Here is a 117496-nt window from a genome sequence, read left to right on the forward strand (position 1 = left end):
AAATGCTCTAATTGTGGAAAAAACAGGACATTTCAGAAAAGAATGTAGGCAACCAAGAAGGACAGAAGGTGGCACCCAAGGGAAAGGCCTGATCATTCTTCCTCCTGAATCAAACAAAGGCAGATTCAACCTCTTTATGTCCTAGATATTGAAAAGGAAATCATTGGCTGCTTATCTATTGATTATTATTTTATCTGTCTTTGTTGTTTATTGTTAGTTTATTAAGCATGACTTTAATTTAATTTAATAGAAAAGAAATAGTAGATGGCCAGGCCATTATTAAATTTCCCCAGAGCAAACAGAATATAGGAATGGGAAGAGAGAGAATATAAGTGGTACACGTGGCCAATAACACAGATAGCAGCATAGAATTGAATCTATTAATTAAATATGCCTTGTACTTTATTTAAAATATATCCTTAAAAATGTGAAAGTATTACTAATCTGAGAAATGTTAAATATTTAATTTGCCACCTAAAGTTTGAGGCTTCCTAGAGTTTAAAATTCAAATTAAGTTGGGAGAAATTATATTATTGTAATAACAAAATACATAAATTATAGAAATTCACTTTTGAGAAAAATAATTGTTATATTTTCTCTAGAGAAATTAATAGTTCAAAATATATTGTAATCCTTATGTGTACTACATGTGGCAAAATTTCAACCTAGAATATAATAATTTATTAGCCTAATTAAAAAAGAGGATTAATTCTATCATCTGAACCAAATGTTTAATATCAAATTTTTAATACTAAAGCTGGTTTAAATTTAATTGATATCTCTTAGAATAATTCCAAATGTATGTTAATAAACGAAAGTCTAAAAAATGCTGGCTGTTTACTTTTAATTATCATTGGAAAATTAAGGATTAAATATTATATAGTTTTAATAATAGAAGGCAGGACATACCTTTTAAAGGAAAAAGAGGAAAAAAATCTATAACAAGTAGCAGAAGATATATACAAGTCAATGACAGAAAGAAAGAATTTTAGAGTGAAAATGCATTTTTAAAGGCCATAAAAAGAAGTTTTGAAAGAGAGAAATGAATCCTAAAGTTAACTATTTGCAAAAGTTGTAAAAGGGTCATAAAATCTCAGGGAAGTTTAAACAAAGGCTAGTAAAGTTCAAAGTGAAATTTGCATACATGTGCAAATGAGCACTAGCCAAAAAGAATGTTGCTTAAAAGTAAATTTTAACTGGAGAGCATTATGCTAAGTGAAATAAGCCAGTCAATGAAGGAAAAATACCACATGATCTCACTCATTCATGGATAATAGAGACCATTATAAACTTTTGAACAATAATAGATACAGAGGCAGAGCTGCCTCAAACAGATTGTCAAACTGCAGCGGGGAGGCCGGGGAGGGTTGTGGGGCAGGAGGTAGGGGGGTAAGAGATCAACCAAAGGACTTGTATGCATGCATATAAGCATAACCAACGGACATAAGACACTGGGGGATAGGGGAGGCTAGGGGACTGTCTAGGGCGGGGGGAAAAAATGGACACATTTGTAATACCCTTTGTAATACTTTAAGCAATAAAAAAAAAATTAAAAAAAAAGAAAAAAAAGTAAATTTTAAGCTTAATAAAAAGGAGAAATCTTAAAATTTCTTCCGCTAATATTTACAAAGTTAGCTAAAAGTTATTGTTCAAACATTAAATCTCATCATTAATAAGACACCATAAGTAAAAAGAGAGTTTCTTTTAATGTATACATGGCAGTATTCGCCAGAATCAAAAAAGCAACAAAGTGTGTTCCTCTCTTTAGAAGAAAGAAAAAAGTTTTTAAAAGAAACTCCCTAAATGTAGCTTAAAGATCACTCTGGGAGGAAAAAAGGGAAATGCCCTTCAAATATTTAGAAACTGTAATTAAAAGTCAATATATTAGGCCTTAAAAAGTATAGAAATACAAAAAGAGTTGCCTTAAAACCCTAAATGACTTTTCAGAAGTTATTAAAGGACATTAATTGGTTAGGACCTTATCTATAAATCTCTATGGAAGGAATGACAAATTTGTTACTCAATTAAAATGACTCAGTGACACAAGGTGTCATTTCCAGCAATTTTGTAAAAAGTGGAAAATTTAGCACACTGCAGGATTTCCAAAAGGCTCTTAATATTATTTAACACAAAAAGGGGGGGGGGATTATAAAGAAATCACCTATAGCAGACTACACCAAGCCTTAATTACTTGAATTTTTTCATTTGTAATGCCGATGGCAAATCACCCATAGAAATACACTGGTGTCAGAATAAGCCAAAGGAAAATGGTCTGGTTAAATGGAAAGATCTTGAGTCTGGTTTATGGATGGGCCCCGATCCCCTGTTAACATTTGGTCGAGGATATGCTTGCTTGTTCATTTCCAGAAAATTTCTCCAAGCCCGTGTGGGTTCCCGCAAGAAATATTAAATTTCCCGCCCCCACTAAGCCATTATGTAAAAAGTCATGAATGGCACCTCACTGAGGAAGAAATTAATTGGCAAAATTGTTATAGTGACTACCCCACCAGTAGCAAACTTAATAATAGTTTTTCCTTTGTGCATTGGAGTACCTATGGGTCTGCGTACAGTAACAATTGCAACTTAAATGGAAGGGGACCACATTCTATCTGTATGTTGAAGCTAGTCACTCCATCTCATGGCATAGAGGAGGATTTGTTGGATCTCAATTACAACATGAAAATTGGCCCCTACAAAATACACAATGAAAATTAGCTGCTGTGCTTGCAACTATTAAATGTTATAGTTTTAACTATAGCTCAGATAATTCCATTTGTACCTTATGGGGAACTCCCAATAAGACAGTATTTGCCACTGCCTGTGTATTTGATCCTTTTGTACTCCTCTCAGGTCCCATCCAGATGTGCCTTAATGCTACAAGCCATCTGTATGAGGTGTCATACACAGGCTGCACACTTTCCCATTGTATTAATTCTACATTCCAAAAAGATTCCCTCATGATTTTAAAACAACTTGCTTTCGCTTGGGTTCCTACTAACCTAACTGAGCCTTGGGAATCACATCAAACCTACCAACTGTTACATGATCTGATAAAAATCTTAAAATGACAAAAAATATTTCTTGGAATGTTAATTGCAGGACTCTTTGCTCTAGTATTGTTACTTACTTCTGTAGGAATTGCTGCTTCATCCATGGTGCAAACTGTTCAAACTTCTCAGTTGGTACAACAAGGTAAGGAAAATGTAACCAAGACCTTGTCTATACAAAAAAGAATTGGCAGCCAGTTTGAGATAGAATTATCAGCACTAAAGTCTACAGTCTTGTGGATGGGTGATAAAATCCACAGCCTAGAGCACAGAATATCCTTGCAGTGTCATTATAATTTTTCCCAGATTTGTGTTCCCCCGTTCCATATAATAGTACCTTACACCCTTGGGAATCAATAAAAAATCACCTTCTTGGTGCTTGGGGTATGGGTAACACAACCCTTGATATTTTAGAATTGCAGCAGTGTATTGTACAATTATCCCAGGCAAACTTATGAACTAATTCCTTAGATGCCTGGCAACAATTTAAAGAGGACATGAAAGAATTTAATCCCTTTCACTGGATCTCCTTACATTTGCCTCTCAGCATAACCACTATTGCTTGTCTCATCTTGTTCTTATATGTTTATTTCTAGTCTGCAGATGCAGAATGAAGAGTCTTGAAAGGACTCAAACCCTTCAGGTAGCATTCACTTTTCAAGATTTATTAAGGAAATGAAAAGGGGGAGATGCTGGAAGCTACCCATTGTCTACAATATCAGGAAAGTATAAACAAGGAATCCAGAAGGCTGATGGACCTTGAGCGTTGCCAAGGGCCAAAGCTATGCACCAATTGTTTAGTCGAGACATGGTGGCTCAAGCAATTTCCTGACCTAATAGTCTCAAAATGAATCTTTACTAATATTTACTGACTGTTAATATAGTCTGTCTGCTACCAGAATTGCCTGCTTGACTAAGGGCAAGATGTGTATCTAAAATTGAATAAAAAGCTACCAGGGCCTGGCCATTGGTGAAGCCCTCCCACTAGAGCTGGGCTCTCTGCCTGGCCCACTATAATTTCCAAATTCATATTTCTTGTCTATTCTTGTCATTTGTGTGCAGCTCTTCTTCAGGTCCTGAACCCTAGCAGTGCAGGTCACAGCTGTCACATCATTCACACCTCAATTTCCCATGTATAACACCCAGTTCTTACCTTACGCTCCTTACCTTACTTCTTGAGTTCGTTGCATGCACACTATTGGAGCATATTAACTCTATGTTTAACTTTTGGGGGAACTGCCAAACTTTTTTCCATACCATCTGCTTCGTTTTATCTTCCTACCAGCAATGTCTGACAGTTCCAATTTCTCTACAACCTCACCAACACTTGTTATTTCTCTTTACTATTTTTATTATGGTTATAAAAATTCTAGTGGGTGTGAAGTGGTTGTAATTCATTTTTTCTTTCATTTTATTAGCCAAATTTCAATGAGTGTTTTTGTCTGTCATACCAGTTTTGCTTACATCCTGCTCATTACTTAATCCACTGCAAACTGGCTCTCTCTCTTCCTACTTTACTGAAAGTATACTCTGTGATGGGACATTCATGACCTCCTAATGATGGAATCCAGTGGTTGTGTTTAGTCCTGTCTCACTGAAAAATGCTCTCTTCCCACATCCCAGCGTTGCTTGTCCATATCCAGTGCCACCAGTTTCCTAAATTTGAAGCCCAAAAGCTTGAGGCATCTCCATGTGCTCTATTCAGCCTTCTGAGGAAATCTCATACTGAGTCTGGACAAGCGCAGTCCTCCTTGACTCTGCCCATTGCTTTTGTCTCCTATACCTTCCTATTTAGATCTTAACATTTAATAATTGGACTATTACAAGAATCTCTCGTCCTTCCCACACTCTGCCATAATGTCGCTATTTTAACCATCCCCCTACTCAAAGTTGCTCAGCCACTCCCAATGCCAATAGGATAAAATTCAGACTCTGTGTTCTGATTTCAGAGCCCTCCACAGACCCTCACCCAACTAATTCTCCCACCTCATCTCTCCTCAACAGTGGTAAGACTGGCCTACTTGCTGTGCCTCAACAGTCCCACCTCCCTTGTCTGTGCCACTTCTCCTTCCTGATAGGTCCTCATCCTTTTCTCTGTCTAAACTCTCTACCAGCCCTGGTTCAAATCACACTTCCTCCATCCAGGATGCCCCTGACCTTGGTTTGTGCCTGCTTCTCCCACCTTTGCAGTTCCCTTGCACCAGTGTCCACTCTTCTAATTCACCACTTATACCACTTTTCTGTGTACTACTTTTCCACTGGCTTGGTTTGGTGAAATTGATCCCACTCATTACATTTGCAAGATCTGGGAATAATTATTACCATTACTCTGTAAGAATTTAGAAATTAGAAAAGCATATTGATTTCTGCATAACCAGAAATGTATTTGTTTCTGTTATGAAACAAATACATAACAAAAGATAGGCTAAGTCACCTTTTTGATTAGCTCACTACTGGCCCCATCCTTCTCAGTCTTCAGACTGAAGGTATCAGTAAATAAATAAAAAAAACTGCCTTCCAGGTGAGAGCGAGGGAGGGAGGTGTTGTGTGAACATGACTAGGAAAGGAGGATCTGGAAAAGACCCTTCTGTAGCACTTACCACCATCTGATCACTATATATTTACCTATTGATTTGATTGTTGTTTATCTTCCCCAACCAGAATCTCACAGCATGAGGATTTGGGCTTTGATTATTGCTGTATTCGCAGAGCCAGATCAGTGACCAGAATATGGCAGCTGTTCGTTAAATATCTGAGCGGGTTATTGTTAAAAGGATGCCTTGTTGGCAATACTCCATCAAATACATTGGGGCAGAGGCTGTTGTTGCCAAGGGTATGATGTCCATTAACCTTAATATGTATATCCCTATTGCAGATATACACATATCTTTGTCTTCAAATATTTTATTTTTTATCTTTGTTACTCCTTTGACCATTGTTTTTCAAGTTGCAGGCTGTGACCCATTAGTGCAGTGGTTCTCAACCTTGGCTGTACATCAGAATCACCTGGGAATCTTTTTAAAATCCTGATTTCTGGGCCTCGTCCTCCAGAAATTCTGTTTCTTTGTTATGGGGTGGGGCCACAACATTAGTAACAAAGAAACAGAATTTCTGGAATATGAGGCCCAGAAATCAGGATTTTAAAAATATTCCCAGGTGATTCTAATGTGCAGCCAAGGTTGAGAACCACTGCATTAGTGAGTCATAAAATCAACCTAGTGAGTGAGACCAACATTTTTTTTAATTGGACATAATAGGTAATTTCAATGAATTCAATAGTAAATGTAAGTATTTTGTGAAACTTTGCAGGAAAAGTATTTTTTTTCAAAGTAAATATATTTCATAAAACTTTTCAGGTATATCTGTATGTGTACTGAGCCTAATATAAAATGTATTTCTTAGTGTAGGTCAGAAACATTTGAAAGTTGTTCTGGGACAAAGCAGTTGACTCAGAGGTAATAGTCTTTGACATGCAGAGCTGGAAACAGTTAAGACATTGGGTCCAACTGTTGTGGCTCAGTGGCTGAGCCTTGACATATGAACCAGGAGGTCACGATTCGATTCCTGGCCCGAGTTGCAGGCTCGATCCCCAGTGTGGGGCATGCAGGAGGCAGCCAATCAATTGATGTTTTTGTCTCTCTCTCCCTCTCCCTTCCTCTCTGAAGTCAATAAAAAATACAGTTTTAAAAAAAATACATTGGTATGAATGGACTCAAAATGTAAATAGGTAATGGGAGATAATTTCCTGACTTCAAATAAAGAGATATGATGCAGCAAGAGATCCTGGCTCTCTGGGAAAGGGGAGCCATGAGAGAAGAGAGTGAAAGGGCAGGCTGGCTAGGGGACTGTCAAGGGCGGGGGGAAAAAAGGACACATATGTAATACCCTTTGTAATACTTTAAGCAATAAAAAAAAAAAGGAAAAAAAAAGAAATAAAGTACAGAGCACACAAAAAAAAAAAAAGAAAAAAAGGAAAAGAAAGGGCAGGCTGTCACACACCTGGATACCTCAGTCCTATTCCATCCCCTGTTTCTCAGATAAGCTGCCTGAGTGAGATCAATTATTTTTTAAAATATATTTTTATTGATTTCAGAGAGGAAGGGAGAGGGAGAGAGAGATAGAAACATCAATGATGAGAAAGAATCATTGATTGGCTGCCTTCTGCATGCCCACTTCTGGGTATCAAGCCTGCAAGCCAGGCATGTGCCCTTGACCAGAATCGAACCTGGGACCCTTCAGTCTGCAGGCCCACGCTCTATCCACTGAGCCAAACCAGCTAGGGCAGATCAATTATTAAAGCACTGACCCTAGAGCAGTGGTTCTTGTGTACCTCGGTCCCGTTTCATCCTCTGTTTCTCAAATGAGCTGCCTGAGTGAGTGGAAGTAAATTCTTAAAATACTTACTCTAGAGCAGTGGTTCCCAACCTTTTTTTGGCCATGCCCCACCTCAGTATCTCTAAAACGTGATGTCCCTCCACTCCCTGTGAATATAATTCTTATTATTCAAAAAGTGAACTCATATTCATGTGGAGGAAGCCTAAAAGGCCATTAACTTGGTCTAAACAAGCTTCCAAAGAATATGGCATCAATGAAAGAGAAAAACAAAAGAATGAAAGGACAATTGAAGTACTGAGGAAGAAATCACTAAGAAATTGTTAAAAAATAATAATAATATGAAGTGATATGAAAAAAATAGCAAATAAAGTTTCAAAACAAAGAGAACTGAAATGCATAAATATGTCACAATATATATTTATATACTTTTTATGAGGCCTCTAGAACCATAAGAAAGGCAAAAAATTCACTGTTAATAACTCATTCTAGAATTGCCCCCGAAAAATCAAATTGTCCCCCTGTGGGGTGTGTACCCCCATTGGGAACCACTGCCCTAGAGGCTAGAGCAGTGGTCAGCAAACTGCAGCTTGTGAGTCACATGCGGCTCTTTGGCCCCTTGAGTGTGGCTGTTCCACAAAATACCACGTGTGGGCGCACACATACAGTGCGATTGAAACTTTGTGGCCCATGTGCAGAAGTCAGTATTTTGTGGAAGAGCCACACTCAAGGGGCCAAAGAGCCTCATATGGCTCGCGAGCCACAGTTTGCCGACCACTGGGCTAGAGGGATTAAGGAATACAAGCTCATCCCTTGCCTAAAGTCACAGTAGGGCTGACCTATACAAGTAGGCACAGTGGCTAGGGCCCCTGAGCTTTCAGGGGTCCACAAAAGTGGTTTAGTTTCTTTAAAAAAAAGTTTAATCCATCCTTGATTACATTCATGTTTATATCAATGAAGTTGCAAAGTACAAGTTTTAATACTTAATAGAGTAACAGGCCCACAAAGACCAAAGTGCCTGGGGCCCATGAGAGTCCTAAGTGGCTGTGGGAACCAGGGGTTTCAGAAGCATTTGAGGTGCTTGCTGAAAATGCAGATTTCTGGGTACCTTCTAGAGCCACAGAACCTGACTCTCTTGAGATGGGCCAGGATTTACAGTCTCAGCAGACACCTTAGGTGATTTAAATACCAAAAACAGTTGAAGAACCTCTGCCCTGGAGTTGACCACCATCACCTATCACAGGCTCAAGGTGGGTTTCTTTCAGCAGGGGCTACTTGTTGGGGTCAGTTTGCCCTTCAGACTTACTGAACTAAACCTGTGCTGTGCCCTTCTTGTAAATTTTAGCTGATTTTTTTTATTAAAAAGAGACTATTTTTGTTTTAATCCGCACCCAATGATATGCTTTTTATTGATTTTTAAAATTTTATTTATCTTACAGAGAGAGGAGGGAAGAGAGAGAAACATCAATGTGAAAGTAAAACATCAATAGGTTGCCTCCTGTATGCACCCAGACCAGGGATCAAACCCACAATCTCAATATGTGCCCTGACTGGGAATCAAACCAGAAACCTATGGTACTCAGGACGACACTCCAACCTATTGAGCCACCCTGCCAGGGCTCAAACAGTATTACTACTCTGAGGATCCTCTGATGCTGTCATATAATTGTCATAATTGTGATCTTTCTCAGCAGTGGCCTGTGTTCATCATCAAGCTCTCCTGTATTTGCCTTGAGGATAAAAATGATCACCACCACATGACATTTTCCAAGTCTTTTATTCAAAAAGCAGATAAAGTGACATATCTCTGTTGATTGGGGGTAACTTAACATTTACTGACTGGATCATTATACCTTGATTCAATGCACCCTGATATTCAGCCTGGCCCTAAGTTAACCAAACCACTGGAGGAACAGCAATGGAGAGCGGGCCTCTCCTTTTTGATTTCTTACATTCATGGTCAGGCCCTAGTTGAGATGCCAGTGCCCAATCCCCTTACAAAACAAACAACAGCAAGAGAAATGTCAAGATGTCTATGTTAATGAGGCAGCCACTGTGGCCCTCTCAGCCACCTACCTCTACTTGAAGGGCAGGTGCTGTTCCCTGAGCCAGGGAAGAGCGACCCCTGCTGTCGGAGTGCACCATCTGCACAGGCTTTGCATAAGCATCAGCTCTGACCTCAGCCTACAGAGCTTCAAATGAAAACTAGGATAGGAACCAGAGCCAGAAGGAAAAGGGGAGGAAATATAAAAGCGGTTCGCAGATTAACTGAGATGTTCCTGAATTCGTAACATTCATCTAGAGGCCATGTTCTGTCATGAGAAGAACAGAGGCTTGATGACACAGGACCTGATTCTGCTGGCTCTGAGGGTTGTTACCTAGGCGACCGACCTCAGGCAAGGAAGCTGCTTGCACTCTGAGCATCAGTTTCCTCAGCTTTAAAATGGGGATATAATTCTTACCCCACAGGATTGTTTGGGGAATACAATTAGCACTGTATATGAAAGCATCTATTATACTATCTGGTACAAGCTAAGTGCTCAATAAGCAGTGTTTGAGCCTGAGATTTACCTAGGGAAAAGTTAAGAAACTTTCCTTTACTGTCCAACAGATACTGAGTTAGCAAATTAGCATTATATTTCATTCCTGCCGGGGTCCCACCCCAGCAGGTCCAGGGGTCTCCAAAGGCGTAGACGGAGTCGGCGAAGAAGGAAGGACACAGAGACAGTGTTCAGTTGATCAGCAGCCTAGCCAGGATCTCCAGCCAAGTTCTGGTCTGGATCTCCAGAGAGGTTCTGCTTAGGATCTCCAGCCAAGTTCTGTGTCCATGTTCTCTTGCTAGGTTCTCCAGGTTCTCCAGCCAGGTTCTGTAGCCATGTTCCCTCGCTAGGTTCTCCAGCCAGGTTCTGTGTCTATGTTCTCTTGCTAGGTTCTCCAGGTTCTCCAGCCAGGTTCTGTAGCCATGTTCCCTCGCTAGGTTCTCCAGCCAGGTTCTGTCCAGGTTCTCAAGCCAGGTTCAGTCACCAGGTTCTAGTCAGGTTCTCTTGCCAATTTCTGAAGTCAGGTTCAGTCCAGGATCTTTTGCCATGTTCTCTCCAGCGAAGTTCTTCTGTCTCTAGGTTCTGTGTAGGCTCTGTCTTCTAAGTTCTGTGTGTAGGTTCTGTCTTCTAAGTTCTGACTTGTTACATCTGTATTTATACCAGTTGATTCCAATCCTATCAATCTCTATTCCAAAGGTTAGGGCATTTCTTATCTCCATTCCAGGGAGTAAAGATTATGTAGCTTAAGCATGATTGTTCGTAGTTAAAGTGATTAATTACCCACCTGGCACTTAGTTAAGAGGTTTTATTCCCTCCCTAACTTCAGGGGAAAATCCCTACCTGGGGAAACAACCTTTCTCAGAGACCTTGGTTAAAACACATAGTGCCAAGAAGGTGAGCAAACATATTAAGAACAGTATGCCATATATGCCAGGTCCCTTGAAACAGCAAGCATGGACCGGCTCCCGGCCCCTTCCTTTGCTGTGTGTATTTGATTTAAATCATCAAAAGCTAGGCTGCAAAGAAAATATGCCATTTAATTATCTTAGAGTTCATTTCATCTTAACATAACAGAGGGTTTCACACTAAAAATGTAGCAGGCATTGTCCTACTGTTTCCACTGGGACCAAATGTGCACCAATGAAAAGTTATAAGAAGGCAGATTCGGATTCAATATTAAAAGGACCAACTGGGGCCTGGGCTGCTGTGCTGCACAACTCCAGGGGACACGATTCATCTATGCGACAGGGCAGACCACAGCCCTGGGCGGTGCAGAGCCCAGCTGCACTGCAGTCCCAGAGCCCCAACTGGAGTCCCTATGTCATGGGCTGGCTCATGAAAAACGAAGTTCCCTATCACGGAATCTGTTCAATTTAAGGCAACATGACAATAAATCAAGGATGTAGAAGAAATGGTTCCCACTTGGATAGGAGTCTGACTTGACCTTTTCAGTCTTTTTGTTTATTTGTTTGTTTTTTGCTAATCCTCACCCAACCAGAGCCTGGGCCGGCAAGGAGCCTGCAACCGAGGTACATGCCCTATGCCCTGGACTTGAATCAAACCTTGACTAGAATGTGCACCTTTTTATTGGTGCACATTTTGTCCCTTTGGTCCGCAGGCTGACCCTCTATCCATTAGTCAAACCGGCTGGAGGGACCTTTTCATTCTTAATTGGTTCATGAAACATTTCTGGAAAATCCATTGGACTTCAGATGCAGGCCTCAGTCCAGGGATAAAATAAAATGAATAAGACACTATCTCTGTCCTAGGAAAGACAGCAGTCCACTCAGTAAGTTGTGCTCCCCACAGTAATATGGCATCCCGTTAGTGGCAGCTAAAATTGCATAGCTGTGCCCTTGGCTTTTAAGATTAAGGCTTTCCTTTTTTTCCTAGAAATATAAACCTGTTCTTTTCTTCTACAGACTTGCTGTCCATGGTTGTGGACACACAGTTGTAACTAAACTAATCTAATTTAAATTCTCAAATTTATTGATTTCAAGAAAAGGTCACTGCAGTTATGAAAGAGAAGCTGAAGAAAGTCTGATTTCAGTGACAAGGATCCTTTGATCTTAGAATAAGCGGTTAAGAGAAAAAAATCTAAAACTTGTTGTACATAGTTTAGATTAGCAATTTTGAACTGGTGTGCCGCAAAAGTTTTTAGAACATGCAATACCTGACTAGTCAGGGACACTGACCTCGTTTCTGTTAGATTGTCAAGTAAAAAAATGACAATAGCCACCCGGCGGTGTGGCTCAATGGTTGAGCATCAACCTATGAACCAGGAGGTCACGGTTCAATTCCTGGTCAGGGCACATGCCCAGGTTGCAGGTTCAATCCCTAGTGTGTGGCGTGCAGGAGGCAGCTCATCAATGATTCTCTCTCATCATTGATGTTTTTCTCCCTCTGCCTTCCTCTCTGAAGTCAATAAAAATATATCTTTTTAATGACAAGAGCCAGCACAACAGCTGTGAATGAATCAAAACCATACCGTTGATTTTTTTCTGTCAGATTGGCAAAAAATATATTTTTTGGTGTGTCACAGAATTTTAATAATTAGTTTATGTGTGCCATGAGTTGAAAAATGTTGAAAATTAGATAAATAATGTCTTCAGTGAAGGATACCAAAATGTTATTATTTAAAAGTAATGAGGTATTCTGGGTAAGCCTGGTAGTCATAAAATACCACAAATAAACTTGGATTGATCACATTATCTGTGACAGTATCATACAGGTCAAGAGGATTTTGAGGATTCTTTGGAGGAGGCACAAGTAACGAATGATTTCCACGTTCGTACAATCCAGTGAGCACACGCACATAATACATATGCTTTTTCCCATTTGCGTCTGGTCTGGAGTAAGTATCATTGGCAGAATAACTGGCACTGACAGCAAAGTAGGTTCCCTTTCCATATGCCACAGCTGTGAAAAGAAAAACAACATTTTTAAGAATTCCAATTTGTCTATAATTTGATGTATTGACTCAATAGGTCACATAATGTTAATATAATGTTCAATTATTTCTAAAGCCTCCTTAAAAATAATGTGTGTGTGTGTGTGTGTGTGTGTGTGTGTGTGTGTGTGTTAATTTCAAAAAATCATTCCTCCAACTCAAAGGGCCAGTCAGTCCCTTTGGGAGGAAACATAGTGAGTCTGACCTGAAACTTTGGCTGCACCCTGGCCATGAGCCATGAGGGAACACAATGCAATCCGCGGGACCCCTGAGCCAGCTTGGCTTCTCATGGCTGACACCTACTTTGGAGCAGCCACCTGACTTACTTCCTTACCATTCTTTCCTGCATAACTGCGGTTAAAGCCATGTTGATTGACATGTGGCAAGGAGTCAGCATCTGTCCCATGGAAGAGCAGCTTCTCATTTTGTGTATGGCCATTCTTGTCATCCATGGTTTTTTTCTTTGTCTGGTAGGACTGCCAGAGACTTGGATTCTGGATTCTCTCAATCTGCAAATCAGTAAGGAAAAATATTCTGTCAGTGCCAATGGCCCGTGGCAAGATACAGCAAATGAAACATGATCACTATTTTTATTTTTATTTTTTTAAAAATATATTTTATTGATTTTTTTTACAGAGAGGAAGGGAGAGAGATAGAGAGTTAGAAACATCGATGAGAGAGAATCATCGATCAGCCGTCTCCTGCACATCTTCCACTGGGGATATGCCCGCAACCCAGGCACACGCCCTTGACTGGAATCAAACCTGGGACCTCTCAGTCCGCAGGCCGACGCTCTATCCACTGAGCCAAACCGGCTTCGGCACTATTTTTATTTAAAAAATATTTTTATTGATTTCAGAGAGAAAGGGAAAGGAAGCGCGAGAGAGAAACATCAATGATGAGAGAGAATCATTGATCGGCTTGCCTCCAGCATGCCCCCTACTGGGAACTGAGCCTGCAACCCAGGCATGTGCCCTTACCAGAATCGAACCTGGGCAGGCTCACACTCCATCCACTGAGCCAAACCAGCAAGGGCACTATTTTTTTTTTCTAGTAATCCTCACCCAAGGATATGTTTAGAGAGAGGAAGGGGAAAGAGATAGAAATGGAGATAGAGACAGAGATAGAGAGAGGCAATGATGTGAGAAACATCGATCTATTGCCTACCATTTGTGCCCAAACAAGACTCAAAACCACAACCTCGGTATGTGCCCTGACCAGGAATCAAACCCAAAACCTTTTGGTGTTCCAGATGGCAACTGAGCCACCACTGGCCAGGGCATGATCACTATTTTTTATAAGTAAAAATTACTATAAACAGCAAATCCAATGTCAGGTGGCAGCTAACTGCATTCAGAAATCTTTTTACATCCAGTGCTTCACAAATCGGGCGTTGGGGAAAAAGTTACTTTAATTTTTAACATCTTTTATGCACCACATGCAGCAAGCAATATTTAGGATCTTGGACGACCAAGGCAGCTCAACTCCTGCTTCTTACTCTCACTGTAATTACTGCTCCTGTTGCAGTCTATCCTTCTTGTCCCTTTGCCTATCTCCTCTTCAGTCCTTTTAAGATACTGGTTTACCTAGCCAAATTCTAACCATGGGAGAAGCACTAGAGTGTCTAGGCAAGAAGGAAATTAATAATGGAACTCATCCAATTGGAAGAGTGAATGATGAATCCTGGAGGCAGGGAATCTGGCTGTAGACCAAAGTGGCCATGTTTTTTCTTTTCTGATTTATTTTTCAATTACATTTTACATTCAATACCATTCTCTATTAGTTTTATGTGTAAAACAAAGTAGTTAAAAAGTTATGTACTTTACAGAGTGGTCCCCCCGCTGCGTCAAGTACCCACCTAGTCCTATACCCATTTATCTCGATATCATGGACTATATTCCCTACACTGTAGTCTACACTTCCGTGGCCATTCTGCAACTAGCAATTTTTACGTCTTAATCTCTTCATCTTTGTCACATGTCCCCCAATACTCTCCCTTCTAACAGCTATCAGTCTGTCCTCTGTATCTATCTATGAGTCTATTTCTATTTTGTTTATTTATTTTATTCATTAGATCCTACATGTAAATGAAATCATATGGCAATTGTCTTTCTCTGACTTATTTCACTTAGCATAATCCCCTCTAGTTCCATTCATGCTGGCATAAAAGGTAAGATTTTCTTCTATTTTACAGCCCAAAGTAGTATTTCAACGTGTAAATGTACTGCCACTTTCTTATCCACTAATCTACTGATGAGCACTTGGGCTGCTTCAAAATTTTGGATATTGTAAATACTGCTGCAATGAATATAGGGGTGCATATATATTCTTTCAAACTAGTGTTTCTACTTTCTTTAGAGATAGTCCCAGAAGTGGAATCATTGAGTCATAAGGCAATTCATTTTTAATTTTTTGAGGAACCTCCACATTAGTCTCCATAGTGGCTACACCAATCTGCATTTCACAGTGGCAGGCTTTGACCATCTTCTTTGGGCAGTGGTTGCAGGGCTGTGGTGAAAACTCCTTGGGTCCTAGATTGCAGATCAGCTTCAAAACTTCCCTAACCGAGGAGAAACCAAGATGGCGGCATAGGTAAACACCGGAGATGGCTGCCTCGCACAACCACTTCAAAAATACAACTAAAAGACGGAACGGACATCACTCAGAACCACAGGAAGGCTGGCTGAGTGGAAATTCTACAACTAGAAGGAAAGAGAAAAGTATACCGAGACTCAGAGGAGGTGTGGTGTGGAAGTAAAATACTAAGGTGTGGAGGTGCATGTGGAGTGGGCTGGCGGCTGATGGCTCGGTTGTCTTTTTCAATCAGGAGGGAGTCTCAGGCTCTGAGCTCCAGTTTTGGGTGAGTCTCTGGGGACCCAGACTCAAACGGGAGAAGCGGGAGTGTCTGGCATCGGTCAGAACTCGAGGGCAGCTTTCTCTCCAAGGTACTTGCAGCAATTGCTGGGACACTGAGAAGCAGAGCCTCTGAAGGCAGGACTGAGAGCAGCCATAACTGCTTGCTCCTCCCACCCTGTTGATCCCCTGGGACCCGCTGCCCCCAAGCCTTGCACGGAGACATTTGCTGGATAGCCTCAGGCAGAAGCTAGATTAGCACCTGCCTAGAGATCAGGACAGAAGTTCTCCCACTGCAGACACAGCTGATTCTCACAGCCAATTGGCCTGGAGGTCAAATCCCCCCCCCCCAGAGTTACCTACAACAATCAAGGCTTAACTACAACAAGACTGTGCACAAAGACCACAAGGGGGTGCACCAAGAAAGCATAAAAAATGTGGAGACAAAGAAACAGGACACAAATGACAGAAATGGAGGAAAGCAAACTACTGGATATAGAGCTCAAAACCACAGTTATAAGGTTTTTCAAGAATTTTCTAGAAACCACTGGTAAATTTAGTGAGACCCTTGAGGATATGAAAAAGGACCAACTAGAAATTAAGCATACACTGACTGAAAAAAAGAATAATATACAGAGATCCAACAGCAGACTAAAGGATCACAAGAATCAAGTCAAAGATTTGAAATATGAAGAAGCAAAAAACACCCAACTGGAAAAGCAAAAAGAAAAAAGAATCCTAAAATACAAAGATAGTGTAAGGAGCCTCTAGGACAACTTCAAGCGTACCAACATCCGAATTATGGGAGTACCAGAAGAAGAGAGAGAGAGCAAGATATTGAAAACCTATTTGAAGAAATAATGACACAAAACTTTCCCTACCTGGTGAAAGAAATACACTTACAAGTCCAGGAAGTGCTGAGAACCCCAAACAAAAGGAATCCAAAGAGGACCACACCAAGACACATCATAATTAAAATGCCAAGAGCAAAACACAAAGAGAGAATCTTAAAAGCAGAAAGGGAAAAACAGCTAGTTACCTACAAAGGGGTACCCATACAATTGTCAGCTGATTTCTCAACAGAAACTATGCAGGGCAGAAGGGAGTGGCAAGAAATATTCAAAGTGATGAATACCAAGAACCTACTTACCCAAGATTACTTTTCCCAGCAAAGCTATCATTCAGAATTGAAGGTCAGATAAAGAGCTTCACAATTAAGAAAAAGCTAAAGGAGTTCATCACCACCAAACCAGTATTATATGAAATGCTGAAAGGTATTCTTTAAGAAGAGGAAGAAGAAGAAAAAGATAAAGATACATATTATGAACAACAAATACACATCTATCAACAAGTGAATCTAAAAATCAAGTTAATAAAAAATCTGACGAACAGAATAAACTGGTGAATATAATAGAATCAGGGGCATAGAAAGGGATTGGACTGACAATTCTAGCGGGGGAAAGGGGTGTGGGGGGTGCGGGAAGAGACTGGACAAAAATCGTGCACCTATGGATGAGGACAGTGGGGGGTGTTACAGCAGAGGGTGGGGTGGGAACCGGGTGAAGGGGAGCTATGGGGGGAAAAAAGAGGAACAACTGTAATAATCTGAACAATAAAGATTTATTAAAAAAAAAAAAAACTGTCAGAGCCAGGATTTGAACCCAGGTGGTTGTAGAGTCTCTGCTCTTAACCCTGCCACTGTGGCACCACGATATTCCCTGGAATGTGAATGCCATGCAGACAGGGAGTTGGCCTGTCTTGCCCATGCTGTATCTCCAGCCCTGGAAGAGTGCCTTACCTATAGGAGATACTCCATAAGCATTTGTAAAATGAAAGAATTCCCAGTTGGGAGCCTGTAAGCAGAGACTGCTGTTGGATATGTGCTCCTCAAGTACTGGTTGCACAAAGGAGTCTCACGGGAGAGTGACTCCTCTGAGGTCCCCTAAGGCAGTGATGGCGAGCCTATGACATGCGTGTCAAAGGTGACACACAATCTCATTCTTTTTTGGTTGATTTTTCTTTGTTAAATGGCATTTAAATATATAAAATAAATATCAAAAATATAAATCTTTTTTATACTATGGTTGAAATTTCAAGAAATTTCTATATGTGACACAGCACCAGAGTTAAGTTAGGGTTTTTCAAAATGCTGACATGCCAAGCTCAAAATATTTGCCATCACTGACTTAGACAGACCATGAATTGTGGTTAGAGAGACCCAGGCTCAAATCCCAGCTCCTGCATCCTTGAGTATAAAAACAGGGAGACCACCTGCTGGGAAAGCTCATCATGCAGACTGATTTCAGTGTGAATGGTGCAAGCAGAACCTTCCCCTTGTAATTCCTGCAAGACCTGACCCCAGGCCTCATCCCCAGGAAGGCTGCCTCCTCCACCCCCAGCCAGGAATGGATTTCCCAGAGAGAGGCTGGGGCACTGGTAGGGTGTGATCATGCCTCAAATAGGTCACTTGCCAGCTGGTCACTTTTTCCCACTGTTGCTGACCCAGAGACAGCTGGAAAACCTGCTTGCCTAAGGAGGAGGAGAGGTGGAATGGAGGGCAGCGAGGAAAAGGCCTTGACCCTGTCCTACCTCCCACCTCCCAGGGCTCCAGTCTTGTGTGGGGGTACACCAGAGTGGGAGGAGGGGCTGGGCTAATGGCAGAGTCTGAGGGCCTTAGAGGCTGCTGGGGGGCTTGCTTAACATGCAGTTCTGGCCCCACCCCTGAAAGGCCAGGTGCTGGAATCTCCATCGTAATGAACTCACCAAACTACTTTGACGCAGGCCTCAGACTGCCCTTTGAGGTGCCCTGGCTGAGGGGTCTCCCCACAGCACCAACCCTGGCTCAGGGTCTTCCTAAGTTCCTCTTCTCATTCTGTCCCAGTGTTACCTGGTGTCAGAAAATGGGAGTCCTAATGGTGCAGTAAGATGCTCATTTCAGGTTTTCTGCTCAAGTTCCCCATTCCTAACCCTTATTCCTCACCTGCTGCTCAGCTCTGACTCTTTCCCTGATTTGACTGAAGATCTGCACTGTCTCCTCTATGGCAGCCCTCAGCAGTCTCAATTGGTGGACAGAGCTGCAGGGGGCACCACCCAGCAGCTCTGTTTGGGGAGCACCCCCTCTGGAGAGATGAGGGGCAGGCAGCAAGCCTGGTGCCCGGGGGCAGGGGGGTTTGGGGGGGGAGAAAATAAAAACAATAAAATAAAATAAAAAAGTTCCCTAATCAATAGGCAGTGGTAGTTCCATAAAGTTGTCAGAATCTTCTTCCATTCTAAAGGACTCTCAGTTCTAATACTGTTACCTACCATCATCTGGTTTGTTTGTTTTTTCAGTTTTGGGATTCCTATTTTTAATTAAGATATAGCTTGACCTCTAGCTCAAAGTCTCTGCATTATCATGCATTTTGTTTATCTGATTTGTGATTTTAAAATTTATTTTTCTTTTAATCTATAATTTTCTAATCTTTAAACTGCCTACTTCTATTCCATTTCTATTTACCTTAAATGTTATTTCTTTTACTCATCTTCCAAAAGCCTTAAAAATTTCATCTTAAAGAGTTTTGAAATAATTCTTACTTCTTAGTCTTTTCATTCTTGTTCCTCACCTTTTTCTTGGTATATGTGCTGCTGAAGCTAGCACCCAACCTACTCAAATTTAATAACCACACAAAGAAAAGAATTACTTCAAGTAGTTTTCAAGACAGAAATCTGATTCTATATTCCTAATGGGGTAAATTATAAGGTTAAAAAAAAAACACTGCAAGTAAATCTTAAAACTTTACTTAGTAGGTTTATGTTAGCAGCAGGCTTCTGGCTGTAGTAAACTATTTGTATCAGACCAATCCTCTTGCCAACAACTATTAGAAGGACTTGAGGGTGAGGGCAAGGGGGAGAGTTTTTTGAAGGCAACAAGGATTTGATGGGCCAAGTTCCAAGATAGAAGGGCAGTGCAAAATGAAAGAAAAAAGTCAGAAGATAATAGAATAACACCTTCAAAGTGCCTAAAGAAAATAACTGTCACCCAGAACTCTACACCCAGCAAAAATATCCTTCAAAGAATGAAAGTGAAATGAAGACATTTTCAGACAAAAACTTAGACTACCAGAAACATCACAACCAGATCTACACCCGAAAGAAAAGTAAAACCAGAAGGAGAATGATCCCAAGGTGTGGGCATGAAAATGCAAGAAGAATGGAAGGGCAGTGGGCTAAAAGGGTAAATATACAATGACTGTATTAAAAATATAAAAAGTTTTATAGGGTTTCAAATATACATATAAATAAAATACAGGTAAAAGTAGTACAAGAGGCAGGAGGGGACAAATGGGTTTAAGCATTCAAAGTTCATTGCATTGTTTGGGAAATGAGAACTATACTAATTTGCACTAGAGTTTAATAATCTCTAAGTAACCAATGAAAGGATTGTAATAGGATGTATAATGGGCATTCTAATAGGGCATAAAAATGAAATGATAAAAATACTTAATATAAAATAACATAGGAAAAGAGAGAAAAGGAGCAGAGTAGAAATAATACATAGAAAAAAAGATTAGCTCTAACCAGTTTGGCTCAGTGGAAGATTAATATGGCATATTTAAACCCAAATATATCAATAAATTCATTAAACAGACAAAGTACTGCAACTAAAAGATAAAGATTGACCCAGCCAGGGGGGCTCAGTGGTTGAGCATCCAACCAGGAACCAGGAGGTTGAGGTTTGATCCTGGTAAGGGCACATGCCTGGGCTGCAGGCTCTATCCCCAATAGGGAATGTGCAGGAGGCAGCCAATCAAGGATTCCCTCTCATCATTGATGTTTCTATCCCTCCCTCCCTCTCCCTTTTTCTCTTTGAAATCATCAAAAACATTTTTTAAAAAAGGTAAAGATAGTCCAAATGGATGAATAAAAAACAAAAATCAAGTATATGCTATTATCATAATTACACAGTTATAGGAAGCTGAAAAGGAAAAGGGTTAGAGATGCCAACAATAACCAAAAGAAGGAGGGAGAAGATGGCTTGTCCTGCTGCCAAACAACTTATCTCCCCATATGTCCCTGGATCCTTTCACGTTGTTGCCCCAGCGCTGGAGCTCAGAGGGAATGAGCCTAAGTCCAGATAAAGGTCACAGGGAGTTCTCTTCTCAGCACTGCAACCCTGGGCTAGGGGTGTGGTATTGGACTCCAGTTTAAAAGCATACCACATGTGGGTGTCAGACCATCCCATTCTGTACCTCACCCCCTCCTACCAGTGTCAATGTGCTTTCTTTTTCTTCTTTTTTTAAAAAAATATATTTCTTTATTGATTTCAGGAGCAAGGGAGAAGGAGAGATAGAAACATCAATGATGAGAATCCTTGATCAGCTGCCTCCTGCACGCCCCCTACTGGGGATCGAGCCCACAACCCAGGCATGTGTCCTTGGCCAGAATGAAACCTGGGACCCTTCAGTCCACAGGCTGACGCTATATTCACTGAGCTAAGCCAGCTAGGGCAATGTGCTTTTTTCTTTAATTCTCTAGCTGTAGGACTTCCATTCAGCAGATTTCAGGTGGTTCTGAATGATGGTTGTTTTATTTTTTAGTTGTAATTTTGATGTGGTTGTGGGAAGATGCAAGTGCCAGCGTTTTCCTTTGCCACTATCTTGGTTTCTCTCTGGTATATATCTCTTAGGACATTTCAAATCTTTTTTGAATTATTAGGTGCTTAGCTACATGAGTAAACAGAATGGGGGAGAATACCACAAATGGGGCCAAAAGGCACTGGCACCCTTCAGTTGTCAATAGAAAGGTGACGACATAATGGAGGAAATCAGGATTCCAGGCCAGGGCAGTAAATAGCAATGTAGTCTGGCTGCACAGCACAGGGAGGCCAGGCTGAGAACTAGGCCTCTGAAGTCTGGAGCGATGCTAAGACTTTGGTGCTTTCCAGTCACTTAACATATAAATGCACTTGTCCCAGGTTCACTCTCTTGGGAGAAGCAGCTGGAGTTCATCAGAGCATCCCCTCACATTGGTGTTTGGGGCATGTCCCCAGTTCTAAAGAGCAGTTGTGGCCATGCAAATGGAAAGTAAAAGAAAATTTGCAGACAGGAATTGTAGACCTTATTGGCACACTCATTATTATGGATGAAGAGAAGGAACTCAACAATCTCTAACTTTGGGGGATCAATCGGGGGAAAAGGGGACATGTAAAACTTTAGACAATAAAAAAAATCTCTGGCTTTATTCAGGTAGTGGTGGAACCAAGGTCAGAAAAGAGAAGGAAGAGGAAAATAATTACTTAGAAATGATGAGTTAGGTTTTAGGAAATTGATTTAGCACATAGATAATCACGTGGATATATTTTTAGTCCATTGGGACTATGTTCTAGAGCTAGAGTCAAAGATCCAGGTTGGTGATATGTTGATTTGAGAGCTATTAACATTAAAATGATAGCTGCATCCATGAAGGGTAAAAACATTCCCTGGTGAAGTGCAGAGACAGAAGAAAAAAGTATAAACCCTGTGGGTAAAGCTAGGATGAGGGCTTTGGAGGAGAAACAGATACCAGTGATAATGAAAGGAGAAATAATAAAGAAGAAAACATCAAAGTATTATTGCCATATAATTCAAGAAAGAACACAAATTTAAAATAGCAATATTAATTTTTAAGAGTAGGAGATGCCAAAATACTAGTAAATGAAATGAACAAAGTACTAGTGGGTTTACTAAGGAAGCAAGCACTTTTGGCCTGTGAACAGTGGGGCAAAGGCACATTACCCAACCCTGAGGAGCCTTCGCTAGTCTCTTCTCATATCTTTGAATCTTTATTATTTTGCTTCACAAAGGAAATATATGATTTTAGTATTCTATTATTATATTGCAATCTACTGTCTTGTAATAACTGACTCAAAAATCTCAGTATTAATGTCTCAGGAATTATGGGGAGATGAGGAAAATCTAGAATCTAAAATCTAATTACCATGAAATATTCTAATTCTGGGTTAAAAATATGTTAGGAAGTAAATATACATATATTTATCCAGGAACATGATACTCCTTGTTTTCACCATTAAGAAACTCCATGTCATCAGAATGCTTACCTTCTCTATCTTGAATTGTGAGCAGGTCTGATTGAAGGCATCTGCCACTTTGCTGTATTCTGGTTGGCCAGGCTGTAGCTCAACCACACAGACACGCTGCTGCTTCATATCACTCCAGTGTCCAGGGATCTCAACTGCAAAGTAGACATTTCAGGACACGCTGCATGCAGGAAGGCTCATCTACACAGTCCCCCTCCCTGGTATGCTTCAAAAAAACCGAATAGCATGTGTGTTCTTCTTTTACAATCTCCTGATTCAATGTATTCAATACATTTCTTATATTTTTAGGAGAATGTTTTTCAAAGCATGGACCACAGACAACCACAGAACCAACTGTAATGCTTATACACACACACACACACACACACACACACACACACACACACACACCGATCAATTAAAAATCTCTGAGAGACAGAACCTGTGTCTCTACATCTTCACAAGTTTTGATCATGCCCAGACTACACTGCATATTCTGCTCAGTCTCTAATCTGTCATAATTCAATAATTTAACAATCAATTATTTCCCTATGATGTTTTAAATAGTCGCTATTGTCTTGTTAACAAATGCATGGATTTTTGCTAGAGCTCCCACCACAAGGCCATCCACATCTGTTCCTTCGTTATTCTTCACAACATCCTTAAGAGTTGAGTGGGTAGAGGGTTTTGCTATGTCGTAGTTTGTGGTGGCAGCTCCATCTCCTCTTCTGCTAAATGAGATTTTATTCTTGAGTTCTCATTGCCCCAGGGTGGCTCAGGGTGTGAGGAATTCATTCATACTGATCTCCCAAAAGATGAAGAGAAGGTACTGAAAGGGCAGTCATTTTTCTAGTTTTCAGTGGGGGACTTATGTGGCTGGAAGTCTGTCTCACCTCCATATGAGACAAGCATTCCCTTCTCAGAAGCAGATCCAGTCAGAGAATCTGAGGCTGCTTCCTGTGTGTGTGTCTAGGAACTTTATTTTCAGGGCAGAGGATACAGTGACTCCTGGGAGACCCTGCAGGCTCCGGGGCCTCTCTGGGTACCAATCACAGAGGCAGAAAGTGCCCACAAATGACTAGGCTGTCTTCTCCCTTTTGTTCTAAATAAAACCTTGGGCCACATTTCTTTAAAGCCCATGGCTGTCCCTCTCCGGACTGAAGCAGCCATTACGTCCCAGAAGAACTGGCTCTAGGAAGCTTGTGAACTACAAAAAGGCAAGGTTTGGCTATGTTACCACTAAGATGGTCATCCTCAGGATGTTGGGCTCACCCAGGCTGTATTTTCCCAACCTTAATGTAAACTCCGTAAGTTTTCTATTTTAATGCATAAGAGTTACTTGAAATCTATCTACTTGACTACAATGTTGATAGACTTACAAAATAGTGTTAAGCCCAAAGTAAGTGTAAAATAGTGGATAACAAGCGTGAAAGTTTGACTCACCTTGAGGCTTTGTGATGCGCTGAATTTGTAAACTGTGTCCGTTTGAATCTGTAGCAATGCATGTTTTCACGTCCACTGTGTAGTTCTGATTATTAATTTGGACATCAACTGTTTTTCCCTGTTTTTTTCTTGCCTCCTCCAATTTCATATTGGTCATTTTGTCAAAACTACGAAAAGTGTTATTGTCGTCATATTGCCATTCTACAAACTCAGTGATATAATCTGCTATGGATTCCTGCTCTTTGGCTGATCTAACTGTCTTGATCATCTCCTCAACTGCATTTCTAGCCTGTTCCACATCTCTGCTAATCCCTGAAACCTTAATCAAAGGTTTCTGATGGTCCAATTCCACCAAAATATTCAAGTCCTTCAGCAGCTTATTCAATTCCTGATATTCCTTTTCATCAAAGTCTCTGATACATTCCTCTTCACTGGTGTAAAGACTCTGCTCCTTTTCCATCAGATTCTGTAGGCAGGAGAGGGCGTTTTCTACAGATGTTTCATTTTCACCACACACCTGAAAAATTGCTGATTCCGTTTTCTTCTTCAAAACCAAAGGCTTTCGTTTGGTGGGAGGTTGCTTTGAGAAGCCCAAAAATGCTAAAAAAGAAACACAAGGGAATGCAACAATTGTTTTGGATTTTAAAAGATAAAAAATATTTAGCTATTAGCTATTTCTCCCTTTCTTTCTCCTTTCCTCTGTTCCTCCCTACCTACCTTCCTTCCTTCTTTTTTCTTTTATAGTCACGCTGTATATTATATTTCTAGGACTTATTAATCTTATAATTGGAAGTGTGTACCTTTTGACCACTGTCACCCATTTTGCCCACTTCACACCACCCCACCTCTGACAACCACCAATCTATTCTCTATCTGAATTCAGGTTTTTTGATACCACATATTAGACCTACTATACATTATTTGTCTCTCTCTGTCTGAAATTTCATTTAGCATAATGCCCTCAAGGTCCATCCATGTTGGTGAAAATGGTAAGATTTCCTTTTTTATGACTGAATAATATTCCATCATCTATGCAGGATTAGGCAAAAGTAGGTTTACAGTCGTTTATATGGAAAATCTATACATATAAAAGCCTAAATGACTGTTACACCCTGACGACCAGCTGATAGCTATGACATGCACTAACCATAAGGGGGGAAGATCCTCAATGCAGGAGCTTCCCCCTGGTGGTCAGTGTGCTCCCACAGCTAATCTCCCACAACCAGACAAACTCCCACGGCCCCAATAACCAGGCAGGCCGATGGACTCCACCTGTGCATGAATTTGTGCACCAGGCCTCTAGTAATGCAATAATTTACAAGTATTCATACAAGAATAAACTCAGTTTCACATACTCACAACTATAAACCTACTTTTGCTCCACCCTGTATATACCACATCTTCTTTATCCATTTATTTTGCCAATGGACAGTATGTTGTTTCCATGTCTTGGCTATCTCAATGATGCGTCAATGAACATGGGGGATATCTTTTAGAGATATCTTTTAGAGATAATGATTTCATTTCCTTCAGATAAATACCCAGAAGTGTAACTACTGGATCATGTGTTAGTTATATTTTTAATTTTTTTAGGCAACTCCTACTATTTCCCATAGTGGCTGTCCCAGGTTACATTCCCAGTGCACAAGGATTCCCTTTTCTCCCCATTTTTGTCAACACTTATTTTTTGTCTTTTCCATAATAGCATTCTAATATGTGTGAAGTGATATCTCATTATTATTTTTATTTGCATTTTCCTGATGATTAGTAATGCTAAGCACCTTTTCATGTACCTGTTGGCCAATTGTATGTCTTCTTTGGAAAAAATATGTCTATTCATATCCTCTGTGCATTTTAAAATTGGATTGTTTGGGTTTTTTCTATTGAGTTGTATGAGTTCTTTATGTATTTTTTATATTAACCCCTAATCAAGTATACAATTTGCAAATATTTTCTCCCATTCAGTAGAAAAATATTGATAATTTTATTTGCTCTACAGAAGCTTTTTTGTTTGATATATTCCCACTTGTTTATTTTTGCTTTTGATGTGTGCGTTTTTGGTGTCAAATCCAAAAAATTATTGTCAAGACTAATGTTAAGAAGCTTACCCCTTATGTTTTCTTTTAGACGTTTTATGGTTTCAGGTCTTATATTCAAGTCTTTAATCTATTTTTGAGGGGAATTTTGTGTGTGGTGTAAGATAGCGGCCAGTTTCATTCTTTTGCATGGCTGTCCAGCTTCCCCAACACCATTTATTTTAGCACTAGAGGCCTGGTGCACAAATCCGTGCACAGGTGGGATGCCTTGGCCTTGTCAGTGATTGGACTGATAGAGGCCTTTTCGCCCAATCCTGATCAGGGCCAATCGGGGCCAATTTGGCCCAGCCCCCTGTGGGGGAGAGGCCACGGGATGTTGGCTGACCAGAAGGGGTGGCTGCGGGAGGTTGGCCTTGGGAGCACACTGACCACGATGGGGCAGCTCCTGTGTTGAGCATCTGCCCCCGGTGGTCAGTGCGTGTCATAGTGAATGGTCGACCAGTCATTCAGTTGACCAGTCATAAAGGTCACTTAGGCTTTTATTTATATAGATATGTGCTACTGAAGTAGGTGCCCAACACTATTTATTAAAGAGACTACCCTTTCCCCATTGTATAAGGTAGGCTCTTTTGTTATCAATTAATTGACCATATATGTATGGGTTTCTTTTTGGAATCTCTATTCTCTTCCATTGATCCATGTTTCTGTTTTTACAGCAATACCCTACTGCAGAGGTCCTCAAACTTTTTAAACAGGGGGAGCAAGTTCACTGTCCCTCAGACATTCCACACATGTGCACTGCAGGCCCGGGATAAGTCGGCTGCTAAGCATGACAGGCAGCAGCGGCAAAAACACCCGGCGGGCCGGATAAATGTTTTCGGCGGACCGCATGTTGCCTGCGGCCGTAGTTTGAGGACCCCTGCCCTACTGTTTTGATTACTGTAGCTATGTAATATACTTTCAAATCAGGAATTGTGATGCCTCTACCTTTTTTATTCTTTCTCAAAATTGCTTTTGCTATTTGGGGTCTTTAGTGGTTCTACACAAACTTTACAATTGTTTGTTGTGCTTCTGAGAAAATTCCATTGGAATTTTGATAGGGATTGCACTGAATGTGTAGATTGCTTTAGGAAGAATGGATAGTTTAACAATGTTAATTCTTACAATACATGAGCACATAATATCTTTGCATTTATTTTGTCTTCTTCAATTTCTTTCATCAGTGTGTCTTAACAGTTTTACCTTCTTGGTTAAATGTATTCATAGATATTTGATAGCAAGTTAGCCTGGAGGTCAAATCACCCGCGGTATTGCCGACAACAATCAAGGCTTAACTACAAAAAGACTGCGCACAAAGACCACAAGGGGGTGCACCAAGAAAGCATAAATAATGCGGAGACAAAGAAACATGACAGAAATGGAGGATATAGAGCTAAAAAACGCACTTTTAAGGTCTTTCAATAATTTGCTAGAAACTGCCGATAAATGTAGTGAGATCCTCAAGAAATCTAATGAGACCCTCAATGATGTGATAAAGAACCAACTAGAAATTAAGCATACACTGACTGAAATAAAGAATATTATACAGACACCCAACAGCAGACCAGAGGAGCGCAAGAATCAAGTCAAAGATTTGAAATGCGAAGAAGCAAAAAACACCCAACTGGAAAAGCAAAATGAAAAAAGAATCCAAAAATACGAAGATAGTGTAAGGAGCCTCTGGGACAGCTTCAAGCGTACCAACATCAGAATTATAGGGGTGCCAGAAGATGAGACACAGCAAGATATTGAAAACCTATTTGAAGAAATAATGACAGAAAACTTCCCCCACCTGGTGAAAGAAAAGCACAGAGAACCCCAAACAAAAGGAATCCAAAGAGGATCACACCAAGACACATCATAATTAAAATGCCAAGAGCAAAAGACAAAGAGAGAATCTTAAAAGCAGAAAGAGAAAGAAATTCAGTTACCTACAAGGGAATACCCATACGACTGTCAGCTGATTTCTCAACAGAAACTTTGCAGGCCAGAAGGGAGTGGCAAGAAATATTCAAAGTGATGAATGCCAAGAACCTACAACCAAGATTACTTTATCCAGCAAAGCTATCATTCAGAATTGAAGGTCAGATAAAGAGCTTCACTGATAAGGAAAAGCTAAAGGAGTTCACCACCACCAAACCAGGATTATATGAAATGCTGAAAGGTATCCTTTAAGAAGAGGAAGAAGAAGAAAAAGGTAAAGATACAAATTATGAACAACAAATATGCATCTATCAACAAGTGAATCTAAGAAGCAAGTGAATAAATAATCTGATGTACAGAATGAAGTGGTGATCATAATAGAATCAGGGACATAGAAAGGGAATGTATTGACTATTCTTGGGGGGAAACGGGGTGTGGGAGATGCCGGAAGAGACTGGACAAAAATCGTGCACCTATGGATGAGGACAGTGGGTGGGGAGTGAGGGCGGAGGGTGGGGCGGGAACTGGGAGGAGGGGAGTTATGGGGGGGAAAAAGAGGAACAAATGTAATAATCTGAACAATAAAGATTTAATAATAAAAAAATAAAAAAAGAATGTTTTAAGAGTGAGGAAGAGAGGAATGCAAAAAGCAAGAAAGTAGAATCTGAATGCAGTGGCCAATCCTTTTTCCCTGGGTACTTGGTTGACAGAGACCCTCTTGATCAAATATATATGATGGTCATGTTCTGCAGAAATCTGCATTCTACAGTCAAGCCAAAACTATATCTTTTTATCCTACTATATTTTAAACTATAGCAAAAGATGAAAAAAATCTAATGAATTATGAATTGCCTCCACTGTTTATTTTATTTTCTTTAACAATGTTTCCCAGTGTTGGATTTGGATGGTTGAATAGAATTCAAGGGGAAACCCAAAGGATGTGGGTTTATTCCAGCATGTGGGTGAGGCCTTCGAGGAACATAAAAAGGTGCAGGAGCTGATGTAAAAAAATATATATATATTCATATATATTTGATACTTTTTGATAGAGTTGTAAATGGGATTGTTTTCTTAATTTTTCTTTCTGATAATTCATTAAAGATTAGCCAATTCAAGGCAGAGAGAAAAAGACAAATACCATAAGATCTCACTTACAGCCCTAGCTGGTTTGGCTCAGTGAATGGATCGTTGGCCTGAGGACCGAAGGGTTCTGGGTTCAATTCTGGTCAAGGGCACATGCCCGGGTTGTGGGCTCGATCCCCAGTAGGGGGCATGCAAGAGGCAGCCGATCCATGATTCTCTCTCATCATGGGTATTTCTCTATCTCTCTCTCTCCCCCTCCCTTCCTCTCTGAAATCAATAAAAATATATATATTTTTAAAAATCTCACTTACATGTAGAAATTAAAAAAACAACAACTCACACTCATAGAAAAAGAGATCAGATTTATGGTGACCAGAGGTAGATTGGGGGAAGGGGAAATTGAAAAAAGAGGTCAAATGTATAAACTTCCAGTTACAAGATAAATAATTACCAAGGATATAATGTACAGCATGATGACTATACTTAACACACCTGTATGACATATATGAAAGCTGTTAATTCTAAGAGTTCTCATCACAAGGAAAAAAAAATCATTTTGCTTTCTCTTTTTACGACATGTATGAGATGATGGATACTAACTAAACATATTGAAGTAACATATGTAAAGTCAAACCATTATGCAGTACACCTTAAACAGTGACACATCTACACTAATAAAAGACAAACATGCAAATTGACATGTCTTAAGCCACACTCACCAGCCAATCAGAGTGACTATATGCAAATTAACCCAACCAAGATGGCAGCCGGAAACCACGGAGCTGGAGTAAGCAGGAGGCTTCGTTGCCCCAATGATGGAGGAAGCCAAGCTTCCCGCTTGCCATGGCCTGGCTCTGAGCTCCACTCAAAGCAACAAAGTTTCAATTATAGAAGCTAAATAAATCCCAGATACCTGATTTCAGCCGACGGTGGCCACGGAGCTGGATCGAGTAGGAGGCTAGATTGCCCCTGGTGATAGAGGAAGCTGGCCAGCTCTGAGCTCCTTGCAAGGCTAAAAAGTTTCAATTATAGAAGGTAAATAAATCCCAGAATTAAAAAAAAAAGAAGAAAAAGAAGGAGAGGCTGGGAGCTTCTGTCGCTGGGAGTGCTTGGCCAGCCTGAAAACAGCCCTCAGCCCCTCACCCAGACTGGCCAGGCACCCCAGTGGGGACCCCCTATGCTATAGGGGGTGTGGCTAGCCTGAAAACAGCCATCAGCCCCTCACCCAGGCTGGCTAGGCACCCCAATGGGGACCCCCACACTGAAGTGGGTGTGACCAGCCTGCAAACAGCCATTAACCCCTCACCCAGGCTGGCCAGGCACACCAGTGGGGACCCCCACTCTGAAGGGGGTGTAACCAGCTTGCAAACAGCCATCAACCCCTCACCCAGGCTGGCCAGGCACCCCAGCTGGAGCCCCACCCTGATCTGGGACACCCTTCAGGGCAAACCAACCAGCCCCTACCCATGCACCAGGCCTCTATCCTATATAATAAAAGGGTAATATGCAAACTGACCCTAACAGTAGAACAACTGGGAATGACTGGTCACTATGACACACACTGACCACCAGGGGGCAGATGCTCCATGCAGGAGCCTCCCCCTGGTGGTCAGTGTGCTCCCACAGGTGGAGCTCTGCTCAGCCATAAGCCAGGCTTGATGGCTGCCAGTACAGTGGTGGTGGTTGGAGCCTCTCCCACTTCCTCAGCAGCACTAAGGATGTCAGACTGCAGCTTAAGCCTGCTCTCCGCTGGCAAGTGGACATTCCCCAGGGCTCCGGGCTGCCAGAGGGATGTCTGATTGCCAGCTTAAGCCAATCTGCCGGGGAGCTGGCCTAAGCCAGCAGGTGGTCATCCCCAAAGGGGTCCCAGACTGCAAGAGGGCACAGGTCAGGCTAAGGGACAACGCCCCCCTCTCCCCGCCCCCAATTTTTGTGCACCGGGACTCTAGTATCAATTATATGTCAATAAAACCAGGGGAAGCTAATAAACGACCACAAAAAATAATGTAGAATTTTAGCTATTTCTCATGTGACCTTAACATTAGGAACATGCATTTCATAAAAATCAACAACTCACATGCAATTTTAGACATTATAGACTGTGAGGGAGCCTGAGAGCCTTCTCTTTTCCTCATGTTGGCAAAAAACACATCCGTTATTTGAGGCTGAAAGATAACAACCTTAACTTTTTTTACAGACTGGACAAGTCCTTTCTGGATAAAGTCTTCAATGGCATCCATTATGGCTTCAGCAACCTTATCTGGGTCTTTTTGAGCACTTCCTGGAAAGGCAAATAAAAATGACTAGAAAAATAAAGATCCAATTGCAAAAGACTGAAGAATAAATTAGGGATTCCAATTCTCAGAGAATGCATCCACACACCCCAAATGTTTCACCTCCATGTACTTTTCTAACAGCAAACACCTTTGAAGCCCTAGATGCAGTGGGGAGTTCTTGTTCCAGGATGTCAAGAAACCAACAGCCCAACAATGTAAAAAGGAAATCTAACTTTTGATGTCTGATGTTCATATCTGCTCTCTTTAGTGGAGTCCAGCTCATTGTGTTTCTCTGTGTTACCAAGCACAGTTAATCTTTCTAGGCTCACTAGTGTTCTCAAAATATCCAACGTAAAAGATACTAATACATATTGAATGATCATGCTCTTTAAAGACAACAACAATTTTTTTTTTTTTGCTTAATCATCACTTGACTTTAAAATTTGTCATTTTTCTTTGGGGACTTGATTTACGCTAAGATAATTTTGTAAGACGCCTAGAGCTCTAAGCTCTTTGTTATTATATATACTTTTTACATGCAAGTTATCGCTGAACCTCCAGGAACTCTTTCTTCCCACACTTGGTGAGATTTTAGCTGACTAGCAGGATTTAAGTTTGCCACCTGAGGAGGCTGTCTCCTAATTAAGCATGCTCCATACCCTTTTTCCTCCAGCTTACTGCCTTGGTAAGATCCTGGCAAGTTTCTTGAAAATTCTCATGAAAAACTATGGAAGCAGTCCCATCTGAACAGCAGCTATCACATTGGGTGGGGGAAGGGCAGGTAACAGTGTAGAAGTCCGCTGACAAACCTGGTGTGATAGACTAAGGGCCCATTAGGTTTATCCCCATCGGTGGTGCCCACCATTACAGACGAAATAAGAGTAGACCTCTGTGACTTGGTTGAATAGACGATTCTGGGAATGTAGAAAAACCCCACATAAAACTAACCAAGAAGGTTTGTTCAGGTTTTTTGCTGTTGTTTTTAATTAGATGAGCAGGGAAAGAGGGAAATTCTCCTTTGCAATGCTGCGGTTATCTCATGATATTTGGATGAATGTAAATAGGAGTGTTTAGATATAGTCACTCACTTTCAACAAATATTTAATGTGTCCCATCAAAAGCTAGATGCTTATCTAGGCACTTAGGACACAAAACATATAATATGTAAAGATGAATGGTGTTCAGAAAGTGAAGTATGAAAAACCGGAGGAAAGCCTAGAACTGTGTAATAGGGGTGTGATATGTGCAACCTCACCTGGTGTGCTCAGGAAATAGATCTTTTTTTGAGAAAAATAAGTCTGGAAGGCCTACCATGCCAGTGGTGGGGGTATAGGAGGCACTGGAGCAGAGAACCCAGGTCTAGATAGGAGGTTATAATAAAAGGTTAGGCAAAGAGAAGAACTGAATAAAAAGGGGACTAGAATAAGGAGATATTTAGGAAGTAAAGTCAGGAGGACCTAGGGACCAACTGCCTGTATACCTGGCCTGTGTACCTGACCTAATATACCTTCTTTTGCCCCCTGCATACCTTCGTGTATATCATGGGCACACAGTACTGCGGTTGTTTGCTTACATGTCTGTCTCACAATGAGCTAGTTGGTTCTTGTGGACTGGATCCTTTTCTTAGTCATCCTTCTATCCTCCAGGCCACAGCACTGTGCCTGACACATGGCAGTCACTCAGAAAACATTTAATCAAACTAATTAATAAACTAATAAACATGGGCATGATAAAGAGGGTAGAGTCAAAGAATCTAGATAGAAAGTGATATAATCAGGGATATAACAGCAGGTAAGGTTTTTGGGGAGAAGACAGTGAATTGGGTTTGGAGTTTTCATTGAACTTGAGGTGCTTGCAGGAATCACTGACCACCCATTCTCTCCCTGAGGGCAGACATCTGTAGGTACTAGGTAGAGGGCTTCCTTTATGGCCAGAAGCTGTCTACATCCCTCCCAGTGAAACTCAACTCATAAACACCACTAAGGGAGAAAGCGTCCCCATCCTTTAGTCTAAGGACCAGCTCAGGTGGTGGCGGTGATGGAGATAGGCAAAGAAGATAAGCAAGGAGAACCTGCTAATGTGCATTTATTTGTGCAGAACAGCAATGCCATCAGGTTGATAGAAGAAACAAAAGGTTTGCAGTAATGCAGAAATACTCAAACATCCATACATATTTATACAAAACTAAATCAGCCTCATTCCCTTGTTTCTTTTTTGATTCTACTTAGATACTCCCTTGGGCAGGTCTATGCTAACCCTGGGCTGTTGCTTTTTTGTCACAAATAAAGTTAAGATAGAAATACAAGACCAGAACAAGGAGGAAACAACAAATGAAACAAAGACTAGAGAATCATTAATGGATTCCACAAGACATGACAGATGATAGATAGATAGGTAGATAGATAGATAGATAGATAGATAGATAGATAGATAGATAGATGATAGGTAGATAGATAGATGATAGATAACATGTTGGCTGATGTGCTAGGGTTGGATGACACTACAGGAGAATGAAAACATAAAGGGGCAATAGATTATACTTTTAGAAATAGGAAAGTAATAAAGTAGACATAGCATTCCATTTGGAAACTTTAAGAGGAATTACACAAATCAAAATGTGGGACACGGGATTAGAAGAAGGTCCAGAAAGTGACAAGGATGGGTAAGTTTATTGAGGTTTAACTTTTGGAAGGCCTACCAGGCGAGTGCAGACATTCATACTTAGATTCCTGAGCAATGGAAAGATCAATCCAGGCCGAGTGGTCCCTCTCTGGAACCAGTCAGCTCCATTCCACTTCAAGCCTGAGGGAATTTGCCTCCCCTGACCAGCTCTCTTAAGGGAGACCAAGCAAAAATTCCTAATCAATGTATAGAACTCAGATTCCTGGGAAAAGAGCTCAAAGAGCATAACCTTAGGAATGATAAACCCAAAGCACATCTTTATATATGTTAGTAATGATAAACCCAAACCACATTTTCTATATGGAGAATCAAACACACAATCATTATATAGTTAGAGGAAAACAGGAAACTTGAAAAGGCAAGTAGGCTGAGAAGAGAAAGGTGGTGAGTTGAGTTTCTGACCCATTAGAACCCACTGGGTTAAGGTGATTGAAAGGTTTCTGTGCAGAGATGCCCTAAGGCCAACCTGCACAGCCACTGCTCAAGAGCTGAGAGAAGAGGCTTGGCAATGCTCATCTGGGAGTCAGTTACAGGGAGGTGGGAGGCGATGCACTGATGTTCTCCATGGAGAGGGGATGGAGGGGAAGGTTAAGTACTAAATAATGGGGGATATGGAAGAGATGGAAAAAGAGAAAGGAACAGGTGAAAAGAGAAGGGGGATGGCCATTCTTTCTCTTTGCTCCTTTCCCTTCCTCTCTCTTTCCTTCCATATTAGAGAGCAGATGTCTTGCTCATTCCCTCAGTGACTGCCTTGGGGAGAGGAAGCTGCCCTTACTCAGACTCAGCATCAACTACATTCAAGTCAGCAGGACATCAAAGGGGAAAGGGACACCTAAGAATTTAGCCTTGAGAGGCTACCAACCTGTCCCAATGGCTGGGAGGCAAATGGTCGAGTGATTCAGGCTTTCACACTCTTGTAAAACACAGGTAACTGATCTCTTGACATCAGCTCCACCAGCGACGTGAATAATATTCTTGCACTTCAGAGATCCACCACCAGTAATTATATAACCATTGTTGTGCTGTTGAGCTAAGAAACACAAAACAAAAAGATAAAAAAATCAGATGCTGAACCTACTCTCTGATTGTTTACAAAGCAAAATGTCTGCTTTGTCAAATAAAGCACTTTGCACCAATAAGAGACTCCTGAAATACTACCTCTGATGAAGCTTTCTTGGTTACCTCCTATTTTTAACCATGATCTCACTTTTCACTCCTCTTCATTTCTAATTCTATGTGAGTGGAATTCTTTAGTAAAATGTATGATTTTAAGATTAATATGCTGTCTCCCTCTCCACAGCCTCCCACATTCATTCTTCCACTGATACTTTAGGGCCGAAAAGCAGCATCGTGCCTTACCTAGGCGAGAACATTCTATTTCCACATTTTGTCCAGCCTTTTCCAAAATTGCTTTGGAGACCCCTACATGAGAACATCAACATATTTACAAACACGAATAAAAAATCAATACAGTACACTTAGATCACAATGATTGCCTCATTATCTAAAGGCTTTCCCCATTATTAAAGGAATCTTACAACCTGGGCATTTCTGGTCAAAAGAAGAAAAATTCAGGAAATAACTGTTACCAATTATAGGAAACCATGTCAAGATAATTTTAAAATTATTAATTCCTATTACTAAGCCAAAGTTGTAGAAACCAGTTTGGCTATAGCAACTGCAGAATAGTTTCATTATAGAAACCCTCCTTCAAGGGATCTACTGTGACCATTACTGTAGAAAAAGTCCTACAAGTAAAGTACCTGCTTTGTGATCAAATGTCTTTGTTGTTGAATTCACAATCACATCTGCCTCTTCTTTAGCAATATCTCCAGTGGCCACCTGGAAGATGATGGGGCCAATTTTCATTTCGTGCACTCCTGAAGCAGGGCTGGTAACAGTCCCATACAAACCTGAAAAGAAAAAAGAAATGGAGTTGATAATCAAGTTAACAATAGCAAGAATTACTTAAGTCTCATGCTCCTCACATGTGGCCCTCCCATACAGTACTTCTCTCTGTCTCCATCCCAAACCCCGTATCTCTGACCTTTAATATGGTCCTGACCCTTAGCCCCAAGGACGGTCTGTTTCTGAAAAAGCATTATAAAATACTAGTGCCCCGGTGCACGGATTTGTGCACATTGAAAGGAAATTAATTAGAAGGTAGCTGGCGGGGTGGGACTGGCGAGCTGGGCTAGGCATACCCTGAAGCCAACCTCCTGATGTCCCTTACAGGCCGGCCACACCTGGGGCAGCACTGTGACTTGAAGGGCATCTGCGGAGTGAGCGGGATCCATCCGGTAGGTGGGGTCCTTCAGCCTGCCCTGCGGGGATTGGGCCAAAACCAGCTCTCCCACATCCCTCAAGGGGTCCCAGAATTTGAGAGGGCAGTTCTTGAGTGGCATTCCCCGGAATCAGGCTCCCTCATCTCTGGTTCTGAGATGTATCACCTGAGAACCACCAATGCCAAGTCAAGGCAGCTCGGCAGCTCGTGCATTGAGCGTCTGCCCCCTCGTGGTCATTGCACATCATAGCTACCAGTCAGATGGTCGCTTAGCCTTTTACATACTTAGATAAAACATATCAAACGTTAGCTTCTGGTGCTGGCCAAGGTGAAGTCAGCCCGTGAGAACCTATCTCTCCAACTGATTACAACTAAAACAAGAGGCAAATATAATATCTACTAAGTGAGGACTGAAAAGTAAGCAACAGCAGGTAGATTGGGAAGGGGAGTCAAAACCTGAAGAGGCAACCTGTAAAGAGGGTAGTTTTGAAATTTTACTCTTTTCTCTCCCAGCTTTGACACAAGGGTGGCCCTACTTTTGGGGCCACCTGCAAGACTGATGTTAAGAAGCTTACCCCTTATGTTTTCCTTTAGACGTTTTACGGTTTCAGGTCTTAATATTCAAGTCTTTTATCAATTTTGAGTGGATTTTTGTGTATGGTGTAAGATAGTGGCCAGTTTCATTCTTTTGCATGGCTGTCCAGTTTTCCCAGCACCATTTATTTCAGCACTAGAAGCCTGGTGCATGAATTTTTGCACAGGGAGAGCTCCCTTGGCCTGGCCAGCGATCAGGCCAATCGAGGCCTTCTCACCCAATCCTGATCAGGGCCTATCAGGACCAATCTAGGCCGGCCCCTGTGGGGGAGGGACCATAGGAGGTTGGCAGGCCAGAGGGAGGGACCACAGGTGGTTGGCCTAGGAAGTGCACAGACCATCAGGGGGCAGCTCCTGTGTTGAGCATCTGCTCCCTCGTGGTCAGTGTGTGTTATAGTGACTGGTCAACCAGTCATTCAGTCAACCAGTCGTAATGGTCACTTAGACTTTTATTTATATAGATATGTGCTACTGAAGTAGGTGCCCAACACTATTTATTAAAGAGGCTACCCTTCCCCAATTGTATATTCTTGGCTCTTTTGTTATCAATTAATTGACCATATATGCATGGGTTTCTTTCTGGGCTCTCTATTCTCTTCCATTGATCTATGTTTCTGTTTTTACACCAATACCCTACTGTCTTGATTACTGTAGCTCGATAATATACTTTCAAATCAGGAATTGTGATGCCTCTACCTTTTTTATTCTTTTTCAAAATTGCTTTTGCTATTTGGGGTCTTTTGTGCTTATATACAAACTTTACAATTGTTTGTTGTGTTTCTGAGAAAATTCCATTGGAATTTTGATAGGGATTGCACTGAATGTGTAGATTGCTTTAGGAAGAATGGATAGTTTCACAATGTTAATTCTTACAATACATGAGCACATAATATCTTTGCATTTATTTTGTCTTCTTCAATTTCTTTCATCAGTGTCTTATCAGTTTTACCTTCTTGGTTAAATTTATTCCTAGATGTTTTATTCTTTTTGATACAATTGTAAATGGGATTGTTTTCTTAATTTTTCTTTCTGATAATTCATTAAAAATTAGCCGATTCAAGGCTGACAGAAAAAGACAAATACCACAAGATCTCACAGCCTTAGCCGGTTTAGCTCAGTGAATGGATCATTGGCCTGAGGACTGAAGGGTCCTGGGTTGAATTCTGATCAAGGGCAAATATCCAGGTTGTGGGCTAGATCCCCAGTAGCGGGTGTGTAGGAGGCAGCCGATCCATGATTTTCTCTCATCATGGATGTTTCTCTCTCTCTCTCTCTCTCTCTCTCTCTCTCTCTCTCTCTCTCTCTCCCTTCCTCTCTGAAATCAATAAAAATATATATATTTTAAAATCTCACATGTGGAAGCTAAAAAACCAACTCACACTCATAGAAAAAAAGATGACATTTGTGGTTACCATAGGTGGATTGGGGGAAGGGGAAATTGAAAAAAGAGGTCAAATGTACAAACTTCCAGTTACAAGATAAATAATTACCAAGGATATAATGTACAGCATGATGACTATAGTTAACACTCCTGTATGATATATATGAAAGCTGTTAATTCTAAGAGTTCTCATCACAAGGAAATAAAATCATTTTGCTTTCTCTTTTAAGACATGTATGAGATGATGGATACTAACTAAACATATTGCAGTAACATATGTAAAGTCAAACCATTATGCAGTATACCTTAAACAGTGATATATATCAATTCTATTTCAATAAAACCAGGGGAAGCTAATAAATGACCACAAAAAATAATGTACAATTTTAGCTATTTCTCATATGACCTCAACATCACGAACATGCATTTCATAAAAATCAACAACTCACATGCAATTTTAGACATTATAGACTGTGAGGGAGCCTGGGAGCCTTCTCTTTTTTTCATGTTGGCACAAAAAACATCCATTATTTGAGGCTGAAAGATAACAACTTTAACTTTTTTCACAGACTGGACAAGTCCTTTCTGGATAAAGTCTTCAATGGCATCCATTATGGCTTCAGTAACCTTATCTGGGTCTTTTTGAGCACTTCCTGGAAAGGCAAATAAAAATGACTAGAAAAATAAAGATCCAATTGCAAAAGACTGAAGAATAAATTAGGGATTCCAATTCTCAGAGAATGCATCCACACACCCCAAATGTTTCACCTCCATGTACTTTTCTAACAGCAAACACCTTTGAAGCCCTAGATGCAGTGAGGAGTTCTTGTTCCAGGATGTCAAGAAACCAACAGCCCAACAATGTAAAAAGGAAATCTAACTTTTGATGTCTGATGCTCATATATGCTCTCTTTAGTGGAGTCCAGCTCATTGTGTTTCTCTGTGTTACCAAGCACAGTTAATCTTTCTAGGCTCACTAGTGTTCTCAAAATATCCAACGTAAAAGATACTAATACATATTGAATTATCATGCTCTTTAAAGACAACAATTTTTATTTTTTTTTGCTTAATCATCAATTGACTTTAAAATTTGTCATTTTTCTTTGGGGACTTGATTTATGCTAAGATAATTTTGTAAGATGCCTAGAACTCTAAGCTCTTTGTTATTATATATACTTTTTACATGCAAGTTATCGTTGAACCTCCAGGAAGTCTTTCTTCCCACACTTGGTGAGATTTTCACTGACTAGCAGGATTCAAGATTGCCACCTGAGCAGGTTGTCTCCTTATTAAGCATGCTCCATACCCTTTTTCCTCCAGCTTACTGCCTTGGTAAGATCCTTGAAAATGGCAAGTTTCTTGAAAATTCTCATGAAAAACCATGGAAGCAGTCCCATCTGAACAGCAGCTGTCACATTGGGTGAGGGAAGGGCAGGTAACAGTCAAGAAGTCCCCTGACAAACCTGGTGTCATAGACTAAGGGCCCACTAGGTTTATCCCCATCGATGGTGCCCACCATTACTTCAGAAATAAGAGTAGATCTCTGTGACTTGGCTCTGTAGATGATTGTGGGAGTGTAGACAAACCCCACATAAAACTAACCAAGAAGGTTTGTTCAGGGTTTTTGCTTTCATTTTTAAGTAGAGGCCTGGTGCACAAAAATTTGTGCACTCTGGGGGGCGGGGGGTGGTCCCTCAGCCCAGCCTGTGCCCTCTCCCAGTCTGGGACCCCTCGGGGGATGACCACATGCTGGCTTAAGCCTGCTCCCCAGGGGATTGGGCCTAAGCTGGCAATCAGACATCCCTCTGGCAGCCTGGCAGCCCTCGGGGGATGTCCACTTGACAGCAGGGAGAAGACCTAAGCTGCAGTTGGACATCCTTAGCATTTCAGAGGAGGCAAGAGAGGCTCCCACGACCACCGCTGTACTGGCAGCCATCAGCCTGGCTTGTGGCTGAGCAGAGCTCCCCCATGTGGGAGTGCACTGACCACCAGAGGGCAGCTCCTGCATTGAGCATCTGCCCCCTGGTGGTCAGTGTGTATCGTAGTGACCAGTCATTCCCAGTCTTTCTGCTGTTAGGGTCAGTTTGCATATTACCCTTTTACTATTTAGGATAGAGGCCTAAATGGTGCATGGGTGGGGGCCAGCTGGTTTGCCTGAAGGGTGACCCAGATCAGGGTGGGGGTCCCCACTGGGATGCGTGGCCAGCTTGGATGAGGGGCTGAGGGATGTTTTCAGGTGGGCCAAACCCCCTTCAGGGTGGGGGTCCCAACTCCATTGCCTAGCCAGTCTGGGTGAGGGGCTGAGGGCCGTTTTCAGCCTGCCTGAGACTGAAGCTCCCAGCCTCTCCTTTTTTTCTTTTTTCTTTTCTCTTTTTTATTCTGGGATTTATTTACCTTCTATAATTGAAACTTTGTTGCCGTCCTGCTCCCTCCGGCTCTGAGGCCGCAGCTGGCTGAAAGCAGGTATCTGGGATTTGTTTAGCTTCTATAATTGAAACTTTGTTGCTTTTGGAGCTGTTGCTTTCAGCACTTAGAGCAGGCTGCGGCAGGCGAGGAACCTTGGCTTCCTCCATCACTGGAGCAAGCAAACCTCCTGCTTGCTTCAGCTATGTGGCTGCTGACCGCCATCTTTGTTAGCAGTTAATTTGCATATCTCGCTGATTAGTTAATGGGAAGCATAGCAGAGGTAAGGTTAATTAGCCTTCTTGTCTTTTATTAAATAGGATTAGATGAGCAGAGAAAGGGGGAAATTCTTCTTTGCAAAGCTGTGGTTATCTCATGATATTTGGATGAATTTAAATAGGAGTGTTTAGATATAGTCACTCACTTTCAACAAATATTTAATGTGTCCCATCAAAAGCTAGATGCTTACCTAGGCACTTAGGACCCCATGCATATAACATGTAAAGACAAATGGTGTCCAATAGGTGAAGTACGGAAAACTGAAGGAAAGCCTAGAACTGTGTAACAGGGGTGTGATATGTGCAATCTCATCTGGTGTGTTCAGGGAAATAGATCTTTTTTTAAGAAAAATAAGTCTGGAAGGCCTACCATGCCAGTGGTGGGGGGTTTAGGAGGCACTGGAGCAGAAAACCCATGTCTAGATAGCAGGTTATAATAAAAAGATAGACAATGAAAAGGGCTAAATGAAAAGGGGACCAGAGCAAGGAGATATTCAGGAAATAAAGTCAGGAGGACCTAGGGACTAACTGCCTGTATACGTGGCCTGTGTACCTGACCTAATATACCTTCTTTTGCCACCTGCACACCATCATGTGTATATCATGGGCACACAGTACTGCGGTTGTTTGCTTACATATCTGTCTCACAATGAGCTAGTTGGTTCTTGTGGACTGGATCCTTTTCTTAGTCATCCTTCTATCCTCCAGGCCTCAGCACTGTGCCTGGCACATGGCAGTCACTCAGAAAAAAATTCAATAAAACTAATTAATAAACTAATAAACATGGGCATGATAAAGAGGGTAGAGTCAAAGAATCTAGATAGAAAGTGATATAATCAGGGATATAACAGCAGGTAAGGTTTTTGGGGAGAAGACAGTGAATTGGGTTTGGAGTTTTCATTGAACTTGAGGTGCTTGCAGGAATCACTGACCACCCATTCTCTCCCTGAGGGCAGACATCTGTAGGTACTAGGTAGAGGGCTTCCTTTATGGCCAGAAGCTGTCTACATCCCTCCCAGTGAAACTCAACTCATAAACACCACTAAGGGAGAAAGCGTCCCCATCCTTTAGTCTAAGGACCAGCTCAGGTGGTGGCGGTGATGGAGATAGGCAAAGAAGATAAGCAAGGAGAACCTGCTAATGTGCATTTATTTGTGCAGAACAGCAATGCCATCAGGTTGATAGAAGAAACAAAAGGTTTGCAGTAATGCAGAAATACTCAAACATCCATACATATTTATACAAAACTAAATCAGCCTCATTCCCTTGTTTCTTTTTTGATTCTACTTAGATACTCCCTTGGGCAGGTCTATGCTAACCCTGGGCTGTTGCTTTTTTGTCACAAATAAAGTTAAGATAGAAATACAAGACCAGAACAAGGAGGAAACAACAAATGAAACAAAGACTAGAGAATCATTAATGGATTCCACAAGACATGACAGATGATAGATAGATAGGTAGATAGATAGATAGATAGATAGATAGATAGATAGATAGATGATAGGTAGATAGATAGATGATAGATAACATGTTGGCTGATGTGCTAGGGTTGGATGACACTACAGGAGAATGAAAACATAAAGGGGCAATAGATTATACTTTTAGAAATAGGAAAGTAATAAAGTAGACATAGCATTCCATTTGGAAACTTTAAGAGGAATTACACAAATCAAAATGTGGGACACGGGATTAGAAGAAGGTCCAGAAAGTGACAAGGATGGGTAAGTTTATTGAGGTTTAACTTTTGGAAGGCCTACCAGGCGAGTGCAGACATTCATACTTAGATTCCTGAGCAATGGAAAGATCAATCCAGGCCGAGTGGTCCCTCTCTGGAACCAGTCAGCTCCATTCCACTTCAAGCCTGAGGGAATTTGCCTCCCCTGACCAGCTCTCTTAAGGGAGACCAAGCAAAAATTCCTAATCAATGTATAGAACTCAGATTCCTGGGAAAAGAGCTCAAAGAGCATAACCTTAGGAATGATAAACCCAAAGCACATCTTTATATATGTTAGTAATGATAAACCCAAACCACATTTTCTATATGGAGAATCAAACACACAATCATATAGTTAGAGGAAAACAGGAAACTTGAAAAGGCAAGTAGGCTGAGAAGAGAAAGGTGGTGAGTTGAGTTTCTGACCCATTAGAACCCACTGGGTTAAGGTGATTGAAAGGTTTCTGTGCAGAGATGCCCTAAGGCCAACCTGCACAGCCACTGCTCAAGAGCTGAGAGAAGAGGCTTGGCAATGCTCATCTGGGAGTCAGTTACAGGGAGGTGGGAGGCGATGCACTGATGTTCTCCATGGAGAGGGGATGGAGGGGAAGGTTAAGTACTAAATAATGGGGGATATGGAAGAGATGGAAAAAGAGAAAGGAACAGGTGAAAAGAGAAGGGGGATGGCCATTCTTTCTCTTTGCTCCTTTCCCTTCCTCTCTCTTTCCTTCCATATTAGAGAGCAGATGTCTTGCTCATTCCCTCAGTGACTGCCTTGGGGAGAGGAAGCTGCCCTTACTCAGACTCAGCATCAACTACATTCAAGTCAGCAGGACATCAAAGGGGAAAGGGACACCTAAGAATTTAGCCTTGAGAGGCTACCAACCTGTCCCAATGGCTGGGAGGCAAATGGTCGAGTGATTCAGGCTTTCACACTCTTGTAAAACACAGGTAACTGATCTCTTGACATCAGCTCCACCAGCGACGTGAATAATATTCTTGCACTTCAGAGATCCACCACCAGTAATTATATAACCATTGTTGTGCTGTTGAGCTAAGAAACACAAAACAAAAAGATAAAAAAATCAGATGCTGAACCTACTCTCTGATTGTTTACAAAGCAAAATGTCTGCTTTGTCAAATAAAGCACTTTGCACCAATAAGAGACTCCTGAAATACTACCTCTGATGAAGCTTTCTTGGTTACCTCCTATTTTTAACCATGATCTCACTTTTCACTCCTCTTCATTTCTAATTCTATGTGAGTGGAATTCTTTAGTAAAATGTATGATTTTAAGATTAATATGCTGTCTCCCTCTCCACAGCCTCCCACATTCATTCTTCCACTGATACTTTAGGGCCGAAAAGCAGCATCGTGCCTTACCTAGGCGAGAACATTCTATTTCCACATTTTGTCCAGCCTTTTCCAAAATTGCTTTGGAGACCCCTACATGAGAACATCAACATATTTACAAACACGAATAAAAAATCAATACAGTACACTTAGATCACAATGATTGCCTCATTATCTAAAGGCTTTCCCCATTATTAAAGGAATCTTACAACCTGGGCATTTCTGGTCAAAAGAAGAAAAATTCAGGAAATAACTGTTACCAATTATAGGAAACCATGTCAAGATAATTTTAAAATTATTAATTCCTATTACTAAGCCAAAGTTGTAGAAACCAGTTTGGCTATAGCAACTGCAGAATAGTTTCATTATAGAAACCCTCCTTCAAGGGATCTACTGTGACCATTACTGTAGAAAAAGTCCTACAAGTAAAGTACCTGCTTTGTGATCAAATGTCTTTGTTGTTGAATTCACAATCACATCTGCCTCTTCTTTAGCAATATCTCCAGTGGCCACCTGGAAGATGATGGGGCCAATTTTCATTTCGTGCACTCCTGAAGCAGGGCTGGTAACAGTCCCATACAAACCTGAAAAGAAAAAAGAAATGGAGTTGATAATCAAGTTAACAATAGCAAGAATTACTTAAGTCTCATGCTCCTCACATGTGGCCCTCCCATACAGTACTTCTCTCTGTCTCCATCCCAAACCCCGTATCTCTGACCTTTAATATGGTCCTGACCCTTAGCCCCAAGGACGGTCTGTTTCTGAAAAAGCATTATAAAATACTAGTGCCCCGGTGCACGGATTTGTGCACATTGAAAGGAAATTAATTAGAAGGTAGCTGGCGGGGTGGGACTGGCGAGCTGGGCTAGGCATACCCTGAAGCCAACCTCCTGATGTCCCTTACAGGCCGGCCACACCTGGGGCAGCACTGTGACTTGAAGGGCATCTGCGGAGTGAGCGGGATCCATCCGGTAGGTGGGGTCCTTCAGCCTGCCCTGCGGGGATTGGGCCAAAACCAGCTCTCCCACATCCCTCAAGGGGTCCCAGAATTTGAGAGGGCAGTTCTTGAGTGGCATTCCCCGGAATCAGGCTCCCTCATCTCTGGTTCTGAGATGTATCACCTGAGAACCACCAATGCCAAGTCAAGGCAGCTCGGCAGCTCGTGCATTGAGCGTCTGCCCCCTCGTGGTCATTGCACATCATAGCTACCAGTCAGATGGTCGCTTAGCCTTTTACATACTTAGATAAAACATATCAAACGTTGGCTTCTGGTGCTGGCCAAGGTGAAGTCAGCCCGTGAGAACCTATCTCTCCAACTGATTACAACTAAAACAAGAGGCAAATATAATATCTACTAAGTGAGGACTGAAAAGTAAGCAACAGCAGGTAGATTGGGAAGGGGAGTCAAAACCTGAAGAGGCAACCTGTAAAGAGGGTAGTTTTGAAATTTTCCTCTTTTCTCTTCCAGCTTTGACACAAGGGTGGCCCTACTTGTGGAACTGCATGAGCACAGGTAGCAAAACTCTCAGAGTATCCCTGTCTTTGTGACCAGAGGATTGAGAAAAGGGGGCCCTGTCAGCTAAAGGGTATGGCAGGGATCTTCCTTATTTTCTTTTGTGTGTTTTTTTGAGATCCAATTGAGCTTTATTTAGAAATTGGCACAGATTCCATTGGAAAAATGTATGTGTACATATACTTAATATTATTTTGGAATGAAATATTTTTTATCCTGATTATTTTTTTACATTATATACATTTTTCATTAATTAAGGTATTACAAAAGTGTTTTTATACCCTCATTATCCCTCACCCCCTCCGTCCTGCCCTCACCCTCACCTCCTGCTGTCTGCATCAATCCTTATGCTTATATGCATGCATACAAGTCCCATAGTTGTTTTTTTTAAAAAAACAGAACTCCATAGTGGCCCCACAGGGAGTTAAAGCTCTTAGAGTTCTGTATTTCTATCCAGAAGATCCAGGGAACAGGGCCCTTGTGGTCTGTAAAGTGTCCATGGCTGTGTGTGGGAAATACCTCTTAGTTTTCTCTTTCTTCTCTCTCCCCACTTTGCCCGAGGACAACCCTGATCACACAAGTTATGCGGCAACAAAACAGGCAACTTACATGCCAAGAGAATACTGTCTCTCTGGGGAGAGGCCTCAAAAATGGGCTCCTGCAAGCCAATAGTGTGAGGGGAGTTCTGCTGAGGGGATAGCTGGAGAAGGTGGGCCCTGGTTCTGTGACAAACTGGAATAAATCCTAAGCCCACTGCTGAGCTGCACATGGGGGAGCCGTCCCAAGCAGCACAGCAAAGGCTCTGAGAACTGAAGTGACATGGGAGCGCCTCCCATAGAAGGTGAGACAGGACTGTTAGGATGAACTTAACCGACTGCCTGCCTGCTGAAACAATTACCATTTTCCAGGAGATTTTTAACAAGACCCAAGTGTCACAACATAATAAAGAAAATTACCAGTGTATTATCACAAACTGCTTGTCATACAAAGAACCAAGAAAATGTGAGCAGTTCTCAAGGGTAAAGATACTCAATATAGATGCTTATGTCAAGATGATCCAGATGTTGGACTTATCAAAGACTTTAGAGTGTCTACTATAAATATGCTCCCTGAAGTCAAAGTAAATATATTTGAATGAATGGAAATGATTTGGAATGAGTGGAAAAATAGGAGTCTCTGCAGCGAAACAGAAATTAGAAATGAATCGGTGAACTTGGATGCAGATCAATAAAAAATATCCAATCTGAAAAATAGAGAAAAAAAGATTATGAGGAAAAAAAGACTAGATCCTCAGGGACAGGCAAGACACTATCAAAAGGTCTAACATTCATGTTATTGGAGCCCCCAGAGGAGATGAGAGACGAGTGCAGGAAAACTTTCTGAATAAATGACTGAAAAATTCCCAAATGTGATGGAAGACATACATGTTGAGATTCAAGAAGCCTCAGAAAACTCCAAATAGGATAAAACCAAACATGTAACAGTAAATTTGACAGAGAAGAAGCATTTGGTTAGTATTGTCTCTTTAAATATATCTATTTCCAAAAACACAGGTCACATCATCCTTAGGAAATACTCTCCTTATCACTACTTAAAACCCTCTGTACAGATTATCTAACTTGGATTGCTTACTCTTCCGCTCAAGATTGCACAGTCATGGCCAGTGTCTTACATGCCCAGGTGTATGGAATATGATTTAATATCCCCGTTCTCACAAATAGATTTTTTTCATAAAAATCACCACTGCCATCTTTCACTTATCATTAAGTAGTCATTTAACTACTAGAAATGATTTCTTAATTTAATATTTTTTCTGGACCCCAAAAAAGAATAACAAAAAAAAGAATGAAATAAATTTAGGAAAAATGAAATGATATCTTTACTGAACCTTGTGTATTCTGAGTCTTAGCAATTTTGTCACTGATGAAATTTCCATTAGCTATTTTGTCAAATTCATCTGAAAATGCCTGGAAACACAAAGACAGTTTTGATTACTACAATCCTTAGTAGATAGACAAATTTTATTCATCACAGTTTATGATCATGCATGCACAAATATTGATGAGAGAACAATTCTCAAAGTATTGTTATTATCATTATATATTTTTAAAGTCATGAAAATACATATATTATTTCTACAAATGCATCCCATGAAAATTATCAAAATGGGAACAAAGATATAAATACAAAAATATTGATTAAAGTGCTCTTTATTAAAATCAAGAAGAAAATACAACAGTTTAAAATCCAATAGGGAAATGGTTAAATACATTTTAGTATATCCCTGTGTTAAAATATTTAGCAGCCATTAGGAATTGCATTTTCAAAGAGTAGTTAATGGAATAGGGAAATACTCACTTTACACTATTTAATGAAAGAAGTTTAACTTTAATTATATTATTATGACACCACTTTGCAAAGTACATATATATAGAAGACTAGAATGAAATATGACTAAAATAATTTATGCATTTTGCATTGTTCAAAGTTTCTACAATGAATATATATTTCTTTCATATTCGGTAAGAGCAAGTAAGTTGCCAGTTGTTAAAAATATAGTGTTAAGAGAAAGACAGTTACAAGAACACAGATACTTCAGTTTTTAACTTCTTAATTGTACCAAAAGAGGAATGGCTAGTGGCGTAGTGCATTTTGGAGCAAGAGACTGTATTTTAGGTTCAATGAACTTATGAATTCCATTTCTTTGCCTGGTAGTGACACTCCAAAATCACCACTATTTTGTAAACAAGCAACAGAGAAATTATTTAATTCGACTTTTTAAAAAATATATACTTTATTGATTTTTTATAGAGAGGAAGGGAGAGAAATAGAGAGTCAGAAACATCGATGAGAGAGAAACATCGATCAGCTGCCTCCTGCACAACTCCCACTGGGGATGTTCCCTCAATCAAGGTACATGCCCTTGACCAGAATCGAACCTGGGACCTTTCAGTCCGCAGGCCGACGATCTATCCACTGAGCCAAACCAGTTACGGCCAACAGAGGATTTTGTTGGTAAAAAACAAAAAGTACCATGTAACATCTTGGCTAAAAGGCTGATACAATAAAGGAAAAGAACTGGAACAGGTTATAAACTGAGAGTGTCAGACTCATATACCTCTAGGGCCCAGGCAGGAAGCTACAAGTGTAAAGGTGAAGGATGTGACCCTGGAGGACTATACAGCACCTGCCATTCAGCCACAGCAAACTGTTCAGAAAGAAACCCATACCCAATGTGTCAGAATGTTTGAAATTTTAGGTACAAGTGGACATCTGGAGTATTATGGGAAATGTTTGATTTTAAAATATTAGCAACTGATTCAACAAATTTTAAAACTAGACCAAATAAAGCATATCTAGAGGCCATGTTCAGACCATGGGTTGTTGTTTTGCAACCTCTGTTACCTCTAAACATCTCAATAAGTTTTGTTGTTTTTTGTGTGTGCAAATATAACCAAAGTTTAACTGTCTTCAAAAGTCTTAAGTGAAAAAGTGTCACAGCCATGTACAGACAATCAATACTATTTCCAGAGGCAGTAAAGGTGCCTGTAGAGACTAATCCTTCTCCTGAATACTTGCAGAGGATCCTGAGCCTTTAGGAAAGGAAACAGGGCCTGGGGTTGCACAACAATAACGAAATTTGAAGGTTCAGGTCCATGTCATAGGACTCGCTCCCCTATTCACCCATTCAAAAACGCTCAGCATTTTCTCTCTAATTTAGTTCATTTTATGTGTATAAATCTTAGCTCCCAGAGTAATTATGATTGACAGGAGGGGAAGTATGTCCTACATACCCATCCCATGATCCACATCACCTTGTATAATGCAGGTCATAGGGAGGTTGTTCAAAAAGCATTTATTGACTAGAAATTACTATGATTATTCAGACCAACTAAATGGACCATATTATCTTGCTCAGGTGGTTCGATTGTCGGAATAGAATTTAGTTTAGAATTGTTTGCTTCATAAGAACTTAAAGGGAGTATTTAGATCCAGGAAAAAATGAATGACCTAAAAATTCAACTGGTCCAATGATTCATGGACATCTGCTGGGTTGTTAGCCTTCATCTGTTCATTTAATTCTTGCACTACCATGGAACTTTTCAAACATTTAACGTCGTTTACTCTACTGGACTCTAAGGACTTGGAGGCAGGGATAATGGTCTCTTATTAAATGCCTCTGGTTCTCCCATAATGTAGAGTCCAGTGGCTCACCCATAGCTGATGTTCAGCAAATGGAGCAATCGCAGCCCGATGAGCCACTGCCACCCAGGGAGCAGCCACTGAACGACTCAAAATCTAGATATTGCAGTATGATCAAACATGGGTAGACAAATAAACCCCCAAAGGAAAGAAAAGGGGGACTCACAAGAAAAGCAGCTAAGTGAAACCGAGGCATGCAGCATGACAGAAAAAGAATTCAGACTTAGGGTCCTAGAATGCGTAAACCAAATGGAGGAAAAAATCAACAACTTATGCAAGAAGCAAGAAGAAGCAGATGAAAAAAATCAACAACTTAAGTAAGACCCAAGAAGAAATGAGGAGCGATATAGCTGTAATAAAAAACACCATTGAAAGTTTCAACAGTAGACTAGGAGAAGCGGAGGACTGAATTAGAGAGTTAGAAGACAGGGAAACAAAACACAACCAAACTGAACAGCAATTGGAGAAAAAAATTAAAAGACAGGAGAGCCTAAGGGAGCTATGGGACAACATGAAACGAAACAACATATGAATAATAGGGGTGCCAGAACAACAGAAAGATGAACAAGACTTAGAAAACATATTTGAAGAAATAATATCAGAAAACTTCCCTGAGGTGGGGAAGAAAAAGTCACACAAGCCCAGAGAGTACCAAACAAGGTGAACCCAAAAAAACCAACACCAAGAGATTCATAATTACCATGGCAAATGTTCCGGACAAAGAGAGAATTTTACAGGCTGCAAGAGAGAGATGGAAAGTTACATACAAGGGATCTCCCATTAGATTATCAAATGATTTCTCAACAGAAACACATCAGGCCAGAAAAGAATGGACAGAAATTTACAAAGTGATGCAAAGCAAAGGACTGAATCCAAGAATATTCTATCTAGCAAGGCTATCATTCAAAATTGAAGGGTAAGTAAGAAGCTTCACAAACAAAAAAGGCTAAGGGAGTTTATCACAACCAAGCCAGAAATGCAAGAAATGCTAAAGGGACTGGTATAAAAAGAAGAAATAAAAAGCTCAGAAAGAAAACAGCCACACAAAAATAGAAATGGCTACAAACAAGTACCTTTCAATAATAACTTTAAACGTAAATGGACTAAATGGTCCAATCAAAAGACATCGAGTGGCTGAATGGATAAAAAAAACATGACCCATATATTTGCTGTCTACAAGAGACCCACCTCATTAGAAGGGACTCACACAGACTGAAAGTGAAGGGATGGAAAAATATCTTTCAGGCAAATGGAAATGAAAAAAAAAAGCTGGGGTAGCAATACTTATATCGGACAAAATAGATCTCAAAGTGAAGGCCATAACAAGAGATAAGGGAGGCCACTTCATAATACTAAAGTGATCAATACAACAAGAGGATATAACCCTGATAAAAATGTATGCACCCAATGCAGGAGCACCCAAATACATAAGAAAACTCCTGGAAGATATCAAGGGAGAGATCAACAACAATACAATCATAGTAGGGGACTTTAATACACCACTAACATCACTGGATAAATCCTCTAGACAAACAATCAGCAAAGAAACAGTAATCCTAAATGACTCACTAGATCAGATGGACTTGATTAACATCTTCAGAACACTTCACCCCAAAGCCACGGAAAATACGTTCTTCTCAAGTGCACATGGGGCATTTTCAAAAATAGATCACATATTGGATCACAAACAAAGTCTCCCCAAATTCAAGAAGATTGAAATCATACCAAGCATTTTCTCAGACCACGAGGCCATAATATTAGAAATAAACTACAACAAAAACAACCCAAAATACTCAAACACTTGGAAGCTGAATAGCATGTTCTTAAATATTGATTGGGTTACCAGTGAGATCAAAGAAGAAATTAAAAACATCCTGGAAACTAATGACAATGAAAACACAACAATCCAAAACCTTTGGGACACAATGACAGCAGTCCTGAGAGGGAAGTTTATAGCTCTACAGGCCTACCTCAACAAACAAGAAAAAATGGTAGTAAATCATCTAAATCTACATCTCAAAGAAATAGAAAGAGAGCAACAAGAAAACCCCAGAGTGATCAGAGGGAAGGAGATAATAAAGATCAGAGCAGAAATAAATGACATAGAGACACACAAAAAACAAACAATACAGAAAATCAATGAAACCAAGAGCTGGTTCTTTGAAAGGATAAACAAGATTGATGAATTCCTAGCCAGGCTCACCAAGAAGTAAAGAGAGAGGACCCAAATAAACAAAATCAGAAATTATAGGGGCAAAATAACAACAGACCCCACAGAAATACAGATGATTGTTAAAAAAATACTATGGACAACTCTAACAAACTAGACAACCTGGAGGAAATGGACATATTCCTAGAAAAATACAACATTCCAAAACTTAATCAGGAAGAATCTAAAAATCTCAACAGGCCAATAACAATGGAAGAAATTGAAGCAGTCATCAAAAAGCTTCCAGCAAACAAAAGCCCAGGACTAGAACGCTTCACAGGGGAGTTTTACCAAACATTCAAGGGAGAACTAAAACCTATCCTCCTCAGACTACTACAAAAAATTCAAGAGGAAGAAACACTTCCAAGCTCATTCTATGAAGCCAGCATCACCCTAATACCAAAACTAGGTAAAGACAATGCAATGAAAGAGAATTATAGGCCAATAATCCTCATGAACATAGATGCCAAAATCCTCAACAAAATCTTAGCAAATCGAATCCAGCAGTACATCAGAAAGATCATACACCATGACAAAGTAGGATTTATCCCAGGGATGCAAGGATGGTACAATATCTGCAAATCAATAAACGTAATGCATCACATAAACAAAGTGAAAGAAAAAAACCACATAGTCGTATCAATTGATGCAGAAAAAGCGTTTGACAAAATTCAACACCCATTCTCTTTTTTTTTTTAATTTATTTATTTATTTATTTATTTATTCTTAATTTATTGCTTAAAGTATTACAAAGGGTATTACATATGTGTCCATTTTATCCCCCCGCCCTAGACAGTCCCCTAGCCTCCCCTATCCCCCAATGTCTTATGTCCACTGGTTATGCTTATATGCATGCATACAAGTCCTTTAGTTGATCTCTTACCCCCCTACCTTCTGCCCCCCAACCCTCCCCAGCCTTCCCGCTGCAGTTTGACAATCTGTTAGAGGCAGCTCTGCCTCTGTATCTATTATTGTTCAAAAGTTTATAATGGTCTCTATTATCCATGAATGAGTGATATCATGTGGTATTTTTCCTTCATTGACTGGCTTATTTCACTTAGCATAATGCTCTCCAGTTCCATCCATGCTGTTGCAAATGGTAAGAGTTCCATCCTTTTTAGAGCAGCATAGTATTCCATCGTGTAGATGTACCACAGTTTTCTAATCCATTCATCTACTGATGGGCATTTAGGCTGTTTCCAGATCTTAGCTATGGTGAATTGTGCTGCTATGAACATATGGGTGCATATATCCTTTCTGATTGGTGTTTCTGGTTTCTTGGGATATATTCCTAGAAGTGGGATCACAGGGTCAAATGGGAGTTCCACTTTTAAGTTTTTTAAGGAAACTCCATATTGTCTTCCATAGTGGCTGCACCAGTCTGCATTCCCACCAGCAGTGCACGAGTGTTCCTTTTTCTCCACATCCTCTCCAGCACTTGTCGTATGTTGATTTGTTGATGATAGCCAGTCTGACAGGTGTGAGATGGTACCTCATTGTTGTTTTGATTTGCATCTCTCAGATGATTAGTGACTTTGAGCATGTTTTCATATGTCTCTTGGCTTTCTGAATGTCCTCTTTTGAAAGGTGTCTATTTAGGTCCTTTGCCCATTTTTTGATTGGATTGTTTATCTTCCTTTTGTTGAGTTGTATGAGTTCCCTATAAATTTTGGAGATTAGGCCCTTATCAGATATGACATTGGCAAATATGTTTTCCCACACAGTGGGTTTTCTCATTGTTTTATTGATGGTTTCTTTTGCTGTGCAGAAGCTTTTTATTTTGATGTAGTCACATTTGTTCATTTTCTCTTTAGTTTCAAGTGCCCTAGGAGCTGTATCAGTGAAGAAATTGCTTCGGCATATGTCTGAGATTTTGTTGCCTTTGGATTCTTCTAGAATTTTTATGGTTTCCTGTCGTACATTTAAGTCCTTTATCCATTTTGAGTTTATTTTTGTGTATGGTGTAAGTTGGTGGTCTAGTTTCATTTTCTTGCATATATCTGTCCAATTTTCCCAACACCATTTATTGAAGAGACTATCTTGGCTCCATTGTATGTTCTTGCCTCCTTTGTCAAATATTAATTGAGCATATTGGTTCAGGCCGATTTCTGGGCTCTCTATTCTATTCCATTGATCTATATGTCTATTCTTGTGCCAGTACCAGGCAGTTTTGAGAACAGTGGCTTTGTAATACAACTTGATATCTGGTATTGAGATCCCACCTACTTTGTTCTTTTTCAGGATTGCTGCAGCTATTCGGGGTCTTTTTTTATTCCAGATGAATTTTTGGAGAGTTCGTTCTAGATCTCTGAAGTATGCCGTTGGTATTTTAATGGGAAGTGCGTTGAATTTATAGATTGCTTTGGGTAGTATGGACATTTTAATGATGTTGATTCTACCAATCCATGACACGGTATGTTCTTCCATCTGTTTATGTCTTCCTCTATCTCTTTTTTTCAACGTCCTGTAGTTTTCTGAGAAGAGGTCTTTTACCTCTTTAGTTAAGTTTATTCCTAGGTATCTTAATTTTTTTTGGTGCGATGGTAAACGGGATTGTTTTTATAATCTCTCTTTCTGAAAGTTCACTATTGGTCAACACCCATTTTTGATAAAAACTCTCAGCAAGGTGGGAATTGAAGGATCATACCTCAACATAATAAAAGCCATATATGACAAACCCACAGTCAACATAATATTCAATGGACAAAAACTATCACCATTTCCCCTAAGAATAGTAGCAAGACAGGGATGCCCACTCTCAACACTCCTGTTTGACATAGTACTGGAGGTATTAGCCATTGCAATTAGACAAGAAGAAGAAATAAAAGGCATCCAAATTGGAAAAGAAGAAGTAAAACTATCCTTATTTGCAGATGACATGATATTATACATAAAAAACCCTAGAGACTCCATCAAAAAACTATTAGACTTAATAAAAGAATTCGGCATTGTAGCAGGATACAAAATTAATGCCAAGAAATCTATGGCATTCCTATACACCAATAGTGAACTTGCAGAAAGAGAGACTAAAAAAAAAACCCCATTTACCATTGCACCTAAAAAATTAAGCTGCCTAGAAATAAACTTAACTAAAGAGGTAAAAGACCTCTACTCAGAAAACTACAGGACGTTGAAAAAAGGGATAGAGGAAGACATAAACAGATGGAAGAGCATACCATGTTCTTGGATTGGTAGAATCAACATCATTAAAATGTCCATACTACCCAAAGCAATCTATAAATTCAATGCACTTCCCATTAAAATACCGACAGCATATTTCACAGACCTAGAATGAACTCTCCAAAAATTCATCTGGAATGAAAAAAGACCCCGAATAGCTGCAGCAATCCTGAGAAAGAATTAAGTAGCTGGGAACTCAATACCAGATACCAAGCCATATTACAAAGCCACTGTTCTCAAAACTGCCTGGTACTGGCACAAGAACAGACATATAGATCAATGGAATAGAATAGAGAGCCCAGAAATCGGCCTGAACCAATATGCTCAATTAATATTTGACAAAGGAGGCAAGAACATACAATGGAGCCAAGATAGTCTCTTCAATAAATGGTGTTGGGAAATTGGACAGATACATGCAAAAAAAATGAAACTAGATCACCAACTTACACCATACACAAAAATAAACTCAAAGTGGATAAAGTACTTAAATATACGACAGGAAACCATAAAAATACTAGAAGAATTGAAAGGCAACAAAATCTCAGACATATGCCGAAGCAATTTCTTCACCGATACAGCTCCTAGGGCATTGGAAACTAAAGAGAAAATGAACAAATGTGACTACATCAAAATAAAAAGCTTCTGCACAGCAAAAGAAACCATCAACAAAACAACAAGAAAGCCCACTACATGGGAGAAGATATTTGCCAATGTTATCACTGATAAGGGTTTAATCTCCAACATTTATAAGGAACTGATACAACTTAACAAAAGTAAGATAAACAATCCAATCAAAAAATGGGCAAAGGACCTAAAAAGACACCTTTCAAAAGAAGACATTCAGAAAGTCAAGAGACATATGAAAACATGCTCAAAGTCACTAATCATCTGAGAGATGCAAATCAAAACAACAATGAGTTACCATCTCACACCTGTCAGACTGGCTATCATCAACAAATCAACAAACGACAAGTGCTGGAGAGGATGTGGAGAAAAAGGAACACTTGTGCACTGCTGGTGGGAATGCAGACTGGTGCAGCCACTATGGAAGACAGTATGGAGTTTCCTCAAAAAACTACAAATGGAACTCCCATTTGACTCTGTGATCCCACTTCTAGGAATATATCCCAAGAAACCAGAAGCACCAATCAGAAAGGATATATGCACCCATATGTTCATAGCAGCACAATACACCATAGCTAAGATCTGGAAACAGTCTAAGTGCCCATCAGCAGATGAATGGATTAGAAAACTGTGGAACATCTACACGATGAAATACTATGCTGCTGTAAAAAAGAAGGAACTCTTACCATTTGCAACGTCATGGATGGAACTGGAGAGCATTATGTTAAGTGAAATAAGCCAGTCAATGAAGTAAAAATACCACATGATCTCACTCATTTATGGATAATAAAGACCATTATAAACTTTTGAACAATAATAGATACAGAGGCAGAGCTGCCTTTAACAGATTGTCAAACTGCAGCGGGAAGGCTGGAGAGGGTTGTGGAGCAGGAGGGAGGGGCGTAAGAGATCAACCAAAGGACTTGTATGAATGCATATAAGCATAACCAATGGACATAAGACACTGGGGGGTAGGGGAGGCCAGGGGATTGTTAAGGGCGGGGAAAAAAGGAAACATATGTAATACTCTTTGTAATACTTTAAGCAATAAAAAAAAAAAACACAAAAAAAACCTATGAACAAATTCCTATGCAATTTGTGGCAGCAAAAACACCCAGCAGGCCGGATAAATGTTTCTGGTGGGCCGTAGTTTGAGGACCCCTGCCTCAAGGGATTTCCAACTGCCAGCGGGATCGGATCTAAACTCGCAGTCGAACATCCCTTTCTCAATCCAGGACCACTGGCTCCTAACTGCTTGCCTGCCTTCCTGCCTGATCGCCTTTAAACCACTCTGCCTGCCTGCTTGATCACCCCTAACCTCTCACCTGCCTGTCTGATCACCCCTATCAGCTCAACTGCCTTCCCCATTGCCCCTAACCACCTGCCTGCCTGTCTGATCACCCCTAACCACTCGCCTGCCCGCCTGATCACACCTAACCCTCGACTGCCTGCCTGATTGCCCCTAACCACCCCAGCCTCGGCCCCTATCCCCACAGCTTTGTCTGGAAGGACGTGCAGAATGATGTCTTAAGGTTGTTTGGCTCTCCGGTCTAATTCGTATATTATGCTTTTATGATTATAGATAAAAATTTCTCAAAACAACAAGAAAACCCACTGCATGGGAAAACATATTTGCCGATGTCATATCTGATAAGGGCCTAATCTCCAAAATGTATAGGGAACTCATACAACTTAACAAAAGGAAGATAAACAATCCAATAAAAAAATAGGCAAAGGACCTAAAAAGACACCTTTCAAAAGAAGACATTCAGAAAGCCAAGAGACATATGAGAACATGCTCAAAGTCACTAATCATCCAAGAGATGCAAATCAAAACAACAATGAGGTACCATCTCACACCTGTCAGACTGGCTATCATCAACAAATCAACATACGACAAGTGCTGGAGAGGATGTGGAGAAAAAGGAACACTCGTGCACTGCTGGTGGGAATGCAGACTGGTGCAGCCACTATGGAAGACAGTATGGAGTTTCCTCAAAAAACTTAAAAGTGGAACTCCCATTTGACCCTGTGATCCCACTTCTAGGAATATATCCCAAGAAACCAGAAGCACCAATCAGAAAGGATATATGCACCCATATGTTCATAGCAGCACAATTCACCATAGCTAAGATCTGGAAACAGCCTAAGTGCCTATTAGTAGATGAATGGATTAGAAAACTGTGGTACATCTACACGATGGAATACTATGCTGCTGTAAAAAAGAAGGAACTCTTACCATTTGCAACAGCATGGATGGAACTGGAGAGCATTATGCTAAGTGAAATAAGCCAGTCAATGAAGTAAAAATACCACATGATCTCACTCATTCATGGATAATAGAGACCATTATAAACTTTTGAACAATAATAGATACAGAGGCAGAGCTGCCTCTAACAGATTGTCAAACTGCACGGGGAAGGCCGGGCAGGGTTGAGGGGTAGGAGGTAGGGGGGTAAGAGATCAACCGAAGGACTTGTATGCATGCATATAAGCATAACCAATGGACATAAGACACTGGGGGGTAGGCGAGGCTAGGGGATTGTCAAGGGCGGGAGGGAAAAAAGGAGACATATGTAATACCCTTTGTAATACTTTAAGAAATAAAAAAATAAAGAAAAAAATAAAAAATAAATAAAAGGTCAACCTAGAATTCTAAAAAAAAAAAAAAATGTCTTTGTTCATATTGAAGAAAATACTACAGATTAAAAGAAGGTTAAGGAACATGTCAACTCCACTGCAATATATAGGCCTTGTTTGGATTCTGATTCAAACAAATAAGCTGTAAAAGCAAAACATTTATGTGACAGTTGGAAATTGGAACACTGATTGATAATGGATGAGATAAAGAAATGATTGTCAATTTATTTTATGTGTGAAAGAGTATTGTGGTGTTGTTACTTTTTTTAAGTGAAAGTAAACCCTTCATTGTTTAAAAAAATGTTTTTATTAACTTGAGAGAGATAAGTGAAACAGCAATGAGAGAGAAACATTGATTGACTGTCTCCTACATTCCCACTGAAATAGATCAAGCCTGCAACCCAGGCATGTGTGATGACTGGGAATCGAACCTGCGACCTCTCAGTGCATGGGACAATGCTCAACCAATTGAGCCACACCAGCCAGGGCCATGGTGTTCTTACTTTTTAAATTCCAATGTCTAAAATAAATACTGACTTGATTATGGGTAAAATGTATATCTGGATTTGCTTCAAAATAATAGGGGGCCCTGGCAAAGTGGTTTAGTTGGTTGGAGTGTCTTCCCATACACCAGAAGGTTGTGGGTTGGGCACATACCTAGGTTTCAGGTTCAATTCCCATTATGTGTGTGTGTGTGCGATGTTTCTCACATCAATATCTCTCTCTTTTTCACTCTCTTTCTCTCTATCTCTTCTTCTCTCATTCTCCCTTCCTCTCTCTCTAAAAACAAATATCAATAAAAACACTCTCAATTGACCATTAAAAATAAATAAATATATAAATAATTTTTAAAATAGCATGTAAAAAGGGCAATAAATGGAGATAGAGATAAAACATATTAGCCATAGGTTGATAATTGTGAAGATGAGTGATGGTTATAAGGGATTTTATTATACTATTTTGTTTATGTTTGTACATATTTGAAGTTTTCCTAAATAAGAAGCTAATTTTTTTCTATATCCATAACTTTGCTTGAAAATTGCCATGCTTCAACTAGCCTACAGTGCTCTTTAACTTTCCTGCTTGGGAAATACATGGAAGAAACAACCCATTAGACCAAGAAGACATTGGATACCATTAGGGCTCAGTTGGCAAAATAACCAGTAATGAGTGAAGCTGTACCTGAATATTCCCGTGATCACTCGGGTGCAGCAGAAACCAAACCTCTTGTAAAGCTGTTGGTTGATTGTTGCTACTATATTTGAACACTTCCGAAATGATCAATTCAGCAAAAACAGTCTTAGGAAACCCCAAATTGCCTGTTCCTATGGCTGGAAACGCAATTGAGTTTAAGGACAAGTTCTCAGTCATTTCCAAACATTTTCTGATTATGTCTTGCATGATCTGAAAAGTACAAAGCATATTCTTATACATTTCTTTCCTAGAAACGGGAGTTAGGAAAAAATAAAGAATTTAGCAGCTTTGTCATTTCTGAATACTCCTTTCTGCTTTCAACAAAAAGCAGGCTAAAGGAAGTCAGAAGGGAAAAGAAAAATACAGGAAAAGGAAAAGAGAATGTAAGAAACCCTAGAAAATTATTTACATGCACTTAGCAATGAAGGAAAGAAGCAAAGCAACTACTGTTCTAATCCTTCATGGTCTTCCATTCTTCATGCCCTCATCTTACCTTCCTCACTAAAGATGTGCTTATCTTTGCCTGGCCAGTGTGGCTCAGTGGTTGAGCATCGATCTATGAACCAGGAGGTCATGGTTCCATTCCTGGTCAAGGCATGTGCCTGGATTGCAGGCTCAATGCCCAGTAGAGATCGTGCAGGAGACAGCCGGTCAATGATTCTCTCTCATTGATGTTTCTATCTCTCTCTTCCTCTCCCTTCCCTACTGAAATCAGTTTTTTTTTAAAAGATGTGCTATCTTCAATAACTCTTTCCTATCTTCAATAAAAAGTCTTTAGGAGCAGTCAGCCACACTAAAAGAAAGGGTCATAATGATGGAACCTGCCATGAATGTGATGTTATTGCAGAAGAGAAACAGACAGGGTGCAATTATTGAAAAGAGAACAAAGGGGTACCCAATTTCCTAGGGAATTTAAAACCAGACCCCACCTTGTGTGAAGATGTGTCGCTGTTGTTCCAGTTTGGAGCCACCACGTGAAACACTTGGTTGCATTGCAGATTACAACCAGTGGTTTGAAGAATCGTGCCCACATCAACAGCTATCCCTTGTCCAGCTGCGTTCAATTCCTTCTGGAGATTTGGTCCAGCTTTTGCCAAGAGGGCCTGAGAAAGGGGCCCACTATTAAGGCTGAGATCCCAAGGAATGGAGTTGACGACAACATCAGCCTAAAGACAAAACCAACAATTTGTTTCAAATTCTAACCAAAAGCATTCATCAAGGATTACTGTATTTGAACCATCGGACTTGGCACAATGGGGACAACTAAAGATGACTTTTTCAGAGACAAATACAACCCAAGACAATGTGTTATTAGATACTTATTTAAATTACACTCCAGGACAAAAGAGAGCTGTCAACAAGTGGGATTACTGATGGAGCCAAGAGGAAGTGCCATCGGTGGCCGCTGAGTACACCCTGTGTGATGTGGGCTTTTTGGGAATAGTTGAAGCAGGCAGGGGGAGACAGGGAAGTCATTCAGAAGGGGGAACACATGCATGGTGGGTGTGAGCTGTTGAGCTGATAGACAGCTTCTACAGCAAAATGGTGCAAGCCAGGCTGGCAATGTTACCGTGGGGGTGGACTGCAGAGGACCTCAAGTGCCAGGCCATCTGGACTTCCAGACAGACAGTGAGAAGCTATGGAAGCTTTTCCAGCAGGTCATGTGAGCAGCCTAATCAGCTAGAGTAAGACACCAAGAGAAGAGAGGAGAAGGAATGTGACTAAGTCATTTTCAAAGCTGTCCTGCATGGGTCCTGGACAAGCAATACAAGGCAGGTACTGTGGCATCAGAACTCAAACATCTATGGGAGAAAAAGGAATGGAAGAAATATCTTACTATTTAGTGTTCAAGATGGACAGGAAATGGAACATTCCAATTACTGACTAGGGGTCAAAAGAGTTTCTTGTTTATGTATTTGTTTTTTTAATGAGAAACTAAGTCATTTTATAACATTTTTGAAATAATGTCTGAACAAATTTCAATCATGCCTCTACCATCTGTTAGCTGTGAGAGTTGGGCAAAATATTTAGCCCCTCTAAGTCTCATTCCTTCATCTCTTTGAGAAGAATAATCATCCTGGAATCTCCCTCATGGCATTGAATGATAAAATGCAAGCCAAGCACATAGCAGAGTGCTTGGATCATACTAAATAATGATTGTTAGCAATTATTCTTCTAATTACCATTTAAAACTCATATATATAAGGAACAAGACCCACAGAAATGGGAAAAATATTTGCAAATCATAATCTGGTAAGGGACCTATATCTAAAATACATAAAGAACTCTTAAAATTAAGTAATAAAGAGATAACCCAATTGCCCTAGCTGGTTTGGCTCAGTGGATAGAGCGTCAGCCTGTGGACTGAAGGGTCCCAGGTTCGATTATAGTCAAGGGTTGCAGGCTCCATCCTCAGTAGAGGGCGTGCAGGAGGCAGCTGATCAAGCAAGGATTGTCTCTCACCATTGATGTTTCTACCTCTTTCTCCCTCTCCCTTCCTGTCTGAAATCAATAAAAATATTTTTTTTAAAAAAAAGATAACCCAATTTTAAAGTGGAAAAACGATCTGAATAGGTATTTCTACAAAGAGGATAGGCAAATGGCCTTCCCTAGGAATCTCTTCCCCAGGCCTGCCCACAATCCTCAAGGAAAGGAAGGAACATCTGGCACAGCAGGGGCTTCCAGGGCTATTTCAATTAGCTAGAGCCTGTGTTGAAGAGGTTGTTAAACATGTTTTAAAAAAACACATGACTGCCCTGGCAGACCTACAATAACTGTCTGCACATAATACTCAGAGCACTTCCAGGTGCAGTTTCCACTTTCCTTCCTACAGCTTCTTACAGGTGCTGTGTGCTGATTGGCCCTCAGACTCAAGCCTCCAGGCTCAATCTGGTTCAGTTTCACTAACAACATTCCTGTCTGCTGTCTCCACCCTACACTCTAATTTTTCTATATCTGCTATCAGTAAATTTGATAGGAAATTAACCTCAGATTTGCCCAAATATCACAGGTATGAAGGCCCTGAACAAGTATAGAGAGCCTTGTAATTGTAAGCCATTATTGTGGATTTTCACATTTACTGGGAACCTGGTGATCTGAACACACTTCCAGGTCCCACAGATAACTGGTCACCCTCTATCAGTAAATGCTGTGGTGAAGTAGCCCAATTTTCTAAGGAAATTTGTTTCCAGGTCACCATGGAGAGCATGGGATTCTCTCCCTAATTCTCCCTTGATCCTAATCTTCCTTTGGCAACAGACTCCCTGGAGTTGCAGAAACTAGTGGGTGTTCTGTAAAAGGGACACTCACCATAGCATTCTGCACATCTCCTTTCACCAACAGGATCCTCAGACCTCCTGGGCACAGCAGCATTTGTCTGTTTCCATCATCATTTCTCGGGCCCGGCTGGACTCCTGCTGGTACACTGGGCAGGGAAGCAGTACCAGGCTTGTTGTTTTTAAATACAGTTTTCACAGTTTCAGCAAAGGCCTCAACAGTCTTCTCAGCTGAATCCACAAGGTAAACCTCTTTCAAGGTGCATCCAGCCCAGTTATACAGGAAGGATTCCTTGATGGCCAAAACAATGGTCTCCACACACTGGGATAAGGGAAAGCCACCGTCTCCAGAACTAATGGCAGGGATGGCTATGGATTGGTACTGGAAATTATCAGCCAAATGGAGGCTTCTTCTCACGGCGTTCTTTAACTGTAACACACACTCATGAGCATCATTGCTGTTCCACTTGGGTCCTACTGCGTGTATCACCTGGTGGTATGGGAGCTTTCCTGGTTTCGAGATGGTGGCATGGCCAATTGCAATCTTACCCTTTTCCTTCACTATCCGGTCACAGTCTGCTTGGAGCTCAGGGCCAGCTGCCTTTGAAAGAGCAGCAGCCAGGCCCCCACTGAGACGGAGGTCCTCATTTGCGGCATTCACCACCACTTCAACAGGAAACCGTGTCAAGTCGCCTTGCTGTACAATCAGCGAGACTCCAGGGGCCAATTCTGTCCGACAGGAGGCCTTCTGCCCATCACTGCCACCTCCCTCCTTCTTTCCTTCATTCTGCAGTAGTTCCACAAAACAACCAAATGACCGTACCTCACGTTTATAATACCATGGTCTATCCCGGAAGGACTGGCTGGCTCCTGGCTTATCAATACTGATGCTTTTAACACAAACTGAATCCCTGGCTTGCTTGAGGATGTTCATTCCCTCCAGGACTTCGGCCTTTGAGCCAGTTAGTAAAATGCCTTTTGGTTTGTTCCTAGAATTGAAATCTACCTGAACATTTAGCTTGTTCATCTTTATCTTTTGCCAGAATAGCTTCTTCTCTGCCCTTAAATAATCAATCACTAATGGAGGCTTTACTTCAAGGAATCTCTCTATTTTCGTGTTTTTTTCCACAAAGTCAAAAAGGAAGTGGTAGATTTCATTTACTTCTCTCACGCAGCCTGCAACAATGATCTCAGCTGTGGTTCCTGAAGTTAACTCATTGATCGTTACAGTCTTTGAGGAGGAATTATGTTTCTTTGGCAAATTGTTAGTGATGGCTTTCCATTTCTTGCTGCTAAGAAGTTCCCTGTCCTCGACGTCTATGCGCTTATAACTTAAGGCACTGACCATTTGCTTCTCAGCTTCTAAGAGGACTTCAGAAGAACAGCCGGTTAAGAAAACAGTTGTGCCCTCTAGCTCATAAACTGCAAGAATTTTCTGTGCTATCAAAAGGGACTTGGAGAGTTCTGAACAGTCGACCTGTTGCAAAAACTGCAAAATCTCTGAGGGAAGCTGAATGTTTTTCTGAACCATGGTGTACACCTTTTCCTGGACTTCACACTTTGCTTTATACACATCTATACTGAGTCCTTTAAAGCACATGTGTTGCGTGGCTCTGTCATAAAAAATCTCCATCTCTGGGAACTCCCTGCGGAGACGCTCCTGCACACCGCTGTGGCACAAAAGAGAATACTTTCTTGGAGAAATGGCCACTTTCCCCTTCAGACTTAGCTGTTCTCTTTTAACTTTTTGAGTGGCCTTTTCTATTAATTCCTTGATTTTTGGCTCAGTGTTTTGTACATCCTCTGATTTCCCCACTAAGGTTACAATCCCCATGTCTGTATCAAACTCAATCAAAACTCTTTCATCTTCTAAGTCATTTTTCATGATGCCCCACACTACCGGGTTCACTTTAAATGGGCTAACTTTAAATCTAGACCTGATGCCAAAGAAGGCTGTGGAAGCATCTTTCTTCCAGTTCTTGATTCTTTTTCTTCCTTGATTGGCTAAGGTGGCTGCAGGGCTGATGGTAACTTCACCACTGAGTGGGGACCATGTTAGCTCACAGTGAGAACGTCTCACTTCTTCGTTTATCTCCTCAATCAAATGATTCCTTTTGTGTAAGAACTTCCACAAAGAAAGATCCAAAGATTCTTTAAATGGTGCTGGAAGCTTGATCAGAGGCTTCTCCTTTCCATACAACGCTGTGCCCAAGGAGGCATAATACGGGAACACGGAGAGCGGCATATTGTTGAGGTCGAGCTTCTTGGTCATGATGGTGTCTAACACTTAAAAGGAAAGAAATAAAGTAAAGTAATCCCAGGGTAATAGGTTTCAAATGAAAACAAACAAACAAAACTTTCCTATTGTGGGAGGTGGGCGGCAATCCTAGTGTTTGTAGAACTTTGATGTTGCAACATAGTATTAAAAGGGCAGCTCTACTCTCAAAGTGCTCAAATATGAATTGATATGTATTAACACTGCACAGGTATCCCTTGTGTAATGGAGTAATTACTTTCTGGCCAAGATCACTGTATGGTGAAATTCTGTTATGTAAATTCCATTTTCCGTTTTTGTGATACACTGATATATCACCACAGGGTTAAGAAATAGATATGACTTTGGTCACAAGCATGGGGATACTGTTTGGGCCAGTGTAAAGAATATTTTGGAGTTCCAAAATGGCGCCCAGCAGGAAGGTAGGGAGGGAGAGAGTGTCAGAGCGCAAGGAAGTGATAGAGGAGTGTGTGGACGCGTGTGGTGTGTGTGTATGAGCTAGGGACAGTTAGATTCTGCAGGTCTTCTAAGGGGCTGCTAAACAGGGCAGTCTTAAGCGGCGGAGTCCCGCTCCCTGCATGGACACTCCTGGGCAACCAGCACAGGCATGGCGACCACGCCATCTTGGGAAACGGAGCTGCTTGAGACTAGGATCCTGGCCTCAGCACCACCCAGTCTGATCTCAGACGCATACCAGGACCCTGCAGCCACTGGGGACAGAGACCTGTGACCACAGCTACAGACCTGCGGACACCAAAAGTTCAGAAATCCCCGTGGCAGATCCGTGAGTAACAGAGCCCATCCCCCCTTCCCCGCAGGCTTGTGGGCAGCGCCAGAGTAACTAACTGATAGACCCACCCCTTGCCGGGGCCTCAGCAACCAGGAACTTTAGCCTGGAAGTGCACAAGCACCTTGGAACTGATCCTAAGCGCACTGCCAGCTTCTGAACCCTGGGCTGGAAGCAAACGCGCAAACCCCAGGAACTGAGCCTAGGCGCACTGCCAGCTTCTGAGCCCTGGGCTGGGAACAATCGCGTGAACACCGGGAATTTGTCCCACATATCACAGGCCCAGGGACCCCGATTCTCTGGGCAGATGGCAGCACCAAGCACCAGTGACTTGACTGTGTTTCTTTTCACCTGCGCCTGAGATCCTGATTCCCTGTGCATTCATACTAAGAGCCAGTGACTCCAATTCTTGGTGCAAGGGCACACAGGGACCCTGATTCTCAAGGCAAGGTCGCGTGAAGCAACAGAGACTCTGATACTGGATTCTGGGGAACTCTGACTCCTGGCGCACGCTAGGGGGCTCTGGTTTTCAACACGCTTCAGGGGGGTCTCTGTTTCAGCACGGTGCAGGCAGGGTCCCTGATTCTAAGGGCGCATACGAGGCCACATTGAACGCTGACAACACTGACTCTGAGCGAGCCTGGTTCCCACCAACCCACAACAACCACACATCTTAGTGTCAGAGCGCTTCAGTGACACTAGGGTGGTGGGAAGCTCCCACTGCACACGGCCCAGGCCCACGCAACTCGAAGTTTGAACCATCGGGAGATAATCAGAATGAAGAGACGAAACAACACTCAGAGAAAAGACAATGAGGAGTCACCAAGAAAGGACATTAATGAAGTTGAAGCATGCAACATGACAGAAAAAGAATTCAGAATAATGGTTGTACAATTCATTCACTGGATGGATGAGAAAATCAACAACCTATGCAAGAATCAGGAAGAAATGAAAAGTGATATAGCTACAATCAAAAACACCATGGAAAGTTTCAACAGCAGACGAGAAGAAGCAGAGGACCGAATTAGTGCATTAGAAGATAAGGCAGAGAAACAAGCTCAATCTGAACAGCAACTGGAGAAAAGAATTAAAAAGCAGGAGGATAGCCCAAGGGAGCTTCGGGACAACATGAAATGAAGTAACATACGCATAATAGGGCTGCAAGAAGGACAAGAAGAGCAGCAAGGATTAGAAAATCAATTTGAAGAAATAATGACAGAAAACTTCCCTGATATGGGGAAGAAAAAAGTTATACAAGTACAGAGAGTCCCAGGCAAGATGAACCCCAAAAGACCCACACCAAGACACGTCATAATAACGATGGCAAATGTACAAGACAAAGACAGAATCTTAAAGGCTGCAAGAGAGAAACAGAGAGTTACCTACAAAGGATCCCCCATCAGATTATCAAATGATTTCTCAACAGAAACACATCAGGCCAGAAAAGAATGGACAGAAATTTACAAAGTGATGCAAAGCAAAGGACTGAATCCAAGAATACTCTATCCAGCAAGGCTATCATTCAAAATTGAAGGGGAAATAAGAAGCTTCACAGACAAAAAAAAAGGCTAAGGGAGTTTATCACCACCAAGCCAGCAATGCAAGAAATGCTAAAGGGACTGGTGTAAAAAGCAGAATTAAAAAGCTCAGAAAGAAAACAGCCACACAAAAAAAAAAACAAATAGAAATGGCTACAAACAAGTACCTTTCAATAATAACTTTAAACGTAAATGGACTAAATGGTCCAATCAAAAGACATCGAGTGGCTGAATGGATAAAAAAACATGACACATATATTTGCTGTCTACAAGAGACCCACCTCATTAGAAGGGACTCACACAGACTGAAAGTGAAGGGATGGAAAAATATCTTTCAGGCAAATGGAAATGAAAAAAAAGCTGGAGTAGCAATACTTATATCAGACAAAATAGACCTCAAAGTGAAGGCCATAACAAGAGATAAGAAGGGCCACTTCATAATACTAAAAGGATCAATACAACAAGAGGATATAACCCTGATAAACATATATGCAGCCAATGCAAGAGCACCCAAATTCATAAAAAAACTCCTGGAAGATATCAGGGGAGAGATCAACAACAATACAATCATAGTAGGGGACTTTAATACACCACTGACATCACTGGATAAATCCGCTAGACAAAAACTCAGCAAAGAAACAGCAATCCTAAATGACTCACTAGATCAGATGGACTTAATCGACATCTTCAGAACACTTCACCCCAAAGCCACAAAATATACGTTCATCTCAAGTGTTCATGGGACATCTTCAAAAATAGACCACATATTGGGTCACAAACAAAATCTCCCCAAATTCAAGAAGATTGAAATCATACCAAGCATCTTCTCAGACCACGAGGCCATAATATTAGAAATAAACTACAACAAAAACAACTCAAAATACTCAAACACTTGGAAGCTGAATAGCATGTTATTAAATATTGATTGGGTTATCAACGAGATCAAAGAAGAAATTAAAAACATCCTGGAAACTAATGACAATGAAAACACAACAATCCAAAACCTTTGGGACACAATGAAAGCAGTCCTAGGAGGGAAGTTTATAGCTCTACAAGCCTATCTCAACAAACAAGAAAAAATGGTAGTAAATCATCTAAATCTACAGCTAAAGAATTAGAAAGAGAGCAACAAGAAAAGCCCAGAGTGAGCAGAAGGAAGGAGATAATAAAGATTAGAGCAGAAATAAATGACATAGAGACCAAAAAAACAATACAAAAAATCAATGAAACCAAGAGCTGGTTCATTGAAAGGATAAACAAGATTGATGAATTCCTAGCCAGGCTCACCAAGAAGCAAGGAGAGAGGACCCAAATAAACAAAATCAGAAATGATAGAGGCGAAATAACAACAGATCCCACAGAAATACAAATGATTGTTAATATATACTATGGACAACTCTACTCCAACAAACTAGACAACCTAGAGGAAATGGACATATTCCTAGAAAAATACAACATTCCAAAACTTGATCAGGAAGAATCTAAAAATCTCAATAGGCCAATAACTATGGAAGAAATTGAAGCAGTCATCAAAAAGCTTCCAGCAAACAAAAGCCCAGGACCAGACGGCTTCACAGGGGAGTTTTACCAAACATTCAAGGAAGAACTAAAACCTATCCTCCTCAGACTACTACAAAAAAATCCAAGAGGAAGGAACACTTCCAAGCTCATTCTATGAGGCCAGCATCACCCTAATACCAAAACCAGGTAAAGACAACACAATGAAAGAGAATTACAGGCCAATAATCCTCATGAACATAGATGCCAAAATCCTCAACAAAATCTTAGCAAATCGGATCCAGCAGTACATCAGAAAGATCATACACCACGACCAAGTAGGATTTATCCCAGGGATGCAAGGATGGTACAATATCCGCAAATCAATAAACATGATACATCACATAAACAAAGTGAAAGAAAAAAACCACATAGTCATATCAATTGATGCAGAAAAAGCGTTTGACAAAATTCAACACCCATTTTTGATAAAAACTCTCAGCAAGGTGGGAATTGAAGGATCATACCTCAACATAATAAAAGCCATATATGACAAACCCACAGCCAACATCATACTCAATGGACAAAAACTAACACCATTTGCCCTAAGAACAGGAACAAGGGATGCCCACTCTCACCACTCCTGTTCGACATAGTACTGGAAGTATTAGCCATTGCAATTAGACAAGAAGAAGAAATAAAAGGCATCCAAATTGGAAAAGAAGTAAAACTGTCCTTATTTGCAGATGACATGATATTATACTTAAAAAACCCTAAAGAATCCATCAATAAGCTATTAGACTTAATAAAAGAATTCGGCAATGTAACAGGATACAAAATTAACGCCAAGAAATCTATGGCATTTCTATACACCAATAGTGAATGTGCAGAAAGAGAGACTAAAAAAAGCAATCCCATTTACCATCGCACCAAAAAAATTAAGCTACCTAGGAATAAACTTAACTAAAGAGGTAAAAGACCTCTTCTCAGAAAACTACAGGACTTTGAAAAAAGAGATAGAGGAAGACATAAAGAGATGGAAGAACATACCATGTTCTTGGATTGGTAGAATCAACATCATTAAAATGTCCATACTGCCCAAAGCAATCTATAAATTCAATGCACTTCCCATTAAAATACCAATGGCATTTATCACAGACCTAGAACATACTCTCCAAAAATTCATCTGGAATAAAAAAAGACCCCGAATAGCTGCAGCGATCCTGAGAAAGAACAAAGTAGGTGGGATCTCAATACCAGATATCAAGCTGTATTACAAAGCCACTGTTCTCAAAACTGCCTGGTACTGGCACAAGAACAGATATATAGATCAATGGAATAGAATAGAGAGCCCAGAAATCGGCCTGAACCAATATGCTCAATTAATATTTGACAAAGGAGGCAAGAACATACAATGGAGCCAAGATAGTCTCTTCAATAAATGGTGTTGGGAAAATTGGACAGATACATGCAAGAAAATGAAACTAGACCACCAACTTACACCATACACAAAAATAAACTCAAAATGGATAAAGGACTTAAATATACGATGGGAAACCATACAAATACTAGAAAAATCCAAAGGCAACAAAATCTCAGACATATGCCGAAGCAATTTCTTCACCGATACAGCTCCTAGGGCATTGGAAACTAAAGAGAAAATAAACAAATGGGACTACATCAAAACAAAAAGCTTCTGCACAGCAAAAGAAACCATCAACAAAACAACAAGAAAACCCACTGTGTGGGAAAACATATTTGCCAATGTCATATCTGATAAGGCCCTAATCTCCAAATTTTATAGGGAACTCATACAACTTAACAAAAGGAAGATAAAAAATCCAATCAAAAAATGGGCAAAGGATCTAAATAGACACCTTTCAAAAGAGGACATTCAGAAAGCCAAGAGACATATGAAAACATGCTCAAAGTCACTAATCATCTGAGAGATGCAAATCAAAACAACAATGAGGTACCATCTCACACCTGTCAGACTGGCTATCATCAACAAATCAACATACGACAAGTGCTGGAGAGGATGTGGAGAAAAAGGAACACTTGTGTACTGCTGGTGGGAATGCAGACTGCTGCAGCCACTATGGAAGACAGTATGGAGTTTCCTCAAAAAACTACAAATGGAACTCCCATTTGACCCTGTGATCCCACTTCTAGGAACATATCCCAAGAAAGCAGAAACACCAATCAGAAAGGATATATGCACCCATATGTTCATAGCAGCACAATTCACCATAGCTAAGATCAGGAAACAGCCTAAGTGCCCATCAGTAGATGAATGGATTAGAAAACTGTGGTACATCTACACGATGGAATACTATGCTGCTATAAAAAAGAAGGAACTCTTACCATTTGCAACAGCATGGATGTAACTGGAGAGCATTATGCTAAGTGAAATAAGCCAGTCAATGAAGGAAAAATACCACATGTCACTCATTTCTGGATAATAAAGACCAGTATAAACTTATGAACAAAAATAGATACAGAGGCAGAGCTGCCTCGAACAGACTGCCAAACTATAGCAGGAAGGCCGGGGAGGGTGGGAGGGCAGGAGGGGGGTGGGTAAGTGATCAACCAAAGGACTTGTATGCATGCATATAAGCATAACCAATAGACATAAGACACTGGGGGGTAAGGGAGGCCAGGGGATTGTCAAGGGCAGGAGGGGAGGGGGGAATGAGACATATGTAATACTTTTTGTAATACTTTAAGCAATAAAAATAAATAAATAAATAAAAAATAAAGAATTTGAACAACAACAACAAAAAGAATATTTTGGTGCTTAAAGCCAACCTTGTCTAAGAATCATGCCATGTGCTGTTTCTTGTGCCTCTCACAATCTTAGGCTTCATAGATGACTTAGAATCCATTATTACTTCTAAGGGAAGGTGCATAATAATAATTATCATAGCTTACTGAGTGTCAGACACTATTCTAAGTGCTTTACATATATTTAATTAATTTAATCCTCATGACAACCCTTGAGATAGATACGCTATTATTATCATCAATATTTACAAATGATAAAACTCAGGCTAGCCCTAGCTGGTTTTTCTCAGTGGCGAGAGCATGGGCCTGTGGACTGAAGGGTCCCAGTTCGATTCTGGTCAAGGGTACATGCCTAGGTTGTGGGCTCATTCCACTGTGGGGTGTGCAAGAGGCAGCCATTCAATAATTCTCTCTCATCACTGATGTTTTTATCTCTCTCTTTCCCTCCCTTCCTCTCTGAAATCAATAAAAATATATAAAAATTAAATAAAAATCTTAAAAAACAAAAAACAAAAACTCAGGCTAGTAAAAATTTGATAAATCGAATAAGGTCATGCAGACTGTAAATGTTTGAGCTAAGATTCAAATCAGTGTCTGTCTGAAACCAAAGCTCACACTCTTGCCCTTCTAACAGGGGTTCCAAACCAAGGTCATCCTCAAAGTCATCAGAGCCCAGCCCAGAGACTGATTCAGCAAGTCCTGCACCTCCCCCATCCCTGCTATAATCAGTCTCTTGCCACTTTTACTGGGACAGTTGCTAAGATGGTATATGGGCATGTCTGTGTGTGGGTGGGAGGATACACTTCTCCCCAAAACTCACTTTGTCGTAGTTATTAGACAGGTACACGGAGTCTAAGAAGGAAGGGAATTAGAATGAATTCCAGTAACAACTTGGATTAAAATAGCATCCTTGTGGAAAGATGTTAAAAATACCTTCACTTGTGATGATTTTGTCCTAGGCCTTGTGCCAGACATAATAAAGAGAACATGGCCTTCAGAGATCCAGACACATAGCCTCAACTTCCCCATGTGGCCCCGTACACGCTACAAGCCTGGGCAGTACCAGTGACCACTAACACTGACTGAGCACCCACCATGTGCCAAGCACTTTGCAGACATAATTTCATTTAATCCTCATAATGTTCCTGCGAGGTAAGTAATAGCAGGAACTCTGTTTTACACATGAGAAAACAGGATTTGGTGGGTTTAGTAACTTGTCCAAGATCACAAAGCTAGTAAGTACCAAAGCCAGATTTGAACTTGGATCTATCTGATCTGAAAACCAACAAAGTTCTCCTAAATTTATCACCCCATTTCCTCTTCTGTAAAGAAATAATAGCTAAATCTAACTATGCAGGTTATTATGGGGATTCAGTGAGATACTGTGGCAGAAAACAACAAAAAATCTCATGTGAATAGGTGTTTCATAAGGGTTCCCTTCCTGAAGATTTTGTGAATCAGATTTTGGGAAATGGAACCAAATAATTTCAGAGTGAAGTGCCTAACATTCATCTCAAATAATCTACATATAAAACAATACTGCTAAATAAATTCTGTTCTTAATCCATCGTTATTGACAGTTTGCCTCATTATTGGTAACCCACCGTAAGTGGTGAAATATCAAACAAGAAAAATAAATGCTATAGGTGAACGGGAAACTGGGAAAAAGTGGAGAACTTAAAAGCATTGATTATGGGCCCAGACTGCCAAGGTCCAAATCCTGCCTCTGTCACTCACTACCTGTGGAACCTTGGTCAAGTGATTTGACCTTTCTGTACCTCAGTTTCTTCATTTGTAAAATAAGGATTATAATAATAGCAATGACTATAAAGCGATGTCTATAAATCCACTTTGTAGCACTCTGCAGAGCTCTGCAAAAGTCCAGAGTGAGAACGGGAAAGTCAGTGTATCTGAGACCCTGGAAAACAGGGAATGAGCGAGGTTAGGGAGGAGGCGAGACCAACATAGTCAGTTGGTACAAAGATGTCAAGTAAATGGAACCTTTGAGAGGATCCTGCTGTTCACAGGTGCTGCTCGGGTATAAAATAAACCTCAATTAAATACTTCCTATTATTAATGGTAAGCATGTAACTAGGCATTCTGTGCATTCACCAACTGCCCCATGCCCTCGAGATGTTCAAAACCCCAAAAGTTGTCAACTTCCACCATTGGTTGGGAGCTAAGTTCTAGAGTAGACAGCTGTATGTAGCTCTACATTTGCCCAAGGAATACTAGGTCTTTCATTCTATTTAAAACTAAACCATACCTTCTTCCCATTTTCTCCAATTTATAAAAGCTGAAGGGAGGTTCTTCCAAGCACCCCATGAAGCAATTTATCTTAAGTGGGTGGCATATCATATGATCCTATCTCATGCTCCCCCATGTAATCCCAAACACGATGTTTCTTCTTTCCCTAGGAAATCAGGTTCCCTAATTCCTCAGCCTTGACCTCTGAACATGAATGGAATCTCCAAGCTGACTATGCAAGTGTCCAAGAGAACTGGCAATTTATGTCTACAAAACCCTCAGGAGTACTCCCGGAGGTTCAGCTGGGAAGGTTTCGCAGGGTCACTGCACCCACTGATTATGTGAAATCGCCCCTATTAACTTCTGAATGATGACCCTGACAGGTGAAAGGGGAAGTAGTAATACTTTCTAGGAGCATATGCGTTTCTGAGTATTTCCTTATCTGAACTTGTTGAAATTAACTTCAGAATTTCTGCCAAGTGTACAGCTAATAAACACAGCAAATCTTTTTTAACACAGTATTTCCAGGATTCTAAGAGTTATATATTTTTCAGTTATCATAGGTAGAGACTTATGAGAGAAATGTTATATCTTTCAAAATGTGACATTACTTCTTTAATGTTTGAATCACTGGACACATTAAGTATCGTACCCCAGATGAACAGGATTCCTAACTGTATTACCAAGGAAATATATGAATAAAAATAAAATACATTATAATTTAACTGATAACTATAATAATAAGCTCTGTTAACATATTTAAATTATGCCAGGAAAGGTGTACAAAATCAGACTTAATAGATATTACCTTTTCTGTCAAAAAATTCTATCAGAGCTGAACTCTCTTCAGGAAAACATTCAATACTGACAACTCTTCCCCCTCCATTTTGAGGATTTTCAAATAAACATTTCAAATTATAGGAGTCAACACCGGGTGGCAGGTTTTCAACCCTGATTGTTTTTGTCATTTCCAGAAGTCTTGGAGAAAGCTGAAGTTGTGTCACTGAATGGTGCATGGCACAATCTTCAACAAATTTCATGGCATCTGCAAACCAAAATTAACCAATCAGAAAATTGTGATTATATCTATATATTATACAAAAAAACTATCTGAATTAATAGAGAAAAATAGGGGAGCTAAGCACTCAAATTTTAATTCCTAAATGCGAATTTACTTGCCTAAAATTCCCAGTCTCTGAACAATGATGAATCTATGAATGTCTTACCAGAATTACTACCACAGAGTTGTGTCCCTACCTCTGCTCACAGCCCGCTCCAACCCTCCTTGATCTAACCAGCTCCGTAATCTCTACTATTCAAATCTCCTCACTTCACCCCTTTCTCAAGTCTTTCAATGGCTCCCCATTACCTGCATACATGAGTTCACACTCCTGAGCTAGGTGAAATATGTCCTTTGCTATTTGACTCCAAACTAATTTCTAAATATCACCTCTGGTTATTCCGTGCCATTCATTTTATTTTCATACTGCCACAGAAACTAGTCATTATTTTGAAAACCCATTCTACTTTGCCTTTGTTTATATGTTTTCCTGTGCTTGGAATGCCCTCCTCCAATTCTTTATCTTGGTCCTATTCCTCCTTCAGGACTCAACCTAATTATCTCTTTCAAATAAATAAATATTGATGCTGGGCCCACATTGTGTCAGGCACTGTGCTAGAAGCTAGGGAGAGAGAGTGATGAATAGAACAAGTTCTTGAACATTCACCCCCCAGGAGGTAGGAAGTTTTGAAAGCAAACAAGTGGTCTATTGTGGTATCAAATGAGGCTGGAGGACTAACATTGGCACTTAGACAAGGATTCCCTCACCAATCTGAGTTTTGAAGGATGAAGAAGAGTTTACCAGATAGATAAGGGAGGAAGCATTTCAGGCAGAGGGAACAGCAGTGGCATGAAACAGTATATTGGGGAAGTGATAGGCTGGTACTGCAGGAGTCTAAGCTTCATAGAAGGATGGAGGCAGGGAAAAGCCACGCTGCATTGTGTGGGTCCCCTTTCCTCCCATTCCTCACAGCTTGCTGTTCACAGCCAAGGGAGGCAACTTCTCCTCTTGATCTTCACTGTTCATTTGTGTATTGGTTTCCACCCTGCACCATAGGAATTCCTCAGAAGCAGGGACCAAGAATTATTCATCTTGGCAACATCGAAATCTCCTACTACTACCGCACCTAGACATGTACACATAGTAGGCACTGAAAATTTTTACTCAATAAACAAAAGCAAGTGCATCTAGTTCTACCTTTATGAGAAATAATCATAAACTTGAATGTAGAATAGCTCCCTTTTTGAGTCCTTACCATGTCCTTACCAGGAAGGATGTGAAGAGCTTTTCAAATATTATTTCTTTAATTCTCACAGAAACTGAATAAGGCAGGTATTCTTATCCCCATTTTAAAGGTGAAGAAAGCAAAGCACACAGAGGATAGTAACTTGGCCAACCTCAGATAATTAGTTAAATATTGAAGCTAGAATTTTGACTACATGACCTTGCTCTTTCTTTTTAATCCTCACCTGAGATATGTTTTTGTTGATTTGAGAGGGAAAGGGAGAGAGTGAGAGAGTCATCAATGTGAGAGAAAAACATCAACATCGAACCCACCTTTTGGTGCATGGGATAACATTCCAAACAAGTGAGCCTCCTGGCCAGGGCATGACCTGTGCTCTTAATTAACCATTCCACTGCCACAGCTATGGAATAGTGAGGACTTGGAATTGGAAAATGTCCCCGTTTTTCTGGAGATGGCTCTTCCAACTCACAGACCTCAAAGAGCACTCATTTTCTGCATCACATGCACTTACTCTCCCTGCATATGTGGATGACCATGAAAATACTGAGAAGATATATGGTAAAGGGGATAACAGAATAGGCTGTATAGAGTTATGCTACCAGCGTTCAAATCCAGTCATTCATTTATTAGCATCTCTTCCCCATCAGTCTCCTCAGGTATAAAATGAGAAATAATAATCTTCTCAAAAGGTTGTTGAAAGGAACAAATCAATTAATACAAGTAAAGAGCTTTCCATAGTACTTGACTTACAGTAATTTGATTGTTTGCTAGTATTATAATTATTACTTCAAGTCCAGTTTGGTAACACATATCAATATTTACTTCTCTCAATGAGGTAAAATGTGTTAACACTGACTCCTGTATTCAGACTCACTTTAAGATACTTGGATATCATTTTTGAAAAAATATATTTTATTGATTTTTTTTTTTACAGAGAGGAAGGTAGAGGGATAGAGAGTTAGAAACATCAATGTGAGAGAAACATCAAACAGCTGCCTGTTGTACCCCCCCCCCCCCACTGGGGATGTTCCCGCAACCAAGGTACATGCCCTTGACCTGAATCGACCTGGGACCCTTCAGTCTCCTGGCCGATGCTCTATCCACTAAGCCAAACCGGTTAGGGCAGATACTTGGATATCACTTAGATTTCCATTTGGATGTGTCTTCTCTTTCTCTCTCTCTCTCCCTCTCTCTCTCTCTCTCTCTCTGTCTCTCTCTCTCTCTCTCTCACTCTCATTCTTGCTCTGTCTCTCTCTTACACACACATACACACACATACACACAAAACTCATATAATAAATTTAACTCATTAAACATGCCATAATTTGGATTCACAACAAAATTGCTTCTCTTTCAAATAAAAAAGGATCTATATTAACTTGGCGTTCTCTCTTACTAGCTACTAGCAAGAGTCAAACTTTCAGAGACATTCCATTAGCTGAGTGTCCCAAATCCCAAAAGTGCTGTGCAAAGAAGACTGAACATGAAGGGTCACTTCATCTTACCTATGTATTTTCGAAAGGTAACTACACCAACATCAAAATCTCGTATTATTTCCACTTGAAAATCATCACTGGACAGGCCACTTATGTTCTGCACCAACAAGGTTAGCACCATGTCAGTCACATTTGCTTTGAGATTTTCAAATGCAACCAAAGAGGGAATATTTTCACATTGCTTTGGGATATCTTCCATTTTTTCTGATCTTTTGTTGAGAGAGATTTGTGTATCTTCTGATGCATCTGATTTTAGGGATAAAAAAGAGGTCAAGATGTTATATTTATCTACCATGTTTTCAGCAAAGTAAATTATCATAAGACACTGCCCTCTTTCCTTCCCAACCTCTAGCTAACTAAAATAAAAACATATTAGAAGGCTTTTAGCTTAAATGAATTACGATGATGATGTTCAATTTTATTACACCTTTTTCTGCTGGCATATACTTTTATCACAGCACCTTAGTATAATTTTTGAAATGAGTTTCCTCAAAGGCAAGGAACATGTTTACACATCCTGGTATTGCTAGCACATGGTATATACTTGAGGCTCAATGAGTATCTGTTGAATTGGAGATTTAGTGCTTGGACCACTAGAGGAAAGCAAGAATATCTGATGATGCCAAACATGAGCATGATCTAACACTTTATGCTCTGAAAAGCAGTAACTTCCCATCACTGAAGAGAAAAAAAGATGCTTACACTGAATGACTAGGGGAAACACAGAGAAAGTAAAATGGCCTAGAGAGCTATGCGTGTACATCAAACTCAGTCAATAGCAATCACTCCAGACAGCTTGTTCCTCCCCATTGTTGGCCATAAGTGAGTTACACATATACATAAGGTCAGTCTCACTCTATGCTTAACCCAGTGCAGTGAAGCATGATGGGCACAATAGGACCTTTAGACATTATTTGCGCAACTATTCAGTTGGAGCCCTTGTTATGTTGAAGGTACTGGATGTGTGGAGAGGGGTACATACAAAAAACATTATATAAGGAACTTATTTTTCTTATGGAGATGTTCAAAAAAAATGAGAAGAGAAACTGACATTTGTAAATGTTTATTATGGCACAGTAAAATGTCATTTTCTTATCAAATCCGTTTTGTTTTCTTTCTAGGAAATATTACCCAGACTTCCTACAGTGAAATTCCTATAGTAGAGTTCGTGTGGCTAATGGAATATGGGAAGAAGAGATGAATTCCACTTCCAAGCATGACCAATTCATGTCTCCTTCATATGGATCTCCATTTGCCATTGCAGTGACCTTGGAGGTTATGTATCAAGGAGGCCTGGATTCCCAAATGACTGCATAAAGCAGTCTAGACTCCATCCACCACCCTAGGGGCCAACTACACTGCACTGTGATCTGGGGAGATGTTTTTTACAGCAGTTACATCACCCCAGCAAATACACACACACACACACACACACACACACACACACACACACACACACAAGACACGCGCATGCCAAACAAAAAATAGCTTGAAGATTCAATAGCAACATGAACTAGTATTCAATGAGACAGCATGACAAACCAGAATGAGTACTGGGCTGGATGTGAGGCTCTATGAGTTCAACCCCTGACTCTGCCACTCTTAACCATGTGACCTTGTGTACATCTCTTTTTTAAAAAAATATATTTTTTATTGATTTTTTTACAGAGAGGAAGGGAGAGGGATAGAGTCAGAAACATCGATGAGAGAGAAACACCGATCAGCTGCCTCCTGCACATCCCCCTCTGGGGATGTGCCTACAACCAAGGTACATGCTACCGACCAGAATTGAACCTGGAACCCTTCATTCCCCAGGCCGACGCTCCATCCACTTAGCCAAACCGGTCAGGGCTGGGCACATCTCTTAATTTAAAATTGAGAATATTGGGCTGAGAGACTGATCAGAGCTTTGCTAGCAATATAGTTTTATCACCCAACTATTAGAAGCTTCATCACAAGAGAGGCATTGCCGTATGAAGAGCACCAACAATTAAGTCAGGATTCCAGGAAAGAGAGATAAAGGGATTGGTTGGCTTGGGAAGGGTTTAGAGAAGAAGAGGAACCTGAGTAGATCTTGAAGGGCCTATCGAATTTAGGCAGAGAAAAGTGGGGTAGAGAATACTGTTAGCAGCAGAATACAGGCAGAGTATCGCATTGTGCCAAACTATTTAGGAAATGGTGATCTGACCAATGAAGCTCAAGGAACTCTCATGTACAGAGATGTAAGAAATGAGGCCAGAAAAGTCAGCTTCATCCAGAATGGGGTCTGGACTTTATCTTGCTGTTGGTGGTAAGGTGAGCCAGGGAAGGTTTCTGTGAAAAAGATGACCAGATATCCAGCAATACAAAGGACTGGTTAGATTTAAGGAGAAGGACATCAGGTACAGAGAGACCAAGCAGGGTATTCCTGCCATGCTGGATTTGTAAAGTGATAATGGGTTCCTGGGGTGAGGGAGGAATGAATGAGACCAACATATGTGAAAGCTTAAAGAAAACACAAATTTCTAGTAGGGATCGGCAAACTGGTTATGCACTTGAAGAGAAATAAAAAACACAGAAGAGGGCACTGGTTTGGAGGCAGATGACACACGTGGCTTCAGACACATTGGCGCTAACATATTTTTCAACAGAAAGGTCAGACGCAGCTCTGGGATTTAGAAGAGGGTCCAGGCTTGAAATATAGACTTGGAATAAACAGAATTTGCTGACCACAAGTGGCCAGTATTTATCTGCTCTTGTTTGTCTCTCTTCTCCTAGTTCTTCCATTTGCTGGTTTCCACATTTGAGGCCCAACCCAACTCAGCTTGGCCTAAAACTGAACATTGGCTTAGTGCTCATACCCCCTGATGTTGGTGTGTGCCTTTCCCTGCTCTGTCACTGCCTGTCAATCTTTAACCTGAAGCTGTGGGTTTCAGGCATGCCTAGTGCCTTCATGGTGCTGTGTCCTCTGCTCTCCTCATCTCTTAGATATGGAACCTTCTAGGCAACCACCCTCCATCCTCATTTTGATCACCATTCCAATGAATTTCTAGAGTTCTGACAATGGCCCCAAGAGTCCTGACAGTGACCCCAAGCTCTCATCCTAGTGCTGTTTTCAAAAAGAGAAAGTTGCAAAAATCTAAACATGTTCTCAAGACAATTTCTACTTTAGAAGAAAATATTTACACATTTTTTGGGATTTTCTTTTCCCTAAGATCTGGATATGTATCACTTTATCTCTCTTGCTCAGCCTTTCAACACATTTCACCATTTATTTCCTTTTATAACACCACGCTTAGCCCAGAAAAGTGTGGCTTCTTTAGTAAATGTCAGGTGCTACAGGCTAACACACCCAGACACGAGTTAAGCAACAGACTCCACAACAGTCACTAGGTGTCGGGCTCTATCTCACAGCAGAGGGAGGAGAGGAGCAGCTGCTGCTGCTCTGGAGGGTTACACCCCATCCTGCACCCAGCACTCAAGCTTTCATCCACAGAGGACCCACACCTTCCTGTAGTGACTCCTGAGGACAGCACTTCCCACAGCCAGTGCTCAGAAACTGACTTGGCCACACACAGCACCCACTGATACGTCATGTACTTGCTTCTTGATGGCCACTTGGGCACAAGTAGGCTCTAAAGGTCAGTTCATCACCTTCCTCCAGGCATCTCTGAGCCCTCCGCTCAACTGCAAGTTGTCTCCCAGTCCCCACAGAGAGAGCTGTTTCCATCCTTCTGAGGTGAGCCCTTAGAGTTCAAGTGTTCAACCTCTGAACAGCTGGCTGAGAGTATAAGGAGGATGCAGCCCAAGGCAACACCAAGCTGAGCAAAACCTGCCTTGTGAAGTAAAGAAGATAAGTGCCATCTTTAATCAAAGTAAAACTGCCTTGTGAAGGCCAGTCATCTCAATTGAGACCTTACCTGGTTCTTTGGCATGTTCTTTGGCCTTGGATTCCTGAAATTCAAACAATAAAGTAGCATTCATAAATTACCAATAATGCAAATTTCTTTACATTAAGAAAATGTGCCTGAGACTAGCCTGGAGATACAGGGTCAACAGACACAATAGTGAAAAACTCCAGCAATGCCTTTGAATGCTCCCCATGTGTAATGGCACCTCCAGTTACTCAGAAAAAAAAATCACTGGTAATATGAGTCAAAAATATCAGAAACTCCAATGAATACCAAGTGTCCGGAGCAAGGGGTAAGATCTGCATCTTTTCCACATTTAACATTTAGTGACTCTTTCCTATGAACACTGTGCCATTTGCTTTACACAAGTTGTCTCATCCAACCCTCACAACAATCCAACAATCCAACAAGGTAGATACTATTACTATACCATTTTAGGAAATACTTAGTACATGCAGGATGGAACGCTATCGCCTCAAAACAATGTAAAAGTGAAACTAATTCAGCAAGTTCCAGGTTAAGAACAACCCAAAATTTTATATCTCAAACCTCCCTTATTATAACCCCCAAATCTTGACTTTTCCAAAAGTGTCTAAAAATCAAACAAAAAGTGCCTCCTCCTTCATTATTCCATACCTGTCCCACCACATCTGTAAGTTGCATTTCTCACTGCAGTTTGATTTAAATTTTTAGTTCCACTAGGTGTTCCTCATTGTGCTTCCCATCCCACACACCTCGGGAGAACACCCTACTTCCTGGCTACTCGCTCCTTTACTAACCTTTGCTGGAATTTTCTCCTTAGAGGCATCATGGACTTCATTTGGGTCTGGAGGCAACTTGACCGTTAACTTAAATGTTCCTTTTCCTGGACATACTAACTCGTGGTTCCCTCTCTCCAGAACGTTCTGCCGAACTGAAATATCAAAAAAGAAGAAGGAGAAGGAGAACCATCAAGCAATCTTTATTCACAAAATTATTCCATATTTCAAAGCCTTTGTCATCAGCAGTCAATTACTCAGTCATTTGCCCAAGAGAGGTCTTCAGTGGTAAAAAGAAAAAAATAATGGAAAAGTTTATCAAGCGGGCATGGATTTGAATTCTATCTTTAAACTTATTTTTTTAACCTTAAGTATTTCCAGAGTCTCAGTCTTCTTGTATAATAAGCAATTAATAATGATTGTATTATGTGGGTATTATGTGGATTAAATTGAAGAAACAAAAAGAAGGTAGTATAGTACCTGATGCTCAGTGGGCACTCAGAAAGAGAGCAATATTTATTGTACAGTAAATTAAATAACTAAAGCATCCATCACGGTGAGCCAGTGAACATTGGCTGCTGGGACATGGCATAATAGAAGCCATGTTTTAGGAAGGTGACTCTGGTAACCAGGAGAAGAATGGCCAGGAGCCTGGTTAATAAGTTTTTCAATCAATTCTTTAACTTGTGAAGATAAAAGCCTCACATCTGATAGGAAAAGGAAAAGGAAAAATGGATGGAGAGATTTAAAAAGAAAATAGCACATCTGGCAGCTGGGCTATAGTGGAAAAAAAACTGAACAGTGAACATAAGCATTCAAAAACCTGGATTAGAATTCCAACTCTAGATGAGTGACATTGAGAAACTATCTTCACGTCTCTTAAATCTGTTTTGTCACTCATACCAGTGGTCTGTGAATGAATTTTGCAACACAGACAAGAGGTATGCAAATGTAAGTTATAATTATAAGAGGCAGGCAGAGAAAGAAAGGCAAAGTTAGTGTATCACAGACTATTGAGAACAGGGAGTGAGTTTAGATGAGGAGATGTGGTCGACATAGTCAGATGGTACAAAAATCTCAGGGTGAAGGGGAACCTTTGAGAGTTCCCCACTGTTCACTGTTGTAGCCCTGCCATGAATGTTGGGTTACCATGTTGTATTCTGATATGGTTGGCGTGATGAGGCCAAGGATACAAGTACGAGTCTTTCAAAAAGAGGAGCTTAAATAGCTTTCCCACCTCAACTATCCATGGAAGGGTAGGATGCCAACTGGATGAAACAGTCCCCAAGAAACAATATAAGAAGAAATACCAGACTCCAATTTCACTCTTGATGGGAGGGAAGATATATTCACAGAGACTCCTAAGGGGCTGCCCTAAGCTTGAGTAAGGGCTGGTTAAGAACCCGGTGTCAGAGCAGAAGCTAAGTTTTGTAAGCCGGGTTGTCCAGAATCATGGACCTGTGTGATTGATACCTTCCTTTTATTATTCCCTAGACTTTGGTAGAGTCATATCTGGTCATTTAAATGTGCCAACCTGGCCCTGGCCAGTATGGTTCAATGATTAGCGTGTCAGCCTTTGCACCAAAGAGTCATGGGTTTGATTCCCACTCAAGGGCATAGGTTGCAGGTTCAAGCCCCCACCCCAGGCTGAGTGCAGGAGGCAACCAATCAATGTCTCTCTCACATTGATGTTTCTCTCTCTCTCTGAATCTATCTCCCCCTTTCTCTCACATCCCTTCCAATCAATGGAAAAGATATCCTTGGGTGAGGATTAACAAATATAAAAATAAAGTACAATAAAATAAAAGTGCTAGCCTGGCTAGGCTGGTGTGGCTCAGTGGTTGAGCATCGACCTATGAACCAAGAGGTCAGGGTACATGCCTGGGTTTTGATTCTCCCTCCACATTAATATGTCTATCTCTCCCTCCATTCCTCTCTGAAATCAATTAAATTATTTTAAAAATAAATAAATGTTGCGGGAGGCTAATTCCAGCATGTCATAAATGCAAGAAGTTCATCAAAAGGTTGATGAACTTTGGGGCTTCAGCAGGGCTGAAAATGGGCATGTTATTACCTGCTGCTGAACAGCTGAGGGCAATTTCCCCAACCTGATAATCTCTTACTATTTACCAAACCTTACCTTTGATATGTATATCTGCTTTGCCATAGGGCAAAATGTGGGAATAAAAAGCCTTGGGTTCAGAGATTCAGAGAACTTAGTCACTAGCATTAAGCCCCCTTTGGCTCCCCCAAAATGCCTTCCAAATTCATATTTCTCTCTAGCATCTTCATTCATTTATGCACAGCCCCTGTTCCAGATTCCTGAACCCTTGCAGCTGTGGATAAGAACCTAGCAAAATGTGCCATCCTGTTCTGTGTGCGATATGCATGGGCATCGCTACTTCAAGAGGGCAGAGGGTAGCAAGATCAGTAAGTGCTCCCCAATATGGAAAAGGTGAATCTGGGAGGAAAAAGGCTGAATCTCTGATGTCCAGCCACCCTGACCTATGTCCTTCCTGCACTAATCTCAAACCATCCATGTTTACTTTTATTAATGGGTTTCCTTACCCCAAAGACACTTAAAATAATCAGGAGCCAAATTATGACCAGAGAGGATGATATATGTACACATCCAAAAATCTTCCAAATCAATTTACGCTCAACTTTTCAGAAATTCAATGAACTGTATAAAAGTAAGATGCGCTTCTCAATCGTTCCGGTTGCTCTACAGTAATTCCCACAGAAAAATGCCAGTGCGCTCAGCCTGATTATGTGAATTATATGACTAAAGGCATGTTATACCACGAGCCTGCACCTGCTGAGTCCCCTTCCTGGTGTGGAGGGGATGGGTCTCCCTGCAAAAACAAGATTTCCTGCCCTTGGACTGCCAGGGCAGGTGATTCATTGTTAGCAATTTCAAGGCAACTTGCTGCTGAGAAAGCTGCTTCTGATAGGAAACCGAAACTGACTGGGACTTTCCACTCCCCAAGACCTTTGATCATAAAAGGTCATCAGTTGCAGGGATTATGATATGTCTGTGCTGAGGGTAACACAAAGGGGCCATTGAGCAGCCTGGGGGTGGAGGTAGAGGGGTCGTGGGCTAGAATAGGTGAGGGAAGAAGCCTGGCAGGAGACTGAAATAGGTTCTATTTTGAGGGCTAGAACAGAATGATATTATCATCACAGAATCATATTTTGCACTGCTTGTATTTCTATGCTGTGTGTATTTCCTATAATGGGCTCCCATTTTGTTCATCCAGGGACATCAACAACCAGCATTCTCAAACTTTAGTGCCTCAGAGAAACCGAGGCTGCTGGTTCAAAGTGCTGATGCCCTCACCCACCCACACTCAGGGTTCCTGAGTCTCTAGGACAGAGCTGGGCTGTGTCTGTTTAACCTGCTGAGGGTTAATGGGATGCTAAAGAAGAAAGAAGTGTCGCTAAAGGCCAAACCATGGTGATGCTAACAGTTGGAATCAAAGTGGTAACATCCTTGAGGGAATAACTTACATCATACAGCTGCCCTTCTCTACATTCCTTGGTGAAATTAATCCTTGGAAAACTGTGTACCTGTTTCCATAAAGCTCTGAACGAAGCAGATCGTCCATGTCCTGCCCCCTGCCTGCCTCACTTCTTTCACACTCCTCTGTGTACCCCTTCCTCTCTGGGTTTCATCTTTCCTTTCTGGATCCTTGCTTAAAGCTTTCCAATTGCTCTCATGGCCTTGTCATCCTTCTCGCCTCTCCTCTGGCCAAAATCCTTACCCCTTCTCAAATCCAGGGAAGAAAAGCAGGATTAGGGGTTGTCCACATCCTGTCCTAGGAGATTCCAATGGAAAAAGTGTGTGCTCTGGGAGTGTCTGGTCACATGCCTCCCTGTCAAGGACCTGGTGGGTGGCTTAAGCAAGCAGATGTTTGGTATTTGTCCTCTCCCTCTTTTTTTTGTTTTGTTGTTCTTATTGTTGTTAATCCTCACCAGAGGATATGTTTTCCATTGATTTTTAGAGAGTACAAAGGAAGGAGAGAGAGAAGGAGAGAGAGAGAGACTTTGATGTAAGAAGACACATCAGCACAGAATTGAACCTGCAACCCTTCAGTGCAAAGGCCAATGCTCTAACCACTGAAACCACCAGCCATGGCCTCCCCTTTTCTTCAACAGCAGAAGCAAGCGGGAGGAGAGAACTCAGCTGCTCAACTGCCTGTGATGGGGGAACTTCTTCCTCAAAAGCTCAAAACTCTCAAGCTCCTTCAACCCAGTCTGAGGACCAGCCTGAAACCGAGGGACAGGTACCAGCGAAGACCAACAAAGACAGTGGTGATCAGGAGCAAGCTGTCATCTCCGTCCAATAACGCTCTCACTGTCACCCAGGCAATGTGATTTTAAGCAGGCCTCTGCCCCTCCCCAGGTGACCCCAGAACCACTGAGAAGCTCCACAATACTTGGGGAAATCTCATGGCTCCTCCCATTGCTTAGCCCCTTTCCTTCCTCTCCCCTCCCCTAAATATGAACAGAAAGAAGAGGGGCTCTCCCTCCCACCCTCTCAAATGGAGCACGGCCCATTCCCATAGAATCAGTTACCAAATCCACAACAGCACACAAATATGTCTCCCCATCCCCACACTGACTTTCATTGTTAAGGACTCACTTGTCCTCACTCAGAATAACTGCTCGCATCTCTTCAAAGGTCTGATTTTCATGGTCTCTCCCAACAGAAACCAATGTCCCTATTTTCAACCAAATTTATCTCCCTAACGTATAGTTGGACTTTCATCCCTGGAAACTTTCTCTTCCCTTAAAATCGTGTTCCCATAAACCTTGGGAGTTCTAGAAATGCTGCCTTAATAAGCAGAAGTCCAAAAGCGCAAGAGATGCAACTCTGCCATTAGCACTCTGGGTATTAATACATTAATGCACAATTAGCCTTGTAAAAGGAGGCGAGTACCCGGGCTCTCAGTGCCTTTCCGTTCTCCCTGGTGCGGTTCTGCCCCCACCCGCCACCTCAGGGCAGAGGCAGCACAGCTGAGTTCCTAGAAGCATGGGGCAGAGGAACGCAGCGACTCCGCGCATTTCTGGTGCATTCTGCAACCCGCCCGCCGCATAAGGCTGCTGCTGGAGCAGGTCCCGCTGTGCGCCCCAGTCCAAGTGTCCCCACAGGGAGAGCCCATGGTCTCCTCTCACCCCCGCCCCGGCGCCCCTCACCGTCAAGCGGGTGGAAGAGCACTAGGAAGCGGGCCGGGCTGCCTGGTTCCTGTTGGACCTCACACTCCCCGCCTCCTGATCTCTTCTGGCTCTGGAAGTACAACTGCAACTTGGTGATCAAGCTCTTCGGGGGATCAGGACCCCAGGACCCTTCGACCAGCAGCGGGAAGTAGCCTGGCGCAGCCATCCTCAGCCCTGTTCAGGGCGGGACTGCTAGTCCAACCCCAGCTCAAAAAGTTACCTTTGCCTCTTTCGCTTGGAAAAACTCCACCCTGCTCCTAGCTTACTGCCTTTAGCTGTAAACAGTAACCCCAGATTTGATGAGTCACACCCTCAGAATCTTCACTTTCATCTGGGCCCAGGGCAAAGGCCATCCAGGTATTTGGGTGAACACGGGTCCCTAAACCCAAGGCTCATTTGCCACACACACAAGCCACAGGGGCAATCAGCAACTTTGTGTTACAACATTTCCTGCAGCTTTATTTTTGCCTCAACAGGACATTTGACAAGGAAGCAAAATGGCTCATCAAACTGTGGATCTTTAGAACATTTGGGGTCCATTTGGGAACTTTCAACAATCAATTAACTGTCTGAATTTTACCTTGTTTTCCTTCCTTTGCAGTTTGTTCTTGGATCTGCTATATTGTTTGTGTAGAAATAGGGGATGGGAGGGGAGGACAGTACATTCACAGGTTTTTTACGTAACATTTACAAGGTGCCATGCACTTGGGATGGATTCAACAGATGGACACAGTTCCTGCCCTCTCTGAGCTCAGGAAGCTGTGGGACAGAGGAGTTAGGACACAACAGATTGTGTGCTCTTGGCAGGAATACAGAGGTGTTCACAGAATGGAACAAATTAGGACAGGCTCAGGGAGGGCTTATGGGCGGTGAGGTGTAACCTGAGGCCTAAGGATGATGGGGGATAACCTTGGAGGTGTGAGAAGAGGGCATGCCATTTTGTTGTACGTGTACAGAACCACCGGCTGTGGTGTGGCAGCTAGAGAAGAGGCAGGGAGACCTCCAAGCGGCTACTGTGTTGTCCCAGGTGGGAGATGGGAGTGGCTGAGACCAGGGTGCTGGCAGAGGAGGACCTTCTGAGAAAAGGTAAGATTCCAAATCCATACTGAAGGCACAGCTGCAGGACTACATGAAGGAATTTGGGATGTCAGATGGCGTGAGCTACTGGCTGGATCAGTGATTTTCAACCGATGTGCCACAAGAATTTTTAAAACATGCAACACCTAACTATTTAGTCAGGGACATCGACCTCTCTTCCCTTAGATTTTCAAATAAAAATATGACAACATCCAACATAACAACAGCCATCTGGTGCGAATGAATCAAAACTATAGCTATTTTTTTGTAAGATTGGCAAAAAATATAATATTTTATTGGTGTGCCACAGAATTTTAGTAATTGGTTTATGTTTGCCATGAGATGAAAATGGTTGAAAATCACTAGGCTAGATCATAATGACATCTACCAAGTAGGAACACCCAGGGGAGGCCAGAAAGATGGAAGGGAGGCTAGGAGTGTGTGCATCCTTGACCCATAATAAGAGTGTTTCCAGTGAGAGGGAGTGATTTTCATTCAAACGCTACCAGTGCATCAGGTTGGAGAAGTGTCTCTTGGACTGCTGAGGACCTTGCAAGCACTGTCTCCTAGTCGAGGCAGGAGACGGAGATGGCCCTGGACGGAGGGAAGGAAGGGAAGGAAGTGAAGACAAGCAAAGTCAGCTCTTTCAGAAGTGTGACTGAAGCGGAAAGGGAGTTAGGCAGCAGTTTATGGGGTTATAAGATCAGGCAGTTGTTGTTATTTTTGTTTTCTGGCTTTTAAAATCTTTTTAAGATGGAAGAGTCTTAGGCATGTTTAAATATTGGTAGAAAGAAGCGAAGGGAAGGTTGAAGATACAGGTTGTGGGAGAGGGTGGGATGGAATCCTGGAGGCAGTAGTAACCTGAGGAAGGGGACACTTTTCCCACCCACCAGGAACAGGTGGAGATGGAGTAGAGAAGTAGGGAATTCTGAATGGCTTTGATGGAATGTATGGAAGTCCTTTCTGTTGGATTCTGTTTCCTCTGTGAAGGAGGTAGTGAGGTCTCTTAGATTCTGCCAAAATTGGTGCTGCTTCCCCTGCAGGACCTGACATATTGTCCCTTAATAAAAAAGAAACTAAGTTTCAGAGATGGTCCAAAGAGAGTTCACTGGGCTTTTGTCCTGATCCATAATAAAGTTGAACTGTATTCAGATATTTTCTCCAGTTTTCTGCCTGCAGGTGGTGCTCATCATCCAGTTCAAAGCAGCTTGGTCCACAGCCAAGGAAATGGGGAGGGCACAGAAGGGCAAGTCATAGCCTCAGCCACACAGCAGTGACTGACTCCCCACAAGGTGTCCCACCCCAAATCACAAGTAAAATCAAAGTCCTCTTTTCACCAGAATCTGGGGCGCCAGAACTGGACAAACAGTTTTTCTTTTTCCCCCACATCATAATTTTCAGGAAATAAAATCAGAGTGAAACTAAAACTCTTTATGGGTGAGGCAAAAGTAGGTTTATAGTTTTAAGTACATGAAACACGGAGTTTACCCTTTTTTAATTTTATTTATTTATTTATTTATTTATTTATTTATTATTTTAATCCTCACCCGAATATATTTTTCCATTGATTTTTAGAGAGAGGGAAAGACAGAGAGAAACATCTATGTGAGAGGAACACATCAATTGGTTACTGGCTGGAAAGGAGGCTCCAACTGAGGTACATACCCTTGACCAGAATCGAACCCAGCACCCTTCAATCCACAGGTCGATGCTCCATCTACTTAGCCAAACTGGACAAGACTCACAAAGTTTATTCTTTTATTATTATTTATTAATTATTGTATTATTTTTCCATATAAACAAATGTAAAGTTACTACCTTTGCCCCACCCTGTATAGTTGAAGTTTTAGCCAAGCTATTTCTGTTTTTCTTTTAAGGATTTACTTCATTATCAGCAGTGTGCCTCGCCACTCAAGTTCCACTCCTCATTGGGGAAAAGCTAACAGAGGATCAGGAGGGCAGGTCTTGAAAGCCAAGAAAAGGAAGTTCTACAAGAAGGAAGTTGTTGACTGTCATCAGCCCCTGAAGTACTTAGTCTTCTCTCCTAGGTTGTTTTGAACCTATTCACTCCTGAACTTGTACCCTGCCCCTTCTCACAGTGTGCTTATCCTATCTCAATTCTCTGTCTCCAATGGGTGTCTACCTCCTGAAACTCATTTCCTTCCAGGGAAGCAAGTGTTCTCTCCAGGCCTGGGGATGGTGGCCCTCCAACATAGGAGTGGCCATGTTCACATGGCTGATCTAGGTTCTCCTTTCACCTCATAGCCACAGCTGATCTTTTTAAAAAATATATATTTTATTAATTTCAGAGAGAAAGGGAAAAGGTGCAAGAGATAGAATCATCAATGATGAGAGAGAATCATTGATCAGCTGCCTCCTGCAGACCTCACATTGGGATTGAGCCCACAATGTGGACATGTGCCCTGACTGGGAATCAAACTATGACCTCCTGGTTCATAGGTCAACCCTCAACCCCTGAGTCACGCCAACTGGGAGCCACAGCTGATCTTAATATAAATTTTACAGCTGCATTTTTGAGCTGACCTTCCTTTCTCTGCTTCATCTAAATTTCCCTCTTCGGCTACTCTACAACCTTCTATGCAAACTTCTAGCATCAGGCTCCTTTCATCTTCTCAATAGACCTCTTTACAAACCCTCCCCATTTCACCCATTGCAATATACACTGGGGAAAGGGTGGTTTTACCATCTGTTCTGAACCAGCAAGTTGTGAGCACCTCTTATCCTTGTCCCTGAAACTCCTGGCCTAGATCCCCTGAATAGGATGTGACTTTAGAAGAAGTGAAGCCGCCCTCTCTGTTACCACTCCAGGTTCAGTCCTCAGACATTTCACTCTGCCAGTACAGTAATTCCTCATGTACATGTTCCCACAGAAGTCATTTAGGTTCACTAATACTACCATCGGCTGAGAAGAGGAGGGAGGCTTCTACAGAAGAGTCCAGAATAAACTGGATCTTCCTAAGTTTGTATGAGATGAAGAGTAAAGATCCTTCATGGTGATCTAGTAGATAACCACTGAATCAGACACACATGCATTTATCTCAAGACAAGCATTAGCCAGATACTGAATCCCCTTTTTCGTCGGCTCCCCCCCCCCCCCCACCCACCCCAGCACGAAGTAGCTAGAGTGGTCGTCAACTTTATCTCCAATTTCTGAGTCTTTTGTAATCCCCAAGGCTAAGAATAGCTTGTGGAACAAGAGGGGAGAGTGAAAAGGAAAATGGAGGGTTGGAGTTTGCAACCTAATTCAGAATCTGCTTAAAACTGTAGTCTTAGCCCTAACTGGTTTGGCTCAGTGGATAGAGCGTTGACCTGTGGACTGAAAGGTCCCAGGTTCAATTTGGGACAAGGGCATGTACCTTGGTTGTGGGCACATCCCCAGTTGGAGGTGTGCAGGAGGCAGCTGATCAGTGTTTCTAACTCTCTATACCTCTCCCTTCCTCTCTGTAAAATATCAATAAAATATATTTTAAAAAAATAAAACTGTAGTCTTACCTCCCCACTCTAACTGACATGGGCGGAGCTGCAGAGCCTAACTCCAGGGCTCAGACACAGCTGACTTGGGCAGAGCTGCGGGGACCCTCAGGGTCTCACGACAGGAGGAGATATATAGATCAGAGCCTCCCCACGCGTTCAGTTCAGGCTTTGGATCCAGAATTCCCCTGGACTAGCAGATCTGCAAAATACAGACTAACTTTCCTCCCTCAGAGTGCTGGCTGATGGTTCTCCCATGCTTTCTGCCACAATACTGAGGAGGAAACTTGTCTTGCAAGGCCCATCAGGCCATAAAAACTGTGAACAATGCACTGCCCTGGGAGAGGGTGGGTGGAAGGGGGAAGGGTCATTATTGCTTGTCCCAGGACAGATCATCGAATATGGCCTGGGGACCCCCAACACCTGGGGGCCTTCCTGTAAGCCCACGAAAGGGGGTGGAACCATATCTGCAAGACAAAGACCCCAGAAGGTTGTAAAAAGTGAAGCCCTCTGCATCTTTCTTCACTCTGATTTGGAAATTATTCCCTGAGTCCACTAGTGTTAATAAACTGGGTCCCTCCCTTTCTCTAGGAAGCATGCTTGGTATTTCTTTGGTCTTCTGCAACATTTGGTCTCCTGATCAGGAAGTGAACCGTATTTGGCTCTTGCCTCCGGTGAGTAGACAGGGTTTGGGGCCCCGGGGGCACAGAACAGTCCTCCGAAAGGCACATGATGCTGATTTTAGCAGAATTGAACCGGGAGGGACTCTAGGCACTCCAAGACCTCAGCCCAGGACCCGGCCAGCATCTGGAGAAAGTGGATGGACACCTCTGGACCTGTCGACAGAATCAGTAAGGTAGAGCCCCAGTCAGTCAGGCCCACTGGAAGTGAGTGGAAGGGGGGACTTGATCACCTCCCTGGAAATCATAGGACTTCATCAGGTAAATCAGGAATCAGGACTCCAGAGGTGAGTGAATTCAGATTTGATTAAGGAATTATGGATTCACTCTTCTGTTTGTTTGTGTGTGGGACTAGCCAATTTGCTACCGAGAAGCGGGGCTGGACATAGTCTTAACTCCTCTGGTAGGTTCTCACCGAGATGTCGGTCAAGAATTCTGTTCTAGGGCATGGGTGCCGGGAGTGCCCCCATGTCCATATGGGGAGTTGGGCATTATCTGCTCAGCTCCAGTCTGGGCTAGTCTACTGAGACAGTGTGAGTACAGATGTTTGCCTGTCTTGGCATAATTATCTGCTGATTAACTGGTCTGTGTGAAAGGGAAAGCTACTTTGATTTTCTGTTTGCTCATCTGGTTAAAACATTTGATTTATTGAAGGCGGAACCCATGATGGTCTGCAAAAGTCTCAAGAAGCACTGTTGAGTTAGTTTTCTCAGAGATGTTTGCTCTCTATCATGGAGGGATAGTTGATAAAAAATTCTGTCTATGTTTGTGTACTAAGGGCTTTGGTTTGCTCTGTGATTTTGCTGTGTTAGGTTGAAATTTTTGAATTCTGGGGTAGATTTAAAGGTATTTGCGGCTTGTCTTGTCTCTTTTGGCTGGCTGGGACTTTCAGGAGTGGGGCTCACAGCTCCACAGGGTGGAGAGGTTTTACCCACCATGCCCCTGCCTGTGCTGATTGATTAAGGATCTTTTCTTTAAGGAGACCTTCCAGGCTTTTAGTAAATTTCCTTGCACCCTTGTCTCTCTCTCACCACCAATCATCATGGGGTTGGGACAAACTAAACCCACTGTTCTCAATTGCATGTTGGAAAATTTTGAAAAGGGTTTTTTTGAGGACTATGGTATTAAAATGAATCCCAAAACACTGAGGAAATTCTGTGAATTAGAATGGCCAGCCTTTGGGGTCAGCTGGACTCCGGAAGGCTCTTTAGATGTAGGACTGGTCAGGGCAGTCTGGAATGTAGTCACGACAGACCCTGGACATCCAGGTTAGTTCCCTTACATAGACAGCTGGTTAGGAATTGCTCAAACCTTGCCGCCTTGGGTCCGGTTCTATAAGGTTTTATTAGTAGGAGAAAAGAAACAGGTCTCTCAGAAGGGAACCCAACCCCTTGTTCTGCCAGGATCCCCCGAGGAAGGCCCGCTAGTTTTACTATCTCCATATGTGCCACAGGCAGCACCAAGTGCTTCCCCAGCCTGTCTGAAAGGTCCAAAAATGCTATCCCCTTCCATTTCTCCTCAACCCGGCTCTCCAGAGCCATTTGGGTGGTGCTTGCATTCAGCTGATCAAGGGCCCAGGCCACAACCAGCACATCAGATGCCTCTAAGGGAGATTCGGGGTGCCAGAGTAGTTGGTGAAGATGGAACCTTGCAGGAGGGAGGGCCAGTCTATTATTATCAGCCCTTTATCACCAGTGACATCTTGAATTGGAAACATCACACCCCAGCTTATTCTGAAAATCCTCAGGCCATGATAGACCTCCTAGAAACGATCTTCCAGACCCAGAAGCCCTCCTGGGTGGACTGCAAGCAGCTTCTTTTCATGTTCTTTAACACTGAGGAGCACATGAGAGTAGTAACAGAGGCTCCGAAGTGACTCCAGACCCAGGCCACGGCAGGAATATTAGATACAGACAGATGGGCCAGGAAGGCCTTCCCAGGTGAGGAACCCAATTGGAACCCGAACTCAGAAGATGGAAGGACCAGGCTAGAAAGATATCAGCTGGCCTTCCTCCAGGGGGTCAGGGCCAGAGCCAAGAAGCCCACCAACATGGCTAAAATCTCTGAGGTTTTCCAGAAGCCTGATGAAAGTTCAGCAGCTTTCTATGAGAGACTATGTGAGGCATACCGGGTCTACACCCCCTTTAAACCTGAGGCCCCAGAATATCAAGCCATGGTTAATGCTGTTTTTGTAGGCCAAGCCCAGCCTGACATCAGGAGAAAATTTCAGAAACTGGAAGGGTTTGCAGGAAAGAATGCTACTGAACTGCTAGAGATAGATAATAAGGATTTCATCAATCGAGACAGTGCAGCAAGGAAGGAGGAAGAAAAGAGATTACAAAGAAGGTCCAAAATAATAGCAGCGGCTTTTAGAGGCTCAGGCTCCCAGACGGATCAGCAAGGATACAGACCAGGGGGAAAAGGAAGAGCGAGCCTGAGATGAGACCAGTGTGCCTATTGTAAGGAAACAGGACACTGGAAGAATGAATGTCCCAAATGGCAAAGTAAAAAGACTGGGCCCCCTTTTCCACCCAGTTGCTATCAACCAGAGCCACCTGAGGCAGGTCTCATTGGGCTAGCAATGGCTGATTCCGACTAGGACAGACTGAGCTCACTTCAGCTAGGCCCCCACGAGCCCATGGTCAGAATGAAAATTGGGGGCCAGACTGTGGACTTTATGGTTGATATGGGAGCTGAGAACTCAATAGTTACTCAGAAAGTAGCCCCTCTCTCAGGAAAGGAGGTCACCATTATTGGAGCTACTGGGGACCAGACCCGTAGACCATTCTGCCACCCTCGCCGATGCCAACTTGGCGGCCACTGAGTAATTCATGAATTCCTGTACTTGCCAGACTGTCCAGTGCCTCTAATGCAGCGGTTCTCAATTTGTGGGTCGCGACCCCTTTGGTGGTCTAACGACCCTTTCACAGGGGTTTCCTAAGACCATCCTGCATATCAGATATTTACATGACGATTCATAACAGTAGCAACATTACAGTTATGAAGTAGCAACGAAAATAATTTTATGGTTGGGGGTCGCAACATGAAGAACTGTTTTAAAGGTCCAGAAGGTTGAGAAATACTGCTCTAATGGGTAGAGACCTTTTAGACAAAATGGGGGCAGAAATCACGTTTGTTCCAGATGGCACAGCACAGCTTCGTCAAGGTGAGGCAACCTTCCCAATGATCCTTTCCTTAGCAGTGCCGAGGGAGGAAGAATGGAGACTTTATACCCCCCAGACAAAGGCCTCGCCATTAGAACCTGAATTAGAGAAAGAATTCCCACTGGTCTGGGCAGAAGGGAATCCTCCAGGCCTGGCTAATGACCATGCCCCGGTGCTAATCGAGTTAAAGCCTGGGGCACAGCCTGTTAAAATCTGCCAATATCCAATTCCAAGGGAAGCACACCTAGGAATCCAGGTCCACTTAGACCAGCTGCTTCATTGGGGACTTGTTTAACAATGCAGGTCTCCATGGACCATGCTTCTCTTGCTTGTCAAAAAGCCTGGGACTAACGACTACCACCTGGTGCAGGGTCTACGGGCTGTTAATGGGGCTGTTATAACCCTTCATTCAGCACTGCCGAACCCCTACATGCTTCTGGGGCTCATTCCATCAGAGGCAGAATGGTTTACATGCCTAGATCTGAATGATGCCTTTTTCTGTCTTCGATTAGTGCCTTCCAGTCAGCCTCTCTTCGCTTTCAAATGGGAAAACCCAACTACAAGGGCCAAGGAGCAGTTCACCTGGACCAGACTGCCACAAGGGTTCAAGAACTCCCCTACTCTTTTTAGTGGAGCACTAGCATCTGATCTGTCTAAGTTCCCAGGACAGGACTTGGGGTGTGTTCTACCCTAGTATGTAGACGACCTCCAACTGGCCAGCTCCACACGAGTTCACTGCTGGTGAAAGGGCAAGACCTCAACCTAGAGGCCCTGATGCCCAGTGCTCCCCATGGTCGGTCCCGGCGTTCCCCGAGGCGGGCTCCCGCCAGCCCGAATCCCGGCACCAGCGCTGGGTTGGCCGCCCCCAGTCTGGTTTCCTGCCCGGGAAGGCCGAGGGCCGCGGAGAGGGGGCAGGCCCGGAGCTCTGGGGGAGCAGGGGTGGCACGAGCCCACTCCAGCAGGGGAACGGCGCCCCAGGCTCCTGGGTGCTGGGGAGCGGCCTGCGGCCTTCGGGGAAGGATGCCTATCGAGGGGCGAGGACTGCGCCCTCCATCTTGCCCTGGTCCTCCATTTTTGGGCAGAGCCATGTGCTCGGCGGGGGCTTCTCCCCGGAGGCCCAGGCCTCTGCTGGCCACGCCCAGGATTTCTCTAGACTAACCAATGATAATCAAGGGAAGTGCACGCCATCAATATGACTACATCCTGTGTAATGAGACACCGACTCCCGCCTGGCCAATCGGCAGGGCCCACAGTAACCTCTCCTGCCCTTACTCCACCCTCCTATAAACCACCCCCCCCCCCCCCGCCCCCAATCAGGCTTCGGTCTCTCTGCCACCTGCTGCTGTGCCAGTAAGGAGGGCAGGGGAGCCAGACCTAGGTTTGAAATAAATGACTCTTTGCTTTTGCATTGGACCCGCTGGCTCCCTGGTGGGCTCTTGGGAATCTTGAAATCTGGGCACAACACTGGGAGAGAACAGGAGCCCTTCTGAGACTACTAATTAAAACAGGTTATCGGGTGTCTAAGAAAAAGGCACAGATTTGTCAGAAAGAAGTCAAGTATCTAGGCTTCCGGATCACCCAAGGGAAACAAAGGCTAGAGACTGAAAGGAAGCAGGCAGGATGTGCCATCCCAGTCCCTAGCACCTGGTGGCAGATTTGGGAATTCCTGGGAGAGGCAGGATTCTGTTGAATTTGGATCCTAGGATTTTCAGACCTGGCCAAGCCTCTCTATGAAGCTTTAACAGGAGAAGAGAAGGCACCCATCAACTGGGGTCCCGAACAGGAGAAAGCCTTCATCACCATAAAGGCAAAGCTCACTGAGGACCCCGGCACTAGGACTAACAGATGTCATGAGAGACTTTAATCTTTTTGTTCATGAGAACAGTGGGGTAGCCCTAGGAGTTCTAACCCAGGAGTTTGGACCCTGGCAAAGACCAGTAGCCTATCTCTCCAAGCAGATTGACCCAGTTGCCTCCAGGTGGGCTCCATGCCTCAGGGCCCTTGCAGCCACGGCATTATTAGTCAAGGAAGCGAATAAGCTTACCTTAGGACAAAACTTAAATGTAAAAGTACCTCATGCTGTTGTCACCCTGATGGAAGCAAGGGGGCATCACTGGCTGACTCATGTTCGAATTCAGATAACTCCCTAAACTAATCTTTCTTAGATAAGTCCTGGGGAGTTCTTATCTCCTCCTAACGTAACATGCTCTAGTATTTCTGGATAATCACTGGTTTTATCTAATAATTCTTATTTTGTCTTTTTATGAGTGCCAGTGGAATCCGAGAGTAGTACCAGGAGGAGTACTCATCTGCTCTTGCTGGGACACATAAGCACCATAAAATCACTGCTCCCCACACAGCAAGGAAACAAAGGCCTTATCATAAATTGTTGGATTACACCTTGTCATGCCATCCTCTGCTCCTTGCTTAGAAACTCGCTACCCAAATATGCTAGACCGGGTAGTCCATGAGAAAACCCAATCAAGCCAGATTTTTGTTAGCTATACTTATCAGCCTGCAGCATCTACAACTCTACTACCAAATGCATGTGGAGGTGGGATTGTATTGGATGGAAAAAAATAATAATAGGACCTGTCACTGCCAATGTGCAGCTAACTAATGTTGCTCCTATTTGTTTCAGCAGTATGCAGGGCCAACATCCAACAGGTCACCTCCCAGATGAACTATGCAACTCTACCCCCAAGGCTTGAAAACACCACCTACCCCTGGTGCCCCCTGAAGGAACATTCTATACATGTGGGACCACTGCTTACCTCTGCCTGCCTGAAACCAGAAGAACTCCCTACAAACCCCTCTGAGAGGAAGTAGCTTTTCCAGCTGTAGGCTTCCTATACATACTGCATATACATGCTTCTCAGGTCATGGAAAGATGGGAGCAGGGATCACAGCTCCTCCTACTGGTAAAGATGAGAATGCACTGTGGAGGAAGACAGCTCTCAAAGTCATTTTTTTTTTTCATGTTAAGAGCAAGTGTCAGGCATGGATATTGGAGCACTTCTGGAACCTTTATTCACAGTTTATATCTGTTCAACCGTGCTAGAACCCAGACACATATCATTGTGGTGCATCTAGGAGCAGAGGTATTACAGAGGCAGACTGACTTGCTTTTAAGCAAGAGTGGATGTTGCTTTTGTAACTGTCTCTGAAACATTAACAAAAGTATTGTACTCTGTGCTGCTACCCAGTAGGGAAAATCACCTTACAACACTGGCATTTGCTGTCTGATGTTTTATTAACAACTTGAAAGGTATTCTTAGACTCTTACAGAGAGTTTACTCCCTCCCTTATCCCTCTCTCCTGCCTGTTTTCCTTCCTTTGTTTTTTTTTCCCCCGGCTCCCTTCCTGCTTCCTTCATACTTGAGTACTCCAACGCAAACAATATGACTAAGTTGATTCCACCCATTGGTGGTTACTCCTCTTCACCTACCCCCGCAGCCCCTGGCAACCACTTACCTATTTTTTTCTCTATAGATTCACCTGTTCTGGACATTTCACATAAGTGCACTCATACAGCATATGAGCTTTGAGAACTGGCTTCTTTCACTTAGCATAATGTTTTCAGGGTTCATCCATGCTGTAGAATGTTGTTAGTACTTCATTCCTTTTTATGGCTGAATATATTCCACTGTATGGAGATCTTTTTTGTTTATCCATTAATCAGTTGATGGACATTTGTGTTGGTTCCACTTTTGGGCAATGATAAGTAATGTTGGTATGCAAATTTGTGTACAAGTTTTTGTACATTACAACTTTTCTCTTTTGGGACCGCGACCAGCACAGCCAGAGAGTGGATGAGGAGTCCTGAGTAGGGGTGATGGGAGATTGAGAAAAAGAAAGAAACAAACACAGAGACAGTAGGGAAAGTTGGGACCAGGTGGGACACTGCCCTCTGATGGAGGGACAGCGAACCAGAGCTCCTGTAGTGCGTTTATTATATACAGCATGATTTCAGGAATTTTACTAGAGTTTAAGACAAAGGAAATTATGGGAAATCATGGTTTAAGATCAAGCTGCAATTCTTCACTCTTGTGGCTTCTTTGTAATTGTCACTCCTGGCTGAGCCCAGATAATTGTGTCCATTCCTTGCGCCTGGCTGAACTTAGATAATGAAACCCACCCCCTGAGCTAAGGGTCAGGATGACAACACACCTGCTTCTGGCACGGTATGTTTCCAGTACGTGGCTCTGCCGACACCACTGGATTCAGTTGACAATCAGCTCATGTGCCTTCCCAGGCGCTCTCTACATCTCCCCTACCCCCTTTTTTTAAATGTAGTTTATGAACATCTAATTGGATCCTTCAGACTTGAGATTGCAGGAGCTTGCTGCTGACTGAAAGAAAGCAGGATAAAATTAGTGTTAGGTCCAATGGAAGCTCAGGAGCAGATGCATGCCACCGTAAGGTAGATGGTGACGGAGATAATGGACCCTCCCTGGAATTCCTAACAGGTCAACATGCCAACCCCTGCCTCAGGATCTTCCTCAGCTGAATACCGCAACGACCTTCACGGCGGGACCTTCCTCAGCTCATACCCGCCGCCCCTTACCAAACAGCTGTATAAAAAGAAGTGCCCCCCTCCCTGTTGGTGTGACTTCACTGGCCCTGCCTTTGGGGCTTGTGAGTCTTGCCCAGGAATGAGATTAAACCTTCTCTTTACCTGATCGGCTTGATTCTCTTTGTTTTCCCGCGTCATGAACTTTACATTTAGTGTCTTGAAACCCGGGTGGCATGGGGACCCCATTCAGCTGTCCCTCCACGGCTCGGGGTGCCCTCCTCTCCCTCCTCGTGGCCCAGGACCCCTCAGGACCACATTTCCTCAGCTTAGCAGCTTTCTTTCCCGGCTTGGCAGTGTTAAGCAGTAAGTCCTGCCCCATGTCCATCCCTGAGGTCACCCTCCAGCGTCTCTGTCCATAAAGCGCAGCCGCGTCAGAGACTGTCCTCCATTTTCCGGACCCTTCCAGGAAGGGCTCCTCTGGACCACGGGAGGTAGTGGAGATGTCCCTATCTTCCCCGGTTCCTCTGACCATCAGTAGCTCTGGCCAAACCGCTGGGACGCTGGCCCTTTGGCCCCAGCTACTGACCTAAGGTATTGAGCGTGGGGAATCAAAATTCCAAACCTGATCCAGGCACACCTCTAGGGTGCCTGCCCGCCAACCTGACTAAAAACTAGGCCTGTCTCAGGATCTGCATCCTAAATGCCTCATTTATTTCTGTAACATAGCATGGTCTCAGTATGAATTGGACAACGGGTCAGATGGCCCGAAAATGGGACCTTTGACTTTACCATCCTTACTAACCTCAGTAATTTCTTTTTTAAAAAAATATATTTTTATTTATTTCAGTGTTATGCCCAGATTTCAAGATCCCCAAAAGCCCACCAGGGAGCCAGCCGAGTCCGATGCAAAAGCAAAGAGTCTTTATTCGACCTAGCTCGGCTCCCCGACCACACTCACCGACGCAACAGCAAGCCAAGTGGCAGAGAGAGAGAACTCTGTGTGGAGAGGGGTTTTATAGGGGATTGGAGTAAGGGGAGGAGAAAGGACTGTGGGCCCTGCCGATTGGCCAGGCGCAAGTCGGTGTCTTGTTACACAGGATGTGGTCATATCTATGGTGCGCACTTCCCTTGATTGTCATTGGTTAGTTTAAAGAAGTCCTGGGTATGGCTAGTAGAGGCTTGGGCTTCCGGGAAGAAGCCTTACCAAGCACATGGCTGCCCAAAAATGGAGGATCCAGGGTAAGATGGAGGGCTTAGCCCTTACCCTGGGGCAAGATGGAGGGCGTAGCCCTTGCCCTTTCATTCAGAGAGGTAGAAACATCAATGATGAGAGAGAATCACTGGTAGGCTGCCTCCTGCATGCCCCCTACTGGGGATGGAGCCTGCAACCCGGGTATGTGCCCTTGACCAAATCGAACCTGGGACCCTTCAGTCCACAGGCCGATGCTTTGTCCACCGAGCCAAACCGGCTAGGGCTGACCTCAGTAATTTCTGCCGCTGAACCGGGGAAATATGCCCAAGCCTCTCTCTCAGTCTGAGTTCCTGTCCCTTCCCCCAAAAGCCCCATCCTCCTCGCTGTCCGCACCCTCTCCTCCTCCCTTCGCTAGCCCCTCTGGCAATGCCTTCTCCTCTACCTGCTGACCTCCCCCCTCTTCCGCCTACAGCAGTGGCTGCTGCAGGAGCCTGAAACTCAACTCACCAGGAGACCCCACCCTCCCCCACCCCTGCAGCCACTGCAGGAGCTGGAATCTCAAGCTGCAGGGCGACTACCCCCTCCTCCACCTCCGCCTGCTTTCCCAGTCAGTAAACAAACATGTTCGAAGGTTCCTTCTCTCTTCCCCCCACCAACCTCTGGAAGGTTGCGGGGTCTGAGGGCAATTGAGAAGCGGCTGGGGTTCTTCTCCGCCAACCCCACTGCATTCACCTGCCCAGGATCATTCATCTCCACCTCTCCTGCTCTCGCCCCCCTGCCTCCATACCTTACAACCCTGCTGTAGAAACCTGTGCCCCACGCTGTACCCTTTGAGAATTCTAACCGCCCGCCTTCCCCTGTGAGCTCCGCCGAGTCTCCGGCACTTGAATTCACAGGTGGCTGGCCAGTTCCCTTTGCGAGAGGTTGCAGCGGGGAAGGATATTATCTGGATAGCCATTCTCTCTCACTTTCTGATCTTCCTCAAACTAAAAAACGCCTCGGCTCTTTCTCTTCAGACCCGCTTAACCAGTAGCTGCCTTCTCCCCTATCCCTGAGAGCCCAAATCCTGAGACCATGAGCTCCAAAACAGCATTTCCCCTCTAACACTCATTCTCAGGCCACCCAAAGACTGCCTTCCTCAACAGCCTCTTCTATTTCTGCATCCATTCTACCCCTGAGGGAGGCAGCAGGAACTGAGGGCATAGTCTGAGTCCATGTCCCATTTTCTATGTCCAGCCTCAGATTGAGAGGCATCTCAGGTCTTTTTCCACTGACCTGACCACCTTTACTCCGCTGACATACACCGCAAACTTCCACAAACCCCTCAAGAAGACCTCGTTAACCTGACCTTTAAGGTCTTTAATAATAGAGACGTGGAGACCCAAAACCAAAATCAAAGCCGAGACCAGGCCAAGGCTGAGGCCCATTAGGAAGCCTTCCAGCTCCTAGCCACCGCTCTCACAAACCCCAAACGACGTGCCCGTCCTCCAACTGCGGGTAAGTCAGGGGCTAAGCCTCCTCCAGGCCCATGCCTCCTCAAAAGCAGCAAGGAAAGACAGTGAGCCAAGTCCTGCTCAAACCCGAGACCCCCGCCTGGGCTCTGCCCAAGGTGTGGAAGGGGAAGGCCACTGGAAATCGGACTGTAGTCTGGCCCTCCAGGTCAGGCCTCAGCCTGTACAGGATGGCCACCCTCTGGATCCGGTTTGGAGTTCCCAGACCTCCTGGGACTGGCCACCGAAGAAGCTGCCCAAACCCCGACAGGGCCCCACAGACTTATACGACCAGGACAGAGCCTCGGGTAATGACTGTGGTGGCAGATAAGCCGATCTCCTTTTTAATTGACACTAGGGCCACTTATTCTGCCCTCTTCGAATTCGACCCTTGTCCACTCCTCAGTCTCTATTATGGGGGTTGACAGATCAGTCTCACAGCCATTAGCCACCTCACTCTACACTGCATCTTACTAAATTCCCTCATTCACTGTTTTCTCATTCTGTCTGGGTGCCCAGCCAGGGCTGCCATGCGTCCCCTTATGGGGCCCAGGTGTCCCAGACCACAGTTGCCTACTTCAGTTTCGCTCTCTCACCCCACAGGGCCTTGCCATCCCTGGGACATTGGATGCCTTATCTCCTTATCTCCTCCATGACAGTCCCCTCCTCTGAACAAGAAATGTTCTCCTTCCTCAGGCTCACTAGGTACTCTCGCCTCCGGGTTCACAACTGTAGTCTTCTTGCAAAGCTCCTCTATGATGTGACATGGCGAAGGGACCCCCTCACTAAGCCCTTAGATTCCAAGGCCAACATTTAATGCTCTGAAAACTTCTCTGACATCGGCGCCTTCTTGCCCTGTCCCCCTCCCCCACTCCACCCTTCCCAAAGGAAACTTCCTTGAATGCACAGGTTTACTCAACAGTCCGGCTATTATCAGAAACTGAGATCATTATCTCTAGAAAAAAATGTGGCAACTTTAAAATCCAAGCAGCTAGAGGCCTGGGAACAGGCTGCACGGCCTGCTTCCTCCTCCCCCTGTCTTTTCTCCAGCCTCATATCCAGGTCCCTGGCTTCCACTGCTCCTTTCCTTCCCTTTCTCTTTTCCCTTGGATAACAGTGCACTCTAACATTCCCTCCCACTTTCACTGCAATACCTACCTCTCTCAGGCTCACCAAATGCCTCCCACCATCCCTGAAGAAGATTCAGCGGCACCATCCAGGACCTGATGACCCATCATTCCTCACAGGCTCTTACCTGGCAAGGGACCCTCTAATTTTTATACCGGAAGAAGCTCAGGTTTTCTAATTCCTTTTTATGTGTCTCGTCTCCTCACCATAATCCTCCCACAAGCAGCTAACAATGAATGCACCAATGAAGGTTTTTAATATTTTCAGGTGAAACGGACATGGAATGATGAAGGAGTCATCAATTCTACTATAATTGTCTTTATCAAAACCTATATTAATCCCTGACCTATCACTCCCTCACTAAAGGACATTCTCTCTCACCCTCCAGAACCTGAACCTACTCCTTTGTCCAACCCCATCAACACAACTTTCCATCTACTCTCTAACATCAATCTCTTCTTCTCTGCATCCTGCTGGATTTGTCTGTCACTGGCTCAAACCCTCATCATAGCCACTCAATCCCAACCTATTGGACCATCTAACTAAACTCTCTCTAGAAATTTTCAGCTCCTGGCCGGACCTCCTGCCCATGGCCCTGACCAGAATCCAGGCTACACCAAGAAGCCCTACCTTCTTAAGCCATTTTGAACTCCTATATGGGAGACCCTTCTTGCTCAACCACCGTATCCCTACTGATCCTCCTCCCCTAAGGACAGATCTTCCATGTCTGTCCTTACTCAGGCAGCTGCTCTGAGAACACACGGACAGGTTTCTGTCCAAGCCAGAACTGACCAACCAGGACTCCCAAGGACCAGCCCTTCCCCCTGGTGACTCGGTCCTCCTTAAGAATCTACATCCAAAAGCCTTGGAGCCGAGGTGGACAGGACCTCACAGTTCAATCCTCACAACTCCCACCGTGGCTAAGCTGCTTGGCGACCCCTCGTGGCACGCCCTCTCCAGACTCAAGAGGACCCGGGAGCAGCATGACTTCTATAAATGTGAGGTGTAGGGCCCCACTAAGGTCTGCCTTAGTCACCCTCCCCCTTCTCCCGACCCTGAGCACCCTACACCCACACCCACCCGCTTATGTGTGGAGGTTCAAGGTCCGTGATGCATCCCAAAACTCCAGAGACCACCCTGCCCCCACGGATATGCTACCAGACCAGTAATCTGGTAACTGAGGGATGAGTCATTTGGAACTGTACCCAAAACCACACCATAGCCAGTCCCACCAAGGCCAGCCTGGGTACCTTCTTTTGGTGCAATGGCACCTTAAGCAGCTGCATAAATTCCTCTGACCCTGGGTCTTGCTTCATGGTCACAGTAGTTTCCCAACTAACCTTGTATGGAGAGTTGGAGCTCGCCTGGCTGCTCCCTTCATCCCACCCCCGGGTCCGCCAGGCCACCTTCCTCCCTGTCATGTTAGGGGTGAGTATCGCTACCTTGGTAGGCCTCGCCAGGGGGGCCCTCAGGAACAGTCTGGTCACTGCTCAGGACTTTAATGACAAGCTCCAGTTAGCCCTGGAGTCTACTACCACCTCTTTAGCCTCCCTACAGTGACAAATAACATCAATAGCCCAAGTAGCCCTACAGAACCAGCGTGCCTTAGACCTTCTGACTGCAGAAAGAGGAGGAACCTACATATTCCTTCAGGAAGAATGCTGCTACTACATCAACAAGTCTGGAGTAGTGGAGCAAAATGTGCAAAAGAACTACATGCAAGACACTCCCGGGACAACTCTCTTTTCGGCTGGTTCCAAAGCCCCTTAGCTACCTGGGTCCTACCCATGATAGGGCCCCTGATTCTCATCTGTGTGTTTTTTCTCCTAGTCCGCTGCCTCCTCAAGTTCATCTGCTCCCAGATCGCAGAGATGTCATGGGTGACTGTAAATCAGCTCCTGCTCCATCCCTACACTCGGCTGCTCTCTGACCTGCCTCTGCCTGACCCTGGCCTTTAAAACCTCCTCTCCCTCATCGTCCCTGGTCAGCAGGAGGTAGTCAGAACTAGCCAGCACCCTCTATCACCAAAAGGCCAGGATGTTAGGTCCAAGGGAAGCTCAGGAGCAGATGCATGCCACCATAAGGCAGATGGTGATGGAGATAATGGACCCTCCCTGGAATTCCTAACAGGTCAACATGCCAACCCCCCGCAGCAGGAACTTCATCAGCTGAATACCATGATGACCCCTAAGGCGGGAACTTCCTCAGCTCACACCCCCCGCCCCTCACCAAACAGATGCATAAAAAGAAGTGCCCCCCTCCTTGTTGGCGCGAATTCACTGGCCCTGCCTTTGGGGCCCATGGGTCTCGCCCGGGAGTGCAGATTTAACCATCTCTTTTCCTTATCTGACCAGCTTGATTCTCTTTTTTTCCTGCGTCACGAACTTTACAATTAGTAGTAAACAAAGGAATCCTACTAGGTACCAGGTGGTGTGTTTTAATGTTTGCCATGGATTCAATCCTTTTAAATCATCTAGCAATTCTTTTGCCAGTTTCGCAGGAGATATACTCTCATCATGACTATTCTGAATGGCTTGCACATGTTTGTGTAGCCACACTAGGTCTATACTGATATTATTATGATGCCATATTCCCTGTAGGTGCATTTTGATTTTACTCCAATCCCATAGAGAACTGTTGTAGCAGGCTAAAGTCACACAAATATATGTAAACGCAGCATGACACTGCAGTTGCTATCTAATCTTGATACTTTCTAATTGAATACTTAGTCCTATTACTACAGCTTTCAAAGCATTTAGCTTTGTTTCTAGTTTTTTGTCTATATCTTCTTGATCGTGAAGTATAGTCAAAGTGGTCTGAGTCATTTCATTGACAAACTTTGCATTCTGGATGCTATGGGTCTATGCAAGAGAAGCAGTCAGAGCAAATGCAATAACAGTAACTAGAGTAACAATAGCAAAAATAATAAGTCCCAAAGAATGCTTTTCCTGGGATAGCTGATTGTGTAATAACCTGCAATGCTTGGAGGCCCAAGAATCATGATACTGTTTTCCAGTTATATTGGTAGAAAGCATAAAAAAGAAGGCTGCTTTAAAATGAATATATTTTCATTCAGACTATACCGGAAACACAGCTGGTAAGGTTACAGTGATGGCATTAGACAGCGCAATGGGTGTCTAATCTGGTGATGTTCACATTACCAGTCAACAATACATATGGGGGCTGGACACAGGCTCATAAGTCATAGCAAGGGCTCGATGAACATGCTCCTTTAATATCAGCTAAGAAAGAGCCAGTAAAATTAAGAAAGTCAAGGGCAGCAGCTAAACACCAAAGACCCTTCTGCAAACCTCCTAATTCCATGGCCAGGGCGTTACCCACAAACCCTCCTGGTGACATAGTTTCGTGATGGGGATGTTTAGCATTAAGCCTGTGAGACCAATCCAAAACATACAAGTCAGAGCCAGGAATATTATATCTCACTGGTACAAGGTTGGCACAATCTTGCCATTGAGGAAATGCTCCCGGCTCAGTAGAGGTGCTATTAGGACAGTAGGGGAGCTGGGGAATGCTTATCAGATACCATCGGGTGCCTTAGGAAATCCTAGCTTAGTAACTGTCTGAATATATTTTCCCATATTCCAGGGGCCTGTGACATTAGCAACGTCTGTGCCTCTATAGGATGTCTTATTTTCTTGGCCAAGCTGTAAACATCCTGAAGTCCCCTTTTTAGATAAACAAATAGGGAGCTCCCTACTAAAGCCATTATAAGTAAATCGCCTTGGGAAGAAGGAGTTATGTGCTTGTCGGAGCTACCCCCGACCATGTTGGTGTTGTTAGTAAACACTGGTACTGATTCCCCAGTTCAGGTGGCTGGATTGACCACAGGGGGGTCTGGAACATATGTCCAGTAAGTTTCTGCTGCAGCCATACTTACCTGGCAGCTGACAAGTGCCATCATAACAACAAAAAGGGTTGAGGGGGTTACCTGACCCTCCCATTCTTTCACCACTTGCCAAGCATCGATGGTCAGCTTCTTCAATTGACCCCATGTGGGGACACTAGCTTCTTGGGTGGCCTTGGTCACCTGCCTTCTGCTCTTCTTCTTTGGGGTCAGTGGCTGAACTGGCATCATCACAGAAGATTTGATCTTCAGCTTCTGGAACAGCAGGATGAGCTGTTCTCCCAGGTCCATGGTCGTAATGCACTGCTCACTCTGGCACCCAGATGGGGTTAGACACACTTTCTGGAAAGATACAAATGTGGCCTCTTCCCCACATCATTACTGGATCTGGCCCTCTCCATGGACCGGTTTGTAAATCCTTTCATTGTGCTATACTGGCAGATGCCATGGCACCAGGAGCTTGATGCCTCTCAGCTCCTTGTGACTCCTGCAAGTCTCAAAGTGAATCTTTACTAATATTTACTGACCTTTAAGATAGTCTGTCTGCTACTGGAATTGCCTGCTTGACTAAGGGCAAGATGTGTATCTAAAACTGAATAAAAAGCTTCCAGGGCATGGGCACTGGTAAAGCCCTGTCACTGGAGTTGGGTTCTCTGCCTGGCCCCTTATAATTTCCAAATTCATATTTCTTGTGTAGTCTCATCATTTGTGCATGGCCCTTCTTCAGGTCCTGAACCCTAGCCACGCAGGTCACAACTGTCATATCATTCACATCTGGCATCTTGAACGACAGACACTTGGAGAAGATTTGCCTAGAGCCATGGTCGGCAAACTGTGGCTTGCGAGCCACATACGGCTCTTTGGCCCCTTGAGTGTGGCTCTTCCTAAGCCTTAGGAGTACCCTAATTAAGTTAATAACAATGTACCTACTATATAGTTTAAGTTTAAAAAATTTGGCTCTCAAAAGAAATTTCAATTGTCATACTGTTGATATTTGGCTCTGTTGACTAATGAGTTTGCCTTACCACAGGCCTAGAGCAAAGAAATGAAGTTTACTGGATAGGTGGGGGGGGAAATCACCAAAAAGATGAGAAAAAAAATGACCTAAAAGTTGTGGAAAAATTTGCTGCATACAAAGCCCACGCAAGCTGAAGAAATCACAATCTGTAAGTGGGGTGGGAACATCTTTTTTAGTAAGGTTAATGGGGAAGAATTAGGTTAAAAGGAAGAAACTTTATTGTAGACTTTTGGTTTGTATGCTCAAGGATAAAGGAATTAAAGCGTCAGAGGGTATTCTCTTACAGTTTTTGCATATTATTATAGAACATAATTCTTGGTTTCCAGAAGAGGGTACATTAGATGTTGAATGTTGGGAAAGAGTGTGTCAGAACTTGAAAAAAAGCTCATCAGCAGGGGAAAAATTTGTTTCTCCTTGTGGAACATGGTATTGCATTTGCTAGAGCCTTTTATAGAGGCAAAAGAGGATAAACCTCCTCCCCTTGCACCCTCCACTCCTAAAGAGGAGCAAAAAGACAAATTGGAGGAATGGGCTTCTTGCCCCCCTCCACCTCCATGTCCTAATCCTGAAACATTTAATTCACCACTAATAGAATCACCTATGCAAAGAGCTATCCGAAAAGGATTAAAGGACATGACGGTGGAGGAGAGACTTGCTTTTCCTATTAGCTGACCCACATCTCCCAAATCAGATAATAACACAGCATGACAAATTTGACTTTAAATTGATAAAGGCCTTGCGAGAGAGCATAGTACAACACGATCCTACAAAAATGCTCTAATTGTGGAAAAAACAGGACATTTCAGAAAAGAATGTAGGCAACCAAGAAGGACAGAAGGTGGCACCCAAGGGAAAGGCCTGAGCATTCTTCCTCCTGAATCAAACAAAGGCAGATTCAACCTCTTTATGTCCTAGATATTGAAAAGGAAATCATTGGCTGCTTATCTATTGATTATTATTTTATCTGTCTTTGTTGTTTATTGTTAGTTTATTAAGCATGACTTTAATTTAATTTAATAGAAAAGAAATAGTAGATGGCCAGGCCATTATTAAATTTCCCCAGAGCAAACAGAATATAGGAATGGGAAGAGAGAGAATATAAGTGGTACACGTGGCCAATAACACAGATAGCAGCATAGAATTGAATCTATTAATTAAATATGCCTTGTACTTTATTTAAAATATATCCTTAAAAATGTGAAAGTATTACTAATCTGAGAAATGTTAAATATTTTATTTGCCACCTAAAGTTTGAGGCTTCCTAGAGTTTAAAATTCAAATTAAGTTGGGAGAAATTATATTATTGTAATAACAAAATACATAAATTATAGAAATTCACTTTTGAGAAAAATAATTGTTATATTTTCTCTAGAGAAATTAATAGTTCAAAATATATTGTAATCCTTATGTGTACTACATGTGGCAAAATTTCAAACTAGAATATAATAATTTATTAGCCTAATTAAAAAAGAGGATTAATTCTATCATCTGAACCAAATGTTTAATATCAAATTTTTAATACTAAAGCTGGTTTAAATTTAATTGATATCTCTTAGAATAATTCCAAATGTATGTTAATAAACGCCAGTCTAAAAAATGCTGGCTGTTTACTTTTAATTATCATTGGAAAATTAAGGATTAAATATTATATAGTTTTAATAATAGAAGGCAGGACATACATTTTAAAGGAAAAAGAGGAAAGAAATCTATAACAAGTAGCTGAAGGTATATACAAGTTAATGACAGAAAGAAAGAATTTTAGAGTGAAAATGCATTTTTAAAGGCCATAAAAAGAAGTTTTGAAAGAGAGAAATGAATTCTAAAGTTAACTATTTGCAAAAGTTGTAAAAGGGTCATAAAATCTCAGGGAAGTTTAAACAAAGGCTAGTAAAGTTCAAAGTGAAATTTGCATACATGTGCAAATGAGCACTAGCCAAAAAGAATGTTGCTTAAAAGTAAATTTTAACTGGAGAGCATTATGCTAAGTGAAATAAGCCAGTCAATGAAGGAAAAATACCACATGATCTCACTCATTCATGGATAATAGAGACCATTATAAACTTTTGAACAATAATAGATACAGAGGCAGAGCTGCCTCAAACAGATTGTCAAACTGCAGCGGGAAGGCCGGGGAGGGTTGGGGGGCAGGAGGTAGGGGGGTAAGAGATCAACCAAAGGACTTGTATGCATGCATATAAGCATAACCAACGGACATAAGACACTGGGGGGTAGGGGAGGCTAGGGGACTGTCTAGGGCAGGGGGAAAAAATGGACACATATGTAATACCCTTTGTAATACTTTAAGCAATAAAAAAGAAATTTTTAAAAAAAGAAAAAAAAGTAAATTTTAAGCTTAATCAAAAGGAGAAATCTTAAAATTTCTTCCGCTAATATTTACAAAGTAAGCTAAAAGTTATTGTTCAAACATTAAATCTCATCATTAATAAGACACCATAAGTAAAAAGAGAGTTTCTTTTAATGTATACATGGCAGTATTCGCCAGAATCAAAAAAGCAACAAAGTGTGTTCCTCTCTTTAGAAGAAAGAAAAAAGTTTTTAAAAGAAACTCCCTAAATGTAGCTTAAAGATCACTCTGGGAGGAAAAAAGGGAAATGCCCTTCAAATATTTAGAAACTGTAATTAAAAGTCAATATATTAGGCCTTAAAAAGTATAGAAATACAAAAAGAGTTGCCTTAAAACCCTAAATGACTTTTCAGAAGTTATTAAAGGACATTAATTGGTTAGGACCTTATCTATAAATCTCTATGGAAGGAATGACAAATTTGTTACTCAATTAAAATGACTCAGTGACACAAGGTGTCATTTCCAGCAATTTTGTAAAAAGTGGAAAATTTAGCACACTGCAGGATTTCCAAAAGGCTCTTAATATTATTTAACACAAAAAGGGGGGGGGGGGCGGATTATAAAGAAATCACCTATAGCAGACTACACCAAGCCTTAATTACTTGAAATTTTTTCATTTGTAATGCCGATGGCAAATCACCCATAGAAATACACTGGTGTCAGAATAAGCCAAAGGAAAATGGTCTGGTTAAATGGAAAGAACTTGAGTCTGGTTTATGGATGGGCCCCGATCCCCTGTTAACATTTGGTCGAGGATACGCTTGTTCATTTCCAGAAAATTTCTCCAAGCCCGTGTGGGTTCCCGCAAGAAATATTAAATTTCCCGCCCCCACTAAGCCATTATGTAAAAAGTCATGAATGGCACCTCACTGAGGAAGAAATTAATTGGCCAAATTGTTATAGTGACTACCCCACCAGTAGCAAACTTAATAATAGTTTTTCCTTTGTGCATTGGAGTACCTATGGGTCTGCGTACAGTAACAATTGCAACTTAAATGGAAGGGGACCACATTCTATCTGTATGTTGAAGCTAGTCACTCCATCTCATGGCATAGAGGAGGATTTGTTGGATCTCAATTACAACATGAAAATTGGCCCCTACAAAATACACAATGAAAATTAGCTGCTGTGCTTGCAACTATTAAATGGTATAGTTTTAACTATAGCTCAGATAATTCCATTTGTACCTTATGGGTAACTCCCAATAAGACAGTATTTGCCACCACCTGTGTATTTGATCCTTTTGTACTCCTCTCAGGTCCCATCCAGATGCGCCTTAATGCTACAAGCCATCTGTATGAGGTGTCATACACAGGCTGCACACTTTCCAATTGTATTAATTCTACATTCCAAAAAGATTCCCTCATGATTTTAAAACAACTTGCTTTCGCTTGGGTTCCTACTAACCTAACTGAGCCTTGGGAATCACATCAAACCTACCAACTGTTACATGATCTGATAAAAATCTTAAAAAGACAAAAAATATTTCTTGGAATGTTAATTGCAGGACTCTTTGCTCTAGTATTGTTACTTACTTCTGTAGGAATTGCTGCTTCATCCATGGTGCAAACTGTTCAAACTTCTCAGTTGGTACAACAAGGTAAGGAAAATGTAACCAAGACCTTGTCTATACAAAAAAGAATTGACAGCCAGTTTGAGATAGAATTATCAGCACTAAAGTCTACAGTCTTGTGGATGGGTGATAAAATCCACAGCCTAGAGCACAGAATATCCTTGCAGTGTCATTATAATTTTTCCCAGATTTGTGTTCTCCCGTTCCATATAATAGTACCTTACACCCTTGGGAATCAATAAAAAATCACCTTCTTGGTGCTTGGGGTATGGGTAACACAACCCTTGATATTTTAGAATTGCAGCAGTGTATTGTACAATTACCCCAGGCAAACTTATGAACTAATTCCTTAGATGCCTGGCAACAATTTAAAGAGGACATGAAAGAATTTAATCCCTTCCACTGGATCTCCTTACATTTGCCTCTCAGCATAACCACTATTGCTTGTCTCATCTTGTTCTTATATGTTTATTTCTAGTCTGCAGATGCAGAATGAAGAGTCTTGAAAGGACTCAAAGCCTTCAGGCAGCATTCACTTTTCAAGATTTATTAAGGAAATGAAAAGGGGGAGATGCTGGAAGCTACCCATTGTCTACAATATCAGGAAAGTATAAACAAGGAATCCAGAAGGCTGATGGACCGTGAGCATTGCCAAGGGCCAAAGCTATGCACCAATTGTTTAGTCGAGACATGGTGGCTCAAGCAATTTCCTGACCTAATAGTCTCAAAATGAATCTTTACTAATATTTACCGCCCGTTAATATAGTCTGTCTGCTACCAGAATTGCCTGCTTGACTAAGGGCAAGATGTGTATCTAAAATTGAATAAAAAGCTACCAGGGCCTGGCCATTGGTGAAGCCCTCCCACTAGAGCTGGGCTCTCTGCCTGGCCCACTATAATTTCCAAATTCATATTTCTTGTCTATTCTTGTCATTTGTGTGCAGCTCTTCTTCAGGTCCTGAACCCTAGCAGTGCAGGTCACAGCTGTCACATCATTCACACCTCAATTTCCCATGTATAACACCCAGTTCTTACCTTACGCTCCTTATCTTACTTCTTGAGTTCGTTGCATGCACACTATTGGAGCATAGTAACTCTATGTTTAACTTTTGGGGGAACTGCCAAACTTTTTTCCATACCATCTGCTTCGTTTTATCTTCCTACCAGCAATGTCTGACAGTTCCAATTTCTCTACAACCTCACTAACACTTGTTATTTCTCTTTACTATTTTTATTATAAAATAGTAAATTTTATAATTTACTATTTTATAATATAAAATATATTATATTTTATATAAATTCTAGTGGGTGTGAAGTGGTTGTAATTCATTTTTTCTTTCATTTTATTAGCCAAATTTCAATGAGTGTTTTTGTCTATCATCTCAGTTTTGTTTACATCCTGCTCATTACTTAATCCACTGCAAACTGGCTCTCTCTCTTCCTACTTTACTGAAAGTATACTCTGTGATGGGACATTCATGACCTCCTAATGATGGAATCCAGTGGTTGTGTTTAGTCCTGTCTCACTGAAAAATGCTCTCTTCCCACATCCCAGCGTTGCTTGTCCATATCCAGTGCCACCAGTTTCCTAAATTTGAAGCCCAAAAGCTTGAGGCATCTCCATGTGCTCTATTCAGCCTTCTGAGGAAATCTTGTACTGAGTCTGGACAAGCACAGTCCTCCTTGACTCTGCCCATTGCTTTTGTCTACTATACCTTCCTATTTAGATCTTAACATTTAATAATTGGACTATTGCAAGAATCTCTTGTCCTTCCCACACTCTGCCATAATGTCACTATTTTAACCATCCCCCTACTCAAAGTTTCTCAGCCACTCCCAATGCCAATAGGATAAAATCCAGACTCTGTGTTCTGATTTCAGAGCCCTCCACAGACCCTCACCCAACTAACTCTCCCACCTCATCTCTCATCTGCAGTGGTAAGACCTCCCTTGTCTGTGCCACTTCTCTTTCCTGATAGGCCCTCATCCTTTTTTCTGTCTAAACTCTCTACCAGCCCTGGTTCAAATCACACTTCCTCCATCCAGGATGCCCCTGACCTTGGTTTGTGCCTGCTTCTCCCACCTTTGCAGTTCCCTTGCACCAGTGTCCACTCTTCTAATTCACCACTTATACCACTTTTCTGTGTACTACTTTTCCACTGGCTTGGTTTGATGAAATTGATCCCACTCATTACATTTGCAAGATCTTGGGATAATTATTACCATTACTCTGTAAGAATTTAGAAATTAGAAAAGCATATTGATTTCTGCATAACCAGAAATGTATTTGTTTCTGTTATGAAACAAATACATAACAAAAGATAGGCTAAGTCACCTTTTTGATTAGCTCACTACTGGCCCCATCCTTCTCAGTCTTCAGACTGAAGGTATCAGTAAATAAATAAAAAAACTGCCTTCCAGGTGAGAGCGAGGGAGGGAGGTGTTGTGTGAACATGACTAGGAAAGGAGGATCTGGAAAAGACCCTTCTGTAGCACTTACCACCATCTGATCACTATATATTTACCTATTGATTTGATTGTTGTTTATCTTCCCCAACCAGAATCTCACAGCATGAGGATTTGGGCTTTGATTATTGCTGTATTCGCAGAGCCAGATCAGTGACCAGAATATGGCAGCTGTTCGTTAAATATCTGAGCGGGTTATTGTTAAAAGGATGCCTTGTTGGCAATACTCCATCAAATACATTGGGGCAGAGGCTGTTGTAGCCAAGGGTATGATGTCCATTAACCTTAATATGTATATCCCTATTGCAGATATACACATATCTTTGTCTTCAAATATTTTATTTTTTATCTTTGTTACTCCTTTGACCATTGTTTTTCAAGTTGCAGGCTGTGACCCATTAGTGCAGTGGTTCTCAACCTTGGCTGTACATCAGAATCACCTGGGAATCTTTTTAAAATCCTGATTTCTGGGCCTCGTCCTCCAGAAATTCTGTTTCTTTGTTATGGGGTGGGGCCACAACATTAGTAACAAAGAAACAGAATTTCTGGAATGAGGCCCAGAAATCAGGATTTTAAAAATATTCCCAGGTGATTCTAATGTGCAGCCAAGGTTGAGAACCACTGCATTAGTGAGTCATAAAATCAACCTAGTGAGTGAGACCAACATTTTTTTTAATTGGACATAATAGGTAATATCAATGAATTCAATAGTAAATATAAGTATTTTGTGAAACTTTGCAGGAAAAGTATTTTTTTTTCAAAGTAAATATATTTCATAAAACTTTTCAGGTATATCTGTGTGTGTACTGAGCCTAATATTAAATGTATTTCTTAGTCTAGGCCAGAAACATTTGAAAGTTGTTCTGGGACAAAGCATTTGACTCAGAGGTAATAGTCTTTGACATGCAGAGCTGGAAACAGTTAAGACATTGGGTCCAACTGTTGTGGCTCAGTGGCTGAGCCTTGACATATAAACCAGGAGGTCACGAATCGATTCCCGGCCCAAGTTGCAGGCTCGATCCCCAGTGTGGGGCATGCAGGAGGCAGCCAATCAATTGATGTTTTTGTCTCTCTCTCCCTCTCCCTTCCTCTCTGAAGTCAATAAAAAATACAGTTTTTTTAAAAAATACATTGGTATGAATGGACTCAAAATTTAAATAGGTAATGGGAGATAATTTCCTGACTTCAAATAAAGAGATATGATGCAGCAAAAGATCCTGGCTCTCTGGGAAAGGGGAGCCATGAGAGAAGAGAGTGAAAGGGCAGGCTGGCTAGGGGACTGTCAAGGGCGGGGGGGAAAAAAGGACACATATGTAATACCCTTTGTAATACTTTAAGCAATAAAAAAAAAGGAAAACAAAAAGAAATAAAGTACAGAGCACAAAAAAAAAAAAAAAGAAAAAAAGGAAAAGAAAGGGCAGGCTGTCACACACCTGGATACCTCGGTCCTATTCCATCCCCTGTTTCTCAGATAAGCTGCCTGAGTGAGTGAGATCAATTATTTTTTAAAATATATTTTTATTGATTTCAGAGAGGAAGGGAGAGGGAGAGAGAGATAGAAACATCAA

General features: G+C 42.1%; 1 protein-coding gene across 1 annotated transcript; it reads right to left on the bottom strand.

Moving 5' to 3' along the window:
• Positions 1 to 12551: 12551 nt before the first annotated feature.
• LOC308515028 (protein mono-ADP-ribosyltransferase PARP14-like) lies at positions 12552 to 88068 on the bottom strand (the record flags this gene model as incomplete). Its single annotated transcript, XM_081085436.1, has 17 exons — positions 12552 to 12838; positions 13204 to 13378; positions 22798 to 22931; positions 24220 to 24819; positions 31378 to 31577; positions 35117 to 35288; positions 35618 to 35680; positions 36022 to 36171; positions 47667 to 47745; positions 59817 to 60038; positions 60758 to 60994; positions 63138 to 65389; positions 75040 to 75276; positions 78044 to 78280; positions 81934 to 81967; positions 82704 to 82837; positions 87882 to 88068. The coding sequence occupies 17 exons, from the start codon at positions 88066 to 88068 to the stop codon at positions 12552 to 12554; spliced, it is 5400 nt and encodes a 1799-aa protein (XP_080941562.1).
• Between the last annotated feature and the right edge of the window lie 29428 nt (positions 88069 to 117496).

The sequence above is a fragment of the Myotis nattereri genome (assembly GCF_964212035.1).
Source record: "Myotis nattereri genome assembly, chromosome: 3".
Classification (NCBI taxonomy): Eukaryota; Metazoa; Chordata; class Mammalia; order Chiroptera; family Vespertilionidae; genus Myotis; species Myotis nattereri.